The sequence below is a fragment of the Salvelinus namaycush genome, chromosome 9 (assembly GCF_016432855.1).
Source record: "Salvelinus namaycush isolate Seneca chromosome 9, SaNama_1.0, whole genome shotgun sequence".
NCBI classification, from domain to species: Eukaryota; Metazoa; Chordata; class Actinopteri; order Salmoniformes; family Salmonidae; genus Salvelinus; species Salvelinus namaycush.
In genome coordinates, this window is record NC_052315.1 from 6663169 (window position 1) to 6807347 (window position 144179).

Below are 144179 nucleotides of genomic sequence, written 5' to 3' on the forward strand. Positions count from 1 at the left end.
ATGAAGCTAACAATGCTCTTCATCTCCCACCGCTGCCTCTTCATTGGTTCAGTAAGTGAGGCATTTGTCTGGTGGCCGCGATAATGGGCTTTGACCTTTTGACACATGCCTTGTTGACCTGGATCCATGTAGAGGTCACAGGTGTCTTCCAATTATCCTTAATTGTCCACTTAGTTTAAGGCAAAGCACAGAGGGGCAATAAGGGGGTCTGCAGTGAATCACAAAACAACCTAGTAGCCTAAAGTGTACAATTTGTCTAAGTAGGAATTTGATTGGCAAGTAGAGATGCATCAAAATGCAATAAAAATGTTTGGTTTCTGGAGGTGCCTGCAATGTTTACTCTTTGAAAGCAGTCATCGTTCTCACTTTGATTTCTCTCTTTGCTCACTGGCCCATGGAGTAATTGACAGTGACAAACACGGAGGTCTTTGGCCTCGGCTGTATCGTAGCTGTGAGGTCTAATAGACATGGCCTGCAAGCTTGGACAGAGGCAGGCAAAAAAAAGCAGCATCAGCACTGAACCAAAAATCATCAACACTGAACAAGAAATCATCAACACTGAACCAAAAATCATCAACACTGAACCAAAAACAAAATCATCAACACTGAACCAACAATCATCAACACTTAACAAGAAATCATCAACACTTAACCAACAATCATCAACACTGAACCAAAAACAAAATCATCAACACTGAACCAAAAACAAAATCATCAACACTGAACCAAAAATCATCAACACTGAACCAAAAAATAATCAACACTGAACAAGAACTCAACACTGAACCAAAAATCATCAACACTGAACAAGAAATCATCAACACTGAACCAACAATCATCAACACTGAACCAAAAACTAAATCATCAACACTGAACCAAAAATCATCAACACTGAACCAAAAAAGAATCAACACTGAACCAAAAAAGAATCAACATTGAACCAAAAATCATCAACACTGAACAAGAAATCATCAACACTGAACCAACAATCATCAACACTGAACCAAAAACAAAATCATCAACACTGAACCAAAAACAAAATCATCAACACTGAACCAAAAAATAATCAACACTGAACAAGAACTCAACACTGAACCAAAAATCATCAACACTGAACAAGAAATCATCAACACTGAACAGGAAATCATCAACACTGAACAAGAAATCATCAACACTGAACAAAAAATCATCAACACTGAACAAAGAATCATCAACACTGAACAAGAAATCATCAACACTGAACAAAAATAAATAACATGCAACAATTTTACTGAGTTACGGTTCATATAAGGAAATCAGTAAATTGAAATAAATAAATTAGGCCCTAATCTATGGATTTCACATGACTGGGAATACAGATATGCATCTGTTGGTCACAGATACCTTCAAAAAATTAAGTAGTGGCGTGGATCAAAAAAACTGTTGGAATCTGGTGTGACCACCATTTGCCTCATGCAGCACAACACATCTCCTTCACATAGAGTTGACCAAGCTGTTGATTTTGGCCTGTGCAATGTTGTCCCATTCCTCTTCAATGGCTGTGCGAAGTTGTCTGAATATTGCCGGGAACTAGAACACGCCGTCATACACGTCAATCCAGAGCATCCCAAACATGCTCAATGGGTGACATGTCTGGTGAGTATGAAGGCCATGGAAGAACTGGGAAATGTTCAGCTTCCCGGGAATTGTGTACAGATCCTTGCGACATGGGGCTGTGCATTATCATGCTGAAATATGACGTGATGGCAGCGGACGAATGGCGTGACAATGTGCCTCCGAATCTCGTCACGGAATCTCTGTGCATTCAAATTGCCATCGATAAAATGCAATTGTGTTTGTTGTCCGTAACTTATGCCTGCTCGTACCATAACCCCACTGCCACCATGGGGCACTCACAAAGTTGACATCAGCAAACTCCTCGCCCACACGGCGCCAAATACGTTGTCTGCCATCTGACCGGTGTAGTTAAAACCGGGATTCGTCCGTGAAGAGCACCCAACTCCAGTATGCCATTGACCATCTAAGGTGAGCATTTGCCCACTGAAGTCGGTTACGACGCCAAACTGCAGTCATGTCAAGACCCTGGTGAGGACGACGAGCACGCAGATAGATGAACTTTCTGATACTTTGTGCAGAAATTCTTCGACTGTGCAAACCGACAGTTTCATCAGCTGTCCAGTTATATGGTCTCAGACGATCCCTCAGGTGAAGAAGCTGAATGTGGAGGTCCTGTTCTGGCGTGGTTACACATGGTCTGCGGTTGTGAAGCAGGTTGGATGTACTGCCAAATTCTCTAAAACGACATTGGAGGCAGCTTATAAAAATTACATTCTCTGGCAACAGCTCTAGTGGACATTCCTGCTGTCAGCATGCCAATTGCACGTTCCCTCAAATCTTGAGACATCTGTGGCATTGTGTTGTGTGACAAAACTGCACTTTTTAGAGTGGCCTTTTATTGTCCCCAGCACAAGGTGCACCTGTGTAATGATCATCCTGTTTATTCAGCTTCTTGATATGCCACACCTGTCAGGTGGATGGATTATCTTGGCAAAGGAGAGATACTCACTAACAGGGATGTAAACAACATTTGAGAGAAATAGGCTTTTTATGCTTATGGAATATTTCTAGGATCTTCTATTTTAGCTTTTGAGACATGGGACCAACACTACATGTTGCGTTTATATTTTTGTTCAGTATAGTTACAACACCAATCAAGGCGGCTGTTTGTTGAGTCTAGGGCTTTGTATAATAACCCTCTCAGACATCAATCTATCAACTGAAAGGTCAAAGGTCAAGCTAATGTTGGACATTTGAGTGCAAGTGATGAGTCATCAGAAGTCCATACATTACACCACCGATAAATGAATGAGATGGATGTGACATTTCCATGGCAGGGGACCTCAGCATTGTCAAGGTATCAAAGCTAGCAATCCTCTGTGTACTAATCCTCCCACCGCTCTCTCCCTCCACAGTCAGACACAGAGTTCTGGGACAAGATGCAAGCAGAGTGGGAGGAGCTAGCACGACGGAACTGGCTAACGGAGAACGAGCAGGCGCAGATCCCCTCCAGTGTGTCGCCTCACGAGAAGGTTACAGTTTTCACCTTTTAACTCTGTTATCGTCTGTCCATATGCTTATCATTTATTTCCTTCATATTTATTTGACCTTTATTTAACTAAGTCAGTTAAGAACAAACTCTTATTTACAATGACGGCCGACCCCGGACGACGCTGGGCCAATTGTGCGCCGCCCTATGGGACTCCCAATCACAGCCAGATGTGATGCAGCCTGGATTCGAACCAGGGACTGCAGTGACGCTTCTTGCACTGAGATGCAGTGCCTTAGACCACTGTGCCACTCGGGGGTCTCATGTGGACATGTTCTACTTAATGAAGGGGAAATAAAGCCTATGAACTCGATGATCTAGAGATGATCATGTGCTGCACATACACTACAGTATCTACTGATTTAACCCGATTGGGGTCAATAGCTAACCCAGATGGTTTCAAACTTGCCACTCATAAGCATATGCTTACTTTAGTGCAATGGGAGCTTCGATATGCTTGAGCTACTGTATATAATCAGACTTTTTGATTGATCCCAATGCTACAAGTTCTAAGAGGAAGAGCCGTTTCAAAACTCGTGTTCAGAACTCGGCAACAACACACCAGGGTAATTTCAGTCTGAAGACGCAAAGTTGAACATTTAACGAGACAGCAAACCCTAAGGACTTTTGCCCAGGTTTGATGTTGAGCAGAAAGCTAAAAAAGATAAATTGATGCTGAGAATATGCTTAAATATTCCACCCTGGAGGACAGTCACTCAGCGCGGCCATTTATTTGAATACAGAGAGATTACATTGGTGATGCTCCATTTACTTTATTTTATTGGTGACAGGGTTACTACTTCCACATGGACAACCCCTACAAGGACTGGCCCAACGCGTTTGAGGAGGGTCTTCGAAAGTCCAAAGAGGGAGACCTGCCCAACGCTGTGCTGCTACTGGAGGGGGCCATCTTGCAGGACCCCCAGGACTCAGAGGTGACTAGGCACAGGGGGCTGATGAGATGCGGGTAAACAGTAAAAGTAAACAGTAAAAACACAGTAAAAACACACATTCCCAGCATGACTTTCCCACAGTACCATAATGTACTAGCACCAACTGCCAATCAGCCTGTTCAGACAACACCATACTCTGATAAAAAAAAAAAAGAGAACTTCACAAATCAAAGGTGGATATTCAGTGAGCGCTAAGTGGCCGACGCTGATTGCTAGTGGAGGACTGGGGAGTTATACCATTAATAGAGCTGTTTACTGCATCAAAACTACCCAGTCTTCACCTCCCAATGAGAATTTTCAATTTGCCCAAAGTGTTGGGTAATAGCTATTTTCTCAGTTTTTTTCTCTCCTGCTAATTTCATCTCAATTGTAACAGAGAGCATTAATAGAATCGGAACTCGGGGATCCTGTAAAATATACTGTACATAACTGTGCCGGTTATTCCAAGGAAAGGATTATCCCACAGTGTATGGAACTAATATGATTCTAAAATTCCTCTCAGCGTGTTTAGTGGCTTATCTCTGTGCTGCGGAGACCTCTAGATAGTTTATAGATAATTTCCTCTCATTCAAGACTTGATTTATAGCATTGTGCTACAAAATTGAGTATCAATGTTATTGCACAAAATAAACCAGCACGCAGATTGAAGTACATAGATCATATTTGTTGACTTTAACAGACATGTCATCTAGTCATTTTGGATTGCAGATTCAGCTAGAATGTCTCAATGCAGATGTACTCTGAGAGTATGGAGATTCAAAGTTGGGTTCCCCAGCTAAGAGGAGTCCAATAGCTGCCATCCACAATGCTGAACCATGACTTTCTAGTTCGTCCCAAACATGATTCATCGAGCAATAACTAAGCATGACTCATCAGGTACACTTAATGAATTTGGTTGGTTGCCAATGACTGAGAAGTCATGACCTCAATTATCATTCGATGTCTCAAGTGATCCGTTGCCAAAGTGACATGCACCCTGCAACATTATCTCATTAATTGCTAATGGCTCTTTAGAACGATACAATACAAGAATGCCTAATCTGAATAGGAACTCCCAATACCGGAGGGAAGGGGAGGCTCAACAATCCTAAATTAACTTGGATGGCAGAGCACTGTCAGAAGACAAAAACCTCAAAGCGAATCACCTTGCAATTTTTATTGCAGCCGTTGTATTTTGACGTGCCCTAAGTTCACTTCAGACAAACCTCAGACAAAAGTTTGTATTGCAGAGACTTCTTGAGATGCATGATGCTTCCTGCCTGTTCTGTTTACCAACGGCAGAATCAATCTATTTCCCGGCTGTGTGAGCGGTACTGAGAGCACTGACTGACAGTGAGCCATCCTATGTCTCAGAGAGAGCTGAGCTCTGCATCTAGACCACACCCTCTCTCCTAGCGAAGTCTCTCCTTAGAGAGGGTAGTAAAGCCCAGGTGAAGACCCAGGCGATGACCCTGTTGTTCAATGCTCCCCATTATCTCCCCAGGCTTGGCAAGTGTTGGGGACGACCCAGGCCGAGAACGAAAACGAGCAGGCAGCTATCGTCTCCCTCCAGAGGTAAGGAGGAGTTATTGCCCAATGTGGTCCCATAGGCTCCACCACAAACACAGCAATACAATGCATGCATGTCACTTCTCTTTAGTTTCCAACATTTATCAGGTCCTTCAGACATCTTGAAATATTTATTTTTCATGCTTTGTCTACAGCTATTAAAGATGTATATTTTTATTTATTAGAGATCCACATTAGCTGCTGCCAAGGCCATGTATAATACCACCATACAACAATATTACAATATACGTGTGTGTAGAGTGTGTGTGCTAGCGTTTGTGTTTGTATGCGTGTGTCTGTACCTGTGTGTGTCTCTTCACAGTCCCCGCTGTTCCATAAGGTGTATTTTTGTTTGTTATTTTAATCTGGTTCTACTGCTTGCATCAGTTACCTGATGTGGAACAGAGTTCCATGTAGTCATGGCTCTATGTAGTACTGTGCACCTCCCATAGTCTGTTCTGGACTTGGGGACTGTGAAGAGAACTCTGGTGTCATGTCTTGTGGGGTATGCATGGGTGTCCGAGCTGTGTGCTAGTAGTTTAAACAGACAGCTCGGTGGATTCAGCTTGTCAACACAGTAGTGATGAAGTCAATCTCTCCTCCACTTTGAGCCAGGAGAGATTGACATGCATATCATTAATGTTAGCTCCACGTGTACATTTAAGGGCCATCTGTGCTACCCTGTTCTGAGCCAATTGTAATTTTCCTAAGTCCCTCTTTGTGTCACCTGAACATACGACTGAACAGTGCTCCAGCTATGATAAAACTAGCACCTGTAGGAACGACCTTGTTGATAGTGTTGGTAAGAAGGCAGAGCAATGCTTTATTATGGACAGACTTCTCCCACTCCTAACTACTGTTGTATCAACAGGGTTACTCCAAGCTGTTTAGTCACCTCAACTTGCTCAATTTCCACATTGTTCATTACAAGATTTAGTTGGTTGCCTCTTCCTCCTGGTAGAAGCAACTAAGTTTTGGGCTAAAATGTTCTGATACTTGGTAAAGTTCATAATGCCATTGATCTTAACAAGGGCCCCAGGACCATTGGAAGCAAAATAGCCCCATAACATCAAAGATCCACCAACATATTTTTCCGTATATATGATGTTATTTTCGGCATATGCATTCTTCTTTCGAAGCCAAACCCACCACTTCTGTGCGTGGCCAAAGAGCTCTATTTTCATGTCATCTGACCATAGCATCGGTTCTAATCCAAGAGCCAATGCCGTTCAGCAAACTCCAGGCGCTTACATCTATTGATTGCTCTCAACAAAGGCTTTTTATGGCGACCCTTCCAAAGAGCAAATTGGCATGGAGGTGGCGTCTAATTGTAGACTTGGTGACCCAAACTTTGGCCTTGAGATTTTTCTTTCCCTCCCAAACCATCTTCCTCACTATGCGTAGGGACAAGATACACATGGATCCAATATCAGGCATGTTAACCTCTGTTCCAGGGGTTTTAAACTTCTTAATTGTTGCCCTAATCAAATCAAATCAAATTGTATTTGGCGCATGCGCCGAATATAACAGGTGTAGACCTTACAGTGAAATGCTTATTTACAAGCCCTTAACCAACAATGTAGTTTTAAGATTAAAAAAAAAAATATATACACATTTTTTTAAAGTAACAAATAATTAAAGAGCAGCAGTAAAATAACAATAACGAGGCTATATACAGGGGGTACCGATACAGAGTCAATGTGCGGGGGCACCGGTTAGTCGAGGTAATTGAGGTAATATGTACATGTAGGTAGAGTTATTAAAGCGACTATGCATAGATAATAAACAGAGAGTAGCAGCAGTGTACATGAGGGGGGGGGGGGACAATGCAAATAGTCTAGGAAGCCATTTGATTAGATGTTCAGGAGTCTTATGGCTTGGGGGTAGAAGCTGTTTAGAAGCCTCTTGGACCTAGACTTGGCGCTCCGGTACTGCTTGCCGTGTGGTAGCAGAGAGAACAGTCTATGACTAGGGTGGCTGGAGTCTTTGACAATTTTTAGGGCCTTCCTCTGACACCGCCTGGTATAGAGGTCCTGGATGGCAGGAAGCTTGGCCCCAGTGATGTATTGGGCCGTACGCACTACCCTCTGTAGTGCCTTGCGGTCGGAGGCCGAGCAGGTGCCATACTAGGCAGTGATGCAACCAATCAGGATGCTCTCGATGGTGCAGCTGTAGAACCTTTTGAGGATCTGAGGACCCATGCCAAATCTTTTTAGTGTCCTAAGGGGGAATAGGTTTTGTCGTGCCCTCTTCACAACTGTCTTGGTGTGCTTGGACCATGTTAGTTTGTTGGTGATGTGGACACCAAGGAACTTGAAGCTCTCAACCTGCTCCACTGCAGCCCCGTCGATGAGAATGGGGTCGTGCACAGTACACCTTTTCCTGTAGTCCACAATCATCTCCTTTGTCTTGATCACAATGAGGGAGAAGTTGTTGTCCTTGCACCACATGGTCAGGTCTCTGACCTCCTCCCTATAGGCTGTCTCGTCGTTGTCGGCGATCAGGCCTACCGTGTCATCGGCAAACTTAATGATGGTGTTGGAGTCGTGCCTGGCCATGCAGTCATGAGTAAACAGCGAGTACAGGAGGGGTCTGAGCACGCAAGGAGGCCCTAGTGTTGAGGATCAGTGTGGTGGATGTGTTGTTACCTACCCTTACCACCTGGGGACGGACTGTCAGGAAGTCCAGGATCCAGTTGCAGAGGGAGGTGTTTAGTCCCAGGTGGTAATGGTAGGTAACAACACATCCGCCACGCTGATCCTCAGCCTCGTTATTGTACTGGTACTCCCTGTAAATAGCTCCATTCTTGTGTATTTTGTTTTATTCCTCGTGTTACTATTTTATTTGTATTATTATTTTAAACTCTGCATCGTTGGAAAGGGCTCATAAGCAAGCATTTCACGGTAAAGTCTACACCAGTTGTATTTGGAGCATGTGACAAATGCAATTAGATTTTATTTGACAAAGAGATTTTACAATTGCGTTACCTCATTTTTATACCCCAGTAAAACAGGAAGCAATGGAAGGCCACAATACAGTTCATTTTAAAAAGTAGAATGTTAATGCAGATTTAATTTTGTTCATTTTTATTTATAAGAATATTCAGGGGTGGCAATAATTTTATACATATTTTAAAATATATATATATTACTTGTCAAACAAAATCTTTTTAACCCTACAATAAATTTTAAAAAGTAAAAAAGTAAATCAAGTGTTTTTGGGTTAATTCATTATTGGTGTTGAAACCAATGGTTTAAAACTTCAGCTTTTAAATGATCTTCTCAGAATGACAGTAATCCCCTGAAATCCAGCACTTTGCTATTATTAATGCTACACTGCTTCTATTTTCCATGATGTGTTTTAGCTGACTGTTAATGTAGGCCCATTGTTGATGTGTATTCCTGTCTGGATTAGAGAACTCTGAGGGAAACATATAACGGCAAAAAAAAAAATTGTTGCAGATTTTTATCTTAAAACGATGAACGGAGCATCTGCACAGCATACCTATCGTATACAAACTTTATATAACAGCCAGTGACCCATGGCACAGTAGCAAGTCTGACAGAAATGATTTGGTTTTCCTGTCATTACAAGCTTTTAAGGAAGTTGAAGCATTGACTGTCAGTCTGTCACAAATCTCAGTGAAACACTAACTTGATGAAAGCTAAATCTGTTTTTGTCTCATCCCTGAGTGCTCTCTAATCTTTGTTGTTCGTCCAACATAATGCTATTTTCCTCTGATGCAACACTACGGTTAACTTTAAATGTGAACAGTAGCAACTGCAATTTCAAGTCTACGCTCCAAAGTAACTCCTACGAACAAATGCTTTTGAAGGCAATATATCTGGGGTGAGTGGTCATTGCCACCTGACCCCAGGCATCATTAGGTGCCTCCTGATGTTCCCTGTTCCAATTAGTGTTTGTCAAACCCTTTGAAGTACTCATTACCCCCCTTAACCCACCCTTGGCCTCCTCTCTCTGTATCTCCAGGTGTCTCGAGCTCCACCCCAATAACCTCCAAGCCCTCATGGCCCTGGCGGTGAGCCTGACCAACACGGGCATGAGGCAGGATGCCTGCGAGGCGTTGCTGCGCTGGCTCCGTCACAACTCCAAGTACAAGCACCTGCTGAAGGGCAAGAGCCACCTGGCGGGCTCCCCGGGCTCCCAACGTAGGATGTCTCGTGTCTCAACTGTAGGCAGATATGAGAGGTAGACTATAAGGACTGGATAGGACTAGCATAGATCCCATAGGTGTAAGTACTGGATAGGACTAGCATAGATCCCATAGGTGTAAGTAAGTGCATTCTCATTTGTAGGACAACATTACAGGATGACTGTACAATGTGGAGAAAGAGAAGAGATACAGGCCAATCAGGAGTAGCATGACATCCTAGAGTAAGTGTCAGGCACCTTCATTGGACAGCACTAAATCTGACATTCCATAACTTTTTCTTTTAAGCAAATGGCTGGCACAATCTCTCTGTCCTTTACAGTCTCTTAGCCTGAGCACCGTGACAATATTACACAATGGCTCATTGATGCATTTTTTATGCTATGGTGTGCTTTATGTCGCACGTTCAGTTATGATATCTTTAGCCGGGCCGTTTTAGAAACTCATTTGTTTCAGTGTAATGACTATTACCCCTGTCATCGATGAAAGGAAAAGTTATTTCAAGGTCTTTCAAGCACAGCTGGTCTGGGTGTCATTTTATTGGCGATTAAGCAAGCTTGCTCTCACGTATTCATCGTCAAACAACCGCAATTCAGGGGTTCTCCTTCCTTTTTACTTTAAAGGCAGTGCTTTTAAGTGTCACATGAGGAGAAAATAACTTCATCAGTTAGGAGTCTAGTTATATAATCAATTAAATCATGAATTCTCCCCTCTATAGGAAAGGCATGACTTTATCAGTTAGGAGTCTAGTTATATAATCAATTAAATCATGAATTCTCCCCTCTATAGGAAAGTCATGACTTTATCAGTTAGGAGTCTAGTTATATAATCAATTAAATCATGAATTCTCCCCTCTATAGGAAAGTCATGACTTTATCAGTTAGGAGTCTAGTTATATAATCAATTAAATCATGAATTCTCCCCTCTATAGGAAAGGCATGACTTTATCAGTTAGGAGTCTAGTTATATAATCAATTAAATCATGAATTCTCCCCTCTATAGGAAAGGCATGACTTTATCAAATATTTTACTCAACAGTGAGAGCTCTCTCTCTCTCAATTTCAATTTCAATTTAAGGAGCTTTATTGGCATGGGAAACATATGTTTACATTGCCAAAGCAAGTGAAATAGATCATAAACAAAAGTTAATAAACAATAAAAGATTAACAGTAAACATTACACTCACAAAAGTTCCAAAAGAATAAAGACATTTCAAATGTCATATATACAGTGTTGTTATGATGTGCATATAGTTAAAAGTACAAAAGGGAAAATAAATAAACATAAATATAGGTTGTATTTACAACAGTGTTTGTTCTTCACTGGTTGCCCATTTCTTGTGGAAACAGGTCACAAATATTGCTGCTGTGATGCACGCTGTGGTATTTCACCCAATAGATATGGGAGTTTATCAAAATTTGATTTGTTTTCAAATTCTTTGTGGGTCTGTGTAATCTGTCGGAAATATGTGTCTCTAATATGGTCATACATTTGGCAAGAGGTTAGGAAGTGCAGCTCAGTTTCCAACTAATTTTGCTGGCAGTGTGCAGATAGCCTGTCTTCTCTTGAGAGCCAGGTCTGCCTTTGGCGGCCTTTCTCAATAGCAAGGCTATGCCTACTGAGTCTGTACATAGTCAAAGATTTCCTTAATTTTGAGTCAGTCACAGTGGTCAGGTATTCTGCCACTGTGTACTCTCTGTTTAGGGCCAAACAGCATTCTTGTTGGCTCAGTTTTTTTGTTAATTATTTCCAATGTGTCAAGTAATTATCTTTTTGTTTTCTCATGATTTGGTTGGGTCTAATTGTGTTGCTGTCCTGGGGCTCTGTGGGGTCTGTTTGAGTTGGTGAACAGAGCCCCAGGACCAGCTTGCTTAGGGGACTCTTATCCAGGTTGATTTCTCTGTAGGTGATGGCTTTGTTATGGAAGGTTTGGGAATTGCTTCCTTTTAGGTGGTTGTAGAATTTAACGGCTCTTTTCTGGATTTTGATCATTAACGGGCATCGGCCCACTTCTGCTCTGCATGCACTATTTGGTGTTTTATGTTGTCAACAGAAGATATATTTGCAGAATTCTGCATGCAGAGTCTCAATTTGGTGTTTGTCCCATTTTGTGAATTATTGATTGGTGAGCGAACCCCAGACCCCACAACCATGAAGGGCAATGGGTTCTATAACTGATTCAAGTATTTTTAGCCAGATCCTAATTGGTATGTCGAATTGTATGTTCCTTTTGATGGCATAGAAGGCCCTTCTTGCCTTGTCTCTCAGCTCGTTCACAGCTTTGTGGAAGTTACCTGTGGCGCTGATGTTTATGCCGAGGTATGTATAGTTGTTTGTGTGCTCTAGGGCAACGGTGTCTAGGTGGAATTTGTATTCGTGGTCCTGGCAACTGGACCTTTTTTGGAACACCATTATTTTTGTCTTACTGAAATTTACTGTCAGGGCCCAGGTCTGACAGAATCTGTGCAGAAGATCTAGGTGCTGCTGTAGGCCCCCCTTGGTTGGGGACAGAAGCACCAGATAATCAACAAACAGTAGACATTTGACTTCATATTCTAGTAGGGTGAGGCCGGGTGCTGCAGACTGTTCGAGTGCCCTCGCCAATTCGTTTATATATATGTTGAAGAGGGTGGGGCTTAAGCTGCATCCCTGTCTCACCCCCGGCCCTGTGGAAAGAAATGTTTGCCCATTTTAACCACACACTTGTTTTTTGTGTACATGGATTTTATAATGTCGTATGTTTTTCCCCCAACACCACATTCTATCAATTTGTATTGCAGGTCCTTATGACAAATTGAGTCAAAAGCTTTTTTGAAATCAACAAAGCATGAGAAGACTTTGCCTTTGTTTTGGTTTGTTTGCTTGTCAATTAGGGTATGCAGGGTGAAAACGGGGTCTGTTGTACAGTCATTTGGTAAAATGGCAATTTGACATTTGCTCAGTACATTGTTTTCACTGAGGAAATGTACAAGTCTTGTAAGGGGTGCGTAACTGGTGGCAGGGAAGTCAGACGCAGGAGAGCAGAACTAGGTAATAGCTGGAGCAGTTTAACTGCAAAACCAACGGCATAAAGAAATAACAAACATGGGTACAAAACCTGACGCGCACCAGTAAACATGTGCACAAGCACTTACAACAAACAATTCCACACAAAGACATGGGGGGAACAGAGGGTTAAATACACAACAATTAATGAGGGAAAATGAAAACCGGGTGTGTAGGAAAACAAGACAAAACAAATGGAAAATGAAAAGTGGATCGACAATGGCTAGAAGACCGGTGACGCTGACTGGTGACGCCGAACGCCACCCGAACAAGGAGAGGAACCGACTTCGGTAGACAAGTCTGCTGTTAATGATAATGCAGAGGATTTTCCCAAGGTTGCTGTAGACGCATATCCCACAGTAGTTATTGGGGTCAAATTTGTCTCTACTTTTGTGGATTGGAATGATCAGTCCTTGGTTCCAAATATTGGGGAATATGCCAGAGCTGAGGATGATGTTAAAGAGTTTAAGTATAGCCAATTGGAATTTGTGGTCTTTATATTTTATCATTTCATTTAGGATGCCATCAACCCCACAGCAATGGACATTAAACTGGTGGAAATCTGTCCTTTGGTCTTGAACATCATCGTCACTTCCTGTTGTACGCGGAACGAGGAAGAGCTTGGTTTTGTTTGTTTGGAAAGTTTGTTGGAAAGTTTGTTGTTTCGAAGTATATTGGAAAGTTCTTGGTAGCTACCTAGCTTCTTATGTTGGATCCCGCGACACAGTTGGCATCAGTTGCTGGGACTGCTTGTATCTTTCCATTGATCCTGCCGACCAAGGACGGGTCTGAGGAGCTATTTGGCGTCACAGCTAGCCTAGCTGCTAGCTAGCTGGACATCAAGCTAGCGAGGGGTTCTTGAATGCAGCCCGCGACGAGGTTAGTCATTGTGGATTGTCCCGGGTTTGTGGCTGTCTAGATCCCTGCTGTTTGTTGTTTTCAATTTTCCCCGTGACCTGCCCTGTCTGGAACTGCGGGGAGTAACAGCGTAACCAACGTTGCTAGCTACCATGACAAAGACCAAAGCTGGCGGGAGTACCGTTGAGAACAGTTGTGTCTCTCTATCACACGTGAAGGATCTTTTAAACAAACAAAAAGAGACCTATAAGCAGTTGTTACAACAACAAGAAAATAGTTTCAAGTGTTTTGTCCAAATACTCGTGGATTCTACTAATAAAAGAATGGACGACCTGACCAGAGAGGTCCAGGACCTGAAGAACAGTTTGCAGTTCTCCCAGGGTCAGCTCGACGAGTTGAAACAGGAGGACGGCAAGTTGACAGCAATCTGTAAGTCATTGAGAGAGGACATCAGTTCTGTCTGTGAATCCATGATAACAATGACAGATACATTAGACTATCTCAAGGGACAATCAAGGCGAAACAACATGGTTGTGGACGGAATTGCAGAATCTCCACATTAGACCTGGATCGAGCATGAGGACAAAGTGAGGGAAATGATCTCTGAGAAATTTAAGATGGACTACAGGAAGATTGAGGTGGAGCGCGACCACAGGACTGGAAAACCCACCACCGGCCCAGATTGATAGGCCCAGGCCGATAGTGGTCAATTTCCTAAGGTTCAAGGACAAGGTAGCTGTTCTGGAAAGAGCCAAGAACTTGAGAGGAACGTTTATCTTCCTCAACAAGGACTATACTGAAGCTGTGCGCCAGAAAGAACTGATCCCAGCCATGAAAGCTGCCCGAGCGTGTGGGGAAATTGTGTACATCCGCTACGAAATGCTCATTGTCCACCCTCCCCCCCAGAAGCCTGGAAGGGATGAGAGAGCCAAGCCTATGGGTCCGTAGCCTCAAACCCGCAGCACACACACACACACACACCAATTGATTAATGGACTGCTGATTGTATATTTTTTTTTATCTTGCTTTGTCTGCTCTTTTCAGTATTATGTCTATCTCTGAAAAGCTACTCAGGAAAGGGCTGGAAATAGTCCATATTAATATATGTAGCCTTAGAAATAAGGTTCATGAAATCAATAACTTGCTAACATCAGATAAGATTCATATATTAGCTATTTCTGAGACTCACTTAGATAATTAATTTGATGATACATCAGTAGCAATACAAGGATATAGCATTTATAGAAGAGACAGAAATGCTTATGGGGGAGGAGTTAATGTATATATTCAGAGCCATATTCTTGTATTGCTTAGAAGATTTTATGTCAAGTGTTATTGAAGTGTTGTGGTTGCAGGTTCACTTGGCACATCTAAAGCCTATTATTTTGTGGTGTTGCTATAGGCCACCAAGTGCTAACAGTCAGTATCTAAATAATTTGTGTGAAATGCTTGATCGTGTATGTGATTTAAACAGAGAGGTCTACTTTCTTGGGGACCTGAATATTGACTGGTTTTCGTCAAGCAGTCCGCTCAAGAGGAAGGTTCTTACTGTAACCAGTGCCTGTACTCTGGTTCAGGTTATTAATCAACCTACTAGGGTGTTTACAGACTCTACAGGAACAAGATCATCCACATGTATCGATCACATTTTTACTAATGCAGTAGAACTTTGTTCTAAAGCTAAACTCAGCAAAAAAGGAAACGTCCCTTTTTCAGGACCCTGTCTTTCAAAGATAATTCGTAAAAATCCAAATAACTTCACAGATCTTCTATTGTAAATGGTTTAAACACTGTTTCCCATGCTTGTTCAATGAACCATAAACAATTAATGAACATGCACCTGTGGAACGGTTGTTAAGACACTAACAGATTACAGACAGTAGGTAATTAAGGTCACAGTTATGAAAACTTAGGACACTAAAGAGGCCTTTCTACTGACTCTGAAAAACACCAAAAGAAAGATGCCCAGGGTCCTTGCTCATCTCCCAGGGTCCTTTGCCCCATCTCTTTCAAACTGTATGGTTGAAAGAGATGGGGAAAAAGGAGTGGCTAATAAGTCTGGCTGTACATCTGACTGGCTTACTTACTGCAAATTGAGAAATTATGTGACTAAACTCAACAAAAAGAAGAAACTTTATTATGAAGCCAAGATCAATGATATAAATAATGATGGAAAAAAACAACGGAGTACTTTAAATTAAATTATGGGCAGAAAGACAAAATCAACTCCATCTTTCATCGAATCAGATAGCTTATTTATCACAAAACCATTTGATGCTGCCAATTATTTTTATGATTATTTCACTGGCAAAGTGGGCAAACTTAGGCAGGAAATGCCCACGACAAACAGTGAGCAATTATATTCATGTATAAAAAAACAAATAATGAAAGAAAAGCAGTGCAAGTTTGAATTTTGTAAAGTTAGTGTGGGAGAGGTGGAAAAATTAGTGTTAACGATCAATAATGACAAACCTCCTGGCAACTCCTGACAACTTAGATGGAAAGCTACTGAGGATGGTAGCTGACTCTATAGCCACTCCTATCTGTCATATTTTTAATCTGAGCCTAGAGAAAGTCTTTGTCCTCAGGCCTGGAGGGAAGCCAAATTAATTCCACTACCCAAGAGTGGTAAAGCGGCCTTTACTGGTTCTAACAGCAGGCCTATAAGCTTGCTGCCAGCTCTTAGCAAACTGTTGCAAAAAATTGTGTTTGACCAAATACAATGCTATTTCTCTGTAAACAAATTAACAACAGACTTTCAGCATGCTTATAGAGAAGGGAACTCAACATGTACTGCACTGACACAAATGGCTGATGATTGGTTAAAAGAAATTGATAATAAGAAGATTGTGGGAGCTGTTAGATTTAGATTAGATTTCAGTGCAGCCTTTGATATTATTGACCATAACCTGTTGTTGAAAAAACTTAAGTGCTATGGCTTTTCAACCTCTGCCATTTCGTGGATTCAGAGCTATCTATCTAATAGAACTCAAAGGGTTTTCATTAGTGGAAGCGTCTCTAATGTCAAACATGTAAAGTGTGGTGTACCGCAGGGCAGTTCTCTAGGCCCTCTACCCTTTTCTATTTTTACCAATGACCTGCCACTGGCATTAAACAAAGCATGTGTGTCCATATACGCTTCAGCAACCACAGCCAATGAAGTCACTGAAACCCTTAACAAAGAGTTGCAGTCTGTTTTGGAATGGGTGGCCAGTAATAAACTGGTCCTGAACATCTCTAAAACTAAGAGCATTGTATTTGGTACAAATCATTCCTTAAGTGCTAGACCTCAGCTGAATCTGGTAATGAATGGTGTGGCTGTTGAACAAGTTGAGGAGACTAAATTACTTGGCGTTACCTTAGATTGTAAACTGTCATGGTCAAAACATATAGATTCAGTGATTGCAAAGATGGGGAGAGGTCTATCAGTAATAAAGAAATGCTCTGCTTTTTTGACACCACACTCCAAAAAGCAAGTTCTGCAGGCTCTAGTTTTGTCTAATCTTGATTATTGTCCAGTCATGTGGTCCAGTGCTGCAAGGAAATACCTAGTTAAGCTGCAGCTGGCCCAGAACAGAGCGGCACGTTTTGCTCTTAATTGTAATCAGAGGGCTAATATTAATACTATGCATGCCAGACTCTCTTGGCTAAAAGTTGAGGAGAGACTGACTGCATCACTTTTTCTTTTTATAAGAAACCTTAATGTGTTGAAAATCCCAAATTCTTTGCATAGTCAACTTAAACACAGCTCTGACACACACACTTATCCCACCAGACATGCCACCAGGGGTCTTTTCATAGTCCCCAAATCCAGAACAAATTCAAAAAAACTTACAGTATTATATAGAGCCCTTATTGCATGGAACTTCCTTCCATCTCATATTGCTCAAATAAACAGCAAACCTGGTTTAAAAAAACAGATAAAGCAACACCTCTCGGCACAACACCTCTCCCCTACTTGACCTAGATAGTTTGTGTGTACGCATTGATATGTAGGCTACGTGTGCCTTTTAAAAAATGTATGTAGTTCTGTCCTTGAGCTGTTCTTGTCTAATGATGTTCTGTATTATGTCATTCTGTATTATGTTTCATGTTTTGTGTGGACTCCAGGAAGAGTAGCTGCTGCTTTTGCAACAGCTAATGGGGATCCTAATAAAATACCAAATACCACAGGCCTTTTTGGGTTGGAGGGTTTGTATTTTGTCCTGTAGTTCATTCAATGTAATTGGAGAATCCCGTGAGTTCTGGTTGTCTTTAATGGTTGATTCTAAGATTTGCTGTTTGTTCTTTGTTACAGAGACAAAAAGATTGGAGAAGTGGTTATCCATACATTTTTTTTTAGTTTTCCAATTTTCCCAGAAGTAGTTAGATTCATGGATTCTTCAATTACATTGAGCAGATTTCTGACGTGCTGTTCCTTCTTTTTCAGTAGTGTATTTCTGTATTGTTTTAGTGATTCACCATAGTGAAGGCGTAGGCTCAGTTTTTTTCTGGGGGTTGGATAGTTTTTTTTTTTTTATTCTTAGAAAAAATTTGTTGTTGCCTATTTGTTTTTTGAACAATTTCCACACTATTTTCCTTCCATCTATAGCATTTCTTAATTTTATTCAGTTCCTTTGGCTTTGATGCCTCATGATTGAGCATAGCTCTGTTGAAGTGGAGTGTGATTTTGCTGCCCTCTGACAGTGGACTGACTGTGAACGCTCTGAGAGACTCTGGGTTGAGGTCAGTGATAAAGTATACTACAGTACTACTGCCAAGAGATGAGCTATAGGTGTACCTACCGTAGGAGTCCACTCGAACCTACCATTGACTATGTACATACCCAGCGTCCGACAGAGCTGTAGGAGTTGTGACCCGTTTTTTGTTGGTTATGTTGTCGTAGTTTTGTCTGGGGGGGCATCAGGGGGAGGGAATGCTGCCACCTCCAGGCAGGTGTTTGTCCCCCTGTGTGCTGAGGGTGTCTTGTCCAGTTCTGGAATTTAGATCACCACAGACTAGTACATGTCCCTGAGCCTGGAAATTGTTGACCTCCCCCTCTAGGATGGAGAAGCTGTCATTGTTAAAGTATGGGGATTCTATTGGGGGGATCTAGGTAGCACACATGAGAAAAATTTTCTCTGTTGAGATAATTTCCTTATTCATTTCCAGATATAAAATATTCCTGTTTTGACTAATTTAATAGTGGGTTCGGTCTGCTCTATAACAAATTAGCATACCCCCTGAGTCTCTTCCCTGTTTCACACCTGGTAGTTTGGTGGATGGGACTACCAGCTCTCTGGGGGGCAACCAGTGGGTCCGGCTCCTTTATACCATGTTTCTTGTAGGATGACAATGTCTGTATTTCCAATTTCTTTGATGAAGTCTGGGTTCCTGCTCTTTAGACCTCAGACCGTGTATATATTCCAGGATGAGTTAGTAAAAGCTTTGTGTTCCATAGTGTATAGTGTTGTTTTGTGTGGTTTTGGCCCAGACCATCACAGTAGGTGTGAGCACCTGCCACATACCTCTTGGTCGCAGGATGGGGCTTGGGCAGGTGTAATAGTGGGGGTTGGGCCTTTTGCTTTGCTCACGGCCTGGGCATATGTCCTGCTGTCATGTTGAGGTCCTTGCTGCAGGGGTGAGGGGCATGGGGTGGGCAGAAGGGGCATAGGTCTGAGGGAGGCAATGATCAACAAGCAAGTTGACAGAACTTGAAGAATAAAAAAATAAATAATGGGCAAATACTGTACAATGCAGATGTGTAAAGCTCTTAGAGACCCAAAAGACTCACAGCTTAAATCGCTGCGAAAGGTGATTATAATTTGTATTGAGTCAGGGGGTTGAATTTTTAATATATTTTTTATTTCACCTTTATTTAACCATGTAGGCTAGTTGAAAACAAGTTCTCATTTACAACTGCGACCTGGCCAAGATAAAGCAAAGCAGTGCGACACAAACAACAACACAGAGTTGCACATGGAATAAACAAAACATATAGTCAATAATACAGTAGAAAAAGTCTACATACAGTGTGTGCAAATAAGGTAAGATAAGGGAGGTAAGGCAATAAATAGGCCATGGTGGTGAAGTAATTACAATATACCAATTAAACACTGGAGTGATTGATGTGCAGAAGATGAATGTGTAAGTAGAGATACTGGGGTGCAAAGGAGCAAGATAAATAAATAAATACAGTATCGGGATGAGGTAGTTGGATGGGCTATTTACAGAAGGCCTATGTACAGGTGCAGTAATCTGTGAGCTGCTCTTGACAGCTGGTGCTTAAAGCTAGTGAGGGAGATATGAGTCCCCAGCTTCAGTGATTTTTGCAGTTCGTTCCAGTCATTGGCAGCAGAGAACTGGAAGGAAAGGCGGCCAAAGGAGGAATTGACTTTGGGGGTGACTAGTGAGATATACCTGCTGGAGCGCGTGCTACGCGTGGGTGCTGCTATGGTAACCAGTGAGCTGAGATAAGGCGGGGCTTTACCTAGCAGAGACTTGTAGATGACCTGGAGCCAGTGGGTTTGGCGACAAGTATGAAGCGAGGGCCAGCCAACGAGAGTGTACAGGTCACAATGGTGGGTGGTATATGGGGCTTTGGTGACAAAACGGATGGCACTGTGATAGACTGCATCCAATTTGTTGAGTAGTGTTGGAGGCTATTTTGTAAATGACATTGCCGAAGTCGAGGATCGGTAGGATGGTCAGTTTTACGAGGGTATGTTTGGCAGCATGAGTGAAGGATGCTTTGTTGCAAAATAGGAAGCCGATTCTAGATTTCATTTTGGATTGGAGATGCTTAATGTGAGTCTGGAAGAAGAGTTTACAGTCTAACCAGACACCTAGGTATTTGTAGTTGTCCACATATTCTAAGTCAGAACCGTCCAGAATAGTGATGCTGGGCGGGCGGGCAGGAGCGGGCAGCGATCGGTTGAAGAGCATGCATTTAGTTTTACTTGCATTTAAGAGCAGTTGGAGGCAACGGAAGGAGAGTTATATGGCATTGAAGCTCGTCTGGAGGTTAGTTAACACAGTGTCCAAAGAAGGGCCAGAAGTATACAGAATGGTGTCGTCTGCGTAGAGGTGGATCTGAGAATCACCAGCAGCAAGAGCGACATCATTGATGTATACAGAGAAGAGAGTCGGCCCGAGAATTGAACCCTGTGGCACCCCATAGAAACTGCTAGAGGTTCAGACAATAGGCCCTCCAATTTGACACACTGAACTCTATCAGAGAAGTAGTTGGTGAACCAGGCGAGGCACTCATTTGAGAAACCAAGGCTGTTTAGTCTGCCGATAAGAATGTGGTGATTGACAGAGTCGAAAGCCTTGGCCAGGTCGATGAATTCGGCTGCACAGTAATGTCTCTTATCGATGGCGGTTATGTTATCGTTTAGGACCTTGAGCATGGCTGAGGTGCACCCATGACCAGCTCTGAAACCAGATTGCATAGCGGAGAAGGTACGGTGGGATTCGAAATGGTTGGTAATCTGTTTGTTAACTTGGCTTTCAAAGAACTTAGAAAGGCAGGGTAGCTACAGGTCTGTAGCAGTTTGGGTCAAGAGTGTCTCCCCCTTTGAAGAGGGGGATGATCGCGGCAGCTTTCCAATCTTTGGGAATCTCCGACGATATGAAAGAGAGGTTGAACAGACTAGTAATAGGGGTTATAGTGTGAATAGGGTGTGAATACAGTGTGAATAGGGAGTTGCCAGGGTTTGCTTGGTGTGCTATTAGCTGGTTGAGGTGTGGCTGGTGATGCTGTGGTCTGAAAAAGTTGGAATTGCTGCCTTGTAGAGGTGGACATGGTCGTAAAGGCTGTTCAAGTCCAGGGTGGAGTGGTGGGCTAGGTAGACATTAGGTTTTGAGGCACAGTCTTGTGAAATGCTTGCATTCACCCACTGTATGGTGGCAGGGTGAACGTCTTTTCGTGGTAGCAGGTTGGAGGTAACCTTTTCAATCACTCCCTTGAGTGCTGTGGCCACCCTTTCCTGCTGGGCCCTCAGGTCATTTGTGCCTGTGTTAATTATGATGTGGCTGGGGGACCCTAGTCTGTCCTCTGACAACAGCTCCAGGGCATGCCTTGTGTTTGGGAAAAGGTTTATCCTCTTGAATGTATTTGCCATTTGAGTCAATGAGGAGCAAAATCTCTGGCTTTTGTGTGTCCTCAGTGGATGTGTGTGCGTGTCAAGAGAGCTATCAGGGGAGCTGACGGGGGCTGTTAGGAGGGGGTGGGGTCTGTTAGGAGGGGGTGGGGTCTGTTGGGAGGGGGTGGGGTCTGTTAGGAGGGGGTGGGGTCTGTTAGGAGGGGGTGGGGTCTGTTGGGAGGGGGTGGGGTCTGTTGGGTTGGTGGGTCCTGTGTTGTCTGTCCCATTGTTGTGTTGTGGTCCGAGTCTGAGGTGGGCTGTTCTGCTGGCTTCTCTGGGGGAGTGTCCTGCTCTCTGTCACACCTCAGCTTTCTCACCTCTTCATCCAGTGCCATGTGTGCCTCTTTAAGTTCTCTCACCTCAGTCCGTAGAGCAGCCATCTCTCCCAGACAGCCGTCCATCTCCACCTGCTGCCCACCGGGTCTTGTTGGGGGGTGGTCTGTTTTGTGGTTTGTTCTGTCTGGATTTTGTGGACTAGCTCTCTGAGCTCCATCATGTCTCTCTCCAGCTCTTTGAATTTATCCCTCTCAATGATGGAGGAGCAGTGCAGTTGTGGGACCTAGGGTGTGTTCAGTGCTGGAGGGGGGGGGGGGGGGTGACTATCCTTGTCTGCAGGACAGTTTGAAGAGGAGTGATCAGACTCACGCAGGATGGGGGAGTCGTCACCGAGAGTCCAGTGTCTCTACTCTCTTCTCTCAGTCCAGTGTGTCTCTACTCTCAGTCCAGTGTGTCTCTACTCTCTACTAAGTCCAGTGTGTCTCTACTCTCAGTCCAGTGTGTCTCTACTAAGTCCAGTGTGTCTCTACTCTCAGTCCAGTGTGTCTCTACTCTCTACTAAGTCCAGTGTGTCTCTACTCTCTACTAAGTCCAGTGTGTCTCTACTAAGTCCAGTGTGTCTCTACTCTCTACTCTCAGTCCAGTGTGTCTCTACTCTCTATATAATCTAAGTCCAGTGTGTATCTACTCTCTACCAAGTCCAGTGTGTCTCTACTCTCTACTAAGTCCAGTGTGTCTCTTCTCTCTACTCTCAGTCCAGTGTGTCTCTACTAAGTCCAGTGTGTCTCTACTCTCAGTCCAGTGTGTCTCTACTCTCTACTAAGTCCAGTGTGTCTCTACTCTCTACTAAGTCCAGTGTGTCTCTACTCTCTACTCTCAGTCCAGTGTGTCTCTACTCTCTATATAATCTAAGTCCAGTGTGTATCTACTCTCTACCAAGTCCAGTGTGTCTCTACTCTCTATAGACTCTCAGTCCAGTGTGTCTCTACTCTCAGTCCAGTGTGTCTCTACTCTCTATAGACTCTAAGTCCAGTGTGTATCTACTCTCTACCAAGTCCAGTGTGTCTCTACTCTCTACTAAGTCCAGTGTGTCTCTTCTCTCTACTCTCAGTCCAGTGTGTCTCTACTCTCTATAGATTCTAAGTCCAGTGTCGCTCTACTCTCTACTAAGTCCAGTGTGTCTCTACTCTCTACTCTCAGTCCAGTGTGTCTCTACTCTCTATAGACTCTAAGTCCAGTGTGTCTCGACTAAGTCCAGTGTGTCTCTACTCTCTATAGACTCTAAGTCCAGTGTCTCTATTCTCTATAGACTCTACGTCCAGTGTCTCTCTACTCTCTACTAAGTCCAGTGTGTCTCTACTCTCAGTCCAGTGTGTCTCTACTCTCTATAGACTCTACGTCCAGTGTCTCTCTACTCTCTACTAAGTCCAGTGTGTCTCTTCTCTCTACTCTCAGTCCAGTGTGTCTCTACTCTCTATAGACTCTAAGTCCAGTGTCTCTCTACTAAGTCCAGTGTGTCTTTACTCTAAGTCCAGTGTGTCTCTACTCTCTATAGACTCTAAGTCCAGTGTGTCTCGACTAAGTCCAGTGTGTCTCTACTCTCTATAGACTCTAAGTCCAGTGTCTCTATTCTCTATAGACTCTACGTCCAGTGTCTCTCTACTCTCTATAGACTCTAAGTCCAGTGTCTCTCTACTAAGTCCAGTGTGTCTTTACTCTAAGTCCAGTGTGTCTCTACTCTCTATAGACTCTAAGTCCAGTGTGTCTCGACTAAGTCCAGTGTGTCTCTACTCTCTATAGACTCTAAGTCCAGTGTCTCTATTCTCTATAGACTCTACGTCCAGTGTCTCTCTACTCTCTACTAAGTCCAGTGTGTCTCTACTCTCAGTCCAGTGTGTCTCTACTCTCTATAGACTCTACGTCCAGTGTCTCTCTACTCTCTACTAAGTCCAGTGTGTCTCTTCTCTCTACTCTCAGTCCAGTGTGTCTCTACTCTCTATAGACTCTAAGTCCAGTGTCTCTCTACTAAGTCCAGTGTGTCTTTACTCTAAGTCCAGTGTGTCTCTACTCTCTACTCTCAGTCCAGTGTGTCTCTACTCTCTATAGACTCTAAGTCCAGTGTGTCTCTACTCTCTATAGACTCTACGTCCAGTGTCGCTCTACTCTCTACTAAGTCCAGTGTGTCTCTACTCTCAGTCCAGTGTGTCTCTACTCTCTACTAAGTCCAGTGTGTCTCTACTCTCTACTCTCAGTCCAGTGTGTCTCTACTAAGTCCAGTGTGTCTTTACTCTAAGTCCAGTGTGTCTCTACTCTCTATAGACTCTACGTCCAGTATCTCTCTACTCTCTACTAAGTCCAGTGTGTCTCTACTCTCTACTCTAAGTCCAGTGTGTCTCTACTAAGTCCAGTGTGTCTCTACTCTCTATAGTCTCTCAGTCCAGTGTGTCTCTACTCTCTATAGACTCTAAGTCCAGTGTGTCTCTACTAAGTCCAGTGTGTCTCTACTCTCTATAGACTCTAAGTCCAGTGTGTCTCTACTCTCTATAGACTCTAAGTCCAGTATGTCTCTACTCTCAGTCCATTGTGTCTCTACTCTCTATAGACTCTAAGTCCAGTGTGTCTCTACTCTAAGTACAGTGTGTCTCTACTCTCAGGCCAGTGTGTCTTTACTCTCTATAGACTCTAAGTCCAGTGTGTCTCTACTCTCTACTCTCAGTCCAGTGTGTCTCTACTCTCTACTCTCAGTCCAGTGTGTCTCTACTCTCTATAGACTCTAAGTCCAGTGTGTCTCTACTCTCTACTCTCGGTCCAGTGTGTCTCTACTCTCTATAGACTCTAAGTCCAGTGTCTCTCTACTCTCAGTTCAGTGTATCTCTACTCTCAGTCCAGTGTCTCTACTCTCTATAGACTCTAAGTCCAGTGTGTCTCTACTCTAAGTCCAGTGTGTCTCTACTCTCTATAGACTCTAAGTCCAGTGTGTCTCTACTCTAAGTCCAGTGTGTCTCTACTCTCTATAGACTCTAAGTCCAGTGTGTCTCTACTCTCTATAGACTCTAAGTCCAGTGTGTCTCTACTCTCTATAGACTCTCAGTCCAGTGTGTCTCTACTCTCTATAGACGCTAAGTCCAGTGTGTCTCTACTCTCTATAGACTCTAAGTCCAGTATGTCTCTACTCTCAGTCCAGTGTGTCTCTACTCTCTACTCTCAGTCCAGTGTGTCTCTACTCTCTATAGACTCTAAGTCCAGTGTGTCTGCCCACAGCTCTCTACTGCCTGAGGTGAAGGATCTGTTTCTGGAGGCAGCCCAGCACAACAGGGACACCGACCCAGACCTGCAGACGGGCCTGGGTGTGTTGTTCAACATTAGCGCGGAGTTCAATAAAGCTGTGGAGGCCTTCAATGCTGCCCTGACGGTGCGGCCAGAGGTAAGACAGCAGTGTAAACACACAAACACTGTGATTGTCAACACTGAAACACTGCATCTCACTGAGACTCACCGTACTGCCTCACAACACTAAAACACTGCATCTCACTGCGACGCACCGTACTGTCTCACAACACTGAAACACTGCATCTCACTGAGACTCACCGTACTGTCTCACAACACTAAAACACTGCATCTCACTGAGACGCACCGTACTGTCTCACAACACTGAAACACTGCATCTCACTGAGACTCACCGTACTGTCTCACAACACTAAAACACTGCATCTCACTGAGACGCACCGTACTGTCGCACAACAGTAAAACACTGCATCTCACTGAGACGCACCGTACTGTCTCACAACACTAAAACACTGCATCTCACTGAGACGCACCGTACTGTCTCACAACACTAAAACACTGCATCTCACTGAGACGCACCGTACTGTCTCACAACACTAAAACACTGCATCTCACTGAGACGCACCGTACTGTCTCACAACACTAAAACACTGCATCTCACTGAGACGCACCGTACTGTCTCACAACACTAAAACACTGCATCCCACTGAGACGCACCGTACTGTCTCACAACACTAAAACACTGCATCTCACTGAGACGCACCGTACTGTCTCACAACACTAAAACACTGCATCTCACTGAGACTCACCGTACTGTCTCACAACACTAAAACACTGCATCTCACTGAGACTCACCGTACTGTCTCACAACACTAAAACACTGCATCTCACTGGGACGCACCGTACTGTCGCACAACACTAAAACACTGCATCTCACTGAGACGCACCGTACTGTCTCACAACACTAAAACACTGCATCTCACTGAGACGCACCGTACTGTCTCACAACACTAAAACACTGCATCTCACTGAGACGCACCGTACTGTCTCACAACACTAAAACACTGCATCTCACTGAGACGCACCGTACTGTCTCACAACACTAAAACACTGCATCTCACTGAGACGCACCGTACTGTCTCACAACACTAAAACACTGCATCTCACTGAGACGCACCGTACTGTCTCACAACACTAAAACACTGCATCTCACTGAGACTCACCGTACTGTCTCACAACACTAAAACACTGCATCTCACTGGGACGCACCGTACTGTCTCACAACACTAAAACACTGCATCTCACTGAGACGCACCGTACTGTCTCACAACACTAAAACACTGCATCTCACTGAGACGCACCGTACTGTCTCACAACACTAAAACACTGCATCTCACTGAGACGCACCGTACTGTCTCACAACACTAAAACACTGCATCTCACTGAGACGCACCGTACTGTCTCACAACACTAAAACACTGCATCTCACTGAGACGCACCGTACTGTCTCACAACACTAAAACACTGCATCTCACTGAGACGCACCGTACTGTCTCACAACACTAAAACACTGCATCTCACTGAGACTCACCGTACTGTCTCACAACACTAAAACACTGCATCTCACTGAGACTCACCGTACTGTCTCACAACACTAAAACACTGCATCTCACTGGGACGCACCGTACTGTCGCACAACACTAAAACACTGCATCTCACTGAGACGCACCGTACTGTCTCACAACACTAAAACACTGCATCTCACTGAGACGCACCGTACTGTCTCACAACACTAAAACACTGCATCTCACTGAGACGCACCGTACTGTCTCACAACACTAAAACACTGCATCTCACTGAGACGCACCGTACTGTCTCACAACACTAAAACACTGCATCTCACTGAGACGCACCGTACTGTCTCACAACACTAAAACACTGCATCTCACTGAGACTCACCGTACTGTCTCACAACACTAAAACACTGCATTTCACTGGGACGCACCGTACTGTCTCACAACACTAAAACACTGCATCTCACTGAGACGCACCGTACTGTCTCACAACACTAAAACACTGCATCTCACTGAGACGCACCGTACTGTCTCACAACACTAAAACACTGCATCTCACTGAGACTCACCGTACTGTCTCACAACACTAAAACACTGCATCTCACTGAGACGCACCGTCCTGTCTCACAACACTAAAACACTGCATCTCACTGAGACGCACCGTACTGTCTCACAACACTAAAACACTGCATCTCACTGAGACTCACCGTACTGTCTCACAACACTAAAACACTGCATCTCACTGAGACTCACCGTACTGTCGCACAACACTAAAACACTGCATCTCACTGAGACGCACCGTACTGTCTCACAACACTAAAACACTGAATCTCACTGAGACGCACCGTACTGTCTCACAACACTAAAACACTGCATCTCACTGAGACGCACCGTACTGTCTCACAACACTAAAACACTGCATCTCACTGAGACGCACCGTACTGTCTCACAACACTAAAACACTGCATCTCACTGAGACGCACCGTACTGTCTCACAACACTAAAACACTGCATCTCACTGAGACTCACCGTACTGTCTCACAACACTAAAACACTGCATCTCACTGAGACTCACCGTACTGTCTCACAACACTAAAACACTGCATCTCACTGGGACGCACCGTACTGTCTCACAACACTAAAACACTGCATCTCACTGAGACGCACCGTACTGTCTCACAACACTAAAACACTGCATCTCACTGAGACGCACCGTACTGTCTCACAACACTAAAACACTGCATCTCACTGAGACGCACCGTACTGTCTCACAACACTAAAACACTGCATCTCACTGAGACGCACCGTACTGTCTCACAACACTAAAACACTGCATCTCACTGAGACGCACCGTACTGTCTCACAACACTAAAACACTGCATCTCACTGAGACGCACCGTACTGTCTCACAACACTAAAACACTGCATCTCACTGAGACGCACCGTACTGTCTCACAACACTAAAACACTGCATCTCACTGAGACGCACCGTACTGTCTCACAACACTAAAACACTGCATCTCACTGAGACGCACCGTACTGTCTCACAACACTAAAACACTGCATCTCACTGAGACTCACCGTACTGTCTCACAACACTAAAACACTGCATCTCACTGAGACTCACCGTACTGTCTCACAACACTAAAACACTGCATCTCACTGAGACTCACCGTACTGTCTCACAACACTAAAACACTGCATCTCACTGAGACTCACCGTACTGTCTCACAACACTAAAACACTGCATCTCACTGAGACGCACCGTACTGTCTCACAACACTAAAACACTGCATCTCACTGAGACGCACCGTACTGTCTCACAACACTAAAACACTGCATCTCACTGAGACGCACCGTACTGCCTCACAACACTAAAACACTGCATCTCACTGAGACTCACCGTACTGTCTCACAACACTAAAACACTGCATCTCACTGAGACGCACCGTACTGTCTCACAACACTAAAACACTGCATCTCACTGAGACTCACCGTACTGTCTCACAACACTAAAACACTGCATCTCACTGAGACGCACCGTACTGTCTCACAACACTAAAACACTGCATCTCACTGGGACGCACCGTACTGTCTCACAACACTAAAACACTGCATCTCACTGAGACTCACCGTACTGCCTCACAACACTAAAACACTGCATCTCACTGAGACGCACCGTACTGTCTCACAACACTAAAACACTGCATCTCACTGAGACGCACCGTACTGTCTCACAACACTAAAACACTGCATCTCACTGAGACGCACCGTACTGTCTCACAACACTAAAACACTGCATCTCACTGAGACGCACCGTACTGTCTCACAACACTAAAACACTGCATCTCACTGAGACTCACCGTACTGTCTCACAACACTAAAACACTGCATCTCACTGGGACGCACCGTACTGTCTCACAACACTAAAACACTGCATCTCACTGAGACGCACCGTACTGTCTCACAACACTAAAACACTGCATCTCACTGAGACGCACCGTACTGTCTCACAACACTAAAACACTGCATCTCACTGAGACTCACCGTACTGTCTCACAACACTAAAACACTGCATCTCACTGAGACGCACCGTACTGTCTCACAACACTAAAACACTGCATCTCACTGAGACGCACCGTACTGTCTCACAACACTAAAACACTGCATCTCACTGAGACGCACCGTACTGTCTCACAACACTAAAACACTGCATCTCACTGAGACGCACCGTACTGTCTCACAACACTAAAACACTGCATCTCACTGAGACGCACCGTACTGTCTCACAACACTAAAACACTGCATCTCACTGAGACGCACCGTACTGTCTCACAACACTAAAACACTGCATCTCACTGAGACGCACCGTACTGTCTCACAACACTAAAACACTGCATCTCACTGGGACGCACCGTACTGTCTCACAACACTAAAACACTGCATCTCACTGAGACTCACCGTACTGTCTCACAACACTAAAACACTGCATCTCACTGAGACTCACCGTACTGTCTCACAACACTAAAACACTGCATCTCACTGAGACGCACCGTACTGTCTCACAACACTAAAACACTGCATCTCACTGAGACGCACCGTACTGTCTCACAACACTAAAACACTGCATCTCACTGAGACTCACCGTACTGTCTCACAACACTAAAACACTGCATCTCACTGAGACGCACCGTCCTGTCTCACAACACTAAAACACTGCATCTCACTGAGACGCACCGTACTGTCTCACAACACTAAAACACTGCATCTCACTGAGACTCACCGTACTGTCTCACAACACTAAAACACTGCATCTCACTGAGACTCACCGTACTGTCGCACAACACTAAAACACTGCATCTCACTGAGACGCACCGTACTGTCTCACAACACTAAAACACTGCATCTCACTGAGACGCACCGTACTGTCTCACAACACTAAAACACTGCATCTCACTGAGACGCACCGTACTGTCTCACAACACTAAAACACTGCATCTCACTGAGACGCACCGTACTGTCTCACAACACTAAAACACTGCATCTCACTGAGACGCACCGTACTGTCTCACAACACTAAAACACTGCATCTCACTGAGACTCACCGTACTGTCTCACAACACTAAAACACTGCATCTCACTGAGACTCACCGTACTGTCTCACAACACTAAAACACTGCATCTCACTGGGACGCACCGTACTGTCTCACAACACTAAAACACTGCATCTCACTGAGACGCACCGTACTGTCTCACAACACTAAAACACTGCATCTCACTGAGACGCACCGTACTGTCTCACAACACTAAAACACTGCATCTCACTGAGACGCACCGTACTGTCTCACAACACTAAAACACTGCATCTCACTGAGACTCACCGTACTGTCTCACAACACTAAAACACTGCATCTCACTGAGACGCACCGTACTGTCTCACAACACTAAAACACTGCATCTCACTGAGACGCACCGTACTGTCTCACAACACTAAAACACTGCATCTCACTGAGACGCACCGTACTGTCTCACAACACTAAAACACTGCATCTCACTGAGACGCACCGTACTGTCTCACAACACTAAAACACTGCATCTCACTGAGACGCACCGTACTGTCTCACAACACTAAAACACTGCATCTCACTGAGACTCACCGTACTGTCTCACAACACTAAAACACTGCATCTCACTGGGACGCACCGTACTGTCTCACAACACTAAAACACTGCATCTCACTGAGACTCACCGTACTGTCTCACAACACTAAAACACTGCATCTCACTGAGACTCACCGTACTGTCTCACAACACTAAAACACTGCATCTCACTGAGACGCACCGTACTGTCTCACAACACTAAAACACTGCATCTCACTGAGACGCACCGTACTGTCTCACAACACTAAAACACTGCATCTCACTGAGACGCACCGTACTGCCTCACAACACTAAAACACTGCATCTCACTGAGACTCACCGTACTGTCTCACAATACTAAAACACTGCATCTCACTGAGACGCACCGTACTGTCTCACAACACTAAAACACTGCATCTCACTGAGACTCACCGTACTGTCTCACAACACTAAAACACTGCATCTCACTGAGACGCACCGTACTGTCTCACAACACTAAAACACTGCATCTCACTGGGACGCACCGTACTGTCTCACAACACTAAAACACTGCATCTCACTGAGACTCACCGTACTGCCTCACAACACTAAAACACTGCATCTCACTGAGACGCACCGTACTGTCTCACAACACTAAAACACTGCATCTCACTGAGACGCACCGTACTGTCTCACAACACTAAAACACTGCATCTCACTGAGACGCACCGTACTGTCTCACAACACTAAAACACTGCATCTCACTGAGACGCACCGTACTGTCTCACAACACTAAAACACTGCATCTCACTGAGACGCACCGTACTGTCTCACAACACTAAAACACTGCATCTCACTGAGACTCACCGTACTGTCTCACAACACTAAAACACTGCATCTCACTGGGACGCACCGTACTGTCTCACAACACTAAAACACTGCATCTCACTGAGACGCACCGTACTGTCTCACAACACTAAAACACTGCATCTCACTGAGACGCACCGTACTGTCTCACAACACTAAAACACTGCATCTCACTGAGACTCACCGTACTGTCTCACAACACTAAAACACTGCATCTCACTGAGACGCACCGTACTGTCTCACAACACTAAAACACTGCATCTCACTGAGACGCACCGTACTGTCTCACAACACTAAAACACTGCATCTCACTGAGACGCACCGTACTGTCTCACAACACTAAAACACTGCATCTCACTGAGACGCACCGTACTGTCTCACAACACTAAAACACTGCATCTCACTGAGACGCACCGTACTGTCTCACAACACTAAAACACTGCATCTCACTGAGACTCACCGTACTGTCTCACAACACTAAAACACTGCATCTCACTGGGACGCACCGTACTGTCTCACAACACTAAAACACTGCATCTCACTGAGACTCACCGTACTGTCTCACAACACTAAAACACTGCATCTCACTGAGACTCACCGTACTGTCTCACAACACTAAAACACTGCATCTCACTGAGACGCACCGTACTGTCTCACAACACTAAAACACTGCATCTCACTGAGACGCACCGTACTGTCTCACAACACTAAAACACTGCATCTCACTGAGACGCACCGTACTGCCTCACAACACTAAAACACTGCATCTCACTGAGACTCACCGTACTGTCTCACAACACTAAAACACTGCATCTCACTGAGACGCACCGTACTGTCTCACAACACTAAAACACTGCATCTCACTGAGACTCACCGTACTGTCTCACAACACTAAAACACTGCATCTCACTGAGACGCACCGTACTCTCACAACACTAAAACACTGCATCTCACTGGGACGCACCGTACTGTCTCACAACACTAAAACACTGCATCTCACTGAGACTCACCGTACTGCCTCACAACACTAAAACACTGCATCTCACTGAGACGCACCGTACTGTCTCACAACACTAAAACACTGCATCCAAACTGGAGAGCTTTGAGCTGAGAAATCCAGTTTCATGAACTCCCATCTGATTCACCCTCCCTGCACTAGTATCTGCCTGGTGCAGCTCCAACCACTATCCTTTAACCCTGTCCCACAGCAGTGGCTGCTAAATCCACCCCCTCTACATTTGACTTGGTAATGCCCTCTCCCCTGCTGATAACTTAGAGCTGAATACAAGTGGAGATCATGATAGCTTGCTGCTTCGCACAAAATGCTTGCTGCACCGTATCCCTGTATATGTTGATCTGCCCCCAGGTGGGAGACACATAACCATGGAGTCAAGGACGGATGTAGTGATGTAACCGAACCATCCTCAAATGATCCTTGGAACTTAAGCTTTGCTTAGTTTTCACAAGGTGTTTTTTCACAGGGTGTTTTTTTCACAGGGTGTGTTTTCACAAGGTGTGTTTTCAACGGGTGATAAAAAGTGTGTAAAAAAAAATAGAAGTGTGTAAAAACACCATCACACCACAGTACCTACATTACAGTCATTAACACACAAAAGATACAGGGGAATAACTGGCAAATGATGCAGTCCTCTCATAAATGTTATATTGTGTTGATTCGAAGGATGCCGTTTTTAATCGCAGACAAAATTCTACTTCATTTTATTTGCAAATCTTCTCTACCAAAGCAGGCACTGTTCCTTTCTGATTGGACTTCCCATTACAGTACACAACAATTAGCATTAGCATGAAATATGTCACAATGCTAAACCACAATGCTAAATCTCAGTCAACAGTGGCTGGGTTCACAGACCACGAACTGTCTGAAACCAAATGTCAAAACCAACCACTATCCTACATGTCACCATTCTGTTCCTCCGGCTTTGACTCCTACCCCCTGTATGACCCCTCCAGGACTACCTGCTGTGGAACCGCCTGGGGGCCACGCTGGCTAACGGGGACCGCAGCGAGGAGGCGGTAGAGGCCTACACCCGAGCCCTGGAGCTCCAGCCGGGCTTCATTAGATCCCGTTACAACCTGGGCATCAGCTGCATCAACCTAGGAGCACACCGGTGGGTGAGCAGGGGGTTGGGGGGGGGGGGGGGGGGCGGGCGTGTGTGGAGGAGGGTCTAACTAAGAGCCAGCTGGTGCTCTCTAAAACAGCACCTGGCACCGCAGCAGAGGGCTTTGAGTTTCTGCTCTGGTGGAGTCAGTGGAGTGCGGTGAGGTGGGGACACTGAGTAACATTGAGCCTAATAATGCTATCTCTTACAGTTTAACCAACTATAATGTTACAAGTAACAGCAAATTCTGTTTGAAAACGTATAAAACACATCAGGCCTGAACCTAGTAACAGTCGCTTTAATGTAGGTCATCATGATAGCAAACTAATCACATGGTTCTCCAACGGTCAAACCTTCCCTTTGTCTTTTAGGGAGGCGGCCAGTAACTTCCTAACAGCCCTGAGTCTGCAGAGGAAGAGCCGTAGTCAGCAGCTCTCGCACCAGGTCATGTCGGGGAACATCTGGGCCGCCCTGCGGATAGCCCTCTCCATGATGGACCAGCCGGAGCTCTTCCAGGCAGCCAACATCGGAGACTTGGACCTCCTCATGAAAGCATTCAACCTGGAAATGTGAGTGGAGATGGGCCTTGGGCCAAGTCTCTACTCTCCTACCAACAGGCCTTGGAGACGAGTCTCTTCTCTCCTACCAACAGGCCTTGGAGACAAGTCTCTTCTCTCCTACCAACAGGCCTGGGAGAAGAGTCTCTACACTCCTACCAAATGCCAAAAACCCAAAGTGTACAGTTGGAAAGAGCTGTTTTGTCCAGTTAATGACGAGTGTGTGGTCTATTTTGGCGAGCACTACAAAATCTTTACTACTCCTCAGTACCTCTGCAGTCTTCTTGAGTACTGCATGTGCTCGAAGAGTCTATTTTGCGATGGATTTGCACTGCAATTTGTGATTTCCCCGAAGAGCACAAGGACGGGCAAAGACTGTACAAGTAATGCCTTAGAGAACACAGTAATTAAAACTAACTCATTGGAACTGAGTGAGAGAAAGAGAAATGCTGAGAATGCTTTTGCTGAACAGTGTTGAGGTTTGACAAGAACGGTTTCCTCATCCAGAGACTTTTAGAGTGTCCGGATTATCACACTGACCTAAAGGAAGGATTTAGTGAGTAAAATCAATAAAGACTACACCATAAGCCGTGGGACTCGGAGACAGTTTTCAGCAGAGAATCAATATTCTTTTTGGGGGGGGTTGGTTTTATCCTCTTTTCTGTGAGGAACAACACTGCATGGAAACTAAAGCATGTTCCTAAATGGATTCGGTGGCACTTGCCTGAACCTAAAAGCTTAGAACTTTTTTTCCTTACTTGGACTCAGCACTTTGAAAAACAAACAGATAATTTCCTCTTATCTTAATGAAACGAGACAGATTGTAAAGCCTTACCTGAAACGCATGCTAAAACGAAATTGATTTACACTATTTTTATGGCAACCAATGTAAGCCATTTTCAGATTCATTTTTGACTTCCTCGAATACCTGGAATCCTCCGAATTCTTTACGTTTGTGGTGTTTCCAGCTCCTCATTTCACTTTACCCTAACTGGTTTGAGAGAAGCACACATTAGCTGGACAAGATGGACCTGTATTTTTCCCTCAGAGCTGGTAATGTACTTCACACGTGTCAGAAAACACTTCCTGTTGAATCTATTCATGTTGTTGGTGATGGCTGGGATGACCTTTAAAACTATTCACTCATGTCACATGACTAATGACTAAATCAAAGGATTAAGCGTGGTAGCGAATGGATTTTAGAGGCCTTACACTCTTTTCTAGAATACAGAATCTTATGCTGTAATAAGCTGTAATATGCTGTATTGTTTATCAAAGGCAGCACAAAGGCCACTTCGTTAAAGGTTATAAAACATGACATCAGCTCATGTCAGCTCACTGACTTGCCTAGTTAAATAAAGGTAAAATAAAATAAAAATTGTAAAAAATGTCAACGTCAGCTTTACCTAGTTTACACAGTGACATATCTACATGTTCCCATACAAGCGTTTTATGTAGGAGGTTCTTTGCTATACTAATGAATGTCATACATTCCACAGTCTCTACTCTAAAGTTTACCAAAATATGCCCCGAAATAAAGCCAAAAGAACTATATCCTCTTATGAGAGACTACTACTCTACAAGATCCCTACTATGAGAGAATTCTACTCTAAACACTATCCCTTTAAGTGAACTTAGTCGCTAGATGGCTGAGTAGTGTGCTTAGTCGCTAGATGGCTGAGTAGTGTGCTTAGTCGCTAGATGGCTGAGTAGTGTGCTTAGTCGCTAGATGGCTGAGTAGTGTCCCTACTCGCTAGATGGCTGAGTAGTGTGCTTAGTCGCTAGATGGCTGAGTAGTGTCCCTAGTCGCTAGATGGCTGAGTAGTGTGCTTAGTCGCTAGATGGCTGAGTAGTGTGCTTAGTCGCTAGATGGCTGAGTAGTGTGCTTAGTCGCTAGATGGCTGAGTAGTGTGCTTAGACGCTAGATGGCTGAGTAGTGTGCTTAGTCGCTAGATGGCTGAGTAGTGTGCTTAGTCGCTAGATGGCTGAGTAGTATAGAAGCATCACAGATGTTAGTTTGCAAGTCACTCTGGAAAACGCATGCCACCATCATATCCACCACTGTACTGTAGCAAGACAACCACTGTACTGTAGCATTGCACTGGCGTGTTAACCTGTCGGGCCTACTGTATGACCGAAGAAATGTGTTTGATTCAAGGATCCTATGCAAAAGGTCAAGTTTTATACTGCCATTTTTAATTATACAATGTCCCTGCCTGAGTCAATGCCCCTGCCTGAGTCAATGGACCAAAAGGAAAACTCTATCTTTGCTTTGAGAGAATGCTATCAGGGTCTGGCAGAGACACCATCGCCATGACAATTAATCTTCCAAAAAATTGTACCGCTTTGATGTCATGCATGGTTTGTATCAGCCGAAGGGATTGGGGAAATCTATCAGAAGACAAAAAAAAAAGAGTTGGCCAGTTGTTGCTTTATGACTAAGAACTTTTCATTCTCCATTTAAGTTTATGGGTATTTAGGGAAAGGTTTGGCTCGTTAGCAGAAATATATTAGACGTTATTTGGAAAGAAAGTCAATGGGGCGAATAATTCCATGCAGACAAGAACACATGGAAACTGCCATTCACACTAGCCAAAGCCTTCAGGTTTAGTAACCTTGGTGTGGACAGGAGGTTAATTTCATTTCAAACTCATCTCCACACATTCAGTTGAGGCTGGCTTGTAGAGTGGTGTGGGGCTGTAATGTCAGATTCATGTTCTACTACTGCCATCTGCTGAAAATTTACTTTGAATTTCTCCTAAAGACGTTCTCGTTATGCCACCATTCTTGTTATGCCACCATACCCAAATTCAAGTTTACAGAGTGGTCCCCTTGCTGGCTAAATGTAATTGAAAAACAGATTAATTTCCGTTTTTTTTTGTATTGAATCTATTCCATTCAAATGATATGAAAACGTAATGAATATTATTTTTCCACACAGGGAAAGGGTTGGAACAGTCCAGTAGCAAACGCAAGAGGAGGAAAACGGAGAAGTCTTTTGTGTATGGAATCACTGCTGCCAATGTTTAAAACATCAAGGAGCCAGAGCCAACTGCAGAGACACAGCACATATGTGCACGCTGCTGGCAATCTGCATAGGAGGCTAGCTTTGAAGACCAGAAAACACATCGGCGGACTGTACAACGTCAAAGGCAACTGGGCCAACACGTCATGGCATCCTTCCATTTATTAATTAATTTAGTCTGTTGCCCAACTACCCCAAACAAGCTGATATTCCTTCACTCCCACACTCCTCAAACCACCCAGCGAGCAAGGGCGGTTGAGATCTAGTTGTAACCAATCATGATCGTCACTGCGATCATGATTGGCTACTCCGTAGTGATTCATAGAACGATGGTTGAGAACTCTATACTGTAGATTTATATGGAAAATAGTATTGAGAACAGAATCGTTTTTATTCCAAAGTGTATAATTTACAGAAAATGTTTTCTGTCCCCCATGCCTCCTAGTTGCCCTTACTGTCAGCAGCATATACACTGTAGTACAATGCTGAAACCAGGATTTACTGTATCTTGTGATTTCTTATGGTCTAATAAGCCTGTGCTTTTTGAACAAAAAATAATGTAGTTATGTAGAAGATTAAATTATTTTTTTAACACTTTTTGAATTATTGGCTTTACCAACTATATATATATATATTACTGTAGAATTTATATTGATGTGTGTTGAGTTAGGATGTCCGATGACAAAGTACCTTTTCTAGAACAGTTGACCTTCTCAGGTGTGATGACCTAGCTACACCTAACATACTCCAGGTTGAATGCATGCTAGAGATCTTCTATGCTTCATTTTGAATGATCTTTTATTTTTCATGCATGCAGTGCTTTTCTTTCCACTAATTCTAAAAACACAATATAGCATGATGTTACATAGCAATATTTTTTCAATCCACTTTTAAAACATCTTCATTTTATGAAATGTAACATACCTATTGTATATTGTGCACAACATGCAATAGCATAACATGTGCAGTGAATCTGGAGAGAAACCAAAAGTAGTGGTCTCTAACTGATAACCAAGTGCAGGCCTCGGCCCACACGCCAACCGTTTGGCTAAAGGGTTTCGGATCCTTTGGTGACAGTTGTATTACCTTGAAGTCTCTCAGGCGTGTGTACAACTGAACGACCACAACGCTTCCTGCTCAGTGTAATAGCATTAGGTCCTACAGTTTTCAATAATTGCTCTGTGTCTCGTGTACGATACATTTCATTGTACCCCGCTGGTTTACTCTGGTTTGTTTCTATATAGCTGATATACAAGTTTGAATAGATCTATTAATATTTTTGATGCCTTAAAAAAAAAAGAAATACTTTACAGTGTACTAACAATGTATAATAAATACTCTCCCGATGTACCTAAAACACTAGTCAAGCATCAACACCTTTCAGACATATGATATGAAAGTTCTCTTTTAAAATAAACTTGTAATATATTCAAAGTGTCTCTTTATATTTGTTTTTGAATATATATTTTATCATCGCATCGACTGCATGTCTACCAAGGTGTATGTATTATATTGTTCAGTACTTTATACTGCAGCTCTCCTTTCCTACTAAATCACAACCACCTCATTTATTTAAAAATAATAATAATACAAAAAAACAGTACTCAATTAAAATTCTACATGAAATGCATGCTATTCTACTGTTTATGAAGTAAAGAACTGGAGAAGCCAAGACATTGGACCCCTTGAGGAATTGTCATGATGAACCATCATTCTCTTGTCATTCTCAATGACAACACTGTGTCAAGTGTCCAAAATGTCAAGAAATGTGCAGTTTATTTGACAGTACCAGCGGATATATTGTTGTGATAACCATGTATTCACATATTCCATTACAATACTGATATCCCAAACAATATTTGGATAAATACATACATTACAAAAGTCTACGTTAGATAATCCCTTCAGGGAAACTGTATGTAATGAAAACTACAGAATTGGCAACAAAAAAAAAAGGAGTAAAAACAGGTGAAGTACCATTGACCATTTAGTTAAATTACATTAGAAAACACACAAGTACCATTGTACAATCCAAATGACCAAATGTCAACTTTTAGTGCACATGCGGACAGTACAAAGGCGTTTTGTGACACAAAAGGTGAACCGTTAAGTTACCATTCACAACCTCGTTACCATTCACAACCTCGGGAGATAGAGCGAGTGGTGGAGAGGGAGAGACAGAGATGATGGAGGGCTGAGAAAAAAGGCAGAAGACGAGGGCCTAGATTTAAATCAGATCAACACTGCATAGCTGGTGTTTTGGCCATGTCGGAGGTGTAACTGTATCAGAACTGGCAAACCGGTGAGCAGTGGTTCGTGTGGTCATTGTCAAGAAGCCACACCAGTCCCATTCGCGTTAAAGTTCATAATGAGAAAGCGTAGGCTATATAGTAATAATGACTCAAATTTTAAATCATATTATGGAATAATACGGATTTCTATCAGCCTAATTGAGGTGTAGATTACAACACACATTCCAGTATTCAAATTTGTAAAAAGGCTACATGGGATTATTACTAATGCGACACGGTGCATCCAATGGCAATGTCCACGATCGGTATAACGCCCGGGGGCCGTTTGCTGATTTGACAGCGCCAACGCAGTTACACCTCCAACATCGCCTAAATAAAAACAATGAAACTGCTATGGGGAGGCAGGTAGCCTAGTGGTTAGAGCGTTGGACTAGTAACCGGAAGGTTGCAAGATCGACTCCCCGAGCTGACAAGGTAAAAATCTGTCATTCTGCCCCTGAACAAGGCAGTTAACCCACTGTTCCTAGGCTGTCATTGAAAATAAGAATTTGTTCTTAACTGACTTGCCTAGTAAAATAAACGAATAAAAAGTGAAGTAGGCCTAGTTACATTGGTTATACAAAGGGCCACTAGGACCAGTAATGGCAATTGCACATGGAAAAGAGGAGATTCACTCTATCTCTATAAGAAAAACAATCACGTGTGGAAGGGAGATTGCAGTAACACAAAGACTTACATAGAGACCATTACGAATCCCCACTGCATAGGCAAAGTACACAACAGCAATTTATCAAGGAGTGTCTGACAAGGATGGGAGATCTTGAGGGCTTGATTTGAGGGAGAGGGGGAATTGTGATCTTCTCCCAAACACAACCAAAGGCTCAAAACCATTTTCTGGGTTACCGGTGTGGGTCCAAAAACATGATTCATCCTGCACAGCAAGAAAGTATGTTTGACTTTATATGCAGTTTTAGTTTCTTTCATATCACATTGAAACCCTTCGTGTTGTGGAGTGCTTTAATCTAATTGTGCATTATTAAAATGCAAGAAAAATCATGTTGACTTTTTCAAGAAACCTGCTTTGATTGAATAGTACCCCAGGTAAGTATTCTTTGATTGGCTAGTTCCCCAGGTAAGTATTATTTGATTGAATAGTGCCCCAGGTAAGTATTCTTTGATTGAATAGTACCCCAGGTAACAATTATTTGATTGGATAGTGCCACAGGTAAGTATTCTTTGATTGAATAGTACCCCAGGTAACAATTATTTGATTGGATAGTGCCACAGGTAAGTATTCTTTGATTGGCTAGTTCCCCAGGTAAGTATTATTTGATTGAATAGTGCCCCAGGTAAGTATTCTTTGATTGAATAGTACCCCAGGTAACAATTATTTGATTGGATAGTGCCACAGGTAAGTATTCTTTGATTGGCTAGTGCCCCAGGTAATTATTCTTAGAAAGAAAAAAAAATATGAGAGGGTTTTTGATATGTAACATTGCACTCCACTACCTTGTCGATATGTAACAAGCATACAATGAACTGTAGGCAACACTTTGTTTGTACAACTACGCCGGTCGACAGACTGTCTTTGATAGAGTGGCTGTATAGGCTCAGGAGAAGAAGACATCCTAGTGACTTCGGTGCATGAGCAGAGAGTCTTTGAGCAAATGGTGAATACAGTATCAATACATACACAAGGGTTGGTGACTATGCGTCAGTAAGGTCTTTGATATGTGATAGATTTGAGCATTAACGCTGAAGATAGGTTTTGGTTGCAGTGAGCACCATAAGGAATACATTCAGCACTGCAACACGTCTTAAAAGCACGAGAACGCATTCTGAAACAAGCGGTAGATCACAACCTACTGTACATGGTGTATTCTCAAGAGAAGAGATTCCATCCCAGTGCATATTGCTAGAATAATAACGTAACACAAGTTGGATGTGTTCAGATGCATACCATTCTGCATTTAAAAAGATGGTGGCGTATCGAATATGAATACGAAACACGGTAACATTTAAGGACTACCATAACGGGCAAAAGTTTACCTCATGAGTTAGTGTGTTGTCTGTCCTTCCACAATTAAAAAAAAATCAAATTAGGCGAGCAACCAAAGTGGATCTCCTTAGAATACTGTATACAAAATATTTGTAGATATTATGCAAAACTGGGGTGGGCCTTTTATCTAAAGGATATATTTTTTTAAATGCTGCATTGCTAGTCACCATGGCCAATCTGATCTGAGGAAAACGGCAATCCAAGGCATGTTTCCCTTATGTGTAGAATTATATGTGAAGCAACAACGGTATGAATGCAGTATGAGTAAATGGCAACATGGTCTGAGGGACACTTTGAAAATAAAACACATTCAGCCCATGGCTTTTACCACATTCAAGAGAAGCGAATACATCAGTTTGTGATATTTGAGCCAAGGTAGCTGCTATGCTAGTGCTCTATTTCTCTGTGAAAAGCAAGGATATAAAATAATCTGTCGAAAAGTGCTTTCAGATTTCAATAAAAACAACATTCTCCTGTTCTCGTGGGAAATTAAATGGACTTGACTCAACTTGATTCGTCCAATTGTTACCGTTTCTCCTCTGAAGCCCAGAAAAACCAGGATGTCATCTGCAAGTCAAAACCAGACAGATATGCGACTATTATGACACCATCATTACGTACATCGGACTCTCCAATAAGGATATTACATATTCATGGATTCCCATGTGTAAGTGTTCATCACAGACAAGAGCGTTTTTTGAAATGTGTTTCCTTATTCTGAAACTTGCTTATGCTGCCCATTTCTCTGCATTCAATGCCATTATGTTTCTATCCTGCATCGTTAAAGGAAAATATCACTAAGAAAACTGTTTTAGTATTAGTTTCATTAAGCCACATTTGATACATTCCCAAAATGTTTTGTATTTCCGCGATCAAGTTTTCAAGATCTAGATCTGTCAAAACACAGTATGATGCGTTTTTCATCATATGATTTGTCCTAACTAAAAACGTATCAACCCCTACAAAAATGTCCATTAATTATAATCCACACAATTCACATTTCCTGTTGCTACAGGATTATTTTCCTGCTGTGGTCAAATTAAGATCCTACATCTGTACATGCAAAGCTCCCAGCAGCATTGAGCAGCATTGTGATTTTTTTGTTGAGTTTCGTTTCAGAGCGCTTTAGTTCCTGGCAGTGATGCGTGACCACTTCAGGACCATGCTCCACGTTTATAAAACGTAGAACTTTATTAATAAAAATACTGCCACAGTAGCTGAAGGCATAGAAAATGAATAGCAAGATCTGATAGGCTAATACTATAAGTGTAGAGCACTCCAATAACAAACATTGCACACATCCCTCTGTACCGACAACGTAGACAAAATAACACGTTTCAATACACAAAAGCACATGATTTTCACAGTGACATACAAAAAAACAACAACATTGCTTTCCCTTTTTTTGACCACACTTGAGTATGGAAGCATTTTCCTGTTGCTCTTGAGTGACTTGGATGAGTTGAGTGGGTCCTCTCGTTTCATGGCTGGTCTGAGGTGTTTCCATGGTTTCCACTGATGTCATGGTTGTCCTCTGTTTTCCAGCCTGTAGTTCTCTAAGGTTGGAGGGTGGAGTGGAGGGGGTCCTAACAGCTAGACAGCTGACGGCCAAGGGGGGGGCTAGGTCTAGCAGCTAGACAGCTGACGGTCAAGGAGGGGGGGCTAGGTCTAGCAGCTAGACAGCTGACGGTCAAGGAGGGGGGCTAGGTCTAGCAGCTAGACAGCTGACGGTCAAGGAGGGGGGGCTAGGTCTAGCAGCTAGACAGCTGACGGTCAAGGAGGGGGGGCTAGGTCTAGCAGCTAGACAGCTGACGGTCAAGGAGGGGGGGCTAGGTCTAGCAGCTAGACAGCTGACGGTCAAGGAGGGGGGGCTAGGTCTAGCAGCTAGACAGCTGACGGTCAAGGAGGGGGGCTAGGTCTAGCAGCTAGACAGCTGACGGTCAAGGAGGGGGGGCTAGGTCTAGCAGCTAGATAGCTGACGGTCAAGGAGGGGGGGCTAGGTCTAGCAGCTAGACAGCTGACGGTCAAGGAGGGGGGGCTAGGTCTAGCAGCTAGACAGCTGACGGTCAAGGAGGGGGGGCTAGGTCTAGCAGCTAGACAGCTGACGGTCAAGGAGGGGGGGCTAGGTCTAGCAGCTAGACAGCCGACGGTAAAAGTAGATGTAGCCCAAGTCTTTTGGAGGCCTTTCTGACAAACACACTTTATGGTCATTGAAGATCACCCATCTGACGTAGGAGGGAGAATATAGCATAGGTAACACATTGTGTTAAAACCTCATCTTATACGTTTCGTTTCGTCTTGATTTCTACATGCCATATTGTAGATTACTGATGACAAAATTATCTAATCAGTCTCTTAGGACAGCGTTTCCAATCTGGTCTGTGAGGATCACTGGTCGATCAAAGATAATACTTGATTGACTCCAAATATAGCAAACGTGATTCAACTCGTCAACTAATGATCATGCCCTTGATTAGTTGAATCAGGAGTGCTAGTGTTGGAATAGATCAAATGTGATGGGCATTGCAACGGCTGGTGGTCCCAAAGGACTAGTTCGGAAAACAGTCCGTTTAAATCATTCATTTGAAATCCTTCGTTGTGAAAGAGATTGTGGTTTAAAATCATCTAGCAGAGATCAATGGAGAGTATGTAAACTGTGACAGACTTACCTTCCTTCCTTTTTGATATGACATACATAACGACCAGACATCGTGGACGCTCCCATGTGGCTGATGAAAGCAAAAAGCTCGTAACCTGTAAAACAGGAAGTCAAACCAATCAACTACAACTCCCTTGTCAACAGAACAGATGCATTTTGCCTACAGTATAGCCATAAGGAGTAGCTTGTAAAACTGGCTCATAAAACACAACTATCATTTTCAGCAACTATCTGATCCTATCTCTAGTATTATGGGATGTGTTTAATCCTCACCTGATCCTATCTCTAGTGTTATGGGATGTCTTTAATCCTCACCTGATCCTATCTCTAGTGTTATGGGATGTCTTTAATCCTCATCTGATCCTATCTCTAGTGTTATGGGATGTCTTTAATCCTCACCTGATCCTATCTCTAGTGTTATGGGATGTCTTTAATCCTCATCTGATCCTATCTCTAGTGTTATGGGATGTCTTTAATCCTCATCTGATCCTATCTCTAGTGTTATGGGATGTCTTTAATCCTCACCTGATCCTATCTCTAGTGTTATGGGATGTCTTTAATCCTCATCTGATCCTATCTCTAGTGTTATGGGATGTCTTTAATCCTCACCTGATCCTATCTCTAGTGTTATGGGATGTGTTTAATCCTCACCTGATCCTATCCCTAGTGTTATGAGATGTCTTTAATCCTCACCTGATCCTATCTCTAGTGTTCTGGGATGTGTTTAATCCTCACCTGATCCTATCTCTAGTGTTCTGGGATGTGTTTAATCCTCACCTGATCCTATCTCTAGTGTTCTGGGATGTATTTAATCCTCACCTGATCCTATCTCTAGTGTTCTGGGATGTGTTTAATCCTCACCTGATCCTATCTCTAGTGTTGTGGGATGTCTTTAATCCTCACCTGATCCTATCTCTAGTGTTATGGGATGTCTTTAATCCTCACCTGATCCTATCTCTAGTGTTCTGGGATGTGTTTAATCCTCACCTGATCCTATCTCTAGTGTTATGGGATGTGTTTAATCCTCACCTGATCCTATCTCTAGTGTTATGGGATGTGTTTAATCCTCACCTGATCCTATCTCTAGTGTTATGGGATGTCTTTAATCCTCACCTGATCCTATCTCTAGTGTTCTGGGATGTGTTTAATCCTCACCTGATCCTATCTCTAGTGTTCTGGGATATGTTTAATCCTCACCTGATCCTATCCCTAGTGTTATGGGATGTATTTAATCCTCACCTGATCCTATCTCTAGTGTTATGGGATGTCTTTCTTACCTTGAAAGCATGCAGATGGTAGTTGGAGAGACTGTGGTCCATGATTTCTATTTGCGAGTTCAAAATAAAAAATGCTGAGACCCTGCATAGCATGAGTCTCCTCAAACATGCTATGAATTTACATGTTCAGTTGAATTAAAATCGTAAACCCAAAATGTGATGAAAGAACAGTGCGCTTACCTTCCTTTTACAGAATGGTGTTAGAATGGAAGCGAAAGATTAGCGCTTCACAATTGGGGAAAGGCTGATTTTGTTCAGCAGGCAGTGAGAGAACATTCACTTTGTATTCAAAGCAGCTACATATATGTTAGATCCAGCTCCATCTGACACATCTCTATGTGTGGAACTCTTCTCCTTTTGTCATTGGGCTCATACTGGTTATGGACAGGACTTGGGGAGAGTGGGGCTGATCTTAGATCAGTGTATGAGGTCAGAGGTCATGCAGAGTCACTCACGTCCGGGTCCGTCTTTGATCCGGGGGCCCGAGGCATCCTGGTCTGGGGACAGCGTGGAGTGGCTGTTCGTGTTTGCGTTGGAGAAGGTGTTGTCGTTGGGCTCCATGATGTCAGACATGTCCAAAAGGTCGTCGCTAGCCTCCTCCTCCTCCTCCCTCTCCGGATGGGTGAAGATCCAGTCCAGAGCCCTCTCCAAGTTGTTGTTCTGAAACAACACATGTTATTTCACAGACCTATTTCAGCTGGTGTTTACTGGTAATAAGTAGTACTTGCTGGTATTGATAAACAATTCAACACAAATGACAACCAACTTGCTTGTTTCAAAGAAAATAAAAAGTCATAATTGGTACAAAAAAAAGGTTTCCAAAAGTGTTCTTCGACTAGCCCCATAGGAGAACCCTTTTTGGTTCCAGGTAGAACCCTTTTTGGTTCCGGGTAGAACTCTTTTGGGTTCCATGTAGAACCCTCTGTGTAAAGGGTTCTACCTGGAATCAAAAGGGTTCTACCTGTAACCAAACAGAGTTATTCAAAAGGTTATCCTATGGGGACAGCCGAAGAACCATATTAGGTTCTAGATAGCACCTTTTTTTCTAAGAGTGTATGCTAAATTGTCATGTAATTACCATTTTCATTACTGTATCTGATAATCAGTGGCCTTGTGTTATACAGTAGAATATAGTAGAATATGTTTTCCTGTCTCCCCTCAATCTTCTCTCAAAAAATGGACAATTGTGACTGGCATGCTTCACCAGTATGTAACAGGATTGACTGGCATGCTTCACCAGTATGTAACAGGATTGACTGGCATGCTTCACCAGTATGTAACAGGATTGACTGGCATGCTTCACCAGTATGTAACAGGATTGACAGTTACAAAACCAAAATGTAACAAGATTGGTGACATCAAAATAAATAATCCAACACCACTCTCATTCTCATTCTCCATGTATGGTCAATTCCCTCAATTAGCCTCAGCCTTTAATCCAAAATAGAGGCGTGATTCATTCACCACAGACGCCAGTGCTGAGAGCACATGGGGGGGGGGTCTGATGCTGCCTGCTTTTACTGGCCATGCCCAGACAGGCAGACAGGCAGACAGACAGGTCAGTGAGGTCGAACACTTCCTGCCTGCTCACTCGGATATTATGATACGATATTATTAGAAGACCCTCTGCTGTTTCACAGCCCTACTCCACTCACAAGGACCCTGGGCTTTTTTATGAGAAAAGTCTGGAAGGCAAGGGGTTTAGGGACGGTAAACAAGGAAATCAGGGGGTCTGTTTTATGCTGACAGGGCAGGTGACAAAAAGAAACAGAACCACTATAATGGAATTCTACTGGTATATATATCGTGGTGATATACAATTCATAACGTAATTGAATAAATTAGTTGTTTCCTGGCTTAAATGAAAAAAGGTACATTTAAGGAACACACAAGCAAACGCATCAAAATGACTGTGCTATAGTTGCACGTATGACATGCACCGATCTGACTCATAGAACTGAAAAGATGACAGCGCATAGCTAGACTCATTGCTCTATTTGTAAACAGAATGTAGAACAGGGATCTCGGAGCCACCAAGGACATGAAGGGGTTATTAAAATGGCTATCAGCCAACAAGCTGGCCAGTCAAGTTGTTTATAGCTCAGGGAGCAGGATTCTCAGGTTCTCCTGACTCCAGCACGGTTCGGTACTATAGAAAGCAACTCCCCATCATTCCTACAGCATATCAATGGCACTATTTCTGGCCATGATGTGTCTAAAATAGAAATAGCAAGGCCAGGATCAGATGGAGAAATAGAATATATTGGTTAAACAATGTGTGGGAAATTAAACTACCTAAAACATGATAAAGCCCTCCCTTTCAATTCTTTACATCTTTTGATACTGTTTATTGTCCATACTCCTGAATACAATACATTATGCCAACTCACATTTGAACAAGCTTCATTAAAAACGACCGAAGCACTACTGCCTACTGAATGCATCCTGGGCCAGGACAATATGTTTATGTGGTTTTCACCAGAGTGAGTGTGTGAGCAGCAGGAGAAGAAAGAGAGCCACTGACCGTGGTTTTGAGGGCTTGGACGGTGTGGCGGCGGGGGAAGCCCATGGACGTGAGGATGGCGATGCTCTCCTCCGGAGGCTGGTTGTCCAGGGGGGTGGCAGCCAGGCCCAGGCTGGCCATGGAGGGGCCTGGCTCCATGAAGGAAGGCAGGGCCAGGGGCTCAGCAAAGTCTGGAGAAGAGGACAGAGAGAGAGAGGTCAATGAGTGTCGGATTTGGTAAAAAAATTGGTAATTGCTCATTTGGTACGTCAGGCTTATTTTTCTTTGAATATAGGTTTCGCAATGGTTAGGATGTTTTATGAATAAACTTGTATAGGTGGACTTACGTGGCATTTCTGCAACTTTTATTAAAAACGACTACATATCAGAGTTGTGTCTGTTGTTCACAGGCTCATCTGACCTCTCATTGGCTAGAATGGTCCCACCTGACCTCGCCTCCTTCCGCCGACCTTCCATCTATAGATCATCTTTGATCCTAATAAGTAAATCGCCTATTCAAACAAAGGCCAAATCAGGAAGAGCACCCTGGTCGATCAGTTAAAAGGACTGTTGATATGATTATAACAGAAATAACACAGGGTACAGAAAAAGGTGGAGGAGGAGAGTTTACAGTCAGAAAACGACTGCGCCAGTAAATCTCGGAGAACATTAATACTGAGGTCATAATAATGCCGGATATCAGGCTGGCTGATGCCTCATGCATATTCAAAAGCAATTCGACACAAGCAGTTAAGGATATAGGACTAAAACAGTTAACGATTTAAGAAGGGGGAAGAAAGAAAAAAACAAACAGGTGGCAGCTTTAAAAAGTTACAATACAACACCGTCTTTGCAAGATGTCAGTTCTCTATAAACATGTTATACCCTAGTTTGAACCAGTTGAGGCCCAATTAATTTACATAGTTATCACACACCTATGCAAGTTGACTGTGTGCTCTCAACCACATACATATAAATAGACCATTATTAAACAAACCCACAAACACGTGTACATTCCCACACGTGTACTGTGCATGCATAAACACACTCAAAATGTATAATATTTTGAAGGAAAATCATCGTGTCTTGTAAATATGTCTCTGGCATGTTCCTGTGGAAAGCATTTTTAATTTAGAATTTCTTCAAAACAGAATGTCAATTAGCAGAACTTAAACAAACAAATGGACACAGCTACGCACACACAAGTAATGAAGCCTGAAAAAACAGGCACTGAATGTTGTGTTTTTCTGTCTTAAGGTAACCCCTTGTTTTACCAAAGGATAACTTGTTATTTACTTGAACAGTGTCATTTCACGACTTGAGGATTGCTAATTAAGGTGTCATTTATGTGAGAAAGGTTGTCGTTGCTGTGACAGGCCCATGGTAATGCGACATTCACAGCTAGGTGGGGAAACCTAACTAGTCGCAGGAATATTAATTTACCCCATCATACAAATCCGGAGGGAACTATTTAGTCATCTTTTGACAGCTTTCTGGGAATTGGTGTAATGTAATGAGGAAGGGACAAACTAGTCACACAAAAGTGTCATCAGGAAGTAAATATGAAAATAGGAATTTAAGTCATGGATAGCTTTTTTAATATATATATATATCATTTTTTTTCAACCCACTTCAAAAACAAAATGTTAGGTGAATAAGCATGTTTAATCTCTGTCTGTTTTCTCCCCCGAAATCAAAGGTTAACCTCCCCTTTAAGACCTCACAGGTTTAAAACAACTTATCAAATCCTAAAATATGCTTTCATGATCAACAGTAAGTATACCTGGCAGAGTAGGGATGAACTATCCATTATTAGAAGTAACAAAAGAGACAAAACACCTTGTTGGCGTTTTGTCTCTTTTGTTACTTCCAATAATGGATAGTTCATCCCTGGTCCAATAATATCTCTCCATGCTAAACAAGGAAGTAAAGGAAGTGAGAGTTGTGATAGGTCAAACAGCTCGAGGAGTGTGTTGGTAAACAACTATCACCCCAGCTTTCATTACCGTTGCGCCTGCTTGGAATAAAATGGACATTTCTTCTCTTCCGACTGTCTATGTCAAGTTTCCAAAACTTGTGTCCTTTTGTCTTGTGACCTATTCATCTTACTTTTAAGCAGAATACAATTACCTGAGCGCTTTAGTATTGGACATTAAAACAATCTCTTTACATTGTTTGTATAAGCAACAAATAGAGTTACAGCATGTAGTTATGAATTACCCATGGAGAATTCTACAACGATATTAGTCCTTAAGGAGCCAGAGCATCAGGGTGACAAAGTATTCCCACGCACGCACAATCCCTCTGGCACACTGGCCTGTCTCCTGCTCTGACGCACGCACGCACGCACGCACGCACAATCTGTTTATATACCCTACATTACTCATCTCATATGTATAGACTGTACTCTATACCATCTACTGCATCTTGCCTATGCCGTTCTGTACCATCACTCATTCATATATCTTTATGTACATATTCTTTATCCCTTTACACTTGTGTGTGTATAAGGTAGTGGTTGTGGAATTGTTAGGTTAGATTACTCGTTGGTTATTACTGCATTGTCGGAACTAGAAGCACAAGCATTTCGCTACACTCGCATTAACATCTGCTAACCATGTGTATGTGACAAATAAAATTTGATTTGATTTGACAATCCCTCTGGCACACTGGCCTGTCTCCTGCTCTGACGCACACACGCACACACACACACACACACACACACACACAATCCCTCTGGCACACTGGCCTGTCTCCTGCTCTGACACACATGTAATTTCAGTGATGTTTCAGTGCGTGCACTGCACACGCCCACCATACTCAGAAGAGGCTGGGGAATCGGGCTAGATTAACATCCATGTGATACGATCTGTCTGTGTGTGATGGTCTCCTAGCTCTTACCAGGCTCCTCCATGTGGGCTATGATCCAGTTGAAGGCCATTTCAGGGCCCATGTTCCCTGTGTAGTAAACGGCCTTCCGACAGGCCTCCAGAGGGAAGCCCATCTCCGCCAGCTGCATAGCCGCCGACTCATCTATATCTGGGGCTGAGGACAATAAAAAAGCAACCACTATCTTAGCCAGAGCTTATTAATCAAAAACTCCCTGACAACAAACAACCTGCTCCACAAAAAAAGTTGTATTTTTTGCGAGTAGGCAAGTTACGAGGAGGTTGCATCAGCTGTTGGGTTTGCGTCGTCAAGCTTATATCATCATTACTACAGAACTCAGAATAACAGTTGTTCCCTTATATCGTCATTACTGCAGAACTCAGAATAACAGTTGTTCCCTTATATCGTCATTACTACAGAACTCAGAATTACAGTTGTTCCCTTATATCGTCATTACTACAGAACTCAGAATTACAGTTGTTCCCTTATATCGTCATTACTACAGAACTCAGAATTACAGTTGTTCCCTTATATCGTCATTACTACAGAACTCAGAATTACAGTTGTTCCCTTATATCGTCATTATTACAGAACTCAGAATTACAGTTGTTCCCTTATATCGTCATTACTACAGAACTCAGAATTACAGTTGTTCCCTTATATCGTCATTACTACAGAACTCAGAATTACAGTTGTTCCCTTATATCGTCATTACTGCAGAACTCAGAATTACAGTTGTTCCCTTATATCGTCATTACTGCAGAACTCAGAATAACAGTTATTCCCTTATATCGTCATTACTACAGAACTCAGAATAACAGTTATTCCCTTATATCGTCATTACTACAGAACTCAGAATTACAGTTGTTCCCTTATATCGTCATTACTACAGAACTCAGAATTACAGTTGTTCCCTTATATCGTCATTATTACAGAACTCAGAATTACAGTTGTTCCCTTATATCGTCATTACTACAGAACTCAGAATTACAGTTGTTCCCTTATATCGTCATTACTACAGAACTCAGAATTACAGTTGTTCCCTTATATCGTCATTACTGCAGAACTCAGAATTACAGTTGTTCCCTTATATCGTCATTACTGCAGAACTCAGAATTACAGTTGTTCCCTTATATCGTCATTACTGCAGAACTCAGAATAACAGTTATTCCCTTATATCGTCATTACTACAGAACTCAGAATTACAGTTGTTCCCTTATATCGTCATTACTGCAGAACTCAGAATAACAGTTATTCCCTAGTTGTAAATCTTTGTTGGGGTTAGATACTATATATATATATATATATATATAAGGGTATGATAGAATACTTACAATCTGAGGAGTTCATTGAGTCATCTGAAAAGTAAAGTGAAGAAGAAGTGATTATTTTCAAGGTACAACATAAATATGTATTTTTGACTAGCTAAATCCAACAGTGTAGATACAGCATCAAACCTATTAGATTAATTCTCTCAATATGTGGTTAGGGGGAGAAAAAAAATCTAACATGGACCTAAACAGCATCCTTACAATTCAGGTCACACTTCAGTTTTAATAACAAATGTTGTTCCACTGAAAACAAGTATTGACTATTATAGCTCAAAGGCAGTAAACTTATTTGTACTGGGTTTTTTTTCTATTAAAAACTGATGTACCGTATGGTAAATCAATGTTAAATCCGTAAAGCCAATTGATGGGAAATGATGCATTTCAAGGTTTAAAACAAGAAACTCGCAAATCAATCAGAAGTCCTTAGGCGTTGTCCCGATACAGAAATGTAATGAATATCTATTGCTACAGGTCCAGGGACATGGGCTGGTGTTTAATATATGATTTTTGAAGCTGCTCTGACAAAGGCTACATAAATCCCAAAAGCCTTATAAACAACATTGTGAATCACTATTTGCATTATGTAGGTAGGACGGTCGGAACCCTCCCTCAAAGATAGGATATAAGATAGTCAAGAAAACAAATCTCCAACTGCTTTGTTAAGTTTTCAGCAACAGTCCATAAGACGAGATCTCATATGAAAGTTTTCAAAAATCACTCCACTGAAAACCACCGAGGGTCCCCTTGGGCATTACCCCCAAAAAGCAACACTTTAGGTAGGGGGAAGACAATCATTTGGTTATACTCGTTTGTTGAAATAAAAGAGTTTTAACTTTTAAAACCTGTCACAGTTTAAAATCAGTTGAGCTGACAGTTTTAAGTCATCAATCTAGCAAGAGGGCAATATTTTATGAATGTAATAGTGTCCTCCCTCTAGAAAGCTATGACCTTTGGCTTTCACCTGGAATTGTTTATTTATGTCTGAGAAAACAACTTTTCAACCCATATGATCTAGTACACAAGAAAAGTATAATAAAATATATACAAATATGATGTTATGATAAAAAAATAAAAAAACATTGTTAATGAATAAGCTTTTTCATTCTTTATAATATGTCCATATATAGTTAAAATCTGTTTTAGGAACATCTACCCAAGATATTTCACCTTCAGGTCGTCAGGAGGACCATGCCTCAGGACGACCTGACATGATGACTCCTTACTGTCCCCAGTCCACCTGGCCGTGCTGCTGCTCCAGTTTCAACTGTTCTGCCTGCGGCTATGGAACCCTGACCTGTTCACCGGACGTGCTACCTGTCCCAGACCTGCTGTTTTCAACTCTCTAGAGACCGCAGGAGCGGTAGAGATACTCTTAATGACCGGCTATGAAAAGCCAACTGACATTTACTTCTGAGGTGCTGCACCCTCGACAACTACTGTGATTATTATTATTTGACCATGCTGGTCATTTATGAACATTTGAACATCTTGGCCATGTTCTGTTATAATCTCCACCCGGCACAGCCAGAAGAGGACTGACCACCCCTCATAGCCTGGTTCCTCTCTAGGTTTCTTCCTAGGTTTTGGTCTTTCTAGGGAGTTTTTCCTAGCCACCGTGCTTCTACACCTGCATTGCTTGCTGTTTGGGGTTTTAGGCTGGGTTTCTGTACAGCACTTTGAGATATCAGCTGATGTACGAAGGGCTATATAAATAAATTTGATTTGATTTATTACTTTCCCAAACATATAATGACATTAGTGATGGTCAAAATCTGTTACGTTTGTGAACGTCTAAATCAACAGCGTGCCGTCCTGTAGGTGAGAAAGGCTATGTAAAGGGATCCATTTTGTCGTTCTGAGCATATGCAATGTGTCTGCCTCCGACGTAAAACAAAATGTTTGACTTCCACACAAAATGACTTTGTTATTTTAGGTTTAAGGAAGTGTGTAGGTCAGATTCTTTAATCGTAGAGCTATGAAAGTTGTGTATTTAGATCTGCCTGCTCGAGACAAATTCAGCAATTGCTTTGCCATGTCTGTGCCGTAAAGCGTTCAAGCTGGATAGATGTTTTTATAATGACCGCCCATTTGACGTAACGTTGCAGTGAAGTGATATAAATGGAGGTAATGATGCAGCTGACCACCAGAGGGAGGAAAATACAAGTTTATTCGACAGAGGGTGTTTACCAGGTCCTAGCAAGGTCTGGATGGCTGTCTTCTGACTTATAAAACGGTGGGAAATCAATAAAATAAGGCATGTAAACAAATTGATATTTTTCTAAGTAATTCTAGAGCCTGATGTCGGGGACTTTCAGCTTAAGAGATTTTCAACGAGGTTGAGGCGTCTTCAACAAGACAGCCATTGCATCAACAGAGCACTACAGAGATATTTATTGCTTGCCTGGAGCACATTTCAAGTGTTTTGGGGTTTAAGACTGTACAGCACATAATGTGCCTGGTACCTGCTAAAATATTAACAGTGCACCGTTGCTAAATCCATCCAAAACAACCGACTCTGAAGGAAGAATGGAGATAAAGATCACAAAGAGAGTAGACGGGCATACTGAGCACATCAACTACAAACAGTCTCACATTTAGGGGGAAGAGAGGAGGGGAAAACGGATAGTTAACATCCCAGGACCCCAAGTGGCTGGTGAGACGGATGACAACGTGTGACAGATTTAGCTTGCCCAAAAAAACAGCTTTCCTTTAGGACCAAGACCATTGGTCAGAAAGTCAAGACCTGCTTCCACCCGGCACACCTGAAAGTGACCCTTACCTCTGGTGTCTTCAGGCAGGACGATGGGGGGGGTGAGGTCAGGGAGCTCTTCCTCTCCTGCCTGCAGCCCTGTGCCCCGGAGTCGAGACAGATCCAGGAAGTCTGGTACGTCTATGGACAGATCTGTGGAACAACAGTAGGTCAGAGGTCAAACACAACTAGAATGTGTTCATAAGGCACCAAACGGACAAACAGGGGAGGACTACCGGAATTTGTCCAATAATCAATGCTCATTTTAGTTCTCTGTTGCAAAACGTTTTTGGTTGTGTGTCCATATAAATGTAACACAGAGATTTTACTACAGAATGGACTGGAAGAGGAGAAAATCAGACCGGAGAGGACTTGGGCATGAAGATTCCAGCGAATTACACATGATCAAACTGATAGCTTTCATGTTCACCACTAGAGCCACAGTACCAAACACAAGATGTAGTGTATCAGTATCAGAGAACATAGGTGGGTGTTAAAGGCATATTCCATCTGTTGTGTACAGGTAGCCCTGCACCACGGCACTCAGCTTCATATTAAACACATGGAAACATCACAAGATCAAGAGCCACAAAACTCAAAGAAACCAGACTTGTTTAATACTTCAGTCGACTAAGATGAAAACCAGACAAAAAACAGGTCTCAATTGTCAATGGCACGATGCAAGAGTAACCTCCTGCATATAAATAGTTAACCTTCCTCAATCCTTTGCATTTTAATTTGGGAGTACTTAAAAACACAGGTAGAGCAAGAGCTTAGATAACCGCTTTTTCTCAGGGCAGTGCATCGTCTTTTAGCCTGGATCCAAACTAAATAGTTCTGTTTTACTTAATGAAATCAGTCTTCAGTTCAGTTTGGATCCAGACTGTCTTTGTCTGTGTCCTCAGTGGACCTCAGAGAAACACTGTGTGACAGCGCCCTCTGCTGGGGATCCACAGAACTTACTTAATAATACGCTACAAGGAGAGAGTGTATTCTAGGCCTTCAATGAAAAAAACATAAAATCCCTTAATATAATTTCACAATGCGGGTAGCCACAAAAGTTGAACATAAATCAGCATCCTCTTGGTACTAGTGAAAATCGTAGATGCAGACAAGACAAACCATTTGTGGAGAGACATCAGTTCTCTTACTCACCTAATTTCTTTGGAACCCAGTCAACCCCAAATGTGAATTTCTTAATCTGCACTACCAGATACTCTGGGAAGGAGGCGAAACGAGAAGTCCTGGAAAGAGGAGAATAGTATAGAAAAATGTATTAAAGACGAAATATCTTTCACAAATGTACAAGATTTAAAAACTTAAATGGTAAATGTCCCCCTAGTTTACATACTATGTACCAATATATCAGCTTTAATACTGCAGATAGATTGTGGCTTCTATCAATGTAATTGTCTGCATGTTACAGTGCAAAATAACTTGCAGGTGCAGGGTACAAAAAGCAAAGGCATGAAATAAATATCCCCACACACTGCTGAAACAGGAAATGTTCAATAGTGTGAGGCATTGACCTTTCTTCAAGGCCTTAGACCAGGACCTTTGCTTACTTGACTCCAGCTGACTTGGCCTGCAGTGCTGAGCTCCAGAAGTCGGGGACGTTCTCTGGCTCTGTGAAGGCCTGCAGGCACGCTGTGAAGGGGATCCGGGCCCTCACAGGCTCTGGAGGGGCTCTCATGTTCTCCTCTGCCTCTCTTCGCTTGGCCTCATACGCTATCAGCTCCTCTGTCACACAAACACAAAGCTATTTAACACACCCTCCTGAAATGCTGTTGTTGTCGGCAGACTCAGGTGATTGGAGTTTAGTGATTGTAGTCTAAGACCAAAAGGCTCCTTAACAGCTTCTACCCCCAAGCCATAAGACTGCTGAACAATTAATCAAATGGCCACCCGGACTATTTACATTGATCCCCCCCCCCCTTTGTTTTTACACTGCTGCTACTCACTGTTTATTATCTATGCATAGTCACTTCACCCCTACCTACATGTACAAATTACCTCGACTGACCTGTACCCCCACACATTGTCTCGGTTCCGGTATCCCCAGTATATAGCCTTGTTATTGTTAATTATTGTGTTATTTTACAAATTTAACTTTCGTATATTTAGTAAATATTTTCTTAACTCTATTTCTTGAACTACATTGTTGGTTAAAACCTCTACAGGATTGGTGTGTCCCCCACGGGACGGTTGAGCTAACGTAGGCTAATGTGATTAGCATAAGGTTGTAAGTAACAAAAACAATTCACAGGACATAGTCATATCTGATATGCGCAGAAAGCTTAAATTCTTGTTAATCTAACTGCACTGTCCAATTCACAGTAGGTATTACAGTGAAAGCATAACGTGCTATTGTTTGACGAGAGTGCACAATTATCAACTTGAAAATGTATTAATAAACCAATTAGGCACATCTGGGCAGTCTTGATACAACATTTTGAACATAAATGCAGTGGTTCATTGGATCAGTCTAAAACTTTGCACATACACTGCTGCCATCTAGTGGCCAAAATCTAAATTGTGCCTAGATTCCTAAATCATATATAGGCCTTTCTCTTGCATTTCAAAGATGAGAAAAAAAGCATGTTTTTTTCTTTGTATTATCTTTTACCAGATCTAATGCGTTATATTCTTCTACATTAATTTCACATTTCCACAAACTTCAAAGTGTTTCCTTTCAAATGGTATGAAGATTATGCATTTCCTTGCTTCAGATCCTGAGCTACAGGCAGTTAGATTTGGGTGTCATTTTAGGCGAGAATTGAAGTTTGAAGTTTTAAGGGCTTGTAAGTAAGCATTTCACGGTAAGGTGAACCAGCTACACCTGTTGTATTCGGCGCATGTGACAAATAAAATTAGATTTTTATATAGAAGATCTTGAAATGCCTTTGTTTCCTAACAGTGAGGTATCAGTTATGTGTAAGAATCTATACTACGCAGTATTGAGCATTTAAAAACACAAACACCCACCCCACTTTTGCATTCCGAGATATCGATCCTCCATGCCATTTGAAGAGGAGGGCCGTGGGGGAGCCAGCAGCCCTGCTGGTTCTCATGGGGCCGGGCCAGCTGCCGGTGGGACCTTACCTCTGTTGGAGGCAGCCTCCATGGGGGCCGGGAGCTGCATCAGGTAGTCCACCTTCTGGTTGTAGCACACCTTCTGCGTCTGGCAGCACTGCACACGCTCCTCCACCAGGTAGCGGAAGACATCGCTGGGGTTCTCTGAGCCAGCACTGTTTCTCTGGAGAGAGGAAGGAGAGAGAGAGAGAGAGAGAGACAGAGAAAGGAGAGCGAGCGAGCAAGAGGAAGGAGAGAGAGAGAGCGAGCGAGGAAGGAGAGAGAGAGCGAGCGAGAGGAAGGAGAGAGAGAGCGAGGGGAAGGAAGGAGAGAGCGAGGGCAAGGAAGGAGAGAGAGGGAGGGGAAGGAAGGAGAGAGAGAGCGAGGGGAAGGAAGGAGAGAGAGCAAGGGGAAGGAGAGAGAGAGCGAGGGGAAGGAGAGAGAGAGAGAGAGAGAGAGAGAGAGAGAGAGAGAGAGAGAGAGAGAGAGAGAGAGAGAATATACTGGATATTTTATTCCTCAATCTATGCTATTGAATTTCCAGTTTAAAAAGGGTTTGGAAATGTAACTGTTTCCATTGCATTTGAACATCAGGAGAATATTGGGACTTTCATTAATTGCATGTATGTTTGAACAGTAACAATATGCATCAACATTCCCCAATTATTACAAGAGGAACCATGCCAAGCTTTCTTTATTTTATTTCATCTTTATTTAACCAGGGAGGCCAGTTGAGAACTAGTTCTCATTTACAACTGCGACCTGGCCAACAACAACAACACAGAGTTACACGTGGGATAAACAAAAGTACAGGTAATAACACAATAGAAAAATCTATATACAGTGTGTGCAAATGAAGTAAGGAGGTAAGGCAATAAATAGGCCATAGTAGCGAAGTAATTACAATTTAGCAAATTAACACTGGAGTGATAGATGTGCAGATGCTGATGTGCAAGTAGAAATACTGGTGTACAGATTACTGTACAATTACACACAGTTAAAACGTAAACTCCTGAAGAAAGACAGAGGGAAACACATCAAACTGAAACAGAAAGAGGTAATCGGCTGTTTACTGGGGACTAAAATGTGTTTGTTGTTTTATTTTGAGGACTCATGGGGCAATGGGTCTTGAATTAAACCATTTGACTCGTATTGGGTGTCACAGCAGCAGCTTTTCTATTCTAATAAGTTACAGAAATACTCAGGTTCTAATTTTACTCCCAACACCATTGAAGTATTCCAGCAGGCTGTCTGGCAGGCAGATCCAGGGCTAAACATGCTGATGGAAGGTTACTGTAAGACTCAGCCTTTTTTTTTTTTCTTTTTTTTTTTTTTACATGTTTTTAAATGTAACCTTTATTTAACTAGGCAAGTCAGTTAAGAACTCATTCTTATTTACAATGACGGCCCACACCGGCCAAACCCGGACGACGCTGGGCCAATTGTGCGCCGCCCTATGGGACTCCCAATCACGGCCGGTTGTGATACAGCCTGGAATCAAACCAGGGACTGTAATGACGCCTCTTGAACTGAGATGCAGCGCCTTAGACCGCTGCGCCACTCGGGTATCTCTGTCCAACCGACTCAGTTCCTCCACGCAGGTTAAGAACAGCTGAATATCACCACACATTATACAACTCTATTAACATTCATGGAAGAAACGTCTGATCGTAAAAAGGTATTCTGAAGCTGAGAGAAAACGGTTGATGTTTTACTTATATTAACATGAAGTAGGCTTGTTAGCTCCTGTTTAGCATCTTACTTAACATGACCTTCCTGCTCCATGTTTAAAAAAATCTGTTATTCAGAACATCGCCACAAATGACTAAAACATCAACGATACATAGTAAGTCTAGTAAGATAATTTTGGATCAATTGTTTTGTTGTGTCAAGGACAAGAGCAGAGAAAGTGGCAGGTTTCGAGTATAAGTGTGGACAACAAGCAAAACAGGAAGCATTATCAGGCCTGTGTAACCGATAGAGGCGGTCTAAATTGAACCTGGTTAAGAAAGTCACTTCAGAGCACAAGTGTGTCTGCCGGCCGAGGGGACAGGGTCCCCTCCCTCCTCCCCTCCCCCAAGACCCCAGATTGACCACGCGTGACAAGAGTCAGAGGCGCATCGACATGGTCAGGAAAATGCTTTGCAGTAGCCATTTCATGAAAGCAGTTTTACTTTGGCCATTGTCATTATTGAAAAACAATGTACAAATAAACTCTGTATAAACTGAAAAGCCAGTACACTCTGTATAATCTGTAGTGCAGATTCTGTACAAACTGAAAAGACAGTACACTATGTATAATCTGTAGTGCAGATTCTGTACAAACTGAAAAGACAGTACACTATGTATAATCTGTAGTGCAGATTCTGTACAAACTGAAAAGACAGTACACTATGTATAATCTGTAGTGCAGATTCTGTACAAACTGAAAAGCCAGTACACTCTGTAAAATCTGTACAAGCTGAAAAGCCAGTGCCGATTGATACAATTGACAGTTATGAGCCTTTTGTTGAACACCAGTGAATTTGTTTGCCAATTGCTGTACCTCTGCAACAATGGTAATACTGTATACACCACTACATGCCTTTTAGAGTAGTTTAACTCACTACTACCTATAGATATGAAGCCATACACATATACACACCTCGACCAGGTTGATGAGGTGCAGGAAGAACTCGTGTGCGTCTTGCTGTCTGTTGGAGGAGAACTCGGGGTGGCCCTTGCTGACCATGGCTTTGAACATCTTGGGAGAGATGCCCTTCGACTGGTGCTGCAATGAGATACCAAGTACAACTTGTCTATTTCTGTGGTTATGAGAGCGGTGACAACAGTGTAATGTCTAATCGGTGCTGTACCTAAACCCACTGACAGCCCTACAGCCACAGTGCATAATGAGGCACTGGGCACAATGAAGCATACTGGCAGTAACCCTGAAGATCCTTTACCCACAAAACAAACATGCATACTGGCAGTAACTCTCCAGATACTTTACCCACAAAACAAACATGCATACTGGCAGTAACTCTCCAGATCCTTAACCCACAAAACAAACATGCATACTGGCAGTAACTCTCCAGATCCTTTACCCACAAAACAAACATGCATACTGGCAGTAACTCTCCAGATACTTAACCCACAAAACAAACATGCATACTGGCAGTAACTCTCCAGATACTTAACCCACAAAACAAACATGCATACTGGCAGTAACTCTCCAGATACTTAACCCACAAAACAAACATGCATACTGGCAGTAACTCTCCAGATACTTAACCCACAAAACAAACATGCATACTGGCAGTAACTCTCCAGATCCTTTACCCACAAAACAAACATGCATACTGGCAGTAGGCAGTAACTCTCCAGATCCTTTACCCACAAAACAAACATGCATACTGGCAGTAGGCAGTAACTCTCCAGATCCTTTACCCACAAAACAAACATGCATACTGGCAGTAACTCTCCAGATCCTTTACCCACAAAACAAACATGCATACTGGCAGTAACTCTCCAGATCCTTTACCCACAAAACAAACATGCATACTGGCAGTAACTCTCCAGATACTTTACCCACAAAACAAACATGCATACTGGCAGTAACTCTCCAGATCCTTTACCCACAAAACAAACATGCATACTGGCAGTAACTCTCCAGATCCTTTACCCACAAAACAAACATGCATACTGGCAGTAACTCTCCAGATCCTTAACCCACAAAACAAACATGCATACTGGCAGTAACTCTCCAGATCCTTTACCCACAAAACAAACATGCATACTGGCAGTAACTCTCCAGATCCTTAACCCACAAAACAAACATGCATACTGGCAGTAACTCTCCAGATCCTTTACCCACAAAACAAACATGCATACTGGCAGTAACTCTCCAGATCCTTAACCCACAAAACAAACATGCATACTGGCAGTAACTCTCCAGATCCTTTACCCACAAAACAAACATGCATACTGGCAGTAACTCTCCAGATCCTTAACCCACAAAACAAACATGCATACTGGCAGTAACTCTCCAGATCCTTTACCCACAAAACAAACATGCATACTGGCAGTAACTCTCCAGATCCTTAACCCACAAAACAAACATGCATACTGGCAGTAACTCTCCAGATCCTTTACCCACAAAACAAACATGCATACTGGCAGTAACTCTCCAGATCCTTAACCCACAAAACAAACATGCATACTGGCAGTAACTCTCCAGATCCTTACCCCACAAAACAAACATGCATACTGGCAGTAACTCTCCAGATCCTTAACCCACAAAACAAACATGCATACTGGCAGTAACTCTCCAGATCCTTTACCCACAAAACAAACATGCATACTGGCAGTAACTCTCCAGATCCTTAACCCACAAAACAAACATGCAATCTGCAGGAAATCCAGAGGGTCTTTACATGGCAGTGTTTAGATGAATCAGACATCGCACAACAGTTGGTGCTGTAGTGTAGTCCCTGTATGTCTGTAATCTGTATACTAAATACTTCAAGATTCAGGACTGTATCGTACAGATTGGATTAGCAACAATTCCCACTGCTCATGTAAGACAAGTTGATATGCAGCAGATAGCTATCTATGCAGTGAATAATGCCAAAATGGCACTACATTTGTTACATGAACACAATTGGGTTGTTATTGCAGCATGTATGGGGCATCTAAGACAATCAAATCTCAAAACGTTAGCTTCAGTTTATACTATAAATAGAAAATACAATGTCCACGTTAATGGAAGTAGTTATACTCCTAAGAGTTACAACCTAAAAATAATTTGGGAAAAAATATTGAAGACATGCAACACACCCCTTTAAATGTCAAAACTACATGGTACTCAAAATATGAGCAACAATGAATATTGCCACAGAGAATTCATATTTCTACAAGTCCCCTCCCCACCCCTCCCTTCCATTCTCCAGGCAACGGTGTTCCACGCAGCTGTCTGGGTGTGTCCAAACCTGGCCCTAACCTGAATGCAGACTCCTCATTATATTACACTTGCATTACTAGATGAAAATCTAGCAGCTGAATAACGAATGGAGAAGAACAGTACAGAAAAGTACTTGTCCACAGCTCTTTCCCTTGCTTATCTGGCAACACAAAAACAAATATGTTCTGATCTCCCAAGTTGCCAGTTTGTAATTTTTCCCAGATAAGGAGCTGGACATGCCCAGTCTAATACCTTGTATTCTTCTCTCATCACCTGTTCAATGAGCTCGGATTTCATTGGTGGTTTGGAGTACAGGCCTGAGAGAAGTCCGTGGCCCAGTTTAGCCCTGGAGGACAAACAAAAACAAAAGGACACCAATGTAACTAGTGACAAACTTGGCTAACCCATGGTGCCTGTCCTAATGCACAAGAAAGCATTGTAATAGCTGTTAAAACTTGGCTAAGAACAAAAGCTCTTTGCCAACACCGTCTCCACCATCAACACACACAAAAGGAAAGCAATAAAATGATTGACCAACCAAAACACACATGACCTATATTACACATGCTTGCAGTGTAACGGCTACTCTAACTACTAACAGCTGCTAAGAACAAAATCGATTGGGCAACACCAGTGGTAAACAACTTCCTGATTTATGAGACGATCTGCATCAGATTAACATGGTGAAGGTCATTAACACGATCACGTTAACGCTGTAGCATTAAGACTTCCCTTCACTGGAACTAAGGGAAATAGCCTGAACCATGAAACACCCCAAAAATACCATTATTCCACCAAACTTTACAGTTGCCAATATGCATTGGGGCAGGTAGAGTTCTCCTGGCATCCGCCAAACCCAGATTTGTCCGTCGGACTGCCAGATGGTGAAGCATGATTTACAGTATCACTCCAGAGAACACGTGTCCACTGCACCAGATGAAAACGGCGGCCAGCTTTACACCACTCCAGCCAACGCTTGGCATTGTGTATGGTGATCTTAGGAGGCTTGTGTACGGCTTCTCGGCCATGAAAACACATTTCATGAAGCTCCCGACAAACAGTTAGATTTTTACGTGCTACGAGTTTCAGCACTCAGCGGTCCCGTTCTGTGAGCTTGTGTGGTATACTACTTCGCGGCTGAGCCGAAGTTGCTCCTAGATGTTTCCACTTCACAATAGAGTTGACCGGGACAGCTCTAGCAGGGCAGACATTTGACAAACTGACATGTTGGAAAGATGGCATCCTATGACGGTGCCACGTTGAAAGTCACTGAGCTATTCAGTAAGGCCATTCTACTGCCAATGTCTGTTTATGGAGATTGCATGGCTGTGTGCTCGATTTTATACACCTGTCAGCAACGGGTGTGGCTGAAATAGCCAAATCGACTAATTTGAAGGGGTGTCCACATACTTTGTATATACAGTGTAGCTAGAAAACAGAGTTGGCATAGAGGGGCTTTTAACGGCAAGTCAGCAATTATGTGAACCGGTGAGATGTTTGGAGGTGTGAGACAAAACCAGGGGATCATTTTGTCTCGAGGGCCACATCGGGATTTCAAAATTCAGTGGGAGGGCCACGCTGATTTTTTTTGTTCGCCAGAGGAAATTTGCGGGCTAGAAGAAGGGCAGTTATTTGAAAATGTATAGGTCCATTATAATTTACTCAAACTCCCCGGGCCCGCGGGCCAGACCCCTGGTCAAAACGCTGTACTGATGATAAGCGACATTATGCAAACTGTGTATTGACTCACATTTGTGTGCTGAAATCCGTGGTGGGGTCAAGAGGTGAGTAGTCATAGATCCTCTGTAGATTTCCAACATACCTAGAGATTCAAAAACAGATGCCAGACAGTACATTCAGTGCTACTGTAAAAGAGGGAAAATATGAGATTGAACACTACAGTCATCCACTCGTATTAGCCTGCTGTTTTCAGTACTGTAGGTATTGTTGTGCAATCACCACGTAATAACACCTTTAGGTGAAGTGAGTCAGTTTTCCGTCATCAGCATCTATATTCGTCTTGTTGTAGGAGGGCTGAACATGACCCCCGCAGTGTCCTGACTTTGTATGTTTACTCTGGTCTATTCTGGAGGCCCCCCTCTCTATCTATATCTCAGACACACACACACACGCCCCTCCCAGATGCTAGTTATACTCACGCCCTCTGGAACTCTGGGATGCTGAAAAGGACCTGCATGGTGGTGCCCAGGTAGCAGCTGTTACCCAAGTTCTTAATGCCTGTGAAACCTGAGCCATACACCGCCTTCAGCTTCATGCCTGACTCCTGGATCACCTCCCACTCGCTGACCCGAGGCCGAACGCTCTCTGTGTTGTCTGTGTTGAGGTGGCCATTTTCTGTTCCATTCTATTTCAACCAATGGAACAAAATGAGGAAGTAGAGGTTCAAAATAAGGGGTCACATTAATCTTGACATGGTTGATGTTATTCTAGGCTTACACTGATCTATGTGAAATGGAAGTGGCTGTTTGAAAGTGTGTTGAGCATCACAAATGTTACATATTATGAAACAGGTAGAGTACAGACAAAATGAGAGCTTCTCAATCTTTCCTACAACGATGGCGAGACTTACCTGCTGCATCTGTAGCATGTCTATTCCAAAGTGTTGCAAGTGTTCGGATATGTGAGGGTCCAGGACTGCTTCTTCTTCATCAAATGAATATATATCTGAAACGGGGGTTGTTACTGGTCATCAAAAAACAAGGGCCAAGGCATCTTCATATAATAGGATGGTTGATACTTGTATACATAGAATATGAATTTAATAGGATCTCTATGCTTCTACCAATGGAAAAGTTGAACCCAGTTATAATGCGTTATTGTGTTAGATGAATGTATCAGCATTTATAATGTATTATTGCATGTTTTCCCCAATATCAATCAATTAATCAAATGTATTTATAAAGCCCTTCTTACATCAGCTGATGTCACAAAGTGCTGTACAGAAACCCAGCCTAAAACCCCAAACAGCAAGTAATGCAGGTGTAGAAGCACAGAAGCCCAATATGTGTCACTGACCTGCTCTGATGTCCTGTTTGACTGCCAGGGAAGTGGGTACTGACCTGCTCCATCTGCGGTGATGTTGTCCAGTTTGACTGCCAGAGGAAGTGGGTACTGACCTGCTCCATCTGCGGTGATGTTGTCCAGTTTGACTGCCAGAGGAAGTGGGAACTGACCTGCTCCATCTACAGTGATGTTGTCCAGTTTGACTGCCAGAGGAAGTGGGTACTGACCTGCTCCATCTGCGGTGATATTGTCCAGTTTGACTGCCAGAGGAAGTGGGTACTGACCTGCTCCATCTGCGGTGATATTGTCCAGTTTGACTGCCAGAGGAAGTGGGTACTGACCTGCTCCATCTGCGGTGATATTGTCCAGTTTGACTGCCAGAGGAAGTGGGTACTGACCTTCTCCATCTGCGGTGATGTTGTCCAGTTTGACTGCCAGAGGAAGTGGGTACTGACCTGCTCCATCTGCGGTGATGTTGTCCAGTTTGACTGCCAGGGGGAAGTTGGTGTCTTTGTAGTGGTCCAGGGCATGGCCGTTTCCTCCAGCACCGTCGAAGAACCACTTCCCACAAAGCACCGCTCCGTCCGTCAGGTTCAGCCACAGGTTCTCTCTCATCTCACACTTCTGACATTTCCAACCACTGAGAGGAGAGAAGGGACAGGGGGAAAACATTCACAGAGTCATATCACATGTTGATAAACATTCACAGAGTCATATCACATGTTGATAAACATTCACAGAGTCATATCACATGTTGATAAACATTCACAGAGTCATATCACATGTTGATAAATAGATTAGCTCTTATTACATTTGTTCAGTGTCGTTTTTCTTGAAGGACAAAATATGGCAAGAATGGTCAAAAAGCATTCTCTCTCATTGGAGTTAATTGACTGACATGAATTATGTTCAATGAACAGAGTAAGACAGACATTTGTGTTACTGTTCCTCATTATAAAACACTCATTAATGCTCGTGCTTTTTAACGCTAGTGCTTCTTGACGCTAGAGCTTCTAAACGCTAGTGCTTCTAAACGCTAGTGCTTCTAAACGCTAGTGCTTCTAAACGCTAGTGCTTCTTAACGCTAGTGCTTCTTGACGCTAGTGCTTCTTGACGCTAGTGCTTCTAAACGCTAGTGCTTCTTAGCGCTAGTGCTTCTTAACGCTAGTGCTTCTTAACGCTAGTGCTTCTTAACGCTGTGCTTCTAAACGCTAGTGCTTCTTAACGCTAGCGCTAGTGCTTCTTAACGCTAGTGCTTCTTAACGCTAGTGCTTCTTAACGCTGTGCTTCTAAACGCTAGTGCTTCTAAACGCTAGTGCTTCTTAACGCTAGTTAGTGCTTCTTAACGCTAGTGCTTCTTAACGCTGTGCTTCTAAACGCTAGTGCTTCTTAACGCTAGCGCTAGTGCTTCTTAACGCTAGTGCTTCTTAACGCTAGCGCTAGTGCTTCTAAACGCTAGTGCTTCTTAACGCTAGTGCTTCTTAAGGCTAGTGCTTCTTAACGCTGTGCTTCTAAACGCTAGTGCTTCTTAACGCTAGCGCTAGTGCTTCTTAACGCTAGTGCTTCTTAACGCTAGCGCTAGTGCTTCTAAACGCTAGTGCTTCTTAACGCTAGTGCTTCTTAAGGCTAGTGCTTCTTAACGCTGTGCTTCTAAACGCTAGTGCTTCTTAACGCTAGCGCTAGTGCTTCTTAACGCTAGTGCTTCTTAACGCTAGTGCTTCTTAACGCTAGTGCTTCTTAACGCTAGTGCTTCTTAACGCTGTGCTTCTAAACGCTAGTGCTTCTAAACGCTAGTGCTTCTTAACGCTAGTTAGTGCTTCTTAACGCTAGTGCTTCTTAACGCTACATGTAAATAATAAGAGTAACCTCCATGTTACACAAAAGCCTCTGTAACGTTAGAGTAACTTGGCTTCAGATACCTAAGACACATTACAGAGTAACTTGGTTTCAGACACTTAAGAAAATAGCTGGTGAGTTGTTCTGGTGTGTCCAATCATGTTTTTGTGCACCTCAGAGTGATGCAGCTGCACATAGGTGTCTATCTGTGATTGTTGTCTGCTTGGGGTTATATTTAGTGTCTGTCTGTGATTGTTGTCTGCTTGGGTTTATTTTTAGTGTCTATCTGTGATTGTTGTCTGCTTGGGATTATATTTAGTGTCTATCTGTGATTGTTGTCTGCTTGGGGTTATTTTTAGTGTCTATCTGTGATTGTTGTCTGCTTGGGGTTATATTTAGTGTCTATCTGTGATTGTTGTCTGCTTGGGGTTATATTTAGTGTCTATCTGTGATTGCTGTCTGCTTGGGGTTTTATTTAGTGTCTATCTGTGATTGTTGTCTGCTTGGGGTTTTATTTAGTGTCTATCTGTGATTATTGTCTGCTTGGGGTTCTTTTTTTGTGTCTGTCCACGGGAATATACTATTCGACCATGGTAAAGGAGAGATTCCTTAATATGGGATCAGAATCCGACTAACGTTCGTCGTTAAGGGTAGACCAAGGCGCAGCGTGATTTGGGTTCATCATACTTTATTTAAATGTGGGGAAAAAAACAATTTGAAAAAAAAAAACAATAAACAACACAACGAACCAAAAGCTTTGTCGTGCAAAATACATGCAACCAAACAAAGACAAGATCCCACAACTGAAGGTGGGAAAAAGGGCTGCCTAAGTATGATCCCCAATCAGAGACAACGATAGACAGCTGCCTCTGATTGGGAACCATACTGGGCCAACAAAGAAAAAGAAAACATAGATATACAAGAACTAGAGTACCCACCCTAGTCACACCCTGATCTAACCAAAATATAGAGAATAAACAGGGATCTCTACGGTCAGGGCGTGACACCGACAAGTCAGGTGGAGGGACACACAAGTAGCTTAAGTAATCCAGAACAACCACACAAACCATACAAGAAACACAGGAGGACCCACAAACTAGCAGCAACACAAGAGCAGAAGTAACACGAAATTATATGACACAGTAGACATACATATTCTCTAGAGGTTGACAGAGACGGCAGCTGTTCTCAAGCCAATGTCCACAATATTGGTGTGTCCTAAATCATTGCGTAACTCTTGTCAGTCCAATCAGTGGGCTGTTACCTGGGTGGGATTCTCACTCCGTTGTCCTGCTGTCGGAGACTCCTGGCATGTTTGGACACCTGGATCTCCTCGTCCCAGGAGTCAGACTCCTGCTTTTTGTAGGCTGACGCAGCGTTGAGCACGGCATCACAGGCTATTGTCACCTGGGAGTCACAGGACACACAGGAGCCATTAGACCTACTGATTGAGGAGATGTGTTTCACTGACATAAGACTAGTAGTAGTTTGGGGGTGCCGAGAATGTTTTTGTTGATGGGGGGGGGGGGGACATTTCTGTTTGCGTTGGAGACGGCTCTATCTGTCCCCTATTACAGGACTATTAATGGCCCAGTGCACTACTTTTGTGAGAAAAATCTTTTTTTCCAATTTCCTTAATATATATTTTTTTCCATTGTGATTTTTCTGGGGCTAGCTATGGTAACAGGTCTAGGACTGTGGTGCATACAGGAGGATAGATAACCTGATTCCAGGTAGATCAGTGAGGAAAAGAGACAATAAATATGTTCCTGAAACTAAGATAATTATATAATAGAGTATCACTGTAGTTCCTCACTGATTTGTCTATTTTACTAGCACCGATAGCAGAGTAAGCCTGTAACAGAGGATAAGGTAATAACACCAAATAATGTAACTTTTAAAGCCCCCATGCAGTCTTTTTATTTTAAATCATCACTATATGTCTAATAACTCAGGCTGTGCGTTTATTTCATAAAAATAATTTATTAACATAACCCCGAGCCTCCTTTTGCCATTGAAATGCTCGGTCTGATCATGTGGGCGTATCAATACAAATGTACATATATTTACATACACAGCCCTGATTGGCTGATAGTATCGTCTAGACCAGGGGTGGGCAAACTTTTTGACTCGCGGGCCACAATGGGTTCTAAAATTTGACAGAGGGGCCGGGCCAGGAGCATTTGGAGGGAGTGTTTGGGCCGGATATACTAAAGCATTAAATGTAGTGTGTGCAAACCTCATAGCACAGTAAGAACACTACAACCCAATTTATTAACTGTCTTTCAAATGTGAAAAATAGCCCTTATCAGTTAATAAATTTGTCTCAAGGAATATGCAAGATATGGCATTTACATACTATTTCGCAGATACCGGGATGAGGAAATGTAAATAGATTAAAATAACATACGCACTGTGATTTATCAAGATTGCGTCTGTTTTTAATAAGTTTCAATCGAAGGTGCAAAGTTAAAGAAATCAACATTTATTGAAAAATGGAATCACTTTCAACATTCAAAACATATTATTACACAACGAAATACTCAAGCTCAATAATATCTACTTGTGTTAAACTCCGCAAAATCATGGATGGATTGTCCTGACCGCGCGCTCTACAAACTCGCCACGGACGCCCTCGCCTAACTTGCCTTGGTACTTGACTCTTGAATTGCAGTTTGTCGGTGAAAAAAGTTCTGTTGACTCTGTAAATTAGCTGCCAACCTCTGAGCAGTAGCCGCCCGTTCTTGTGTTGACTGCTTGCTAGCATAGTTTGCATGCTTCGTGGCAAAGTGACGGCTGATATTGTACTCTTTGAAAACCGCAACAGCTTCTTGGCATATCAGACATACAGCCGTTGATCGGACTTCAGTGAAGAAGTATTTTGTTGTCCACTCCTTATTAAACACTCGGCATTCGCTGTCCACTTTCCTTCTCTTTGGTCCGCTCATTTTCACAGAAGGGCTTAATGGTGACGTGAAACGAAGTGAAAATTAAAGTGAAATAAAGAGAAATACGCGCCACTCCAACAACGGTCAATGTGTTTTGAGTGCGCCATCTATTGGGGAAACGTGGGCATTGCAGGGAAAGGGGAAAAAAAGGAGGTTTTTACTATAATTTGGACAAGTTCGGCGGGCCGGATTAAAAAGCCTAACGGGCCGTATGTGGCCCGCGGGCCGTAGTTTGCCCATGTCTGGTCTAGACTATAGCTTACCACACTTACCCCTTCAAAGTAGGAGGATATGTATGGAAATAAAAGATGACTGGTCATTGGTTAGAATAATCAGATCAGACTGTGATGTCACTACTACTACTACTAAGCTACTGTCCTGCCCATTATAATAGATGTACATCGGCATATGATTAACACAACCAGTGGTACACATGCACACAAAGGCTTTCACAACAATTAGACCCTGCGATTAACAAACCATTAACACAGGATGCCCCCCCCCCCCCCCCCCCCCCAAAAAAATAGAAGCACAGGACACCTATGGCATACAACAACTAAAAACAGGATAAGGAAGCACTGCACTGGAAAAGGAAAATGGCGAGAAGGGCGGTACGTGATCCACTGTTTCCATTCAGCATGCATGGCACACAGAGGGCATGGGTACACACTCACTGACCAGTGCAGGCAACTCCTCAATATTTGGTAAGGGGATCTCGAAGTGGTCTGGGAATATGACGAGCTTGGCCTCGTCTTCACACTCATACTCATCCCCGTTAAAATCACGGTTTAGTTCTAAATCTGAGAGAGAGGAAGCAGACGTCAACATTCAGTTCCCATGAAACAGTGACTGATGATTCATACACTTGATTGGCCTTTCACTGAGCATTTGTCTTGGCTAGATAGGAAAAAAGTGAGATGACAGAATCAAATACTCACATCAATTCTGGAAAAGCAACCAATTAGAATATGGTAGTTGTTTCAGGTTATCTAATGCATTTCTGAGATCGTGTGATTTGTTAGAAGGTAATTGAAAGGTGCGTTATCCAATAATAAATGGGGTGTGTATGTATTTCTTGAATATTTGAGCTTCCATGTTAGCTGGCTTGATAAGATACAGTATACATCCAGTGAGGTTAACCCAGACTTGAGGTTTAGGGTTAGAAGTCACAGCTGCAGAACAGAGGTCAAATGTAATATAAATATCCCTTGTCAACAAGTGTCAAAAGATCCAATTGTTTAATGAGGTCTAGGGTCAGGTGAATATTACTGTATGTTAAAATCCCAACTAAAGAGTACATTGGTAAGAAAGACGGTGTGCTCTGGACCTCTCTATGCTGAACTGTTGAGTTCTACTGAGAGTAGTAGGATGCAAAGTCCTCGTTTAACAATTTCACAATAGAATATCAAGAATGTAATAGAAAACTCATCAAGGCATAATTGATGACAAGTCAAAACATGTTTGACATGCATTTGGGACTTTCAGACAGCGCTTGTAGAACCTTGAATCAAATTAATTGTGTCCCCTATTGTTTCTACGATGTCCAGAACATTAAAATAATTCATGACGAATCGTTGAGTTATGTAGTAAGTAGCCAGATAATGTTACGTTAAAAGAATTGATGACGAATCGTTGAGTCATGAAGTAAGTAGCCAGATAATGTTACGTTAAAAGAATTGATGACGAATCGTTGAGTCATGTAGTAAGTAGCCAGATAATGTTACGTTAAAAGAATTGATGACGAATCGTTGAGTCATATAGTAAGTAGCCAGAAAATGTTACTGCGTACATTGGTCCCCTCTTTTTCAACCCTAGTCCTCTCTCCTCTATGGCTTTTGTTAAGAAGCCTCTAGTTACATGATGACGTGTGGGCTGCTGGCTGGTATGGAAATGCCAAAGCAACATTGAGCTTTAGCTTGGGTTCCAATGGCCATCAAAGTGGAGAGGAGATTGGAAAGGAGGGAGGAAGGGAGGATACAGTTCACATCAGGCTGGAAGAACCTCTGTGTCCAGGCCTGCAGAGTGAAAAGACAACAATCCAGCATGTCCAATAATGGGAGAGTGAAGCTTGTAGCCTGGTGCTTCTGGCTACACTGAGGCAGGGTACTGAAGTGGCCGGCTACACAGCTTTAGTGGATAATGGGAGATAAGGGAATGGAGGGTAAGGGCATGTTACAGGGGCAGATAAACAGGGGAGGTAACTAGTGAGCGTTGATTATTTAAATAACACTAGCGCGAGAGGAGAATCCACCACCTGGCCCTCCCTTACCCGTATCATTGTGGCCGATGGCCGGGGGAGTTGACGGGGCACAACAGCTGAGGACAGCCGAGCGACAGGCAGGTGCGGCCCACTGTAAACCAACCCCCGTGTAGGAGGAGAGTAGACCAGGCCGGGCATGTGGCACTTTGGATTTAGAATGGTTACTAACTGCATATACGAATAAATTAGCTAAATTTAGAGGTGCCTGGCAGAAAAGGAATGGGGGGGCCAGGCCTCGGGCTCTGGACATGGGAATATGTCACTTTAGGCCAGAGAATGTATGGCCAGTGTAGGGCAACCACCATATAACCAAATAAAAACAATAACAGCATGACACGATGACAGACAATTTCCCCTAATAATCGCATTAGAAAGGGGGAAATGTCGGCCTATAGTAAAGGATGGGAGAGTCTTGTCCTTCTCTTCAAGATGGGCTGACAAACAGACTACTGAGAGAAATGTGACTGTACTGTAAATAACCCATAAGGAGACTGAGTTTAAGGGGAACTCCCCTTGAGGATATTTTCAGGACAATATCAGACTTACCCAGGAACACTCTGCCATTTCTTCTTCTGGAGATGGCGCCTCCTGCGGAACCTGTGGCTTTCTGTGGGAAACAAGTTAACAGGTAGAAAGGTTATTAACGGAGCAAAATATGTCGTATAAAGCTATATATATATCAAGCAAATATATCTCTTAAAAATGGCCTATTCTCAAAGACAGCGGTAGCAAGCCATGAAACTACTATAGTTTTCTAAAATACAAAATGGTTACCTATATACTACTAAAACAGTTTTGATATATTTACAGTCATTTTTTCCCCAACACTAATACAACAGCCTAGTTAGTGCTGGCTGACAAAACGTCAAATATAACAGTATATGAATAAATACCGGAACCATGTCCTTAATACACTCCATAGAGTAGAGTCAGTAGACTGTGAATATGTCAAATTGCTAGCTAGGGTTACAAGACCATTCACTGTGAACTGACTGGATCCATCTGATCCAAATCGAGTTCAGACCGACTCCCATCAACACATCGAACAGACACGAAGAATGAACTCTGGGACTAACTAGCATCATGGGAAAACAACAGAAACAGGAGCCGGTGGAATGAGGACAGCTGTTTCTGGACAGATCCAGACATGAAAATAGATGCACTTATCTGGGGGTCAATTTTGACCGAACGGAAACGGTGGCAGCTAAGGTTGTTTTAATTTTAAACTGAACATGCAGTTTCCTTACTCGATTGTAAACAGAACAGAAAACAGCATTCTGATCTGGATTGTTATGTTGCTGGGAGACGTAGGGAAGATCTACTTGGCTAGATCCATTTGTCAGGGCAAGTGAGTGATATTTTATTTTTTTATTTATATTTTATTTTACCCTTATTTTACCAGGTAAGTTGACTGAGAACACATTCTCATTTACAGAAATGACCTGTGGAATAGTTACAGGGGAGAAGAGGGATGAGTGAGCCAATTGTAAGCTGAGGATGATTAGGGGGCCATGACGGTATGATAAGTGATAATATATAAATAATAAACAGGTTGCTACCTATTTTGAAGCTTTTGTGTCAGGATCTGATGTAAATCTATCTGTACTATTACAATAATATGATTTGAATAACGCATCCTAGAGTGCAGGCTTGAGGTCTTCCTATTCCCAACCCAACTGTGCAATTCTAACTTATTACTACAGTATAGGCCTATGCAAAGTGCAGATGACTCAAAGATTATTCACTGAAATCCCTGTATGCTGTGCACATGACGAATAAACATTTGATTTGATTTGACGATCCATCACTGACTAAATTTAAATTTCACCATAAATGTTGTGGTTACAGTGCCATACCACCAAACAAATGGTTGAACCAAAACAAATCTGAAGTTAGGGAACTTCCAAATGAATTAGTGAACAGAAACCATTAGTTAAAGGGAAATTTAAAAAAAATTCTACTTTGTATTCATGCTCTCCAGCACTACTGCAAAATCAACATACAGTGCCTTCGGAAAGTATTCAGAGCACTTGACTTTTCCACATTTTGTTACGTTGCAGTCTTATTCTAAAATAGATTAAATAAATAAAATTCCTCAGCAACCTACACACAATACCCCATAATGACAAAACAAAAACAAATGTAGACATTTTTGCAAATGTATTAAAAAAATTAAATACAGAAATACCTTATTTAAATAAGAATTCAGACCCTTTGCTATGAGACTTGAAATTGAGCTCAGGTGCATCCTGTTTCCCTTGATCATCCTTGAGATGTTTCTACAACTTGATTAGAGTCCACCTGTGGTAAATTCAATTGTTTGGACATGATTTGGAAATGCATAGTGTCTATATAAGGTCCCACAGGTGGCAGAGCATGTCAGAGCAAAAACCAAGCAATGAGGTTGAAGGAATTGTCCGTAGAGCTCCGAGACAGGATTGTATCAAGGCACAGATATGGGGAAGGGTATCAAATTTTTGGGGGGCATTATCGAAGGTCCCCAAGAACACAGTGGCCTCCATCATTCTTAAATGGATGAAGTTTATAACCACCAAGACTCTTCCTAGAGCTGGACGCCCGGCCAAACTGAGCAATCGAGGGAGAAGGGCCTTGGTCAGGGAGGTGACAAAGTACCCAATGGTCACTCTGACAGAGCTTCAGAGTTCCTCTGTGGAGATGGGAGAACCTTCTCTGCAGCACTCCACCAATCAGGCCTTTATGGTAGTGGCCAGACAGAAGACACTCCTCAGTAAAAGGCACATGACAGCCCGCACGGAGTTTGCCAAAAGGAACCTAAAGGACTGTCGGACCATGACAAACAAGATTGAACTCTGGCCTGAATGCCAAGTGTCATGTCTGGAGGAAACCTGGCACCATCCCTACGGTGAAGCATGGTGGTGGCAGCATCATGCTGTGGGGATGTTTTCCAGCGGCAGGGACTGGGGGACTAATCAGGATCGAGGCAAAGTTGAACGGAGCAATGTAAAGAGAGATCCTTGATGAAAACCTGCTCCAGAGCGCTCAGGACCTCCAACTGGGACGAAGGTTCACCTTCCAACAGGACACCGACCCTAAGACAACGTAGGACAACCGACACAGCCAAGACAACGTAGGAGTGGCTTCGGGACAAGTCTCTGAATGTCCTTGAATGGCCCAGCCAGAGCCCGGACCTGAAACCGATCGAACATCTCTGAGAGACCTGAAAATGCTGTGCAGCAACACTCCCCATCTAACCTGACAAGAGCTTGAGAGGATCTGCAGAGAAAAATGGGACGAACTCCCCAAATACAGGTGCGCCAAAACTTGTAGCGTCATACCCAAGCAGACTTGATGCTGTAATCGTTGCCCATGGTGCTTCAACAAAGTACTGAGTAAAGGGTCTGAATACTTATGTAAATGTGATTTTTCATTATTTATTTTTTATTGTGAGACGCAGAGTAGGTGAAGGGATGATCTCTGCATGTGTGGTTCCCACTGTGAAGCATGGAGTAAGTGGTGTGATGGTGTGGGGGTGCTTTGCTGGTGACACTGTCAGTGATTTATTTAGAATTCAAGGCACACTTAACCAGCATGGCTACCACAGCATTCTGCAGCGATACGCCATCCCATCTGGTTTGCACTTAGTGGGACTATCATTTGTTTTTCCAACACGACAATGACCCAAAACCCACCTCCAGGCTGTGTAAGGGCTATTTGTCCAAGAAGGAGAGTGATGGAGTGCTGCATCAGATGACCTGGCCTCCACAATCACCCGACCTCAACCCAACTGAGATGGTTTGGGATGAGTTGGACTGAGAGTGAAGGAAAAGCAGCCAACAAGGGCTCAGCATATGTGGGATCTCCTTCAAGACTGTATTCCTCATGAAGCATTCCTCATGAAGCTGGTTGAGAGAATGCCAAGAGTGTGCAAAGCTGTCATCAAGGCAAAAAAATAATCTCAAATGTAAAATATATTTTGGTTTGTTTAACACTTTTTTGGTTACTACATATGTGTTATTTCATCGTTTTAATGTCTTCACTACTATCCTACAATGTAGAAAATAGTAAAATCAAAGAAAAACACTTCAATGAGTAGGTGTGACCAAATTTTATGACTGGTACTGTATTTGTAATTTTTCTATATTTATTTGATATAGTATTTTGTAAATGATGTGTATGCAGTGCTCCCTTGTGAAAGAAACCTTAGTCTCAATGGGATAAAATAACCTGGTGTGCATAAATAATAAAGAAATACAATTATCTTCTGTGCATCATGTGATTTTAACCAACTATGAGCAGGCATTGCTTGGTAAAGTACCAGAAAATATCAATAGCGTTTCCGGATTATGTCATCTGAAAAACTTTTTGTCTCCAAAACATAGAAATGCACAGTTCTCACAAGTTGATGTTGATGTGGTGCTAGAGATGATGAATATGAAGTTGAAACAAGCCAGCCTCTTATCAGCTCAAAATATATTTTCCTTCAATGTTTTGTGCCAAAATTGAACACACAAAGTCTAATGTACTTGCAACTAATAACAATATATCACTGATTCGATAAAACTAACAATCAGGGAAAAGAGGGGAAAATCGTTCACACAAACAGAACAAATAAACAGGGCACAACAATATTATTACCGTCTCATTCTAGGTCCAAGCTCCAGAGCTTTTGTGACAGGGCCTTCTCCAGGGTTGCGCCAAAGCTCTGGAACTCCCTCCCTCCAACCATCTCTGACTGAGTCCAAAGCTATGGAACTCCCTCCCTCCAGCCATCTGTGACTGAGTCCAAAGGTCTGGAACTCCCTCCCTCCAGCCACCTGTGACTGAGTCCAAAGCTATGGAACTCCCTCCCTCCAGCCATCTGTGACTGAGTCCAAAGCTCTGGAACTCCCTCCAGCCATCTGTGACTGAGTCCAAAGCTCTGGAACTCCCTCCCTCCAGTCATCTGTGACTGAGTCCAAAGGTCTGGAACTCCCTCCCTCCAGCACACTGTGACTGAGTTCAAAGGTCTGGAACTCCCTCCCTCCAGCCACCTGTGACTGAGTGCAAAGCTCTGGAACTCCCTCCCTTCAGCCACCTGTGACTGAGTCCAAAGCTCTGGAACTCCCTCCCTCCAGTCATCTGTGACTGAGTCCAAAGGTCTGGAACTCCCTCCCTCCAGCACACTGTGACTGAGTTCAAAGGTCTGGAACTCCCTCCCTCCAGCCACCTGTGACTGAGTGCAAAGCTCTGGAACTCCCTCCCTTCAGCCACCTGTGACTGAGTCCAAAGCTCTGGAACTCCCTCCCTCCAGCCACCTATGACTGAGTCCAAAGCTCTGAAACTCCCTCCCTCCAGCCATCTGTGACCGAGTCCATCACCATCTTTAAGTCCCTCCAAAAGCCCCAGCTCTTCACCATTGCCTAGCCTTAAAGGGATACTTTGGGATTTTGGCAATGGAGTCAGATGAACACGTAGATACCAGTTTTATGTCTCGGTGTCCAGTATGAAGGAAGTTAGAGCTCATTTTGCGAGCCAATGCTAACTACCGTTAGCACAGTGACTGAAAGCAGATACCCATAGACTTTAAGCCATTGCAATAACGCTAGTTAGAAATTGCACTAGCGCTAGTTAGCAACTTCCTTCAAACTGCACACAGAGACATACAAATGGTATGCACGAGTTCATCAGACTCCTGAAGTATCCCTTGAAGCCCGCCCCCCCTCACACTCTCTCCCACACACACAAAACCGCTCGCTCACTCATACACTGACACATCACAGTCCTTTCCATTCTTTAGTCCCTCCCTTTCGTTTTTTTTTCATGTTTTTGTTTCTTCCTGCTATTAATGTAGTGTTGTCTTGCTTTGGATCTCTGTGTTTTGTTTAGTTTCTACTATTGGGCTACCGAGTGGCGCAGCGGTCGAAGGCACTGCATCTCAGTGCAAGAGGCATCACTACAGACCTTGGTTTGAATCCAGGCTGTATCACATCTGGCCGTGATTGAGTTCCATAGGGCGGCCCAGCGTCGTCCGGGTTTGGCAGTCATTGTAAATAAGAATTTGTTCTTAACTGACTTGCCTAGTTAAATAAAGGTTACATTTAAAAAATAAAAACTGTTGTAAAACAACTTTGGGTTGAAAAGTGCTATGTAAGTCCCATGTAGTATTAAATAATATAATTTGTCAAATGTACACCAATATAGAAGCACATGGTATGACCTCTCACCTCTTTGACATGCCGTTTGAGGAGCATGTAAACACTCTGTCCGGTTTTACGGTAATGTCTCTCCACATGTTCTCTGCCAAAGCCCAGGAATGTGTTCATACACACATACAATCCTCCCTCAGACTCCTGTGAACAAAAACAACATGTGGTGAACAACATGCAAGGCACACACACACACACACACACACACACACACACACACACACACACACACACACACACGAGGTAGCACATGTATAAGGAACAATGATGTGTATTTGTCATAACAAAGTCAAGTGAGGTGATTTAACAATCTGAACTTCAGATAAGCATCCCCCCACACACACGAAAATACCAATGTTTGGGTTCCTACTGGGTGCTTACTTTGAGTCTCTAATGGTAACTCACCAGATAGAACTCATGAATAAATGAGATACAGGGCAGTACATGGAAATTGCAATTTTCTCCGTTTTGACTGCATTCTATATTGAGTGCATTCTATATTATGATTGTTTTTCCCCAAGGTGTAAAGACGTTTGGGGTCAATAGAGGACTGCGCAAATGATGTCACAGTTTCCAGGATATTGGAATTGCAGTATTTTGGGATTTGTCAGCAGGGTTGTGCCAATAAAATGTCATTGCCAGTGACACACACACTTGTGGCAGGGGGATTCTATCATGTGATTTTAATCCATGTGATTTTCATGTAGGCTAAAGCAGACATGGTCTTGCATTTAGGACGTTATTTTCTGAGATATGTCTACAATATGGGTTCATGTTTGAAACAGTGTAACTCCAGTACGGCTTTTGTAGACTGCAAATAGTTTAACTGTAATTGCCTACCACCATTAAAACAGAAACAGCCACAGAGTATCAAAGTAATTTCACGTGTTCATGTAATTTATGCCTTGATCAACTGACACTCAACCACCTTCGAGGCACAGGCCTACAGGATCCTCTTTCCTACACTTAACGACGGAGGTTTAACAAAAATATCACACAAATAACCCTCTTTACTAACCAAAATCTGCAATTCGGAGTAGGCCAATAGGCCCTGATGAAACTTTGAAACGATGAGTTACACACGATCTTCAACCGCGCTGGGATAAAAATAACCAACTTGTCAGTCTTCAGTCTGACATGATGAACTCCAGACAGCTGAGTCACTCACCTTTAAAATGGTTTCAGTTGAGCAATTATAGCTTATAAAATATGTTTTCTCATCAACAACAAAAAAAAAACGTGTGAATAGTTGGTCCTAAAAGCCCAACACATGGTAACCTCAAACTCCAACAGTTTGTAATAGCGCGCGTGCTTTTCAGTTCATCGGTCTCGTGAAGTTGTTGCAGATGGCAAGTCAATCACATTGAAATAAAATACCGGACCCCCCCCAAAAAATCTAAGATATTATTTTCTCTAATACAAAAAAAACCCCGTTAGAAATAGCTCCCATATCAATATAACATTATTCTAGTGATTTTACATGTGGCTGGTGAGTCATGCTTTCAATACAACAACAAAAAACACACTGAAACAACTCAGCTTCAGTGTGTAGCCTGAAATGCAGAAATAGGGGACACAAAATAATTTAAAGCACCAAAACACAGTCCAACCCCACGTAGGTGTCATTAATTATATTGACAAAACAGTAGACAGGCGCACAGTGAACAAGTACAATTTCACAAAGGAAATACCATTCCACGGGATGTAAACAACATTTAATTATTTATTTTTCTCAAGCTCAAGAGAATGGTGGCAATGGAAGCCCCAGATCCTGCCACAAAACTGCGCAGCTATTCACGTGTGTTAGGGCATTTTACGGGATGAGTAAGGACAGCTTGGAACACACAAACACCCCATAATACGGGGAGACACTTACGGGAGAATCGTAGGAAAAGGCACATTCGCTCTTGAAAACCCTGTCTCCTGTTCTGGGAACTCTGATGGTGGGCATATAAGGGACAAGCAGCTCTCCTAAATCTGCAGCCATCTTCGCATTCCTGCTTCTCGCACCACAATGCTAAGGGAGTCACTAGAGAAGGCTGTCAGAGGAGAGATGATGCTATTTTTAAATCATTCGGTCTCGACATTCCTCCAGCGGCGAGGGATATGACGCTGGAAATATAACGGAGGGGGAAGTCATTTTTATTTTATGCGAGAGCTATCCTCTATAAACATGTAATCAATCATCTCTTTCCAATTGCGTATGTCTGTTGCTTAAGAATTATATCGCTGTATTTACCGTAGGCGCAGTCACGCACTGAACGGTTCGACTCAAACGAGGGGTCCCACACACTTGATTGATAAAACCACCCATACAAATGGCTACACCCCCTCACTGTTTTTCTGAGGACCATTCTCTGTTCAATTTAAAATGGAAATGCTAGATTAGGCTACAAATTGGTTTTTTTTAAGTGGTTTTGGGGGGAGGGGAGGGTGTGGTAGAAACTAGTAGGGATTTATTTGTTTTTTAAATTGTATTTTCTTAGTAGTACCGAATTAGGAAGAACATTGCTATGTTCGAATACTCATACTAACAGCACTAACCATACTATTTGTGGCGTGAATTGAGTATATAGTACGTTTATTGGTCATAGTATGGATATAGTTAGTATGCCAAAAGATGTCGTACTAAATTCGCCAAAATATGAAGTATACACTCAGAGGACACTATTTCCATAATTTAGGGCCCATAATGCAATTCTCCATGAAATGGGCGTGGTTTCACATCGTTTTCTGATTTGAAGAAAATGGCGGAAAATATGCAGCCGAAGTACAACAACAGCAGATACACATTTTTTCCTTTAACTAATTATGACAAATATTAAGAACATGTTGATCAATGTAATCAAGTAATGACTTTTCAAATAAGTTACCTTACACGTTATGTTGGCTGACAATTTGTTAGCTACGCTGTCCTTACGAACCACATAGCATATCATTACAGCAGTATGTACCGGTATGTTATCTAGCTACCTAACGTAAGTTGGCTACTTTATACATCAAACTTGCCAGTATATTAACTATAGGCTATCTAACTAACTACGCAACGTTTATTGACTTGATTATTGCCGTCATTCTTAGCTTAGCTAAATGGTACAGTTGGTGTGCGTTCTCAATGGACATTTGGGTGCTTTCTTAAATTCGCTCTGGCTATCTACTCCAATTTCAGAGCACTCTCGTCTGAGTGTACCAGAGCGCAGAATAATGAATTTACAAGTGCTCAACACCCGTTGAATATGGCTGGTGTCAGTAAAGCTCGGCAAAAAAGCGTACTTACATTTTTGCCAGCAGCACAGTTACAGTCACCAACGCTCTGGATAACATGAAAACTGCCTTACCAGCTCTGCTAGGGCAGGTAAAATGGTCAGTGTGGTCTCATTTGTGTCTGGAAGTAGCTAGCAAGCTAGCCAACGTTAGCTTGGGTGCTTGACTGCCATTGTAAGGTCAGAATGCTCAAATCAACCATACTCCTCGGCCCCAGTGTCCAGTGTGTTCTCGGAGAGTGAAACGCTCTGAATTTACAAATGGACAATCTGACAATGCTCTGAATTTACGAGCACACTCTGGCACTCCATATTGAATTTAAGAACACACCCGAAGTCGTAAAATGTCTAACTAGTCATTTGTTATGCTAACTAGCTAGCAAGAGGTTGCATAGCAACAGCATCAACTTCCGGTAGACAGGCAAAGAGCTAGTACGCTCAACTGAAAGGATCCCGTTCGTTTACAGTATACTAAAATTAACTAATAGTATGTCGTATTTACTCATTAATTATGTAGTATTTACTCATTAATTATGTAGTATACAGTATGTTAGTATGGGTATTTGAACACAGCTCAGGATTGATAGCACAATTGGTTGGTGGCATGCACTTTAAACGTGTGTTTACGGACCACCACGATATCATAGAAGAAGAAGAAGGCTACAAATTGCACCGTTTGTGCTATAGGCGTTGGGCTACCTTATGATTGTGAAATAAATTTGACATATTTTGCCCAAACGCTCAAGTCCATACTAGGCTACTTATAAGCTGCATAGGCCTATGTATCCAAATTTGATTCAAGTTTTTGTAAGATAAATACATAATTTCAGACAATACTTTATATTCTATAGGTAACAGCTGTCACACCCTGATCCGTTTCACCTGTCTTTGTGCTTGTCTCCAACCCCCTCCAGGTGTCGCCCATCTTCCTCATTATCCCCAGTGTATTTATATCTGTGTTCTTTGTTTGTCTGTTGCCAGTGCATCTTGTCAGGTCTTACCAGTGTGTTTTCCCATCTCCCTGCTTGCTCAAGTTCTGTTTCCTAGTTTCCCTGGTTCTGACCATTCTGCCTGCCCTGACCCCGAGCCTGCCTGCTGTTCTGTACCTTCTTGACTCTGCCCTGGATTATGGACCTCTGCATGCCTTAGACCTGTCTTTTGCTTGCCACCTGTTTGGGTCAATAAACATCTGTGACTCTAGCTGTCTACATCTGGGTCTTATCCTGAGGTCTGATAACAGCGTTACTATAATAATAGGGCTACTTTTTGTCGAGATATAGCCGTCACTACATACAGTATATATACAAAGGTATGTGGACATCCTTTCAAAATAGTGGATTCGGCTATTTCAGCCACATCTGTTGCTAAAATCGAGCACACAGCCATGCAATCTCCATAGACAAACATTGGCAGTAGAATGGCCTTACTGAAGAGCTCTGTGACTTTCAAAGTGGCACCATCATAGGACGACACCTTTCCAGTTGGTCAAATTTCTGCCCTGCTAAAGCTGCCCTGGTCAACTGTAAATGCTGTTATTGTGAAGTGGAAACGTCTAGGAGCAACAATAGCTCAGCTGCGAAGTGGTAGGCCACACACACAAACTCACAGAATGGGACCGCCGAATGCTGAAGCTCATAGCGTGCAAAAATCATCTGTCCTCGGTTCCAACACTCACTACCGAGTTCCAAACTGCCTCTGGAAGCAACATCAGTACAATAACTGTTCGTCGGGAGCTTCATGAAATGGTTTTCCATGGGTGAGCAGCCTCACACAAGCCTAAGATCTCCATGCACAATGCCAAGCATCGGCTTGCCACCAGTGAACTATGGAGCAGTGGACACGCGTTCTCTGGCAGTCTGGTGGACGAATCTGTGTTTGGCGGATGCCAGGAGAACGCTACCTGCCCAAATGCATAGTGCCAACTTTAAAACAATGCCCCCGTGCACAAAGCGAGGTCCATAAAGTAATGGTTTGTTGAGATCGGTGTGGAAAGACTTGACTAGCCTGCACAGAGCCCTGACCTCAACCCCATTGAACACCTTTGGGGTGAATTGGAACGCTGACTGCGAGCCAGCCTAATCGCCTAACGTCAGTGCTCGACCTCACTAATGCTCTTGTGGCTGAATGGAAACAAGTCCCCCGCAGCAATGTTCCAACATCTAGTGGAAAGCCTTCCCAGAAGAGGCTGTTATAGACGACACCATTCTGTATACTTCTGGCCCTTCTTTGGACACTGTGTTAACTAACCTCCAGACGAGCTTCAATGCCATTACAACTCTCCTTCCGTGGCCTCCAACTGCTCTTAAATGCAAGTAAAACTTAAATGCATGCTCTTCAACCGATCGCTGCCCGCACCTGCCCGCCCGTCCAGCATCACTACTCTGGAGGGTTCTGACTTAGAATATGTGGACAATTACAAATACCTAGGTGTCTGGTTAGACTGTAAACTCTCCTTCCAGACTCACATTAAGCATCTCTAATCCAAAATTAAATCTAGAATCGGCTTCCTATTTCGCAACAAAGCATCCTTCACTCATGCTGCCAAACATACCCTCGTTAAACTGACTATCCTACCGATCCTTGACTTAGGCGGTCATTTATAAAATAGCCTCCAACACTACTCAGCAAATTGGATGCAGTCTATCACAGTGCCATCCGTTTTGTCAACACAGCCCCATATACTACCCCCCACTGCGACCTGTATGCTCTTGTTGGCTGGCCCTCACTTCACATTCTTCGCCAAACCCACTGGCTCCAGGTCATCTACAAGTCTTTGCTAGGTAAAACCCCGCCTTATCTCAGCTCACTGGTCACCATAGCAGCACCCACCCGTAGCACGCGCTCTAGCAGGTATATTTCACTGGTCACCCCCAAAGACTATTGGCCGCCTTTGCTTCCAGTTTTCTACTGCCAATGACTGGAACGAATTGCAAAAATCACTGAAGCTGGAAACTCATATCTCCCTCACTAACTTTAAGCATCAGCTGTCAGAGCAGCTCACAGATCACTGCACATAGCCTATCTGTAAATAGCCTATCCAACTACTTCATCCCCATATTATTATTTATTTTTATGCTCCTTTGCACCCCAGTATCTTTACTTGCACATAAAAAATAAAAATAAATGTTTTACCTTTATTTAACCAGGGAGGCCAGTTGAGAACAAGTTCTCATTTACAACTGTGACCTGGCCAAGATAAAGCAAAGCAGTGCGACACAAACAACAACACAGAGTTACACATGGAATAAAAAAACGTACAGTCAACAACACAATAGAAAATATCTATATACAGTGTATGCAAATGAGGTAAGATTAGGGAGGTAATGAAATAAATAGATGTGCAGAAGATGAGCGGGGCGGCAGGATAGCCTAGTGGTTAGAGCATTGGACTAGTGTAACAGTATAACTTTAGACCGTCCCCTCGCCCCGACTCGGGCACGAACCTGGGACCCTCTGCACACATCAACAACAGTCACCCATGAAGCGTCGTTACCCATCGCTCCACAAAGGCCGCAGCCCTTGCAGAGCAAGGGGAACCACTACTTCTAGGTTTCAGAGCAAGTGACGTAACCGACTGAAAGGCTGCTAGCGCGCACCATCGCTAACTAGCTAGCCATTTCACATCCGTTACACTAGTAACCGCAAGGTTGCAAGTTCAAATCCTCGAGCTGACAAGGTACAAATCTGTTGTTCTGCCCCTGAACAGGCAGTTAACCCACTGTTCATAGGCCGTCATTGAAAATAAGAATTTGTTCTTAACTGACTTGCCTAGTTAAATAAAGGTAATTTTTTTTTTTTTTTTTTAAATAGCAACAAAGGGGAGATCAACTCCATATTAATGCCCATGATTTTGGAATGAGATGTTTGATGAGCAGGTGTCCACATACTTTTGGTCATCCAGTGTACTTTTAATGAAGGGAATACAGCTTATTTGACCACAGTGACTTTTCAGGGTTGGTACTGAGAGTACAATAAGTGCTAAAACTAATTTTCTACATAGATTCATGCCTTCAAATGTATGCTATCTATGTACCACAAGTCTGCATCTTATCAATATTGTGTGTATACACAAGGTAAGTTTGTGATATTGTACTATATTTAGTCTCTGGACACAAGGGGTTACTGTTCTTTATACATTTCATGAAACACGTCATGCCATCAGAACAGCCTAAAGTCTTTGGGGCATGGACTCTACAAGGTGTCGAAAGTGTTCCACAGAGATGCTGGCCACCATGTTGATTCTAATGCTTCCCACAGTTGTGTCAAGTTGGCTGGATGTCCTTTGTGTGGTGTAGCATTATTGATACACATTGGAAACTGTTGAGCGTGCAAACCTAGCAGCGTTGCAGTTTTTGACACAAACCGGTACGCCTGGCCCCTACTACCGTACCCCGTTCAAAGGCACTTAAATGCTTTGTCTTGCCCGTTCACCCTCTGAATGGCACACACACAATCCATGTTTCAATTGTCTCAAGGGTTAAAAATCCTTCTTTAAATCGGTCTCCTCCCCTTCGTCTACTCTGATTGAAGTGGATTTAACAAGTGACATCATTAAGGGATCACAGCTTTCACCTGGATTTACCTGGTCAGTCATGGAAAGAGCATGTTTTGTACTCTCAGTGTATATATAAAAACAATATGTAAAGAAATCCACACACACGCTTTAACACACTCTCTCACACACACACATCCCACTCGAGTATATTCTGTATAAGCAAATCCAATGCAACTCAATGGAGACTTGCATAGTATATAGCCTGGACCAATATACAGCTCTATAAAAACATAAAACAATATCTAAGAAGAAATCCACTCTCTCTCTCCCCTAGAGAAAATCAAGTAGAAGTAAATTCAATGGAGGCTGGAGAGTGAGTCATTTTACAGCATTTTTCATTTTTCTCTCTCTTTTTCAGATCTTAAACATGTTCAAATCTTAATAATTGTCTGGAACAATATATAAATAAATAATATATGAAGAAATCCACACACACTGCACTGCTCTCTTTTTTTACATACAACTCTGGAATTTTTTTAAAGAGACCACTGAAAAATGATCAGTTTCTCTGGTTTTACTATTTATAGGTATGTGTTTGGGTAAAATGAACATTTTTGTTTTATTCTATAAACTACTGACAACATTTCTCCCAAATTCCAAATAAAAATATTGTCATTTAGAGCATTTATTTGCAGAAAATGACAACTGGTCAAAATAACAAAAAATATCTAGTTTTGTAAGATCTCAAATAATGCAAAGAAAATAAGTTAATATTCATTTTTAAACAACACAATACTAATGTTTTAACTTAGGAAAAGTTCAGAAATCAATATTTGGTGGAATAACCCTGATTATCAATCACAGCTTTCATGTCTTGGCATGCTCTCCACCAGTCTTTCACATTGATGTTGGGTGACTTTATGCCACTCCTGGCGCAAAAATTCAAGCAGCTCGGCTTTGTTTGATGGTTTGTGACCACCCATCTTACTCTTGATCACATTCCAGAGGTTTTCAATGGGGTTCAGGTCTGGAGACTGGGCTGGCCATGACAGGGTCTTGATCTGGTGGTCCTCCATCCACACCTTGATTGACCTGGCTGTGTGGCATGGAGCATTGTCCTGCTGGAAACACCAATCCTCAGAGTTGGGGAACATTGTCAGAGCAGAAGGAACCACGTTTTTTTCCAGGACAACCTTGTACGTGGCTTGATTCATGCGTCCTTCACAAAGACAAATCTCCCCGATTCCAGCCTTGCTGAAGCACCCCCAGATCATCACCAAATTTCAGTGGGTGTGAGACCTGGAGAGGCCTACAAGCCACAGTCTCGCACCCACTGTGGTATGTGTACCTTTAGATTCGAGCCAGTGTCTTAATACCGCTTTCAAATGCTAGTCGGAACTAGGAAACTCTGAAATGTCCATCTTGCTAATTCGTTGAACGCGATACGTGATGAATTACAACCAGTTAATAAGTGGGAAGTAACTGAGTTACCTAGTTCTGACAGCAAATGAACGAGGTATTTGTAGCTTAAAACCTGTTATTACTACAAGCAACATGGTGGGAAAGTCCAACCATTCTGAATATATTTACAAATAAACGTCTTTGACGCTAATGTTGTTTAGTCTGATGTCCTGGGGTTTCTTTGATTGAATGTTTAGTTTGTGGGAACTGTAAAATGTTTTACATTTTGCTTATGAATTTAATCACTTTTTGACTTCCATGTTTGCCGATGGTAGAAATGGTCCGAAAGTGCTCGGTGACCTATTTCGCATACACCCCCCACGAGACATCCATGCACACCAATGAGTTGAGTAATATATTTGGCATTTTTGGGCTCAGAATAGGTTAAAATATATAATTCTTTAACAATTTCATTCTGAAATGTATTTCAAAATACATATGCTGAAGTAATTATGATCCCGACACTGGAGGTTTACTATATAATGACCTTGCTAAAATGTCCATGTAGCCTGTCTAGACACTTATACTATGCTAACACCAAATTACATGCATTTACACCAAACATAATTTGTTGTGGCACATTTTTATATTGTACTACGTTTAGAGGATGTGAATGGGTTGAGTTAGACTGGGGGTAAGGCCCCGCGATAGGCTAGCGCCCTGTCCAGTGGGGTGTACTTGTACATCAATCTGCCTCACGCTACAGAAAAGTCGTTCTGGCTTGCAAACTTTTACCAGTCTGTTTCCTGTCATTTAAATTTACCCCAACTCCTGTAATCAGTCCAAGGATGCAGCTCAAAAGGCTTCTCTGATCTGCATTGTTGTGAAAGCAAATGTCCTGAGAGTATCGATCATTACATGACCGCACATTCACTTCGTTTCATATCTTTCACTGTTTTTATATCAATGCAGAATGAGGGAGAAACATTCCTCACAGCACTGCCATCCAGTGGACATTCATTGGTTATGACAAAGTCACTTTTCTTAGGTATGAGGAAGCATAAACGACCTGTCGGTGAACATTGTAATTTCATCACAACTTCGCAACAAATGGGAGCAATAAACTAAAAAGAAAGTTGAAGGACAGTTGTGCACCACTGCGAGAGAATGGGCCGTTCAGTACGTACCGTTGCAAAACATTTAGCCAAATGAACGCACCCCGGTTAAACAAAATTGTAATTGTGTAGCCCATTAAGAGAAAATATCTGTCTAAAGATGAAAAACAGCCTTTCAAAGTGTTGACATTTACTTTATTTTAGTCATGAAGAAAATAATATACAAACAGTGAGCCATCAACACGTGGCACTGACAGTTTAGACTGGGTGGTTGGACCGGTTGGTTTAATTGTCAGGCGTTGATTTGATGCTGTTGTCGACCAGATTCTTGTCCAGTGTCTCAATGTGGAACCAGGGTCCATCTCCCTTCGTTCTCATCTGCTTACGCACCTCTAGCTGTTTCAGTCTGCAGATACAAAAACATTAAAATTTGCAAACAAATCCTTTGTACAGATTGCAGATGTGTCCTGTCAACAGTCTGTTTTCTTTCATATTTTACATTCCATTTTGTTAATACAAAACATAAGGAATGCAAGCACTATGTTGCAAGAGGACCTAAATGTTAGGGCAGCAAACCAATTAGATACAGGCTATGCAGTCAGTGGCAGCTCATCATCACTGTGTGACACTCACCTCATCTCACCCTTCTCAGACTCAATCTGGATCAGAGCCATCATTTTCTCATAGTCTTTCACTGGGGAGTCATAGAAGGTCCGTGAGATCCACCTGGTGATAGGATGCTGCAAATACAGGGACAACAATAGGACTCACAATCAACTTTACCCAAGTCTGATTGTAAGCAATCTTCAGTGGTATGTATCTCCAATGTGAATGTTTTGTTCAGATTTATAGGCTAGATGATGCCATTTCATTTTCTGATAGAATTACTAGTCACTTCTGATATTTGCTAATAAGGCATGGATTGTGATGAGTGAATACAATGGCGGGATCGTAGTACCTTGTAGTACTCCCAATGCTCAGGCTCATAATCTTCAGGAATTCCAGCCAGCTCAGCCTCACCTTAAAAAAAACAATAAAATATTTAGGTTAATTTATATTTTACCATATTTCTCCATAAACATGAACTGAAAGTGCCAGTGTCTTCATCATCACCACTGTCCCATATAAAAATGGAACATTTCTGTACAATGGAAATATCTACACACACACTTACCGACAAACACATTCACGGATGTCACAAAGACCGCAACTGGGATTCCAGTAAGCAGGATATAGAATTTCTAGGAAGAAAAGTGGGGGGTGAATAAGTTAGTGAATAAAGTGGTTCAGTGCTGTGGACAGTGATGTAAATAGGATAGTTCTAGTCCTTGATCATGACTCACAGTTCCATTACATTACACATAAGAGTCATTGGACGAAGGCATCTTCTGTATGGGGGAGTTTTATTAAGAGCCCTGATGCTTGGTCTGAACATTAACACGCACTGGTTGCGGTACGGTTTTGGGAGCATAAGGAAAAACAAAAAAGGTTCAAATTGATACACAACTATATATAGTTAGTGTTCCCACACAGCCATATCTCCATGTTACAGCGCTTGTTTACGGACAACAGAGGCGACCACCTATGCTAATTAGCTATCTAACATGCTCCGAACACCTGTATGTAAGCGTAACTCTAAGTGTATTTTTGTCAGATGGAGGCACATAGCTGTATGGATTTGTGAACAACTACTAATGTTTCTTATTTGAAAGGTTCTTTCTCGCTGATGAAAGTTGAGGACCATTTGTTTCTAAAGCCGTATCGCAAGCGATGATTGACTTTTCTAAACATTATAACACAATGTCGGGATTGCAATTCACATGAGCCGGTCTTGGCTGAAGCTAACCGCTGAAAACCGCAGAGAGAAGGCAGAATTTTTCTTAAAACTGTATTGTTGTTTAAGGGCTTGTAAGTAAGCATTTCACTGTAAGGTCGACACCTGTTGTATTCTGCACATGTGACAAATACAATTTGATTGAGAATAGCTCCTAGAGTTTGAGAACTAGTTCTAGTCTGAATAACTAGAAACTTACCAATAAATGCAGAAACCTCCGGTCATAGAAGCCAGTGGGCTTGATGACAAACATCTGCTTCCCATGGCTTCCCCAGCGGACTGCCACTGCAAAGCAACGTTTTCAGGGATGTTAAACACGGCCACACATTATTTATGTGTGCATATAAAGCATTGCATTACTGTATTGCTGCACCTAGAGAGGAAACGGTTGGAAAGGTTGCTAGTTAGTTACCATTCAACTAGCCAACAGTGTTGTGTCAAAAATGAAATTATGTCATCACTGTGACACTTGGGTGAAAGAAAATGCAGTTGTTTTGGTGTGTATTTAGCTTGGCTGCTAGCTAGCTTAGCAGCTGTCGTTTGTCCACTAAGCAGGTCAACAACACGTCAAGTTCATGAGCATCACAAGTCGTTTGAAAACTATGAAAATCAATCAGTAAAATGAGATTTGTATGTTGTCGTTTGTAGTGCTGGCAAGAGGAGACACTTGAGAGAAAGATGGCTAACTAGGTCATGCCATGGCTAGCTAGACAACTAGCAACGATAAGAATACGTTAGCATGAAGCTAACGTTAGCCAGTCACACAGGACTAACTACAAGGTCACAATAAGATATGCCCACCACGAAGGAAGGAATTGTTGATGTTGGAAACGTGGAATATCATATACCTTTATCTGTGCGTTGTGCAGTTCTGCTGAGCAAATTCACCGCAGAATTCCCCGATTTTAGAGGATTTAGCCTGGCTGCAAAAGCAGCGGCAGACCGAAGAACACTCATGCCCACCATCGCTACTGAGGGCAAGCAGATTGGCAGACGCTTCTGTGATTGGCTCGACCATGTAAAGTCGAAGCAGCCATATTTACTAAGGGAAAACATATGCGAATAAGAATAACAAAATGAAGAATTCATATCAATATTTAATTTCCAATATGTTGCTTTTTATTAGCTTTTGTTCACGATTAAAATTGCTAAAATTATTTACGTGTGTTTATTTATTTTGATGATGCATCCTGGGTAGAGTATTAGGGCAAACATGGCGGCGACCTCAACAGGACGTGTTTTGACACTTTGCAGACAGTTTCAAAACGCTTTTAGGATATCTACACCCTTATCAGCTCAACAGTCTGCTGTCACTTTGACCAAATCTCAGTCTTATACTCACAGGTAAGAATCTAAAGCCTACCGTTTCTAACAGCCAAATACTCGATCTAAACGTGATTTGATTCTCAATTGCGATATTGTTCTAAAACATAAAGCCCTTAACGTTCATATCACATCAAAATAATTTCACAAATGCAAAATATACACTTACTGTACACCACAGGAGGTTGGTGGCACCTTAATTGAGGAGGACGGGATCATAGTAATGCCTGGAATGGAATGGTATCGAACTCACACATGGTTTCCATGTGTTTGATTCCATTCACGCCATTCCAGTCTTTATTATGAGCCGTCCTCAGTCGTTCAGCGCCTGTTAGATAGATAATTAGCACAGGTGGTCCCTCTGTTTTCTGTCTGTAAACACATGACGTAACATATGACCGTGTGGGAACCCTAACCCTATAAAAGGTGTGTATCAATGTTGTCTTTGTTTTATGAAAATCCTTTATCGTTGATTTGAAAGATATAGTGCAATATACTTCCAAAACCGTACCGCAAGAGCTGCATATTAATGTTTAGATTGCGTTAGCAGTTCTTAAACTCCCAGGTACAGAAGATGCCTTCGTTCAATGATTCTTATGTGTAATGTAATGGAACTGTGTGTCATTACCATGGGCTAACACCACGATGGCACTGTCTGTAATGTAATGGTAAGGATGCTGAGGAATGTATTTTACCATGTACTTAAATCTGCTGTGGTCCCCTCTGTTAGGCTAACATCTCCTCTTTTGAGCTCAAGTTCGCACTGTCATGTGGGCCTTGTCCGTCAGTGTCGGCCTCTGCACACAACCATCAGCAGGAGAGGACTTGAGGAGTTTTTCGACATACCTGAAAACTGGGGGGAGGTAACCGTGAAGTCAGGTTAGCCTTTTGACAGTATATCTGATCACCAAAGCAAAGCTTTTTTTAATTTGAAAAATAAATAAATTTCCTCCGACTAAAGAACTGGTAAGTATCTGAGTATGACATTGATTATTTTCATGATTAATTGTAGGAGCACCATGGATGGCCAAGCAACTAAGGACAAAAAGTAATGAGGACTTACACAAGCTCTGGTAGGTGGTGAATGTTGACACTAAGTACGTTTACATGCACACTAATAATTTGATATTAAACAGATTATGGCAGTAGGCAGAGTATGGCATTAGTCATGTAAACAACTTACTCTGCTTATCTTAATCTGCGTACGGTCATAATCGAAGTAAGCATAAGTTGATTAAAACACCTGGTTTTCTGATTCATCTTTCAAATTATTAGGACATGTAAACAGCTTATTCGGCTTTCCGGCGGTGTATATGATCTGTGTATGTGTCAGCACCAGGTATGCGCGAGTGAAGTGAGTTCGGAAAAACTGAAAGTATGTATCTTATATTTTTCACATACAAACTTTATGTCCGAACTCCGAATCAAATAGTCTTCACAAAAATATCATGGTAGAACGTTTGTGATTGGTGATTTTCTGCATTTATCAAAGTCCCATCAGGTAGCCTCATTTCAGATGTGTCCATGTAAACAGGATTATTAAGGAAATCGTTCTTCTTGCAAAGCATGTAAACATTAAATAACTATTATATTAACCTATCACAATCGCATTATTGTGTGCATGTAACCGTGCTCATTGAATGAAGAGCACTGACCTCCAGAATGAATATCCATGAACTAAACTGTTCTCACAGGTATGTGCTCCTGAAAGAGAAGAACATGCTGCTCACCACTGAGCAGGAGTCCAAAAGGCAAAGGATTCAGATGCCAAGTCCAGAGCGACTAAAGAAGGTAGATGACACAGCACTTCTGACCAGGTTCACCATTATTAAACATCTGGAAATATTTCTGTTAGGGCATAGGTAATAATACAAGAATGTCAAAGGGGAAGGATTAATGTCAATGACAGCTATCAATGGGTCTCTTTTGTAGAAGTGTTATTGGTCCAACTAGTACCTTTAAATATGAATGCAGATACTCCAGTCCACAGAAATTGAGACAACCCTTATCTCCTCAGATTGAAAGGTCTATGAAGAGACTAGACACAGTGGTGAAGGAGAGAGAAGACGCTCTCCGCCTGCTCCAGACAGGCCAGGAGAGAGCGAGGCCTGGAGAAAGGACGTCTTTGGACAGGTCTACTGGTACGGAGCTTCCATACACAACACACCACCTTCATACAATATCTCCTTCCACAACTAAGTGTTGCTTTCACCTTACTGTCCTCGTTTCCCATTCAATTTTCTAACATGCTGTACAAAATGTAGCATGTTAGCATTCTGGAGGTCAGTGCTCCGACATTGAGTGAAGTGAACCGTCTTTGGAAAACTATCGGGGTTGAGGAATTAAGTACTCGAAGCAAACAAAGGCAGTTCTCCTGAAAAATATTCAAAGTTAATTCATAGGTGTCAAATGGCAAGTTTGAATGTTATTGTACACTCTGCGATCATTGTATTTTTTTTCTAGGTACCGGTTTAGAGAGCATGCCCTTCCTTGGTACATGAACAAGCGATACAAACGCAAACGTTTCTACACACCCCTATTTGTCACCCCCCACATGAGGTAAGAAATATTGTTCATGCATTCATTTAGAACAGTGTACAATATGAGAACCTCCAAGCAGAGCACTTAACCATGTCACCTCTTGCATAATTTTTGTCCTGGGTCAGCTTCAACTTCACAAGGGCAAAAGCACTCGTCTGTTGTCACAATTAGTCTTCTTTATTTTGTCCAGGCTTCGTCTAGAGAAACACCTCCGTGCTAAGACCAGAAAGCAGAACGGAGAGAGACAAATGCAAGCCAGGCTCCAGGAGAAGTTTCCTCAAATGAAGGCCCAGTCATCATGAGACTGTTAATGACCAAGAAACATCATTCTCCCTCCTGCCATTCAGATTGGAGCTTGTGACTGTATCTAAATTAATTTACCTCCTGTTTTTTGCATAAATATGTCTGTCATCAGCATTTATTTGATGTTGGTAGACTAGCATTTGTATGTCTTCCTCTGTATCATGATGCCTTGACATTGGTTATATGGTTATTAATATTAAAGTGATGTACAGACTGAGTTTGTACTCTATTTTTTAAGCCACAGAAATCTAAATATCCTTGAACATAACTTTTAATTTTCAAGTTGAAAGATTGCGCCAAGAATAAAATGTGGGTGAATAAATATTCTGTTTTTAATCAAACTTTTGTAATGCTGCAAGCCCTTTCCAGCAATTGTCACTGCAGGTATTCTGAACATTGTCTTTTCTATTATGAATGGGATATTTTTCATACCCCTTTGACCGCTCAGACAAATGTAATAAACTATAATTACGAATGTGAACGTTGTCTAACAAAAGTTTAAGTTATACACCTTCAATAAGATGGATCTTGAACTTTGATACCATTACATGAAGGGTCAATTGTGAAAACCCTACAAGCCAGTGATATAGAGACATTAGAAAACTACTTGGCACCACTGAAAACAAACCTTAAGTAAAAATTATTTTAATTGTTTTTGGGGTATCTGTATTTTGACAATTTCAGTACATTCATAAAGGACAAAAATGTACTTTTGACTCCATCCATTTTCCCTGACACCCAAAAGTACATTTTGAATGCTTTGTATGACAGGAAAATGGTCCAATTCACACACTTATCAAGAGAACATCCCTGGCCATCCCCTGCCTCTGATCTGGCAGACTCAATAAACACAAATGCCTAGTTTATAAATTATGTCTAAGTGTTGGAGTGTGCCCCTGGCTATTCTTACATTTTTTTTAAACAATACAAGTGTGTTGTCTGCTTTGCTTAATTTTTTTATTATTTTTACTTTTGATACTTAAGTATATTTCAAACCAAATATTCTCAGACTTCTCAAGTAGTATTTTACTGGGAAACTTTCACATTTACTTGAGTCATACTGTTGGCAACTGACTAATTGAATACTTTTTCCACCACTGTTTGTTTTGGACATTTATTTTTTTATCAAATGTATTTGACAGGGACAATACACTGTATTTCTGTAAATGTGCCAGATTTAGCCAGCTGGCTTTGTGATGTAACAAAGTTAGGTGATGATGTAATGAAAACAGACAGTTAAATATGTGTGTGTAGAACTGCTGCACATTTGATCTGGAAATGAGGACCACACCTACTGGTCAAAAGGAGTGAATTGCACCTCCAATTGAAGTCAATAATAAGGTATGGAATCTTGCCAACACAGTCATTATTTATATAGCTCTGCAGCTTGTAGTATTTTGAAGGAGATAAGCAAGGGAAAATGATGCTTTGGTTAATATTTCTCACGTGAAAGAAAACATGACCATGCTAACTGAAAAATGGGTACATGCATATTGGTCAAATGTAGTAGCCATAGGCCTACCTACATCTTCTGAAGCTGTGTTGGGCCTACTTGATAAAAAAAAAATGACACATAGACGATGTCTATAAATTAGACAACAATACTGAACAGCTGTAGCCCGTTGGTAGTGGTAGGCTTCTGGCTGTGATCTCTGACCCCTGTAACGGTGAATAGTGGCAACTTACCGCAGGTGTTTAGGCTTGTTTACTAGGCTAAGTAGTGCATTGGGTTAGGCTATGTGCAGCATGGGCATACAGGAAACCACTCTAGCTGTTTAACTCACCTTGGCCATGAGCTCTATAGCTTACAGCTATTGCATCACCTGCAAAGCATAAACTGAATGTTAAATATGTTTCCTGTCAGTTATTTTAATTGTCTGTATTGTCTACTTGTTAAATGTTTGTAAAGTCTTAATTTGTAATTGTTTGTAATGTCTTATCAATTGGTGTTGGACCACAGGAAGATTAGCTAACGTTATAGCGTTAGCTAATGGGGATTCTAGTAGAAATTCACAAGACTGTTCACAGATTCACATTGATCACAGAATCTGACTGATAATCTTAATATAAGTTTGAGCTTTTTACTGGACAACCGACACTTGACAGAAGGGCTAATCCATAGAAAGAAAAATGTGATCTTGGATCTTGAACTCCCCTAGCTACATTTCGACTTAATGTTCAATATTACTAGTGGCACTCTGTCCTTACTAACAGTAAATCATTGGGTCTGACTGTTTTGATTTAATTCAATTTCATCATCGACAGTGAAACAACCACCACATAATCGTCGACTCATTAATCCCCTCTACAAAACATTAATTTATTTGTGGTTTATCCTCTTTAGCTATTTGGTATTAGGTGTGATCCTGACTTGGAATGGCCACGAAGTTACACATTGTTTTAGGTCCAGTTAGTTTGGAAGTTGTGGTAAATGGGGGAGTGTGAGAGTGTGTCATGAGATGCTGCAGGTGTTGATATGGGGATGGATAGGCTACCTCTTATACATTGGACACTGCCTTTAACTACTATGCTCTGCCTGCACCTACCACAACTGGTACTCTGCTTCCTCGCTGTGGTGAGAGTACTAAACACACTGAACATGATGGACAAGGATGCTCCATATAGCCATCCATCACTGTCCAGGCACAGCCTGGGTGTATGTAATACAGAATGAAAAGATATGGTTTGATATCTCTTCTGAAACTGGGGTGGGGATATTGAGTTCAGGGTTATGTAATGGTTGCTTCCATGTCAGTCCTCAGAGATGAAATTGCATAGAATCGAATGAATCACATCCAATGATTTCCTGTTTTGGAGTTTTGGACATTGTTTTGAAAATGATTCTCCATAGCTGTCATACCTTTGTAATGTCATAAAGTGTTACAGAATTCCCCTTCCTTACTATAAACGGTGATTAAAACTATGGATTTCATTGGCCTACAACACATGTGTGTGTATTTGCCCTTAAAATTATATTGCTAGATGGAAGAAAATAATAAGGTAGGCCTAAACTGTTATAAAATGTACCTTAAAGATACTATAGATAGCAGGAGACATACCTGGGTTCTAGACTGGTATTTGGGGCAAGCATTTTAGGATTATACATATGGTTAGTGTCAACTACTACTTACACGTTAAAGCTCAGCCATGTTGCTACATGTTTACTCATTGACTTCAAGTAGAGCATTGTTTGTGAATCTGAATAAAAGCCTAATAAAAGTGTATCGACCCCAGCTTGGGCAGCATTGCTACACTGCTTTCTTTGGGCTAAAGGTGTTTGTGACACGTGCATGTGTTCCAATGATGTCATAATTGTCTGTAGGTTCTATGTTGCCTATCAGCTTGGCTGTCCTTCAGAAAGTAGATAATACTTGTACTTTCAAACAATTAATACAAATACAAGCAACAAAACAAACTAAATAGATTTAATCCATTGAAATGATATTGCCAGATGGAAGAAAATAACAAGGTAGGCCTATACTGTAATAAGATGTACCTTATAGACTGCTTCAGTGCATTTGGAAAGTATTCAGACCCCTTGACTTTTTACACATTTCATTTTTTTACATTACAGTCTTACTCTAAAATGGATTACATACAGCATTTCCTCATCAATCTACACACAATATCCCATAATGACAAAGCAAAAACAGGTTTTTAGACATTTTTGCAATTTAAAACGGAAAAAAACAGAAATACCTTATGTAAATAAGTATTCAAACCCTTTGCTATGAGACTCGAAATTGAGCTCAGGTGCATCCTGTTTCCATTGATTATCCTTGAGATGTTTCTACATGATTGGAGTCCACATGTGGTAAATTCAATTGATTGGATATGATTTGGAAAGGCACACACCTAAGGTCCCACAGTTGACAGTGCATGTCAGGGCAAAGACCAAGCCACGAGGTCGAAGGAAATGTCCGTAGAGCTCCGAGACAGGATTGTGTCGAGGCACAGATCTGGGTAAGGGTACCAAAAACTGCCTGCAGCATTGAAGGTCCCCAAGAACACAGTGGCCTCCATCATTCTTAAATGGAAGAAGTTTGTAACCACCAAGACTTTTCCTACAGCTGGCCGCCCGGCCAAACTGAGCATTCAGGGGAGAAGGGCCTTGGTCAGGGAGGTGACCAAGAACATGATAGTCACTCTGACAGAGCTCCAGAGTTCCTCTGTGGAGATGGGAGAACCTTCCAGAAGGACAACCATCTCTGTAGCACTCCACCAATCAGACCCTTATGGTAGAGTGGCCAGACAGAAGCCACTGCTCAGTAAAAGGCACCTAAAGGACTCAGACATGAGAAACAAGATTATCTGGTCTGATGAAACCAAAATTGAACTCTTTGGCCTGAATGCCAAGCGTCACGTCTAGAGGAAACCTGGCACCATCCCTACGGTGAAGCATGGTGGTGGCAGCATCATGCTGTGGGGATGTTTTTCAGCAGCAGGGACTGGGAGACTTGTCAGAATCTAGGGAAAGATGAACGGAGCAAAGTACAGAGAGATCCTTGTTGAAAACTGGCTCCAGAGTGCTCAGAACCACACACTGGGGTGAAAGTTCACCTTCTAACAGGACAATGACCCTTAGCACACAGCCAATACAATGCAGGAGTGGCTTCGGGACAAGTCTCTGAATGTCGAGTGGCCCAGCCAGAGCCCAGAGCTGAACCCGATCGAACATCTCTGTAGAGACCTGAAAATAGCTGTCCAGCGGCGTTCCCCATCCAACCTGACAGAGCTTGAGAGGATCTGCAGAGAAGAATGGGAGAAACTCCCCAAATACAGATGTGCCAAGCTTGTAACATCATACCCAAGAAGACTCGAGGCTGCAATTGCTGCCAAAGGTGCTTCAACAAAGAACTGAGTAATGGGTCTGAATACTTATGTAAATGTGCTATTTCCGTTTAATTTGTTTTTAAATAAATTTGCAAAAAAAAATCAATTCTGTTTTTATGTGGTATTGTATGTAGATTGATAAGGGGGAAAAAAACGTATACATTTTAGTATAAGGCTGTAAGGCAACAAAATGTTGAAAAACTCAACGGGTCTGAATACTTTTTGAATGCAATATACCTTACAGACTGCTTCAGAGTATTTGGGGAACCCTGGATTCTCATGAACAAATACAGTACAGTGAGTCCAAAAGTATTGGGACAGTGACCCATTTTTTGTTGTTTTGGTTCTGTACCCCAGCACCTTGGATTTGAAATGATACAATGACTATGAGGGTAGTGCGGACTGTCAGCTTTAATTTGAGAATATATAAATCCATATTTAGTCTTTTTTTATTTAACCAGGCAAGTAAGTTAAGAACAAATTCTTATTTACAATGACGACCTACCCCGGACGACGCTGGGCCAATTGTGCGCCTCCCAATCACGGCCGGTGTGATAAAGCCTGGGTTCGAACCAGGGACTGTAGGGACGCCTCTTGCACTGAGATCAAATCAAATCAAACCTACTGCTCGGGTAAATAGATCTGGAACCTGGCAGCCATCCTTCCGGGGTAAAAATATTCTGAACCTGGCCAGCCATCCCACTGGGGTAAATAGATCTTGAACCTGGCCAGCCATCCTACTGGGGTAAATAGATCTTGAACCTGGCCAGCCATCCTACCGGGGTAAATAGATTCTGAACTGGCCAGCCGTCCCACTAGGGTAAATCGATCTTGAACCTGGCCAGCCATCCTACTGGGGTAAATAGATCTTGAACCTGGCCAGCCATCCTACTGGGGTAAATAGATCTTGAACCTGGCCAGCCATCCTACTGGGGTAAATATATCTTGAACCTGGCCAGCCATCCTACTGGGGTAAATAGATCTTGAACCTGGCCAGCCATCCTACTGGGGTAAATAGATCTTGAACCTGGCCAGCCATCCTACCGGGGTAAATATATTCTGAACTGGCCAGCCATCCCACTAGGGTAAATAGATCTTGAACCTGGCCAGCCATCCTACTGGGGTAAATAGATCTTGAACTTGGCCAGCCATCCTACTGGGGTAAATAGATCTTGAACCTGGCCAGCCATCCTACTGGGGTAAATAGATCTTGAACCTGGCCAGCCATCCTACCGGGGTAAATAGATCTTGAACCTGGCCAGCCATCCCACTAGGGTAAATAGATTCTGAACTGGCCAGCCATCCCACTAGGGTAAATAGATCTTGAACCTGGCCAGCCATCCTACTGGGGTAAATAGATCTTGAACCTGGCCAGCCATCCTACTGGGGTAAATAGATCTTGAACCTGGCCAGCCATCCTACCGGGGTAAAACAATAAGGACTCCATGTACCACAGTAGGCGTGCAGAAATCTCTGGGTTCTAGACTGGTATATTTGGGGCAAAAATGTTAGATCCTCCTGGTGAATGCAGAGATTGCAAATGGTTTCTATATTACAAGGTACAGTCTGTGTCTATAGATGGTCTCTATATTACAAGGTATGTCTATAGATGGTCTCTATATTATAATGTACAGTCTGTGTCTACAGATGGTCTCTATATTACAAGGTATGTCTATAGATGGTCTCTATATTAAAAGGTACAGTCTGTGTCTATAGATGGTGTCTATATTACAAGCTACAGTATGTGTCTATAGATGGTCTCTATATTACAAGGTACAGTCTGTGTCTATAGATGGTGTCTATATTACAAGGTACAGTATGTGTCTATAGATGGTCTCTATATTACAAGGTACAGTCTGTGTCTATAGATGGTCTCTATATTACAAGGTATGTCTATAGATGGTGTCTATATTACAAGGTACAGTCTGTGTCTATAGATGGTGTCTATATTACAAGCTACAGTATGTGTCTATAGATGGTCTCTATATTACAAGGTACAGTCTGTGTCTATAGATGGTCTCTATATTACAAGGTACAGTCTGAGTCTATAGATGGTCTCTATATTACAAGGTATGTCTATAGATCAGGGGTGTCAAACTCATTCCACGGAGGGCCTAGTGTCTGCAGGTTTTTGGTTTTTCCTTTCAATAAAGCCCTAGACAACCAGGTGTGGGGAGTTCCTAACTAATTAGTGATGTTAATTCATCAATCAAGTACAAGGGAGGAGCGAAAACCCGCAGACACTCGGCCCCCCGTGGAATGAGTTTGACACCTGTGCTATAGATGGTCTCTATATTACAAGGTACAGTCTGTGTCTATAGATGGTCTCTATATTACAAGGTACAGTACGTGTCTATAGATGGTCTCTATATTACAAGGTACAGTCTGTGTCTATAGATGGTCTCTATATTACAAGGTATGTCTATAGATGGTCTCTATATTACAAGGTACAGTCTGTGTCTATAGATGGTCTCTATATTATGTGTCTGATGATGTCATGGTGTCCTTCTAACATTCTCATATTCCAAATGTTCTAATCAGTGCTTGACCTGGAATGAAATAGGTGCCGGTACTGTTTATATTTTATATATATATTTTTTATAACTATTTCTCTATTTATCTTTTTATTTTTTGCACTTTGAGATTATTCTTGTATAATGAAAAGTGCTTTACAAATGAATATTATAATAATATTTTAGGTGCAGGAGCTCCACCATTCTTTTGAACTTATGCTATAGGAGGAACATTTGAGGTGGTGTATTCAGCAGCAGTGAGTTCCTACCTAAGTCAAGCACTGGTTCTAATATAAAAAAAAAAAAAACATAACATGTTTATCATTGTGAAAAGGTGGGCTGCATGCATATTGGTCAAACATGAAATCTCCAGAAAACTAAGCATATTGATTGGATCCATTAAGATACAGTGCCTTTCAAAAGTATTCATCCCCCTTGGCGCTTTTCCTATTTTGTTGCATTACAACCTGTAATTTAAATATATTTTTATTTGGATTTCATGTAATGGACATACACAAAATAGTCCAAATTGGTGAAGTGAAATGAAAAAAACAATTTGTTTCAAAATAGTAAAAAAAATGTAAAATGGAAAAGTGGTGCGTGCATCTGTATTCACCCTCTTTGCTATGAAGCCCCTAAATAAGATCTGGTGCAACCAATTACCTTCAGAAGTCACATTATTAGTTAAATAAAGTCCACCTGTCTGCAACACCACTAAGCAAGGGGCACCACCAAGCAAGCGACACCATGAAGACCAAGGAGCTCTCCAAACAGGTCAGGGACAAAGTTGTGGAGAACTACAGATCAGGGTTGGGTTATAAAAAAATATCAGAAACTTTGAACATCCCACAGAGCACCACTAAATACATTATTAAAAAATGGAAAGAATATGGCACCACAACAAACCTGCCAAGAGAGGGCCGCCCACCAAAACTCACGGACCAGGCAAGGAGGGCATTAACCAGAGAGGCAACAAAGAGACCAAAGATACAAAGCTCCACAGCGGGGATTGGAGTATCTGTCCATAGGACCACTTTAAGCCATACACTCCACAGAGCTGGGCTTTACGTAAGAGTGACCAGAAAAAAGCCATTGCTTAAAGAATAAAATAAGCAAACACGTTGGTGTTTGCCAAAAGGCATGTGGGAGACTCCCCAAACGTATGGAAGAAGGTACTCTGGTCAGATGAAACAAAATTGAGCTCTTTAGCCAAACAGGAAAACGCTATGTCTCATCACCCTGAGGATACCAATCCTACAGTTAAGCATGGTGGTGGCATCATCATGCTGTGGGGATGTTTTTCATCGGCAGGGACTGGGAAACTGGTCAGAATTGAAGGAATGATGGATGGCGCTAAATACAGGGAAACTCTTGAGGGAAACCTGTTTCAGTCTTCCAGAGATTTGAGACTGGGACAGAGGTTCACCTTCCAGCAGGACAATGACCCTAAGCATACTGCTAAAGCAACACTCGAGTGGTTTAAGGGGAAACATTTGAATGTCTTGGAATGGCCTAGTCAAAACCCAGACCTCAATCCAATTGAGAATCTGGGGTATGACTTAAAGATTGCTGTACACCAGCCGAACCCATCCAACTTGAAGGAGCTGGAGCAGTTTTGCCTTGAAGAATGGGCAAGTCCCAGTGGCTAGATGTGCCAAGCTTATAGAGACGTACCCCAAGAGACTTGCAGCTGTAATTGCTGCAAAAGATGGCTCTACAAAGTATTGACTTTGGGAGGTGAATAGTTATTCACGCTCAAGTTTTCAGTTTTTTTTGTCTTATTTCTTGTTTGTGTCACAATAAAAATATTTTGCATCTTCAAAGTGGTAGGCATATTGTGTAAATCAAATGATACAAACCCCCCAAAAATCCATTTTAATTCCAGGTTGTAAGGCAATAAAATAGGAAAAATGCCCAGGGGTGTGAATACTTTCGCAAGCCACTGTAAATGGTTCAGTTCACATAAACAGTCATTATTTTCAGCTTGAGAGATCATCCCGGGCTTTGCCCCCTCTGCTGTAGCTGAGATGTCCCTGGAGGACATAGAACAACAAAACTATGATGTTTCTGACACTGAGACAGTCAGGTAAGGCCACTCACACTCTGTCCAGTTAGATTGTTGTGTGGAGATTAAGAGAGAGAGACTAATAAGAGAGAACTTGTTATGGGGCAGGTCAGGCATCATTCTTGGAGTCATTTGTAGGGTCAAGTCCCCAGCAGATCTATTTGAACCCCTCATTATTTGTGGCCATGTATTAACTACTAAGTGAGTCTTTAACATGAAGACAGTGGTTAGATTCTGCCATTGGGATTGCTCTGATGTTGTTTCCATTCTCTTCTGGTTATGACCATAGAGACTTGTCCCAGTCTCTAGACCTGCCTGTCTGTGTGGTGGATGACCACCTGACCTCTGAAACTGTCAATGAGATGGTAAATTGACCTTTTGAGTTGACCGTCATTTCATATTTCAACATGAATCCAATAAAATGTTATAGTGATGCTATCATTGGAAATGTTGAAGTACCACAACCATCTCTGTTGTGTTTAAGTTGTTTAAATTTGTCCAATGTTGCCAATGCTCCTCCACTCTCTAACGATTCATCATTCTTTCAGTATGATATTTGTTGTATATGTTAAGTTTGACTCTGTTGGTGCCATTATTTGAGACACATAATGTTTATTTCTACCAGAAGCAAAGCAGCACTGTGGAAACCACAGAAGAGGAGAGCCTCAACAGTGCAAAAAATCTTGAGTCTTTTTCACTGATTATCAACTTCCTGCAGAACCTAACTGAGGAGTATGTTCTATTTTCTTTGGTACAGTACTACTATCAAACCTGGAAAGCAATAGGATTATATGAAAGCAGATTCATCAACTACATTTCCAGTGCGGAAAAAGTTACATCACACCACAATGTTGTCAAAGAAATTGCTACAAAGCGTGTGTAAAATACTGTGTAATCTGATGACTCTACTGACCTACATTTCTGAAAATATTAATAAATTGAATATGAATAATTCATATGAATAATTTTCAGGCAATGGAGTGGGATTCGTAATGGCATTTCTGACCCGGTAAGATATGAAAGCATATTTAGAATACAATGATCACTGAATGTTTAACCTTGTTCATAAGCTTTTGAAAGATGCACTATGCAACATTTTAAAGCACTTCTTCTGTTTCTGGAATACAGCTGACAAAACAACAGCTTGCCGGCTTGTGTCTGAGGATTGTCCAGTTTTTATCGGACAAGCTGATGCAGATCATCATCCCAGGTCTTTACGAACTACTGGGCATCCAAGATGCTGCCTCCTCTCAATTGTCACAGAGATCTCTCACAGCGTCACTCACCAGCCTGTTAGACGATAAGGCTAACACCAAGTCCCGTGTGAGATTTACTGAGGCTGGTGTACCTAAGAGGCCAGGCAGTCGAAAGTCTTACAATAGCTTTCGCATCCCGACTCCCTACCCTTCCTCCAACTGTATGGAGCAAGAAGAGGAAGAAGAGCAGGAATCACCACATCTTAAGTTCAAGGAGATTTACCTGACTAAGGAGATGCGCAGTCTGGGCAGTGGAAGCTACTGCCCAAAACCATTGCCCATGCCAGCCATGAGGTATGTCCGTAACATGACATATTTATGATTGTCCTTAAACAGTATTTGATGTTTATAGCAATTTTTGTTTTTTTTAGAGGATAGACATTGCCATATACAGTTGAATTCAGAGTTTACATACACCTTAGCCAAATACATTTAAACTCAGTTTTTCACAATTCCTGACATTTAATCCTAGTGAAAATTCCCTGTTTTAGGTCAGTTAGGATCACCACTTTATGTTAAGAATGTGAAATGTCAGAATAATAGAAGAAAGAATAATTCATTTCAGCTTTAATTTCTTTCATCACATTCCCAGTGGGTCAGAAGTTTACATACACTCAATTAGTATTTGGTAGCATTGCCTTTAAATTGTTTAACTTGGGTCAAATGTTTTGGGTAGCCTTCCACAAGCTTCCCACAATAAGTTGGGAGAATTTTTGCCCATTGCTCCTGACAGAGCTGGTGTAACTGAGTCAGGTTTGTAGGCCTCCTTGCTCGCACATGCTTTTTCAGTTCTGCCCACACATTTTCTATAGGATTGAGGTCAGGGCTTTGTGATGGCCACTCCAATACCTTGACTTTGTTGTCTTTAAGCCATTTTACCACAACTTTGGAAGTATGCTTGGGGTCATTGTCCATTTGGAAGACCCATTTGCGACCAAGCTTTAACTTCCTGACTGATATCTTGAGATGTTGCTTCAATATATCCACATAGTTTTACCTCCTCATGATGCTATCTATTTTGTGAAGTGCACTAGTCCCTGCTGCAGCAAAGCACCCCCACAACATGATTCTGCCACCCCCGTGCTTCACGGTTGGGATGGTGTTCTTTGGCTTGCAAGCCTCACCCTTTTTCCTCCAAACATAATGATGGTCATTATTGCCAAACAGTTCTATTTATGTTTCATCAGACCAGAGGACATTTCTCCAAAAAGTACGATCTTTGTCCCCATGTGCAGTTGCAAACCGTAGTCTGGCTTTTTTATGGCGGTTTCCGGAGCAGTGGCTTCTTCCTTGCTGAGCGGCCTTTCAGGTTATGTCGATATAGGACTCGTTTTACTGTGGATATAGAAACTTTTGTACCTGTTTCCTCCAGCATCTTCACAAGGGCCTTTGCTGTTGTTCTGGGATTGATTTTCACTCTTCGCACCCAAGTACGTTCATCTCTAGGAGACAGAACGCGTCTCCTTCCTGAGCGGTATGACGGCTGCGTGGTCCTATGGTGTTTATACTTGCGTACTATTGTTTATACAGATGAACGTGGTACCTTCAGGCGTGGTATCTTCAGGCGTTTTTTCTGAGGTCTTGGCTGATTTCTTTTGATTTTCCCATGATGTCAAGCAAAGAGGCACTGAGTTTGAAGGTTGGCCTTGAAATACATCCACAGACTCAAATTATGTCAATGGTGCAGATGTATTTGACACACTGAACGTGCCTCACAGCCTTACATATTATTTGTTTGACTGTGATGATTTCCGTTTTTTTTAAGGACTCAAACCTCTCTGTCTGATGTGCAGAAGAAGACCACCAACTCTGAGTCGCTACAAGTCCTTTTAGGTCTCTCAGAGAACACCCTCGTCACCTGTGTGCAGGACAGCCTGCAAGGTTCTCTCTCCAAACTTGCATGCATGTCCGATTCTCCATCTGGAATCGCAAGCTCTCCGAAGATGACCCCTGCTGTAATGGCAGAAGTGATTAAAGATGTCAAGTCGGCCGTATCACTGGTCATTAAGAGTGCCTCAGCGAGCCAAACCTCTCTAGTGACACCTGTAAGGGGAGACTCACAGACCAAGGTGACTGAGGGCATGGTGAGAGAGCTGGCTGCTAAACTTGAAAAAGTTGACCAAGAGAGCAAGAGTCTAACAGGGCAAGTCATGACCACCATCTCTGACACAATGGTGTCTTTTGTTGATGAGAACGAACAGAATTTGCTGAAAGATCTGAAGGACAAGATCACGTTTTTGGCATCGCATGTTGGCTTCATTGATGATCTTGATGCCCTGATTAGGAAATACGAGAGCAGCTACAATATTGGTGAATCTGGTTCCTCCTGCACGCTCACATCTAGGAGCATCCAAAAACTCTCCAGCCGGGAGTTTCTAACATCAGCAATGCAAGCAGTGAGTGAGTTCCTAGTTGAAAAGTCCACCAGTAGCTTAACTAGTACAAAGCCTGCTTATTCTGTAGCATCCAGGTCTGGTTCCATTCAAAACCAGAGCACCTTGTCAAATGATATTTGTATGGATTCTGCTGCCTTTGGCATCATTGACACATTTGTGGAAGACTTGCAAAACTTGGCACAACCATCGGATGTATATCAGAGAGAACCTGACCTCCAGGAAAATGCACAAAAGCGAAAGAGCAGGATCTGGTCTGCTACCACTAGTTTATATAAGAATATTAAGAAGACATTAAAGGACTTCACCATTCACCGGCGGAGGTCAGACGTGCAGAAAAGAATGTCCAGCCATATACCCACAGAGGACTCTGGACATCTTGTGACTGAGGAGTACCTTGGTTTGCTAAGCCAGAACTTGACGCAAGCTAGTAAGAGTGTGCCTCACTTTCCCAGTTTGAACCAGGAAGTGGCTCTACACAGGGGTGTCAGCGAGAGTTCAAAACTTCTCTGGACTGAAACAGACGAGTGTCTACTGAACAATAGTACCAAAGAGGTCATTTCAACTATCTTGACCTCATGCGAGGCCGAGATATCAAAAGAACCTTTCTCCTCCGCAGTAGGAAAGAAAATATCTGATATGTCCCTTGAGGTCAACGTGTTGGTAGGTGGTGTTCTGTCTCAGCTGAATAACATATCCTTGTCAAGGTCCCCAACACCATGTGAAGACATGTTTGAACGTCTCCAAGATTCTCCTGAGCGAACCTCTCCAGTAAGTCTAGATTGCAGCACGGCTGCCTCCAAAGGCATTGCATCTTCCCATAGTCTTTCAACAAAGAGCCTCCAGAAACTCTCTAGTCATGAGTTCCAAACCAAAGCTGAGAAAGGAGTGAGTGAGGTCCTCTCTAAATCATTTAACATTGTGGAGGAAGGTACAACAGATAAGTACCTCCAGTCTGTATCTACATCCACCACATCTACTGATATTATACAAAACATGGTGAAAGATCTGCAGGAGCTCACCCAGACCACCCAATCATCTGACATGGTATCTGGAACCTCCCTGCTCACCACTGGACAGGTTTCTGAGAAAAGGATCTGGTCTGTTGCTTGTAACATCTACTACAGTCTGCAAAGTAAGATTAAGGAGTTTCTCAGAAAAGATCTTCAAATATCAGACACAACACTTGGTTCAATCCAAATCTTTACATATCAAAGCAGTCCTGCATCACAAAGAGCAAGTCTCGGCCATCTTGAGGTCAACCAGAGCAGTGTTACACCTGGTGGAAAAGATGCCTGTGTGGACATTCCACATGAATTACTACCTAAAACCACTGAGCTCTCAGGATCCATGCTGGAGGATAATGGCATGATCCGTTGTAGGAGTGCTGCCAGCCAAAAGACAAGAAAGCCCTCTTCTTCGCGCTCCTCCATCTCTCCAACACCTACTTCAAAATCAAAGAAGTCAGAATGGGACTTCACCTTGCCCGGTACTCCCATCCCCACTGAATTACCTGCTCAGAGTGACTTTCCCATTGTAAGAAACATGATCATTCTGGACTTGTTTCACACAGAGGACTTACTTCCCCCATCCTTTGTGGACAAAGTCAGGCAAGCTGCTGGGGTGGTAGTGGACAGAATGGTGGAAAGTGTTGAGAACACACAGGAAGATGGTAAAGTTGCTTCTCATCCTGACAACCTCCGATCTGCTGTTAGGAAATTGAGAAAAATAATTTCCACTGGGACCATCCACATTTTCAGTCATGAATTTGTGGATAAGGTGATAGCCATTCAGGACAGCCACAGCACTCCACATGTCTTAACATTGGAAGCAGCCAAAAGTGTTTCAGACTCCATTCTTTCAAGGCTGAAATGGGGAAAGGAACAATGTGCCATATCCAAGAAGCTCTCCTCCCATCTTCTCCAGATATTTGCTGAAGAGATAGTGAAGGGCTTCCTAAAACAGACATCAGATGAGTATGAAGATATAAATATTGATGTTTCAGTCCAGAACGAACCAAGCACCTCTACTTGCATGGTCTTTCCTATCCAGCTCAATCAGAGCAAGCCAGAGGATAGTGACACAATGAATCAGCTCACCAATGTCATGGTCAACAAAATGGTGGATGCCTTATCAGTTGGCTCAAGTCATCAAATGATCACCAAAGCCAATGCCAAATGTTCGTTTGAGTCCGGTACCAGCATGGCCACCAGTGACATTGTAGAAGGGATGTTGGATTTAGTAAGGGATACCAGCAGCAGTACTGGAGAGCAGATCCCCATCTTCAAGTCCAAGAAAAGCAAGAAAACCATGTTTAGCAAGATATGCTTTAACACAAAGGTATAGTACAAGTACATATTTTCATGAATAACACTGCTTTTGAATGTATGAGATATTATTTGTTTAAATAATTCAGTATTTTAGCATTGTATTGCCTTTGTGTAGTTGATATACTGTATTTTAAGATATATAACATTTTCCATTATAATGTGCCTTTTCCCACCAACCAGGGTTCCAAGAAAGTTAGTAAGAACCTCTGTCCTCAAGAGTCTCTGGAGTACCAGCCTCAGAACACTTCCCCTACTGTGTACTTTACAGGTAAGCCCTGCTGTTGTTTAGGCTGCTGCTCAGTCAAGACTAAGATATTATTACTTTACCGTTCAACTAATTCATTTGGAAAGACATTGCACTCTCCTCTGAATTGTTACCCATAACATACTGGATGGTCTTTCTTTGCAGAGTCGAGGACAAATTCTCATGGCACCTTTGCTCCAGAGGGAAATTACATCGCATATTCCTTCCCACCTGAAGAGAAGAGTCGTAAACCCTCCTTTTTCACCAGAATGTATAGAGCCATCACTAGAGGCTTCTCCAACCCAAGATAATTTTCCTCATTAAATGAGATTGCATTCATTGGTTGTCATATGTTGACTGTTTTGCTAGCACAGACTGTAATATGTTCTGCGATTCATCCAAATGCATTAAGGAGTATATCACCTCAGTCACAGGCTACATCAATAGTGGATCGACAATGTCGTGCGCACAGTGACCGTATGTACATATCCCCGACAGAAGCTATGGATAAAAGGCAACATCCACACCGTGCTAAAGGCTAGAGCTGCCGCTTTCAAGGAGCGGTGCACTAATCCAGACACTTATATGAAATCCTGCTATGCCCTCAGACGAACCATCAAATAAAATAAAACAATTTTATATAGCCCTTCTTACATCAGCTGATATCTCAAAATGCTGTACAGAAACCCAGCCTAAAACCCCAAACAGCAAGCAATGCAGGTGTAGAAGCACGGTGGCTAGGAAAAACTCCCTAGAAAGGCTATGAGGCTATGAGGGGTGGCCAGTCCTCTTCTGGCTGTGCCGGGTGGAGATTATAACAGAACATGGCCAAGATGTTCACATGTTCATAAATGACCAGCATGGTCAAATAATAATAATCACAGTAGTTGTCGAGGGTGCAACAAGTCAGAACCTCAGGAGTAAATGTCAGTTAGCTTTTCATAGAACAGTTGAAACTGGAGCAGCAGCACGGCCAGGTGGACTGGAGACAGCAAGGAGTCATCATTCCAGGTAGTCCTGAGGCATGGTCCTAGGGCTCAGGTCCTCCGAGAGAGAGAAAGAAAGAGAGAATTAGAGAGAGCATACTTAAATTCACACAGGACACCGGATAAGACAGGAGAAGTACTCCAGATATAACAGACTGACCCTAGCCCCCCGACACATAAACTACTGCAGCATAAATACTGGAGGCTGAGACAGGAGGGGTCAGGAGACACTGTGGCCCCATCCGATGATACCCCCGGACAGGGCCAAACAGGCAGGATATAACCCCACCCACTTTGCCAAAGCACAGCCCCCACACCACTAGAGTGATATCTCCGCCAAGACACTCATGAAGAGGGCACGAAAACGCCTTTTCCCCGTCAGGAGACTGAAAAATTTGGCATGGGTCCCCAGATCTTCAAAAAGTTATGCAGCTGCACCATCAAGAGCATCCTGACTGCTTGCATCACCGCCTGGTATGGCAACTACTCGGCATGCGACCTTAAGGCACTACAGACGGTAGAGCATACAGCCGAGTACATCATTGGGGACAAGCTTCCTGCCATCCAGGACCTACATACTAGGCGGTGTCAGAAGGCCACAAGTCATAGACTGTTCTCTCTGCTACTGTAACAGTATAGCTTCCGTCCCTCTCCTCGCCCCTACCTGGGCTCGAACCAGGGACCCTCTGCACACATCAACAACAGCCACCCTCGAAGCATCATTACCCATCGCTCCACAAAAGCCTCGGCCCTTGCAGAGCAAGGGGAACAACTACTTTAAGGTCTCAGAGCGAGTGACGTCACCGATTGAAATGCAATTAGCGCGCACCCCGCTAACTAGCTAGCCATTTCACATCGGTTACACTCACCCCCCTTCTGACCTCCTCCTTTTCCGCAGCAACCAGTGATCCGGGTCAACAGCATCAATGTAACAGTTTAGCTTCCGTCCCTCTCCTCGCTCCTACCTGGGATCGAACCAGGGACCCTCTGCACACATCAACAACTGACACCCACAAAGCATCGTTACCCATCGCTCCACAAAAGCCGCGGCCCTTGCAGAGCTAGGGGAACAACTACTTCAAGGTCTCAGAGCGAGTGACGTCACCGATTGAAACGCTATTAGCGCACACCCCGCTAACTAGCTAGCCATTTTACACTACTGCACGGAAAGCGATACCGGAGCGCCAAGTCTAGGTCCAAAATGCTCCTTAACAGCTTCTACCCCCAAGCCTTCTCTGAACCTTCCCTGGTTCAGGCTGTTGAAGAGCTCCAGACTGCTTTTCAGTCACTGCAAGCCTCCCTATATGGTCTCAAACGGGTCTTGAATGTACAAAAAACTACACTCATGATCTTTACCAGAGCTAGAACTATGCCAGAGAACGCATTGTCACATCTGGTGGCTTATCCATTGAAAAAGTGTAATCCTACAAATACCTACATAGGTATTTAGTTGGATGACAAGTTGTCCTTTAAAGTTCATTTGGATAATCTTGTGACAAAGCTTAAATTGAAATTGGGTTTTATTTTCATAATAAGGCATGCTTCCTGCTTATACCTCGAAAGAAGCTTGTTCATGCCACTTTTCTCTCTGTAATTGATTATGGTGACTTGTTGTATATGCATGCAACCTTGCGCTTTATTACAAATGCCAAGTCACTCACCCATCATTGCACATTGTACCAAATGGTAGGTTGGACCTCACTTTATATGTGCAGAAAGATACAGTTGAAGTTGGACGATTACATACACTTAGGTTGGTAATTAAAACTCGTGTTTCAACCACTCCACAAATTTCTTGTTAACATACACTGCTCAAAAAAATAAAGGGAACACTAAAATAACACATCCTAGATCTGAATGAATGAAACATTCTTATTAAATACTTTTTTCTTTACATAGTTGAATGTGCTGACTACAAAATAACACAAAAATTATCAATGGAAATCAAATTTATCAACCCATGGAGGTCTGGATTTGGAGTCACACTCAAAATTAAAGTGGAAAACCACACTACAGGCTGATCCAACTTTGATGTAATGTCCTTAAAACAAGTCAAAATGAGGCTCAGTAGTGTGTGTGGCCTCCACGTGCCTGTATGACCTCCCTACAACGCCTGGGCATGCTCCTGATGAGGTGGCGGATGGTCTCCTGATGGATCTCCTCCCAGACCTGGACTAAAGCATCCGCCAACTCCTGTCTGTGGTGCAACGTGGCGTTGGTGGATGGAGCGAGACATGTTGTCCCAGATGTGCTCAATTGGATTCAGGTCTGTGGAACGGGCGAGCCAGTCCATAGCATCAATGCCTTCCTCTTGCAGGAACTGCTGACACACTCCAGCCACATGAGGTCTAGCATTGTCTTGCATTAGAAAGAACCCAGGGCCAACCGCACCAGCATATGGTCTCACAAGGGGTCTGAGGATCTCATCTCGGTACCTAATGGCAGTCAGGCTACCTCTGGCGAGCACATGGAGGGCTGTGCGGCCCCCCAAAGAAATGCCACCCCACACCATGACTGACCCACCGCCAAACCGGTCATGCTGGAGGATGTTGCAGGCAGCAGAACGTTCTACACGGCGTCTCCAGACTCTGTCACGTCTGTCACATGTGCGTGTGAACCTGCTTTCATCTGTGAAGAGCACAGGGCGCCAGTGGCGAATTTGCCGATCTTGGTGTTCTCTGGCAAATGCCAAAATGGGCTGTAAGCACAACCCCCACCTGTGGACGTCGGGCCCTCATACCACCCTCATGGAGTCTGTTTCTGACCGTTTGAGCAGACACATGCACATTTGTGGCCTGCTGGAGGTCATTTTGCAGGGCTCTGGCAGTGCTCCTCCTAATCCTCCTTGCACAAAGGCGGAGGTAGCGGTCCTGCTGCTGGGTTGTTGCCCTCCTACGGCCTCCTCCACGTCTCCTGATGTACTGGCCTGTCTCCTGGTTGCGCCTCCATGCTCTGGACACTATGCTGACAGACACAGCAAACCTTTTTGCCACAGCTCGCATTGATGTGCCATCCTGGATGAACTGCACTACCTGAGCCACTTGTGTGGGTTGTAGACTCCGTCTCATGCTACCACTAGAGTGAAAGCACCGCCAGCATTCAAAAGTGACCAAAACATCAGCCAGGAAGCATAGGAACTGAGAAGTGGTCTGTGGTCACCACCTGCAGAACCATTCCTTTATTGGGGGTGTCTTGCTAATTGCCTATAATTTCCACCTTTTGTCTATTCCATTTGCACAACAGCATGTGAAATTTATTGTCAATCAGTGTTGCTTCCTAAGTGGACAGTTTGATTTCACAGAAGTGTGATTGACTTGGAGTTACATTGTGTTGTTTAAGTGTTCCCTTTATTTTTTTGAGCAGTGTATATATATATCAAGGTCCAGAACGGAAAGATAAAATCTGTCGTCATGCATTTGTGTGTGCATGCTGTTAACGGTCATATCTGTCTTGCTAGCTAATTTAGCTAGCTCATCAACCAGTATTTTATACGCTATTTCGGCACGATAGCACTAATTAAAGCCTTAAAACTCATAGGGACCTCACTGTCACCACTGGTCATCTAGCTAGCCCTTATTTGCCAGCAGGGTTGCATCGGTTTCCATTGGACTTGACAGTTTGTTAGGCTGGCTAATGGGTAGCTAATTCCCTAACGCGAACTGCTTCTCATGTAGCAGCCTATGCTGACTAGCATCGCTAGCAACTAGCTAACATCGATAACCTTTAGTCGTGGGTCCACAAATTCAAACAAATGGTACTGAACTGATGACAAAATCATGTTTCTAAATTGTAGTGGCTATTTATGTTTTGTTTATTTGTTTTTTGCTGAATGACATTGCGAACATAATAATTTTTGTCATTTAACTACTGGTATGTATCTAATCCGGTTTCGGCATGAGAAAAGTATTAATCCCAAATTCCTGCGAGAATTTGCGCACTAACGGATACTGGGCAATAGAAATCAGAGATCCGGTCACGAATGCAGAGCCACTCCCTAAAATAACATGTGACCACAAGGCACCTGTAGCACGCGCTCCAGCAGTTATATCTCTCTGGTCACCCCCAAAACCAATTCTTCCTTTGGCCGCCTCTCCTTACAGTTCTCTGCTGCCAATGACTGGAACGAACTACAAAAATCTCTGAAACTGGAAACACTTACAGTATCTCCCTCACTAGCTTTAAGCACCAGCTGTCAGAGCAGCTCACAGATTACTGCACCTGTACATAGCCCATCTATAATTTACCTCTTTCCCTACAGTATTTATTTATATTGCTCCTTTGCACCCCATTATTTCTATCTCTACTTTGCACATTCTTCCACTGCAAATCAACCATTCCAGTGTTTTACTTGATATATTGTATTTACTTCGCCACCATGGCCGTCTTTTGCCTTCACCTCCCTTATCTCACCTCACTTGCTCACATTGTATATAGACTTATTTTTCTACTGTATTATTGACTGTAAGTTTGTTTTACTCCATGTGTAACTCTGTGTTGTTGTTTGTGTCAAACTGCTTTGCTTTATCTTGGCCAGGTTGCAATTGTAAATGAGAACTTGTTCTCAACTAGCCTACCTGGTTAAATAAAGGTGAAAAAACATTCATCCGTTCCAGTTTGTCATAATTGTCTGTAGGTTCTAAATTGTCTATCAGCTTGGCTGTCCTTCAGAAAGTAGCTAATACTTGTACTCTACAGCTGTATTTTCCTACAGTTAATAATAACACTAGCAACAAAACAGATTTAATTCCTTAAAATGATATTGCCAGATGGAAGAAAATAATAAGGTAGGCCTAAACTGTAATAAGATATACCTTAAAGACTGCTTGTGTTTGATCCTGAATCCAGTTGCCCCTCTTGTACTGGGATAAAACAATAGGGAACCCATGAACCTTATGGAGGCGTGCATGTGTTTTGCAGACACACCTGGGTTCTAGACTGGCTGAGGTAAACATTTTAGGAAAGCCTGGGTTTTTAAATCCCGGTGAAAGCAGATATGACAAGGTTTGTCAATGTCATGTTGCCCTCCTATTTAGAGGAAACTAGCGAAAATGATAATTTTGCTTCTCTTAATCCACATTTTCTAGGAAAAAAACATGTTCGTGCTTTAGGGCTAGTGGGCTGCATACATATTGGTCAAATGTAAAGTGTGTGTGGGGGAGGGGGGGGGGGGGGTGGTAGTGGATAAAATGGGGTATAGGCCTACTGTCACGATCGTCTTGATAAGAGGGAGAGGACCAAGGCGCAGCGCGTGAAAAATACATCTTCTTTTAATGAAGGAAAAAACAAACACTTACAAAATGAACAAAAGTGAAGCTAAACCTGAACTAAGTGCACACATGCAACATCGAACATAGACAATTACCCACAAACACATGATGCCCATGGCTGCCTTAAATATGGCTCCCAATCAGAGACAAATGAAAGACATCTGTCTCTGATTGAGAACCACTCAGGCAACCATAGACATACCTAGAAACATTCACTGAACACAAACCCATACACTAAACCCAACACCCCCTTTACCATATAACCACCCAAGACGAGACAAAACACAAACATTCCCCATGTCACACCCTGACCTAACTAAAATAAATAATGAAAACAAAGATAACTAAGGCCAGGGTGTGACACCTACACTGTTTTCAACCTCTAAACTCTGGATGTTTACTAACTTTGGGAAGTTGGAAACACAAGCATCTTAATATAAAATAGGTTGAATTTGTACCTTTGAAACAATGTCAGATTTTCAACATTATATACACTTTCAGAAAAAAAACAATAGGCTGGGCAGCACCTCAGCCCGGGATCGAACCCCATCCAGGGTTTTAACCACACCCAGCCCTGCTTAGCTTTGATATGTCACTGACTACTACCAATATGCTATTGTGAGAATTATTATTGAGAGATCTCTTAATAACAAAATATATTCAGTGTTAATATCGAAGTCATTCCAAGGGGTAGGTTTGACAAAGCAAATGAGATGTAACCATACTTTGTAAAAGCCTATATAGCATTTGCAAAGTCATCAACAGCTATTGTTTCAATTCAACCCAGAGTTCAACTAATAGACAAGGCATACAGTATAGGCCTAGTGTCTCAAGCTTTGGTTGATTTCAAATTGAATCTTCAAGTTAATCATTAACATTTTGGATTCACGTCTCCATCTCAACCAAAAATCTAAGTTAAAGAATAGGACTAAATCAAATCAAACTTGATTTAAAGTGCATTTAAAGTTTGATTTGATTTAATTTAGTCCTGTTCTTTAACTTAGATTTTTGGTTGAGATGGAGACGTGAATCTAACATATAAATGATTAATTTTTAGACAAACTGGAATTAAAGCCATACTAAGTCAGTGGCACAGAAGGAACTATCCAAGCAGAAGATACTTCTCCTTCAAATGTTGATATTTGGTTTCATTGTCAACCAAACACAATTCAATATTACTTTAGTAATACAGTAGATAGGCTGAACTTTAGGCTAACTTACAAACTAATGGAACAGTATTTATTCAACCTTAAAATGAGTAACACATTTTGACAAAGCGTGCATGTTCAAGGTAGTGACATGTGTAACTCTGTGTTGTTGTTTTTGTCGCACTGCTTTGCTTCATCTTGGCCAGGTCGCAGTTGTAAATGAGAACTTGTTCTCAACTGGCCTACCTGGTTAAATAAAGGTGAAAAAAAATAACAAAAAAAAATAGCATTCTAAGGTCGCAGATCGGTGGAGATCTTCCCAATTGCTATAATAATCTGCGCAGAATCTCAAACAGCATTGATCACTTGCACCATGCTCTTTTAATGTAATCTCAACTACAATCCATGTCATTTGGTTGTGCTATTAGATAAAGCACATTGATAACACATTTAGTTGTTGTATAAATACAAAATATCTGACATTGTATTCCCATTTGAACTTTGTTGTGCTTTTAAATGGTTCAAAGCGCTGTGATAACACATTTAGATGATAACTAAACCAGAAATCAGACATTGTTTTTCCATTGGAATTTGGTTGTGCTTTTAGATGGTTGAACGCATAGTGATAACACATTGTTTAATTCCCAAACTTCTCATTATCTTTTTGAGCGGATGAATAAAGGTTAAAATCTCATTGATCAACATCTCAACCAAATATTACCCAAATTTCCACGTTGAAATGACATGGTGTGCCCAGTGGGATGTGTCTACATTGCTGAGGCTTGTTTACTCATTGACTTCAAGTAGAGCATTGTTGGTGAATCTGAAAAAAAGCCTAATAAAATTGTCCCACCCCCCCCAGCTTGGGCAGCACTGCTACACTGCTTTTTTATAGTGACAAAGTGTTTGTGACACGTGCATGTGTTCCAATGATGTCATAATTATCTGGAGGTTCCATGTTGTCTATCAGCTTGGCTGTCCTTCAGAAAGCAGCTAATATTTGTACTCCACAGATGTATTTTCATGCAGCTAATAATACCAGCAGAACTAAGGTAATTGATCGGATCCATCAACATAACCCACTGGGCACAGACGTCAGTTTAACATCTGGTTTTGATTTAAAGTTTGGTTGTTGTTAACTAACGTGAATTCAATGTAAAATCAACAAAACGTTTCACCATGTCACTGGATTTAGGTTAAAAGTTGGGTGAAGAAAAGACTAAATGCCTTTCAAGTTGATTACTTTTTGCAAATCCAATTAGTTTTCTACGTTGATTAAATATCATCACATAGCTTTTTGGGGGTTGAAATGATGTGGAATCAACGTTGAATCAACCAGTTTTTGCCCAGTGGGAAATGGTTCAGTTCACATACAGTCACTTTGTTTCAGCTTGAGAGATCATCCCGGACTTTGCCCCCTCTGCTGTAGATAAGACGTCCCTGGAAGACATATTCTTATTGTTCTATGATGTTTCTGACACTGAGACAGTCAGGTAAGGCCACTCACACTCTGTCCAGTTAGATTGTTGTGTGGAGATTAAGAGAGAGACTAATAAGAGAGAACTTGTTATGGGGCAGGTCAGGCATCATTCTTGGAGTCATTTGTAGGGTCAAGTCCCCAGCAGATCTATTTGAACCCCTCATTATTTGTGGCCATGTATTAACTACTAAGTGAGTCTTTAACATGAAGACAGTGGTTAGATTCTGCCATTGGGATTGCTCTGATGTTGTTTCCATTCTCACCTGGTTATGACCATAGAGCCTTGTCCCAGTCTCTAGACCTGCCTGTCTGTGTGGTGGATGACCTCCTGCCCTCTGAAGCTGTCAATGAGATGGTAAGTTGACCTTTTGAGTTGACCGTCATTTCATATTTCAACATTAATTCAATAAAATGTTATAGTGATGCTATCATTGGAAATGTTGAAGTACCACAACCATCTCTGTTGTGTTGCAGTTGTTTAATTGGTCCAACATTGCCAATGCTCCTCCACTCTTTAACAGTTAATCATTATTTCAGTATGATATTTGTTGTGTATTAAGTTTGATATTAAGTTTGATTATTTGCAATATAATTACATTTCTACCAGGAGCAGAGCAATTCTGCCAGGAGCAGAGCAACCTCAGTGATGGAAACCACAGAAGAGGGGAAGCTCAACAGTGTGGAAGATCTGACACTTATGGACTTCCTTCAAAACCTAACTGAGAAGTATGTTCTGTTTTCTTTGGTACTATCACTCCTTCAAGGAAATAGGATCAAATTAGAAACTGATTAATTGGAAAAAAATGTTCAGTGCTAGAAAAGTTGTCACATTGCAATTTTGCCAAAACAAATCAAATCAAATTTTATTTGTCACATACACATGGTTAGCAGATGTTAATGCGAGTGTAGCGAAATGCTTGTGCTTCTAGTTCCGACAATGCAGTAATAACCAACAAGTAATCTAACCTAACAATTCCACAACTACTACCTTATACACACAAGTGTAAAGGGATAAAGAATATGTACATAAAGATATATGAATGAGTGATGGTACAGAACGGCATAGGCAAGATGCAGTAGATGGTATAGAGTACAGTATATACATATACATATGAGATGAGTAATGTAGGGTATGTAAACATTATATTAAGTGGCATTGTTTAAAGTGGCTAGTGGTACATTTTTACATAATTTCCATCAATTCCCATTATTAAAGTGGCTGGAGTTGAGTCAGTATGTTGGCAGCGGCCGCTAAATGTTAGTGGTGGCTGTTTAACAGTCTGATGGCCTTGAGATAGAAGCTGTTTTTCAGTCTCTCGGTCCCTGCTTTGATGCACCTGTACTGACCTCGCCTTCTGGATGATAGCGGGGTGAACAGGCAGTGGCTTGGGTGGTTGTTGTCCTTGATGATCTTTATGGCCTTCCTGTGACATTGGGTGGTGTAGGTGTCCTGGAGGGCAGTTAGTTTGCCCCTGGTGATGCGTTGTGCAGACCTCACTACCCTCTGGAGAGCCTTACGGTTGTGGGCGTAGCAGTTGCCGTACCAGGCGGTGATACAGCCCGACAGGATGCTCTCGATTGTGCATCTGTAGAAGTTTGTGAGTGCTTTTGGTGACAAGCCGAATTTCTTCAGCCTCCTGAGGTTGAAGAGGCACTGCTGCGCCTTCTTCACAACGCTGTCTGTGTGGGTGGACCAATTCAGTTTGTCCGTGATGTGTACACCGAGGAACTTAAAACTTTCCACCTTCTCCACTACTGACCCGTCGATGTGGATAGGGGGGTGCTCCCTCTGCTGTTTCCTGAAGTCCACAATCATCTCCTTTGTTTTGTTGACGTTGAGTGTGAGGTTATTTTCCTGACACCACACTCCGAGGGCCCTCACCTCCTCCCTGTAGGCCGTCTCGTCGTTGTTGGTAATCAAGCCTACCACTGTAGTGTCATCCGCAAACTTGATGATTGAGTTGGAGGCATGCATGGCCACGCAGTCGTGGGTGAACAGGGAGTACAGGAGAGGGCTCAGAACGCACCCTTGTGGGGCCCCAGTGTTGAGGATCAGCGGGGTGGAGATGTTGTTACCTACCCTCACCACCTGGGGGCGGCCCGTCAGGAAGTCCAGGGCCCAGTTGCACAGGGCGGGGTCGAGACCCAGGGTCTCGAGCTTGATGACGAGTTTGGAGGGTACTATGGTGTTAAATGCTGAGCTGTAGTCGATGAACAGCATTCTCACATAGGTATTCCTCTTGTCCAGATGGGTTAGGGCAGTGTGGTTGCGATTGCGTCGTCTGTGGACCTATTGGGTCGGTAAGCAAATTGGAGTGGGTCTAGGGTGTCCGGTAGGGTGGAGGTGATATGGTCCTTGACTAGTCTCTCAAAGCACTTGATGATGACGGAAGTGAGTGCTACGGGGCGGTAGTCGTTTAGCTCAGTTACCTTAGCTTTCTTGGGAACAGGAACAATGGTGGCCCTCTTGAAGCATGTGGGAACAGCAGACTGGGATAAGGATTGATTGAATATGTCCGTAAACACACCAGCCAGCTGGTCTGCGCATGCTCTGAGGACGCGGCTGGGAATGCCGTCTGGGCCTGCAGCCTTGCGAGGGTTAACACGTTTAAATGTTTTACTCACCTCGGCTGCAGTGAAGGAGAGAAACAACTGACACAAAGCAAGTATAACTTCACCGTCAGGCAAATATTTAAATAAAAACAATTCTGCCACGCATCCTGATATGACAACATTTCTAAGGCATCCTGATATGACAACATTTCTAAGGCATCCTGATATGACAACATTTCTAAGGCATCCTGATATGACAACATTTCTAAGACATCCTGATATGACAACATTTCTAAGGCATCCTGATATGACAACATTTCTAAGGCATCCTGATATGACAACATTTCTAAGGCATCCTGATATGACAACATTTCTAAGGCATCCTGATATGACAACATTTCTAAGGCATCCTGATATGACAACATTTCTAACAATATTGTTTTCAGGCAATGGAGGGGGATTCGTGAGGGCATGTTTGACCCGGTAAGATCATGTTACTGACAATTTAATCAGATTACCATGAAAACTCTGCCTAATGTTTAACCTTGTTCATAAGCTTTTGAAAGATGCACTATGCAACATTTTAAAACACTTCTTCTGTTTCTGGAATACAGCTGACAAAACAACAGCTTGCCGGCTTGTGTCTGAGGATTGACCAGTTTTTATCGGACAAGCTGATGCAGATCATCATCCCAGGTCTTTACGAACTACTGGGCATCCAAGATGCTGCCTCCTCTCAATTGTCACAGAGATCTCTCACAGCGTCACTCACCAGCCTTTTAGACGATAAGACTAACACCAAGTCCCGCGTGAGATTTACTGAGGCTGGTGTACCTAAGAGGCCAGGCAGACGAAAGTCTTACAATAGCTTTCGCATCCCGACTCCCTACCCTTCCTCCAACTGTATGGAGCAAAAAGAGGAAGAAGAGCAGGAATCACAACAACTTAAGTTCAAGGAGTTTTACCTGACTAAGGAGATGGGCAGTCTGGGCAGTGGAAGCTACCTGCCCAAGGGGGCCATGAGGTATGTTCTTAAAGGGAAATTTAACAACTTCATATTCATCTCCAGCATCACCATATGTGAAAATTACACATTTCCCTGCTTTGTAGTAAAAAAAGATAGAGGAACGTAACTGTTTCCAATAGTGCTGAGAGATTAGTGCTTTTTGAGGTTGATTTGGTTTCGATTCAAATATTTTAAAAATAATCACGGTTTTCGATTTCAATAATTCTTTTAGATATTAATGCACTATGGATTATGTAGGTTGAATGCTGTAACACAGAATAAAAATATGAATAAAAGTCCCATTTGGGTAGTGACTGCCCATTACTGCTTATCACTTATTAACCATCATTTACTTTCTCATATCAAATATTTATTTGATGACTTTATTATTTCATTCCAAGTCATCAACTCATCTCTATAGAGCTGCTGCCTATGCTGTCTGACAAAATCACTATTTTAGTAGTTCTAAGTAAATAAGGCATACTTTTATGACTGCTGAATACCAACTATCAATCACTTAGATCATGTATTTCCAGGTAGAGAAACCTCGCAAAGCAACTGCTTTTTATCGCTCTAATGCATTCTCTCGTCTCTCCGTCTCAGTCAATGAGGTCTCCGTATCTGCTCCACACAGAGTGGACAAATAAGCGGGCGTGCAATGGATTATGGGAATGAATGACCATATTTTCTGTTCTAAACTAAGAATATTGGCCTGTTGGAAACTACAACTCCCTACTACATTGCATAGTTCGTGCTTGATCTGATTTATCTCTACAGAAACTGAGCATCGAGCTCACAGAAGAAAAAAATTTAATATATGGAACTCAAATAATTGAGCCGAAGTCGGTCAATTATTTGTTTAAAAACCGAAAAATAACAAAAATGTTGGTTAAATGCTCAGCTCTAGATTCTAATGACATCAGTGTGCATCGTGTGATTTTAACCAATTATGAGTAGGCATAGCCTACTAATTGGTTGATGATGTCATAGAAAACATTTATCTTCCCCTTTCTTTTTTACTACAAAACATAGTGTTACGAATCCCTTTGGCCCGACAGTCTAGGGGGGATGGTAATGGGACCCGTAACACAACTCATGCAAATTATAGTAGTGAAAACGTAACAGTGAGAACAAATAACCCAGACAACTTAATTACCGTCAAACACTAAATGTTTATTTATAAACACACGGTAAATGGGGGGGGAGCAGGAAAAGGGGCTGAGCGGGACCCAAGGAATGAAAGAATAATAATTCAAAAACACCCCTAAGCTAGACTAGCCTACTTCACAAACAGCTAACTAACTAACCAAAAATACAGGGGGTGGTCCGCCCAGTTCTAACTAGTGTTTTTAACAATGTTTAACTATGGGTAGTGTAGCCCAAGGGCGACTTGTCTGGTTACCCCCTTTTCCCACCATCAAACAAACACTCAAACACCATAACCAAAACAATACTCACAGGTGGGGACAAAGTGACATGTAGCTGCAAAACACACAAGCGATCTACAGACAGAAGGCATGTTACAAAGAGATTGAGCTGGGGAGAAAACAACTGACAGGGGTTTTAAACCAAGGGAAAGGGACTGTGATTGGGTAAGGGAAAAGGAGCAGGTGTCTTCCGATTAGCGACTGATTAATGACTGATTGGGGAATGATTATTGTCACCTGTGAGTAGGGGAGAAGGAGAGAAAAGAAATACACACAGGATACACACAGAACACTTGTATCCGTAACAATAGAAATGCCAATTTTTCACATATGCTGATGTTGGGGTGGTGCTGGAGATGATGAATATGAAGTTGAAACATTTAGACATTTCCCTTTAACATTTCTTCAAACTGCCTTATATTTACGATTGTCCTTGAAGTTATTAGAAGTTACAGTATTTGAAGTTTATAGCAATTTGGATTTTGCAGAGGATAGATATTGCCAGGATAGATAGATATCTACAGGCCAGTTTCAATACAAATTACTTTTACAAAAAAACATTTTATTGGGCTTTAGAAATTAAGCAGTTAGGCTGACATCACACTAAGGTTTTTTCTCAGAGAAACAGCAGTGTTTTCCTCATTGTTTTCAATGGTGCAGATGTATTTGACACACTGAACGTGCATCACAGCCTTACATATTATTTGTTTGACTTTGATGATATCTGTTTTTTGTTCAAGGCCTCAAACCTCTCTGTCTGAGGTGCAGAAGAAAACAACCAACTCTGAGTCGCTACATGTCCTTTTAGGTCTCTCAGAGGACACCCTCGTCACCTGTGTGCAGGACAGCCTGCAAGGTTCTCTCTCCAAACTTGCATGCATGTCCGATTCTCCATCTGGAAGTGCAGGCTCTATGATGCTAATCTCTGCTGTAATGGCAGAGTTGGCTAAAGATGTCAAGTCGGCCGTATCACTGGTCGTTAAGAGTGCCTCCGCAAGTCAAACCTCTCTAGTGACATCTGGAAGAAGGGGAGACTCGGAGACCAAGGTGACTGAAAGCATGGTGAGAGAGCTGGCTGCTAAACTTGAAAAAGTTGACCAAGAGAGCAAGAGTCTAACAGGGCAAGTCATGACCACCATCTCTGACACAAAGGTGGCTTTTGTTGACGAGAACGAACACAGTTTGCTGGAAGTTCTGAAGGACAAAATCACGTTTTTGGCATCGCATGTTGGCTTCATTGACGATCTTGATGCCCTGATAAGGAAATACGAGAGCAGCTACAATATTGGTGAATCTGGTTCCTCCTGCACGCTCACATCTAAGAGCATCCAAAAACTCTCCAGCCGGCTGTTCCTAACATCAGCAATGCAAGCAGTGAGTGGAGTTCTTGCCAAAAAAGTCAGTAGTTTGAGCTTTCCTAGTTCAGTCGTTCAGTCTGAGTTAACAGGTGCTGTATCAGGTCAAACATTGTCTGGCATTGTAAAGACAGAGTCAATTCACCCAGTGGGCTCAGCAGCGTCAGTAGTTGTTAAGACTTTCGTGTCAGATATGAAGTCCTTGGCTGAATCTGAAGAGAGTCCGCAACAGAAGAGTGCCTGGTCTGCTGCTGCTCATATCTACCACAGCATCCAAAACAACTTGAAAGATTATTTCGGCAAGCTTCAGCGATGTGGCTTAAAGAGCATTGTCACATCTGATGACAACATCACAAATGCTGAGTTTAAGGAGACAGTTCCACTTCCTTGCTTAGACATGAAATATAGGCCCAGTAAGAGTGAGCCTCAGTTGCCAGAGTCCACTGGTGAAGTTACTTTACAAAGAGGCCTAAGTGAGAGCTCAAAACTTCTTTGGGCACAAACTGACTCAGAAGAAAGCAAGCTCCTTCTGACAACTTGCACCAAAGAAGTCATCTCAGAGCTTCTGGTCTTGTACAACACTGAGATGTCAAAGGAGGACCCCCTGTACACTGTTGGAGAAAAAGGATCAGACTTCTCTATTGAGAGAGAGAAATTTGTAGAAGGTGTTCTGGCTCAGCTTGGGGATATCTCCCATTCCAGGGCCTCATCATCAATAGTATGTGAGTTCCCCTCTCAAATTGAGGACAGCAGAAGTAATGCCACAGCTTCTTTGACCAGTCTGTTAAATTGCATGAAAAAACTCTCAAGTGAGGAATTCAAGAGAAACGCCACTCAAGCAGTGAGTGAGTTCCTAGTTAAAAAGTCCACCAGTAGCTTAACTAGTGCAAATACTGCTTATTCTGTAGCATCCAGGTCTGGTTCCATTCAAAACCGGTACACATGGTCAAAGGATATTTGTGCAGATTCTGCTGCCTTTGGCATCATTGACACATTTGTGGAAGACCTGCAGAGCTTGGCGCAACCTGCAGAAGTAGAGGAGAGAGAACCTGACCTCCTGGAAAAAGCACAAAAGCTACAGAGCAGGATCTGGTCAGCTACCACTAGTTTATATAACAATATTAAGAAGACATTAAAGGACTTCACCATTCACCAGCGGAGGTCAGACATGCTGAGCAGAATGTCCAGTCATATACCCACAGATGACTCTGAACATCTTGGGACTAAGGAGCACATTTGTTTGGCAAGCCAGGACTTGAGGCAAGCTAGTAAGAGTGTGCCTCACTTGCCCAGTTTGAACCTTGAAGTGGCTCTACACAGGGGTGTCAGCGAGAGTTCAAAACTTCTCTGGACTGAAACAGACGAGGCTCTACTGACCAATAGTACCAAAGAGGTCATTTCAACAATCTTGACCTCATGCGAGGATCAGACATCAAATGCACCTTGCTTCTCCACAGTAGGAAAGAAAATATCTGATATGTCCCTTGAGGTCAACGTGTTGGTAGGTGGTGTTCTGTCTCAGCTGAATAACATCTCCTTGTCAAGGTCCCCAACACCATGTGAAGACATGTTTGAATGTCTCCAAGATTCTCCTGAGCGAACCTCTCCAGTAAGTCTAGATTGCAGCACGGCTGCCTCCAAAGGCATTGCATCTTCCCATAGTCTTTCAACAAAGAGCCTCCAGAAACTCTCTAGTCATGAGTTCCAAACCAAAGCTGAGAAAGGAGTGAGTGAGGTCCTCTCTAGATCATTTAACATTGTGGAGGAAGGTACAACAGATCAGTCTGTATCTACATCCACCACATCTACTGATATTATACAAACCATGGTGAGAGACCAGCAGGAGCTAACCCAGACCACCCATTCATCTGACATGGTATCTGGAATCTCCCTGCTCACCACTGGACAGGTTTCTGAGAAAAGGATCTGGTCTGTTGCTTGTAACATCTACCACAGTCTGCAAAGTAAGATTAAGGAGATTATCAGAAAAGATCTTCAAAGATCAGACACAACTCTTGATTCAATCAAAATGTTTACATATCAAAGCAGTTCTGCATCACTGAGAGCTAATCTCGGCCATCTTGAGGTCAACCAGAGCAGTGTTACATCTGGTGGAAAAGATGCCTGTGTGGACATTCCGCATAAATTACTACCTAAAACCACTGAGCTCTCAGGATCCATGCTGGAGGATAATGGCATGATCCGTTGTAGGAGTGCTGCCAGCCAAAAGACAAGAAAGCCCTCTTCTTCACGCTCCTCCATCTCTCCAACACCTACTTCAAAATCAAGGCAGTCGCAATGGCACTTTGCTTTACCCGGGACTCCCATACCCACTGAGTTTCCTGCTCAGATTGACTTTCCCATTGTAAGAAACACAATCATTGAGGACTTCATTCACACAGAGGACTTACTTCCTCTAACCTTTGTTGACAAAGTTAGGCAAGCTGCTGGGGTGGTAGTGAACATTATGGTGGAAAGTGTTGAGAACACACAGGAAAATGGACAGGGTGCTTCTCATCTTGACGACCTCCGTTCTGCTGTTAGGAAATTGAGAAAAATAATTTCCACTTGGACCATCCACATTTTCAGTCATGAATTGGTAGATAAAGTGATAGCCATTCAGGACAGCCACAGCACTCCACAGGTCCTAACATTGGAAGGAGCCAAAAGTGTTTCAGACTCCATTCTTTCAAGGCTGAAATGGGGAAAGGAACAATGTGCCATATCCAAGAAGCTCTCCTCCCATCTTCTCCAGATATTTGCTGAAGAGACAGTGAAGGGCTTCCTAAAACAGTGGTCAGATGAGTATGAAAATATAAACTTTGATGTTTCAGTCCAGAACGATCCAAAGACTTCTACTTGTATGGTCATTCTTCAAATGATCACCAAAGCCACTGCTAAATGTTATTTTGAGTCTGCTACCAGCGTGGCCACCAGTGACATTGTAGATGGCGTGTTTGATTTGGCAAGGGATACCACCAGCAGTACTGGAGAGCAGGTCCTCACCTTTAACACAAAGGTATAGTACACATACATCTTTCATGAATAACACTGCTGTTGACCTTTATGAGATATATGATTCTTTGGGTCATGGCATTGCACTGCTTCTTTGCAATTGATATGCTGTACTTTAAGATATCGAACATTTTTCAGTTTGTTTTACTGTGCCTTTTCCCACCAACCAGGGTTCCAAGAAAGTTAGTAAGAACCTCTGTCCTCAAGAGTCTCTGGAGTACCAGCCTCAGAACACTTCCCCTACTGTGTACTTTACAGGTAAGCCCTGCTGTTGTTTAGGCTGCTGCTCAGTCAAGACTAAGATATTATTACTTTACCGTTCAACTAATTCATTTGGAAAGACATTGTACTCTCCTCTGAGTTGTTACCTATGACATACTGTACTGCGGGCTTGGTGGTAGCCTAGTGGGTTAAGAGGTTGGGCCAGTAACCGATAGGTTGCTGGTTCAGAATCCCTGAGCTCACTATGCAAAATCTGTCAATGTGCCCTTGAGCAAGGCACGTAATCCTAATTGCTTCTGTAAGTCGCTCTGGATAATAGTGTCTGCTAAATGACAAAAAATGTAAATTGATGACATACTGGATGGTCTTTCTTTGCAGAGTCGATGACAAATTCTCATGGCTTCTTTGCTCCAGAGGGAAATTATGATATTGTATCGTCCTTCCCACTTGAAGAGAAGAGTCGCAAACCCTCCCTTTTCACCAGATTGTGTAGAGCCATCACGAAAGGCTTTTCCAGCCCATTCAAATCTTCAAGGAAAAGCAAATTATTTCATTAAATTCCTCATTAAAACAACAAGAGCATTCATTTGTTCAAATCAAAATTGAATTGTATTGGTCACATACGCCGAAAACAACAGGTGTAGACTTTACTGTGAGATGCTTTATTACGAGCCCATTCCCAACAATGAAGAGTTAAAAAGTAAGAAAATATTTTCTAAATAGTAACACAATAACAAGGCTATATACAAGGAGTACCAGTACCGAGTCAATGTGCATGGGTGCAAGGTAGTTGAGGTAATACAGTATGTACATGTAGGTAAGGGTAAAAGTGACTAGGCAATCAGGATAGATAATAAACACAGTAGCAGCAGCTAGTGTGAAAGTCGGTCAGTGTCACAGTGAATGTGTGGGTAGAGTGTAGTGAGTGTGCATCGAGCCAATTCAAGAGAGTCAGTGGAAAACAATTAGAAAAATACATCAATAACAAAGGGGTTCAATGCAAATAGTGCAGGTAGCCATTTAATTAACGTTAAACAGTCTTATGGCTTGGGGTTAGAAGCTGTTAAGGAGCCTTTTGTCCCAGACTTGGTGCTCCCGTATCGCTTGCCGTGTGGTAGCAGAGTGAACAGTCTATGACTTGGGTGGTTGGAGCCTTCTGCCAATCATTTACATATCACTTACTTGATTTTTATTTTATTTGATGTCATATTGTAAAAGTATGTATCTGTTCTGCTGAAAATATGATTTTGAAAACAATGAATGTCTACAAGTGCTTCATAAAACAGTTATATTTATTTTTGTATTTTCAAAAGACAGCACATAGCCAATCAAATATCAACATAAGTGAAATGAAAGACAGATTTAATTTTCAGTGAATAATTGTCTTGTCCAGTGAGCAACTCAATGACAGCGATTCAATGACATCATTAGATCACCTCCAAGAAGCATCTTCAACGTTCACCTGACAACCCATTGGTTAAGGCACATACACTAACCAAGTGTTTCTTACCTATCAAGAAGTTTGAGATCAGAAGCTTCTTCAATACCCCAGAAATGGAAAGGCTTTGAGACAAAGACAATCAACTGACAAGATAATGCACATACACTAACCCGGATGTTCTACTTGCCCCACTGAGTTACAGCAAAGTTATCATTTATGCATGGGTCCACGATCCACTCATAGCTCTCACAGCTATCTGACAGTTCTCAGAATACCAAGGAAGAAGTGTGTGTTATTGGATTTTGTATCCTTCCCACTCCAAGTGATTGGGAGTCCCATAGGGTGCCGCATAATTGGCCCAGCGTCGTCCGGGTTTGGCCATCATTGTAAATAAGAATTTGTTCTTAACTGACTTGTCTAGTGAAATAAAGGTGAAATAAAAATAAACTATTTAAGTTGTCTGCTATGTTGCTGTGTAAATCCACACACTGCAGGGGAATGATGTCACATGCTGTGCTAACACATAATTACAGTAGTTGTCAGCTTTGTAACGTAAATAAAGAGTTTGTCAAATACTCTATGTGAAATACAGTATGTATTATTTTCCCATAATGCCATTATTTCATGTCTTTTGTGGTATTTTTTTTTCTCCCAAAATAGCATTTTTCCCCCCTTATGTAACAGATGTATTATTTTGACACTGCACAGACTCATTTATATAAGCAATTATAATCCACATCTTAATCCGCATCACTGGGGGCAAACTACCTGCCCTTCAGGACACCTACACCACCCGATGTCACAGGAAGGCCATAAAGATCATCAAGGACAACAACCACCCGAGCCACTGCCTGTTCACCCCGCTATCATCCAGAAGGCGAGGTCAGTACAGGTGCATCAAAGCAGCGACCGAGAGACTGAAAAACAGCTTCTATCTCAAGGCCATCAGACTGTTAAACAGCGTCTAACATTGAGTGGCTGCTGCCTACATACTGACTCAACTCCAGCTCACTTTAATAATGGAAATGGATGTAAAAATGTATCACTAGCCACTTTAAACAATGCCACTTAATATAATGTTTACATACCCTACATTACTCATCTCATATGTATATACTGTACTCGATACCATCTACTGCATCTTGCCTATGCCGTTCTGTACCATCACTCATTCATATATCTTTATGTACATATTCTTTATCCCTTTACACTTGTGTGTATAAGGTAGTAGTTGTGGAATTGCTAGTTTAGATTACTCGTTGGTTATTACTGCATTGTCGGAACTAGAAGCACAAGCATTTCGCTACACTCACATTAACATCTGCTAACCATGTGTATGTGACAAATAAGATTTGATTTTAATAAAAGAGTTTTAAGGCAGCAGTGTTCATACTGTGTATTTTACATTGATTTCAACCACTATAGATCTTCATCAGCAAGTGAGGATTTCTATGGACAAAAACTAGTGTTAAGTGGGGGGGGGTTTGGAGCCTCAATTTGACCCATGTCAAACACTTACAATCACATACAGTACAACCACATACATTCATTCAACTGAAGTATTCTAGAATAAAGACTAGAATAATAATAATTCCATTCACATTTGGCTACTACAAATAGCCAGTGAAATATGATACGTTTTTGTTACTTGAGAATACGAATGACTGAGAATCCACTGCCTGCCGTTATAAACTGTATACACACAAATCAAACACAGTATTGACTATATCTATAAGCCTCATCAAAAGGAACTAAATTCTTCGTCGTCCGCATTGTTTCAGGCATCATCTGTTCCAAAGTCTCATCTTGTTCACTGTATTTTCCTCCCTTGTTAGTGACAATACAGGTACTTTGTGAGGTACCAGTTAGTGCAGTTGATCTCTGGATCGTGTTCATGAGGGCACACAATGGAAAACGTAAAAAAAAATATATATGTTTTTCCCGAACAGAAAACTTAAATAAGAGTTCCTTTTTGGACAAGTCCAGGTTGTCCCTCCTTGTTTCAGTATGTTTAATCTGCCTAATGACCAGGATCCTGGTGTCTACCCAATGTGCTGAGCACTCCTCCTGGCCAGAGTCCGTGCTACATTCAGCTGCTGGAGCCATGGTCTCTGTGTGAAGGCACTGTTAGAGAGTCAATCAACCAGAACAAGGTTAGGAGACCAAATGTGTGGTCTATCATTGTGAAATACTGTATATGTGATGGCCTCAATACATTAATGAAGCTCCTTACATCATATCCTCTCCCCATACTGACACTATATACCTTCTAAGCATGATAGTTGGCTCATGATTTGTTTCAGGACTTGTTAGGGTAAACCAATAACAGCTTCTAACCCCAAGCCATAAGTAAGCATTTCACCTGTAAATCACTGTCATTTAAAGTTGGACTAACCTGGCCAAGGCCAAACAGTATATGGCATTTTCTCTGGATGTGCGGTCGCAGTGGAGAGAAAAGGAGAAAAGGACTCAATATATCACTATACTATATATATATATATATCACTATATATATATATATATATCACCATACTATATATATATCACCATACTATATATCACCACACTATATACCACCACACTATATATCACCATACTATATACCGCCATACTATATATCACCATACTATATACCACCACACTATATATCACCATACTATATATACCACCACACTATATATCACCATACTATATATCACCATACTATATATCACCACACTATATATCACCACACTATATATCACCATACTATATATCACCATACTATATATATATATATATATATCACCATACTATATATATATATATATCACCATACTATATATATATCACCATACTATATACCACCACACTATATATCACCACACTATATATCACCATACTATATATCACCATACTATATATATATATCACCATACTATATATATATCACCATACTATATACCACCACACTATATATCACCACACTATATATATATATCACCACACTATATATCACCACACTATATATCACCATACTATATATCACCACACTATATATCACCACACTATATATATATATATCACCATACTATATATATATCACCATACTATATACCACCACACTATATATCACCACACTATATATATATATCACCACACTATATATCACCACACTATATATCACCATACTATATATCACCACACTATATATCACCACACTATATATCACCACACTATATATATATATATCACCATACTATATATATATATCACCATACTATATATATATATCACCATACTATATACCACCACACTATATATCACCACACTATATATCACCACACTATATATATATATATCACCATACTATATATATATATCACCATACCATATATATATATATCACCATACTATATATATATATCACCATACTATTTATAGCACCATACTATATACCACCACACTATATATCACCACACTATATATCACCATACTATATATATATATATATCACAGTCCAGAACGGAAAGGTGCCGGATCCTGTTCTGGCATGATCCGGCTCAAATTAAGCACTGATTTGAAGTACCTAGGCCTCTACCTGCTGAGTATAAAGATTATTCAACTAGATTCAGTGGGCTTGTCATTCACACAGTACTGATGAAAAATCAAGTACATTTGATCTAAATGTGGGTATACGAGGACATCTAGTGGTCACCGTTTTTTTTTGTTTAATCCATGCCAGCTATGCACTAGCATGCGATGCCATATATTTGACGCATGTATTTATTTTTCAACATGTATAGTCATTGACTGGAACAAAATATAATTGCATGAGCTATGCATCTGTGTACCGGCGTTGTTGTACCCCTCTACTATCTAGCTTGGTGGGGCGATCTCATCCTGCATGCCTTCTTCACTTAGATACAATGTGTCGTCATGCATTTGTGCGTGCACGCTGTTAACGGTCATATCTGTCTTGCTAGCTAATTTAGCTAGCTCATCAACCAGTATTTTATACGCTATTTCTGCACGATAGCACTTATTAAAGCCTTGAAACTCATAGGGACCTCACTGTCACCACTGGTCATCTAGCTAGCCCTTATTTGCCAGCAGGGTTACATCGGTTTCCATTGGATTTGCCAGTTTGTTAGGCTGGCTAATTGGTAGCTAATTCCCTAACGCGAACTGCTTATCATGTAACAGCCTATGCTGACTAGCGTCGCTAGCAACTAGCTAACATCGATAACCTTTAGTCGTGGGTCCACAAATTCAAACAAATGGTACTGAACTGATGACAAAATCATGTTTCTAAATTGTAGTGGCTATTTATGTTTTGTTTATTTGTTTTTTTGCTGAATGACATTGCAAATATAATCATTTTTGTCATTTAACTACCGGTATGTTTCTAATCCGGTTTCGGCATGAGAAAAGTATTAATCCCAAATTCCCGCGAGAATTTGCGCACTAACGGATACTGGGCAATAGAAATCAGAGATCCGGTCACGAATGCGGAGCCACTCCCGAAAATAACAAGGTGTTTGTGACACTTTCATGCGTTCCAGTTTGTCATAATTGTCTGTAGGTTCTAAATTGTCGATCAGCTTGGCTGTCCTTCAGAAAGTAGCTAATACTTGTACTCTACAGCTGTATTTTCCTACAGTTAATAATAACACTAGCAACAAAACAGATTTAATTCCTTAAAATGAATGATATTGCCAGATGGAAGAAAATAACAAGGTAGGCCTAAACTGTAATAAGATATACCTTAAAGATTGCTTGTGTTTGATCCTGAATCGAGTTGCCCCTCTTGTACTGGGATAAAACAATAGGGAACCCATGAACCTTATGGAGGCGTGCATGTGTTTTGCAGACACACCTGGGTTCTAGACTGGCTGAGGTAAACATTTTAGGAAAGCCTGGGTTTTTAAATCCCGGTGAAAGCAGATATGACAAGGTTTGTCAATGTCATGTTGCCCTCCTATTTAGAGGAAACTAGCGAAAATGATAATTTTGCTTCTCTTAATCCACATTTTCTAGGAGAAAAACATGTTCGTGCTTTAGGGCTGGTGGGCTGCATACATATTGGTCAAATGTAAAGTGTGTGTGTGTGGGGGAGGGGGGTAGTGGATAAAATGGGGTATAGGCCTACACTGTTTTCAACCTCTAAACTCTGGATGTTTACTAACTTTGGGAAGTTGGAAACACAAGCATCTTAATATAAAATAGGTTGAATTTGTACCTTTGAAACAATGTCAGATTTTCAACATTATATACACTTTCAGAAAAAAAACAATAGGCTGGGCAGCACCTCAGCCCGGGATCGAACCCCATCCAGGGTTTTAACTACACCCAGCTCTGCTTAGCTTTGATATGTCACTGACTACTACCAATATGCTATTGTGAGAATTATTATTGAGAGATCTCTTAATAACAAAATATATTCAGTGTTAATATCGAAGTCATTCCAAGGGGTAGGTTTGACAAAGCAAATGAGATGTAACCATACTTTGTAAAAGCCTATATAGCATTTGCAAAGTCATCAACAGCTATTGTTTCAATTCAACCCAGAGTTCAACTAATAGACAAGGCATACAGTATAGGCCTAGTGTCTCAAGCTTTGGTTGATTTCAAATTGAATCTTCAAGTTAATCATTAACATTTTGGATTCACGTCTCCATCTCAACCAAAAATCTAAGTTAAAGAATAGGACTAAATCAAATCAAACTTGATTTAACGTGCATTTAAAGTTTGATTTGATTTAATTTAGTCCTGTTCTTTAACTTAGATTTTTGGTTGAGATGGAGACGTGAATCTAACATATAAATGATTAATTTTTAGACAAACTGGAATTAAAGCCAGACTAAGTCAGTGGCACAGAAGGAACTATCCAAGCAGAAGATACTTCTCCTTCAAATGTTGATATTTGGTTTCATTGTCAACCAAACACAATTCAATATTACTTTAGTAATACAGTAGATAGGCTGAACTTTAGGCTAACTTACAAACTAATGGAACAGTATTTATTCAACCTTAAAATGAGTAACACATTTTGACAAAGCGTGCAAGTTCAAGGTAGTGACATATGTAACTCTGTGTTGTTGTTTTTGTCGCACTGCTTTGCTTCATCTTGGCCAGGTCGCAGTTGTAAATGAGAACTTGTTCTCAACTGGCCTACCTGGTTAAATAAAGGTGAAAAAAAAGAACAACAAAAAAATAGCATTCTAAGGTCGCAGATCGGTGGAGATCTTCCCAATTGCTATAATAATCTGCGCAGAATCTTAAACAGCATTGATCACTTGCACCATGCTCTTTTAATGTAATCTCAACTACAATCCAGGTCATTTGGTTGTGCTATTAGATAAAGCACATTGATAACACATTTAAGTTGTTGTATAAATACAAAATATCTGACATTGTATTCCCATTTGAACTTTGTTGTGCTTTTAAATGGTTCAAAGCGCTGTGATAACACATTTAGATGATAACTAAACCAGAAATAAGACATTGTTTTTCCATTGGAATTTGGTTGTGCTTTTAGATGGTTGAACGCATAGTGATAACACATTGTTTAATTCCCAAACTTCTCATTATCTTTTTGAGCGGATGAATAAAGGTTAAAATCTCATTGATCAACATCTCAACCAAATATTACCCAAATTTCCACATTGAAATGACATGGTGTGCCCAGTGGGATGTGTCTACATTGCTGAGGCTTGTTTACTCATTGACTTCAAGTAGAGCATTGTTGGTGAATCTGAATAAAAGCCTAATAAAATTGTCCCACCCCCCCAGCTTGGGCAGCACTGCTACACTGGTTTTTTATTGTGACAAAGTGTTTGTGACACGTGCATGTGTTCCAATGATGTCATAATTATCTGGAGGTTCCATGTTGTCTATCAGCTTGGCTGTCCTTCAGAAAGCAGCTAATATTTGTACTCCACAGATGTATTTTCATGCAGCTAATAATACCAGCAGAACTAAGGTAATTGATCGGATCCATCAACATAACCCACTGGGCACAGACGTCAGTTTAACGTCTGGTTTTGATTTAAAGTTTGGTTGTTGTTAACTAACGTGAATTCAATGTAAAATCAACAAAACTTTTCACCATGTCACTGGATTTAGGTTAAAAGTTGGGTGAAGAAAAGACTAAATGCCTTTCAAGTTGATTACTTTTTGCAAATCCAATTAGTTTTCTACGTTGATTAAATATCATCACATAGCTTTTTGGAGGTTGAAATGATGTGGAAACAACGTTGATTCAACCAGTTTTTGCCCAGTGGGAAATGGTTCAGTTCACATACAGTCACTTTGTTTCAGCTTGAGAGATCATCCCGGACTTTGCCCCCTCTGCTGTAGCTGAGACGTCCCTGGAAGACATAGTCTTATTGTTCTATGATGTTTCTGACACTGAGACAGTCAGGTAAGGCCACTCACACTCTGTCCAGTTAGATTGTTGTGTGGAGATTAAGAGAGAGAGACTAATAAGAGAGAACTTGTTATGGGGCAGGTCAGGCATCATTCTTGGAGTCATTTGTAGGGTCAAGTCCCCAGCAGATCTATTTGAACCCCTTATTATTTGTGGCCATGTATTAACTACTGAGTCTTTGACATGAAGACAGTGGTTAGATTCTGCCATTGGGATTGCTCTGATGTTGTTTCCATTCTCTCCTGGTTATGACCATAGAGCCTTGTCCCAGTCTCTAGACCTGCCTGTCTGTGTGGTGGATGACCTCCTGCCCTCTGAAGCTGTCAATGAGATGGTAAGTTGACCTTTTGAGTTGACCGTCATTTCATATTTCAACATTAATTCAATAAAATGTTATAGTGATGCTATCATTGGAAATGTTGAAGTACCACAACCATCTCTGTTGTGTTGCAGTTGTTTAATTGGTCCAACATTGCCAATGCTCCTCCACTCTTTAACAGTTAATAATTATTTCAGTATGATATTTGTTGTATATTAAGTTTGATATTAAGGTTGATTATTTGCAATATAATTACATTTCTACCAGGAGCAGAGCAATTCTGCCAGGAGCAGAGCAACCTCAGTGATGGAAACCACAGAAGAGGGGAAGCTCAACAGTGTGGAAGATCTGACACTTATGGACTTCCTTCAAAACCTAACTGAGAAGTATGTTCTGTTTTCTTTGGTACTATCACTCCTTCAAGGAAATAGGATCAAATTAGAAACTGATTAATTGGAAAAAAATGTTCAGTGCTAGAAAAGTTGTCACATTGCAATTTTGCCAAAACAACTGACACAAAGCAAGTATAACTTCACCGTCAGGCAAATATTTAAATAAAAACAATTATGCCACTCATCCTGATATGACAACATTTCTAAGGCATCCTGATATGACAACATTTCTAAGGCATCCTGATATGACAACATTTCTAAGGCATCCTGATATGACAACATTTCTAAGGCATCCTGATATGACAACATTTCTAAGGCATCCTGATATGACAACATTTCTAAGGCATCCTGATATGACAACATTTCTAAGGCATCCTGATATGACAACATTTCTAACAATATTGTTTTCAGGCAATGGAGGGGGATTCGTGAGGGCATGTTTGACCCGGTAAGATCATGTTACTGACAATTTAATCAGATTACCATGAAAACTCTGCCTAATGTTTAACCTTGTTCATAAGCTTTTGAAAGATGCACTATGCAACATTTTAAAACACTTGTTCTGTTTCTGGAATACAGCTGACAAAACAACAGCTTGCCGGCTTGTGTCTGAGGATTGACCAGTTTTTATCAGACAAGCTGATGCAGATCATCATCCCAGGTCTTTACGAACTACTGGGCATCCAAGATGCTGCCTCCTCTCAATTGTCACAGAGATCTCTCACAGCGTCACTCACCAGCCTGTTAGACGATAAGGCTAACACCAAGTCCCGTGTGAGATTTACTGAGGCTGGTGTACCTAAGAGGCCAGGCAGACGAAAGTCTTACAATAGCTTTCGCATCCCGACTCCCTACCCTTCCTCCAACTGTATGGAGCAAAAAGAGGAAGAAGAGCAGGAATCACAACAACTTAAGTTCAAGGAGTTTTACCTGACTAAGGAGATGGGCAGTCTGGGCAGTGGAAGCTACCTGCCCAAGGCGGCCATGAGGTATGTTCTTAAAGGGAAATTTAACAACTTCATATTCATCTCCAGCATCACCATATGTGAAAATTACACATTTCCCTGCTTTGTAATAAAAAAAGATAGAGGAACGTAACTGTTTCCAATAGTGCTGAGAGATTAGTGCTTTTTGAGGTTGATTTGGTTTCGATTCAAATATTTTAAAAATAATCACGGTTTTCGATTTCAATAATTTTTTTAGATATTGAATGCACTATGGATTATGTGGGTTGAATGCTGTAACAACACAGAATAAAAATATTAATAAAAGTCCCATTTGGGTAGTGACTGCCCATTACTGCTTATCACTTATTAACCATCATTTACTTTCTCATATAAAATATTTATTTGATGACTTTATTATTTCATTCCAAGTCATCAACTCATCTCTATAGAGCTGCTGCCTATGCTGTCTGACAAAATCACTATTTTAGTAGTTCTTCTAAGTAAATAAGGCATACTTTTATGACTGCTGAATACCAACTATCAAGCACTTAGATCATGTATTTCCAGGTAGAGAAACCTCGCAAAGCAACTGCTTTTTATCGCTCTCATGCATTCTCTCGTCTCTCCGTCTCAGTCAATGAGGTCTCCGTATCTGCTCCACACAGAGTGGACAAATAAGCGGGCGTGCAATGGATTATGGGAATGAATGACCATATTTTCTGTTCTAAACTATGTAGAATATTGGCCTGTTGGAAACTACAACTTCCTACTACATTGCATAGTTCGTGCTTGATCTGATTTATCTCTACAGAAACTGAGCATCGAGTTCACAGAAGAAGAAAAAAATTAAATATATGGAATTCAAATAATTGAGCCGAAGTCGGTCAATTATTTGTTTAAAAACCGAAAAATAACAAAAATGTTGGTTAAATGCTCAGCTCTAGATTCTAATGACATCATCAGTGTCCATCGTGTGATTTTAACCAATTATGAGTAGGCATAGCCTACTAATTGGTTGATGATGTCATAGAAAACACTTATCTTCCTCTTTCTTTTTTACTACAAAACATAGAAATGACAATTTTTCACATATGCTGATGTTGGGGTGGTGCTAGAGATGATGAATATGAAGTTGAAACATTTAGACATTTCCCTTTAACATTTCTTCAAACTGCCTTGTATTTACGATTGTCCTTGAAGTTATTAGAAGTTACAGTATTTGAAGTTTATAGCAATTTGGATTTTGCAGAGGATAGATATTGCCAGGATAGATAGATATCTACAGGCCAGTTTCAATAGAAATTACTTTTACAAAAAACATTTTATTGGGCTTTAGAAATTAAGCAGTTAGGCTGACATCACACTAAGGTTTTTTCTCAGAGAAACGGCAGTGTTTTCCTCATTGTTTTCAATGGTGCAGATGTATTTGACACACTGAACGTGCATCACAGCCTTACATATTATTTGTTTGACTTTGATGATATCTGTTTTTTGTTCAAGGTCTCAAACCTCTCTGTCTGAGGTGCAGAAGAAAACAACCAACTCTGAGTCGCTACATGTCCTTTTAGGTCTCTCAGAGGACACCCTCGTCACCTGTGTGCAGGACAGCCTGCAAGGTTCTCTCTCCAAACTTGCATGCATGTCCGATTCTCCATCTGGAAGTGCAGGCTCTATGATGCTAATCCCTGCTGTAATGGCAGAGTTGGCTAAAGATGTCAAGTCGGCCGTATCACTGGTCATTAAGAGTGCCTCCGCAAGTCAAACCTCTCTAGTGACATCTGGAAGAAGGGGAGACTCACAGACCAAGGTGACTGAGGGCATGGTGAGAGAGCTGGCTACTAAACTTGAAAAAGTTGACCAAGAGAGCAAGAGTCTAACAGGGCAAGTCATGAGCACCATCTCTGACACAAAGGTGGCTTTTGTTGACGAGAACGAACACAGTTTGCTGGAAGTTCTGAAGGACAAGATCACGTTTTTGGCATCGCATGTTGGCTTCATTGACGATCTTGATGCCCTGATAAGGAAATACGAGAGCAGCTACAATATTGGTGAATCTGGTTCCTCCTGCACGCTCACATCTAAGAGCATCCAAAAACTCTCCAGCCGGCTGTTCCTAACATCAGCAATGCAAGCAGTGAGTGGAGTTCTTGCCAAAAAAGTCAGTAGTTTGAGCTTTCCTAGTTCAGTCGTTCAGTCTGAGTTAACAGGTGCTGTATCAGGTCAAACATTGTCTGGCATTGTAAAGACAGAGTCAATTCACCCAGTGGGCTCAGCAGCGTCAGTAGTTGTTAAGACTTTCGTGTCAGATATGAAGTCCTTGGCTGAATCTGAAGAGAGTCCGCAACAGAAGAGTGCCTGGTCTGCTGCTGCTCATATCTACCACAGCATCCAAAACAACTTGAAAAATTATTTCGGCAAGCTTCAGCGATGTGCCTTAAAGAGCATTGTCACATCTGATGACAACATCACAAATGCTGAGTTTAAGGAGACAGTTCCACTTCCTTGCTTAGACATGAAATATAGGCCCAGTAAGAGTGAGCCTCAGTTGCCAGAGTCCACTGGTGAAGTTACTTTACAAAGAGGCCTAAGTGAGAGCTCAAAACTTCTTTGGGCACAAACTGACTCAGAAGAAAGCAAGCTCCTTCTGACAACTTGCACCAAAGAAGTCATTTCAGAGCTTCTGGTCTTGTACAACACTGAGATGTCAAAGGAGGACCCCCTGTACACTGTTGGAGAAAAAGGATCAGACTTCTCTATTGAGAGAGAGAAATTTGTAGAAGGTGTTCTGGCTCAGCTTGGGGATATCTCCCATTCCAGGGCCTCATCACCAAAAGTATTTGAGTTCCCCTCTCAAATTGAGGACAGCAGAAGTAATGCCACAGCTTCTTTGACCAGTCTGTTAAATTGCATGAAAAAACTCTCAAGTGAGGAATTCAAGAGAAACGCCACTCAAGCAGTGAGTGAGTTCCTAGTTGAAAAGTCCACCAGTAGCTTAACTAGTGCAAAGCCTGCTTATTCTGTAGCGTCCAGGTCTGGTTCCATTCAAAACCGGTACACATGGTCAAAGGATATTTGTGCAGATTCTGCTGCCTTTGGCATCATTGACACATTTGTGGAAGACCTGCAGAGCTTGGCGCAACCTGCAGAAGTAGAGGAGAGAGAACCTGACCTCCAGGAAAAAGCACAAAAGCTACAGAGCAGGATCTGGTCAGCTACCACTAGTTTATATAACAATATTAAGAAGACATTAAAGGACTTCACCATTCACCAGCGGAGGTCAGACATGCTGAGCAGAATGTCCAGTCATATACCCACAGAGGACTCTGAACATCTTGGGACTAAGGAGCACATTTGTTTGGCAAGCCAGGACTTGAGGCAAGCTAGTAAGAGTGTGCCTCACTTGCCCAGTTTGAACCTTGAAGTGGCTCTACACAGGGGTGTCAGCGAGAGTTCAAAACTTCTCTGGACTGAAACAGACGAGGCTCTACTGACCAATAGTACCAAAGAGGTCATTTCAACAATCTTGACCTCATGCGAGGATCAGACATCAAATGCACCTTGCTTCTCCACAGTAGGAAAGAAAATATCTGATATGTCCCTTGAGGTCAACGTGTTGGTAGGTGGTGTTCTGTCTCAGCTGAATAACATCTCCTGGTCAAGGTCCCCAACACCATGTGAAGACATGTTTGAACGTCTCCAAGATT

General features: G+C 42.2%; 2 protein-coding genes and 1 pseudogene across 2 annotated transcripts; 1 reads left to right on the forward strand and 2 right to left on the reverse strand.

The window, feature by feature from the left end:
- Window positions 1-43885: 43885 nt before the first annotated feature.
- On the reverse strand, window positions 43886-81584 carry LOC120053345 (ubiquitin carboxyl-terminal hydrolase 13-like). Its single transcript, XM_039000467.1, has 21 exons — window positions 81474-81584; window positions 79616-79741; window positions 73977-74037; window positions 71849-71970; window positions 69487-69629; window positions 66842-67026; window positions 65949-66047; window positions 65522-65717; window positions 65113-65184; window positions 63615-63708; window positions 61065-61190; window positions 58451-58604; window positions 56914-57088; window positions 56504-56592; window positions 55379-55501; window positions 52603-52626; window positions 51281-51424; window positions 48401-48570; window positions 46332-46536; window positions 44610-44694; window positions 43886-44165 (listed from the first exon to the last, which is right to left on the reverse strand). The coding sequence occupies exons 1-21, from the start codon at window positions 81582-81584 to the stop codon at window positions 44069-44071; spliced, it is 2601 nt and encodes an 866-aa protein (XP_038856395.1). The 3' UTR covers window positions 43886-44068.
- An 8465-nt stretch (window positions 81585-90049) lies between these two features.
- On the reverse strand, window positions 90050-92686 carry LOC120053346 (NADH dehydrogenase [ubiquinone] 1 beta subcomplex subunit 5, mitochondrial-like). The gene is made up of 6 exons (XM_039000468.1): window positions 92554-92686; window positions 91905-91990; window positions 91046-91112; window positions 90830-90891; window positions 90505-90611; window positions 90050-90277 (listed from the first exon to the last, which is right to left on the reverse strand). The coding sequence occupies exons 1-6, from the start codon at window positions 92669-92671 to the stop codon at window positions 90157-90159; spliced, it is 561 nt and encodes a 186-aa protein (XP_038856396.1). The 5' UTR covers window positions 92672-92686; the 3' UTR covers window positions 90050-90156.
- A 232-nt stretch (window positions 92687-92918) lies between these two features.
- Window positions 92919-96526, forward strand: LOC120053347 (annotated as a pseudogene).
- The last annotated feature ends 47653 nt before the right edge of the window (window positions 96527-144179 follow it).

Bases quoted from the DNA above. Each gene is read 5' to 3' on its own strand.
- LOC120053345 (XM_039000467.1), bottom strand. From the start codon at position 81,584: ATGGCTGCAGATTTAGGAGAGCTGCTTGTCCCTTATATGCCCACCATC. The intron at 65,718-65,948 runs GTCTCGCCATCG...AGAATGGAACAG, and splicing joins GCTACAGATGCAGCAGGTAA to AAAATGGCCACCTCAACACA. The intron at 44,695-46,331 runs GTGAGTGACTCT...CCTGTTTTACAG, and splicing joins GATCAAAGACGGACCCGGAC to GTTACGAGCTTTTTGCTTTC.
- LOC120053346 (XM_039000468.1), bottom strand. From the start codon at position 92,671: ATGGTGGGCATGAGTGTTCTTCGGTCTGCCGCTGCTTTTGCAGCCAGG. The intron at 90,892-91,045 runs GTAAGTGTGTGT...GTTTTTTTTAAG, and splicing joins ATCCGTGAATGTGTTTGTCG to GTGAGGCTGAGCTGGCTGGA. The intron at 90,612-90,829 runs GTACTACGATCC...CTGTATTTGCAG, and splicing joins AGCATTGGGAGTACTACAAG to CATCCTATCACCAGGTGGAT.